Genomic DNA, 136,152 nt, shown 5'->3' with positions numbered 1-136,152 from the left:
CTCCGACAGTGCGGCACCCCCTCTGCAGTGACCCTCAGTCATTGAGGCGCTCCCTCAGTACTGACCCTCCGACAGTGCGGCACCAACTCAGTACTGATCCTCCGACAGTGCGGAGCACCCTCAGCACTGACCCTCCGACAGTGCTTAGCTCCCTCAGGACTGACCCTCTCACAGTGCGGCACTCCCTCAGGACTCACCCTCCGACATCGCAGCACTCCCTCAGTGCTGACCCTCCGACAGTGCAGTTCTCCCTCAGTACTGACCCTCCGACAGTGAGGGGCTCGCTCAGTACTGACCCTCTCACAGGGCGGCGCTCCCTCAGGACTCACCCTCCGACATCGCGGCACTCCCTCAGTACTGACCCTCCGACAGTGCAGTTCTCCCTCAGTACTGACCCTCCGACAGTGCGGCATTCCCTCAGTACTGACCCTCCCACAGCGCGGCATTCCCTCAGTACTGACCCTCCGACAGCGCGGCACTCCCTCAGGACTGACCCTCCGACTGTGAGGCACTCCCTCAGTACTGACCCTCCGACTGTGCGAAGCTCCCTCAGTACTGACCCACCGACCGTGAGGACCTCCCTCAGGACTGACCCTCTGACAGATTGGCACTCCCTCAGGACTAACCCTCCGACAGTGCGGCGCTCCCTCAGTACTGACCCTCCGACAGTGCAGCGCTCACTGATACTGACTCTCCGACAGTGCGGCGCTCCCTCAGTACTGACCCTCCGACTGTGCGGAGCTCCCTCAGTACTGACCCTCCGACAGTGAGGCAGTCCCTCAGTGCTGACACTCCGACAGAGCGGAGCTCCCTCTATACTGACCCTCCGACAGTGCGGCGCTCGCTCAGTCCTGACACTCCGACAGTGAGGCAGTCCCTCAGTGCTGACACTCCGACAGAGCGGAGCTCCCTCAGAACTGACCCTCCGACTGTGCGGTTCTCCCTCAGGACTGACCCTCCGACAGTGAGGCAGTCCCTCAAAACTGACCCACCGACAGTGCGGAGCTCCCTCAGTACTGACCCTCCGACCGTGAGGACCTCGCTCAGTACTGACCATCCAACTGTGCAGTGCTCCCTCAGTACTGACCCTCCAACTGTTCGGAGCTCCCTCAGAACTGACCCTCCGACAGTGCGGAGCTCCCTCAGTACTGACCCTCTGACGGAGTGGCACTCCCTCAGTACTGACCCTCCGACAGTGCGGCGCTCCCTGATGCTGACCCTCCGACAGTGCGGCGCTCCCTCAGTACTGACGCTCCAACAGTGCGGCACTCCCTCAGTACTGACCCCCCGACAGTGCGGCACTCCCTCAGTACTGACCATCCGACAATGTGGCACTACCTCAGTACTGACCCTCCGACAGTGCGGCACTCCCTCAGTACTAACCCTCCGACAGTGCGGCACTTCCTCAGTGCTGACGCTCCAACAGTGCGGAACTCCCTCAGTACTGACCCTCCAACAGTGCGGAACTCCCTCAGTACTAACCCTCCGACAGTGCGGCACTCCCTCAGTACTAAGCCTCCGACAGTGCGGAGCTACCTCAGGACTGAAGCTCCGACAGTGCGGCACTCCCTCAGTCCTGAACCTCCGACAGTGCGGCACTCCCACAGTACTGACCCTCCGACAGTGCGGCGGTTCCTCAGTACTGACCCTCCGACAGTGCGGAGCTCCCTCAGTACTGACCCTCCGAAAGCGCGGCGCTCCCACAGTACTGACCCTCCGACAGTGCAGAGCTCCCTCAGTACTGACCCTCCGACACTGCGGCGGTCCCTCAGCACTGACCCTCCGACAGTGCGGAGCTCACTCAGGACTAACCCTCCGACAGTGCGGCACTCCCTCAGTACTGACCCTCCGACAGTGCGGAGCTCCCTCAGTACTGACCCTCTGACAGTGCGGCACTCCCTCAGCACTGACCCTCCGACAGTGCGGAGCTCACTCAGGACTAACCCTCCGACAGTGCGGCACTCCCTCAGTACTGACCCTCCGACAGTGCGGCACTCCCTCAGTACTGACCCTCCGACAGTGCGGAGCTCCCTCAGTACTGACCCTCTGACAGTGCGGCACTCCCTCAGTACTGAGCCTCCGACAGTGCGGAGCTCACTCAGTACTGACACTCCGACAGTGCGGAGCTCACTCAGTACTGACCCTCCGACAGTGCGGCACTCCCTCAGTACTGACCCTCCGACAGTGCAGAGCTCCCTCAGTACTGACCCTCCGACAGTGCGGCACTCCCTCAGTACTGACCCTCCGACAGTGCAGAGCTCCCTCAGTACTGACCCTCCGACAGTGCGGCACTCCCTCAGTACTGACCCTCCGACAGAGCGGAGCTCCCTCAGAACTGACCCTCCGACAGTGCGGAGCTCCCTCAGTACTGACCTTCCGACAGTGCGGAGCTCCCTCAGTGCTGACCCACCGACAGTGCGGAACTCCCTCAGTACTGACCCTCCGCCAGTGCGGAGCTCCCTCAGTACTGACCCTCCGCCAGTGCGGAGCTCCCTCTGTACTGACCCTCCGACAGTGCGGAGCTCCCTCAGTACTGACCCTCCGACAGTGCGGAGCTCCCTCAGTACTGACCCTCCGACAGTGCGGAGCTCCCTCAGTACTGACCCTCCGACAGTGCGGAGCTCCCTCAGTACTGACCCACAGACAGTGCGGAGCTCCCTCAGTTCTGACCCTCCGACAGTGCGGAGCTCCCTCAATACTGACCCACAGACAGTGCGGAGCTCCCTCCGTACTGACCATCTGACTGTGCAGTGCTCCCTCAGTACTGACCCTCCTACAGTGCGGAGCTCCCTCAGTACTGACCCTCCGACAGTGAGGCAGTCCCTCAGTGCTGACACTCCGACAGAGCGGAGCTCCCTCAGAACTGACCCTCCGACTGTGCGGCACTCCCTCAGTACTGACCCTCTGACAGAGTGGCACTCCCTCAGTACTGACCCTCTGACAGTGCGGCGCTCCCTCAGCACTGACACTCCGACAGCGCAACACTCCCTCAATACTGACCCTCCGAAAGTGCGGCGCTCCCTCAGTACTGACCCTCCGAAAGTGCGGAGCTCCCTCAGTACTGACCCTCCGACAGTGCGGAGCTCCCTCTGTACTGACCCTCCGACGGTGCGGAGCTCCCTCAGTACTGACCCTCCGACTGTGCGGCACTCCCTCAGTACTGACCCTCCGACAGTGCGGAGCTCCCTCAGTACTGACTCTCCGACAGTGCGGCACTCCCTCAGTAATGACCCTCCGACAGTGTGGCACTCCCTCAGTACTGACCCTCCGACAGTGCGGCACCCCCTCTGCAGTGACCCTCAGTCATTGAGGCGCTCCCTCAGTACTGACCCTCCGACAGTGCGGAGCACCCTCAGCACTGACCCTCCGACAGTGCGGAGCTCCCTCAGTACTGACCCTCCGACAGTGCGGAGCTCCCTCAGTACTGACCCTCCGACATTGAGGAGCTCCCTCAGTACTGACCCTCCGACAGTGCTTAGCTCCCTCAGTACTGACCCTCCGACGGTGCGGAGCATCTTCAGTACTGACCCTCCGACAGTGCGGCACTCCCTCACTGCTGACCGTCCGACAGTGCGGCACTCCCTCTGTATTGACCCTCAGACAGTGCAGCACTCCAACAGTACTGACACTCCAGCAGTGCGGCACTCCCTCTGCAGTGACCCTCAGTCATTGAGGCTCTCCCTCAGTACTGACCCTCCGACAGTGCGGCACTACCTCAGTACTGACCCTCCGACAGTGAGGTGCTCGCTCAGTACTGACCCTCCGACAGTGCAGCGCTCCCTCAGTTCTGACCCTCCAACAGTGCAGCGCTCCCTCAGTTCTGACCCTCCAACAGTGCGGCGCTCCCTCAGTACTGACGGTCCGACAGTGCAGCGCTCCCTCAGTACGGCCCCTCCGACAGTGCGGCTCTCCCTCAGTACTGACCCTCCAACATTGCGGAGCTCCCTCAGTACTGACCCTACGACAGTGCAGAACTCCCTCAGAACTGACACTACGTCAGTGCGGAGCTCCCTCAGTACTGACCCTCCGACAGTGCTGCGCTCCCTCAGGGCTGACCCTCCGACAGCGCGGCGCTCCCTCAGTACTGACCTTCCGAAAGTTCGGCACACCCTCAGTACTGACCCTCTCACAGTGCGGCGCTCCCTCAGGACTCACCCTCCGACATCGCGGCACTCCCTCAGTACTGACCCTCCGACAGTGCAGTTCTCCCTCAGTACTGACCATCCGTCAGTGCGGCACTACCTCAGAACTGACCCTCCGACAGCGCGGCACTCCCTCAGTACTGACCCTCCGACAGTGCGGCACTCCCTCAGTACTGACCCTCCGACAGTGCGGAGCTCCCTCAGTACTGACTCTCCGACAGTGCGGCACGCCCTCGTTAATGACCCTCCGACAGTGTGGCACTCCCTCAGTACTGACCCTCCGACAGTGCGGCACCCCCTCTGCAGTGACCCTCAGTCATTGAGGCGCTCCCTCAGTACTGACCCTCCGACAGTGCGGCACCAACTCAGTACTGATCCTCCGACAGTGAGGAGCTCGCTCAGTACTGACCCTCCGACAGTGCGGAGCACCCTCAGCACTGACCCTCCGACAGTGCTTAGCTCCCTCAGGACTGACCCTCTCACAGTGCGGCACTCCCTCAGGACTCACCCTCCGACATCGCAGCACTCCCTCAGTGCTGACCCTCCGACAGTGCAGTTCTCCCTCAGTACTGACCATCCGTCAGTGCGGCACTACCTCAGAACTGACCCTCCGACAGCGCAGCACTCCATCAGTACTGACCCTCTGACAGTGAGGGGCTCGCTCAGTACTGACCCTCTCACAATGCGGCGCTCCCTCAGGACTCACCCTCCGACATCGCGGCACTCCCTCAGTACTGACCCTCCCACAGCGCGGCACTCCCTCAGTACGGACCCTCTGACAGAGTGGCACTCCCTTTGTACTGACCCTCCGACAGTGCGGCACACCCTCAGTACTGACCCTCCGACAGTGCGGCGCTCCCTCAGTACTGACACTCCGACAGCGCAACACTCCCTCAATACTGACCCTCCGACAGTACGGCGCTCCCTCAGTACTGACCCTTCAACATTGCGGAGCTCCCTCAGAACTGCCCCTCCGACAGTGCGGAGCTCCCTCAGTACTGACACTCCGACAGCGCAACACTCCCTCAGTACTGACCCTCCGACAGTGCGGCACTCCCTCAGTACTGACCCTCCGACAGTGCGGCACTCCCTCTGTACTGACCCTCCGACAGTGCGGAGCTCCCTCAGTACTGACCCTCTGACAGTGCGGCACTCCCTCATTTCTGACCCTTCGACAGTGCGGCGCTCCTGCATTTCTGACCCTCCGACAGTGCGGCGCTCCCTCAGTACTGACCCTCCGACAGTGCGGAGCTCCCTCAGTACTGACCCTCTGACAGTGCGGCACTCCCTCATTTCTGACCCTTCGACAGTGCGGCACTCCCTCTGTACTGACCCTCCGACAGTGCGGAGCTCCCTCAGTACTGACCCTCTGACAGTGCGGCACTCCCTCATTTCTGACCCTTCGACAGTGCGGCACTCCCTCAGTACTGACCCTCCGACAGTGCTGCGCTCCCTCAGGGCTGACCCTCCGACAGCGCGGCGCTCCCTCTGTACTGACCCTCCGACAGTGCGGAGCTCCCTCAGTACTGACCCTCTGACAGTGCGGCACTCCCTCATTTCTGACCCTTCGACAGTGCGGCACTCCCTCAGTACTGACCCTCCGACAGTGCTGCGCTCCCTCAGTACTGACCCTCCGACAGCGCGGCACTCCCTCAGTACTGACCTTCCGAAACTTCGGCACACCCTCAGTACTGACCCTCTCACAGTGCAGCGCTCCCTCAGGACTCACCCTCCGACATCGCGGCACTCCCTCAGTACTGACCCTCCGACAGCGCGGCACTCCCTCAGTACTGACCCTCCGACAGTGCGGCACTCCCTCAGTACTGACCCTCCGACAGTGCGGAGCTCCCTCAGTACTGACTCTCCGACAGTGCGGCACCCCCTCTGCAGTGACCCTCAGTCATTGAGGCGCTCCCTCAGTACTGACCCTCCGACAGTGCGGCACCAACTCAGTACTGATCCTCCGACAGTGAGGAGCTCGCTCAGTACTGACCCTCCGACAGTGCGGAGCACCCTCAGCACTGACCCTCCGACAGTGCGGAGCTCCCTCAGTACTGACCCTCCGACATTGCGGCACTCCCTCAGTACTGACCCTCCGACAGTGCAGCGTTCCCTCAGTCCTGACCCATCGACAGTGCGGAGCTGCCTCAGTACTGACCCTCCGACAGTGCGGAGCTCCCTCAGTACTGACCCTCCGACAGTGCGGAGCTCCCTCAGTACTGACCCTCCGACAGTGCTTAGCTCCCTCAGGACTGACCCTCCGACGGTGCGGAGCAACTTCAGTACTGACCCTCTCACAGTGCGGCACTCCCTCATTTCTGACCCTTCGACAGCGCGGCACTCCCTCAGTACTGACCCTCCGACAGTGCGGCACTCCCTCAGTACTGACCCTCTGACACTGCGGAGCTCCCTCAGTACTGACTCTCCGACAGTGCGGCACGCCCTCAGTAATGACCCTCCGACAGTGTGGCACTCCCTCAGTACTGACCCTCCGACAGTGCGGCACCCCCTCTGCAGTGACCCTCAGTCATTGAGGCGCTCCCTCAGTACTGACCCTCCGACAGTGCGGCACCAACTCAGTACTGATCCTCCGACAGTGAGGAGCTCGCTCAGTACTGACCCTCCGACAGTGCGGAGCACCCTCAGCACTGACCCTCCGACAGTGCTTAGCTCCCTCAGGACTGACCCTCTCACAGTGCGGCACTCCCTCAGGACTCACCCTCCGACATCGCAGCACTCCCTCAGTGCTGACCCTCCGACAGTGCAGTTCTCCCTCAGTACTGACCCTCCGACAGTGAGGGGCTCGCTCAGTACTGACCCTCTCACAGGGCGGCGCTCCCTCAGGACTCACCCTCCGACATCGCGGCACTCCCTCAGTACTGACCCTCCGACAGTGCAGTTCTCCCTCAGTACTGACCCTCCGACAGTGCGGCATTCCCTCAGTACTGACCCTCCCACAGCGCGGCACTCCCTCAGTACGGACCCTCTGACAGAGTGGCACTCCCTTTGTACTGACCCTCCGACAGTGCGGCACACCCTCAGTACTGACCCTCCGACAGTGCGGCGCTCCTTCAGTACTGACACTCCGACAGTGCAACACTCCCTCAATACTGACCCTCCGAGAGTACGGCGCTCCCTCAGTACTGACCCTTCAACATTGCGGAGCTCCCTCAGAACTGCCCCTCCGACAGTGCGGAGCTCCCTCAGTACTGACACTCCGACAGCGCAACACTCCCTCAGTACTGACCCTCCGACAGTGCGGCACTCCCTCAGTACTGACCCTCCGACAGTGCGGCACTCCCTCTGTACTGACCCTCCGACAGTGCGGAGCTCCCTCAGTACTGACCCTCTGACAGTGCGGCACTCCCTCATTTCTGACCCTTCGACAGTGCGGCGCTCCCTCTGCAGTGACCCTCCGACAGTGCGGCGCTCCCTCAGTACTGACCCTCCGACAGTGCGGAGCTCCCTCAGTACTGACCCTCTGACAGTGCGGCACTCCCTCATTTCTGACCCTTCGACAGTGCGGCACTCCCTCTGTACTGACCCTCCGACAGTGCGGAGCTCCCTCAGTACTGACCCTCTGACAGTGCGGCACTCCCTCATTTCTGACCCTTCGACAGTGCGGCACTCCCTCAGTACTGACCCTCCGACAGTGCTGCGCTCCCTCAGGGCTGACCCTCCGACAGCGCGGCGCTCCCTCTGTACTGACCCTCCGACAGTGCGGAGCTCCCTCAGTACTGACCCTCTGACAGTGCGGCACTCCCTCATTTCTGACCCTTCGACAGTGCGGCACTCCCTCAGTACTGACCCTCCGACAGCGCGGCACTCCCTCAGTACTGACCTTCCGAAACTTCGGCACACCCTCAGTACTGACCCTCTCACAGTGCAGCGCTCCCTCAGGACTCACCCTCCGACATCGCGGCACTCCCTCAGTACTGACCCTCCGACAGCGCGGCACTCCCTCAGTACTGACCCTCCGACAGTGCGGCACTCCCTCAGTACTGACCCTCCGACAGTGCGGAGCTCCCTCAGTACTGACTCTCCGACAGTGCGGCACCCCCTCTGCAGTGACCCTCAGTCATTGAGGCGCTCCCTCAGTACTGACCCTCCGACAGTGCGGCACCAACTCAGTACTGATCCTCCGACAGTGAGGAGCTCGCTCAGTACTGACCCTCCGACAGTGCGGAGCACCCTCAGCACTGACCCTCCGACAGTGCGGAGCTCCCTCAGTACTGACCCTCCGACATTGCGGCACTCCCTCAGTACTGACCCTCCGACAGTGCAGCGTTCCCTCAGTCCTGACCCATCGACAGTGCGGAGCTGCCTCAGTACTGACCCTCCGACAGTGCGGAGCTCCCTCAGTACTGACCCTCCGACAGTGCGGAGCTCCCTCAGTACTGACCCTCCGACAGTGCTTAGCTCCCTCAGGACTGACCCTCCGACGGTGCGGAGCAACTTCAGTACTGACCCTCTCACAGTGCGGCACTCCCTCATTTCTGACCCTTCGACAGCGCGGCACTCCCTCAGTACTGACCCTCCGACAGTGCGGCACTCCCTCAGTACTGACCCTCTGACAGTGCGGAGCTCCCTCAGTACTGACTCTCCGACAGTGCGGCACGCCCTCAGTAATGACCCTCCGACAGTGTGGCACTCCCTCAGTACTGACCCTCCGACAGTGCGGCACCCCCTCTGCAGTGACCCTCAGTCATTGAGGCGCTCCCTCAGTACTGACCCTCCGACAGTGCGGCACCAACTCAGTACTGATCCTCCGACAGTGAGGAGCTCGCTCAGTACTGACCCTCCGACAGTGCGGAGCACCCTCAGCACTGACCCTCCGACAGTGCTTAGCTCCCTCAGGACTGACCCTCTCACAGTGCGGCACTCCCTCAGGACTCACCCTCCGACATCGCAGCACTCCCTCAGTGCTGACCCTCCGACAGTGCAGTTCTCCCTCAGTACTGACCCTCCGACAGTGAGGGGCTCGCTCAGTACTGACCCTCTCACAGGGCGGCGCTCCCTCAGGACTCACCCTCCGACATCGCGGCACTCCCTCAGTACTGACCCTCCGACAGTGCAGTTCTCCCTCAGTACTGACCCTCCGACAGTGCGGCATTCCCTCAGTACTGACCCTCCCACAGCGCGGCACTCCCTCAGTACGGACCCTCTGACAGAGTGGCACTCCCTTTGTACTGACCCTCCGACAGTGCGGCACACCCTCAGTACTGACCCTCCGACAGTGCGGCGCTCCTTCAGTACTGACACTCCGACAGCGCAACACTCCCTCAATACTGACCCTCCGAGAGTACGGCGCTCCCTCAGTACTGACCCTTCAACATTGCGGAGCTCCCTCAGAACTGCCCCTCCGACAGTGCGGAGCTCCCTCAGTACTGACACTCCGACAGCGCAACACTCCCTCAGTACTGACCCTCCGACAGTGCGGCACTCCCTCAGTACTGACCCTCCGACAGTGCGGCACTCCCTCTGTACTGACCCTCCGACAGTGCGGAGCTCCCTCAGTACTGACCCTCTGACAGTGCGGCACTCCCTCATTTCTGACCCTTCGACAGTGCGGCGCTCCTGCATTTCTGACCCTCCGACAGTGCGGCGCTCCCTCAGTACTGACCCTCCGACAGTGCGGAGCTCCCTCAGTACTGACCCTCTGACAGTGCGGCACTCCCTCATTTCTGACCCTTCGACAGTGCGGCACTCCCTCTGTACTGACCCTCCGACAGTGCGGAGCTCCCTCAGTACTGACCCTCTGACAGTGCGGCACTCCCTCATTTCTGACCCTTCGACAGTGCGGCACTCCCTCAGTACTGACCCTCCGACAGTGCTGCGCTCCCTCAGGGCTGACCCTCCGACAGCGCGGCGCTCCCTCTGTACTGACCCTCCGACAGTGCGGAGCTCCCTCAGTACTGACCCTCTGACAGTGCGGCACTCCCTCATTTCTGACCCTTCGACAGTGCGGCACTCCCTCAGTACTGACCCTCCGACAGTGCTGCGCTCCCTCAGTACTGACCCTCCGACAGCGCGGCACTCCCTCAGTACTGACCTTCCGAAACTTCGGCACACCCTCAGTACTGACCCTCTCACAGTGCAGCGCTCCCTCAGGACTCACCCTCCGACATCGCGGCACTCCCTCAGTACTGACCCTCCGACAGCGCGGCACTCCCTCAGTACTGACCCTCCGACAGTGCGGCACTCCATCAGTACTGACCCTCCGACAGTGCGGAGCTCCCTCAGTACTGACTCTCCGACAGTGCGGCACCCCCTCTGCAGTGACCCTCAGTCATTGAGGCGCTCCCTCAGTACTGACCCTCCGACAGTGCGGCACCAACTCAGTACTGATCCTCCGACAGTGAGGAGCTCGCTCAGTACTGACCCTCCGACAGTGCGGAGCACCCTCAGCACTGACCCTCCGACAGTGCGGAGCTCCCTCAGTACTGACCCTCCGACATTGCGGCACTCCCTCAGTACTGACCCTCCGACAGTGCAGCGTTCCCTCAGTCCTGACCCATCGACAGTGCGGAGCTGCCTCAGTACTGACCCTCCGACAGTGCGGAGCTCCCTCAGTACTGACCCTCCGACAGTGCGGAGCTCCCTCAGTACTGACCCTCCGACAGTGCTTAGCTCCCTCAGGACTGACCCTCCGACGGTGCGGAGCAACTTCAGTACTGACCCTCTCACAGTGCGGCACTCCCTCATTTCTGACCCTTCGACAGCGCGGCACTCCCTCAGTACTGACCCTCCGACAGTGCGGCACTCCCTCAGTACTGACCCTCTGACAGTGCGGAGCTCCCTCAGTACTGACTCTCCGACAGTGCGGCACGCCCTCAGTAATGACCCTCCGACAGTGTGGCACTCCCTCAGTACTGACCCTCCGACAGTGCGGCACCCCCTCTGCAGTGACCCTCAGTCATTGAGGCGCTCCCTCAGTACTGACCCTCCGACAGTGCGGCACCAACTCAGTACTGATCCTCCGACAGTGAGGAGCTCGCTCAGTACTGACCCTCCGACAGTGCGGAGCACCCTCAGCACTGACCCTCCGACAGTGCTTAGCTCCCTCAGGACTGACCCTCTCACAGTGCGGCACTCCCTCAGGACTCACCCTCCGACATCGCAGCACTCCCTCAGTGCTGACCCTCCGACAGTGCAGTTCTCCCTCAGTACTGACCCTCCGACAGTGAGGGGCTCGCTCAGTACTGACCCTCTCACAGGGCGCCGCTCCCTCAGGACTCACCCTCCGACATCGCGGCACTCCCTCAGTACTGACCCTCCGACAGTGCAGTTCTCCCTCAGTACTGACCCTCCGACAGTGCGGCATTCCCTCAGTACTGACCCTCCCACAGCGCGGCACTCCCTCAGTACGGACCCTCTGACAGAGTGGCACTCCCTTTGTACTGACCCTCCGACAGTGCGGCACACCCTCAGTACTGACCCTCCGACAGTGCGGCGCTCCTTCAGTACTGACACTCCGACAGCGCAACACTCCCTCAATACTGACCCTCCGAGAGTACGGCGCTCCCTCAGTACTGACCCTTCAACATTGCGGAGCTCCCTCAGAACTGCCCCTCCGACAGTGCGGAGCTCCCTCAGTACTGACACTCCGACAGCGCAACACTCCCTCAGTACTGACCCTCCGACAGTGCGGCACTCCCTCAGTACTGACCCTCCGACAGTGCGGCACTCCCTCTGTACTGACCCTCCGACAGTGCGGAGCTCCCTCAGTACTGACCCTCTGACAGTGCGGCACTCCCTCATTTCTGACCCTTCGACAGTGCGGCGCTCCCTCATTTCTGACACTCCGACAGTGCGGCGCTCCCTCAGTACTGACCCTCCGACAGTGCGGCACTCCCTCAGTACTGACCGTCCGACCGTGCAGCGCTCCCTCAGTACTGACCCTCCGACAGTGCGGCGCTTGAGAGTTACAAGCTAGCCAGGAAGGATCTAAAGGGAGAGCTAAGAAGAGCAAGGAGAGGACACGAGAAGTCATTGGCGGATAGGATCAGGGAAAACCCTAAGGCTTTCTATAGGTATATCAGGAATAAAAGAATGACTAGAGTTAGATTAGGGCCAATCAAGGATAGTAGTGGGAAGTTGTGTGTGGAATCAGAGGAGATAGGGGAAGTGTTAAATGAATATTTTGCGTCAGTATTTACAGTTGAGAAAGAAAATATTGTCGAGGAGAGTACTGAGATTCAGGCTACTAGGCTAGATGGGATTGAGGTTCACAAGGAGGAGGTGTTAGCAATTTTGGAAAGTGTGAAAATAGATAAGTCCCCTGGGCCAGATGGGATTTATCCGAGGATTCTCTGCGAAGCCAGGGAGGAGATTGCAGAGCCTTTGTCCTTGATTTTTATGTCGTCATTGTCGACAGGAATAGTGCCGGAAGACTGGAGGATAGCAAATGTTGTCCCCTTGTTCAAGAAGGGGAGTAGAGACAGCCCTGGTAATTATAGACCTGTGAGCCTTACTTCGGTTGTGGGTAAAATGTTGGAAAAGGTTATAAGAGATAGGATTTATAATCATCCTGAAAAGAATAAGTTCATTAGCGATAGTCAGCACGGTTTTGTGACGGGTAGGTCGTGCCTCACAAACCTTATTGAGTTTTTCGAGAAGGTGACCAAACAGGTGGATGAGGGTAAAGCCATGGATGTGGTGTATATGGATTTCAGTAAGGCGTTTGATAAGGTTCCCCACGGTAGGCTATTGCAGAAAATACGGAAGTATGGGGTTGAAGGTGATTTAGAGCTTTGGATCAGAAATTGGCTAGCTGAAAGAAGACAGAGGGTGGTGGTCGATGGCAAATGTTCATCCTGGAGTTTAGTTACTAGTGGTGTACCGCAAGGTTCTGTTTTGGGGCCACTGCTGTTTGTCATTTTTATAAATGACCTGGAAGAGGGTGTAGAAGGGTGGGTTGGTAAATTTGCAGATGACACGAAGGTCGGTGGAGTTGTGGATAGTGCCGAAGGATGTTGTCGGGTACAGAGGGACATAGATAGGCTGCAGAGCTGGGCTGAGAGATGGCAAATGGAGTTTAATGCAGAAAAGTGTGAGGTGATTCACTTTGGAAGGAGTAACAGCAATGCAGAGTACTGGGCTAATGGGAAGATTCTTGGTAGTGTCGATGAGCAGAGAGATCTTGGTGTCCAGGTACATAAATCCCTGAAGGTTGCTACCCAGGTTAATAGGGCTGTTAAGAAGGCATATGGTGTGTTAGCTTTTATTAGTAGGGGGATCGAGTTTCGGAGCCACGAGGTCATGCTGCAGCTGTACAAAACTCTGGTGAGACCGCACCTGGAGTATTGCGTGCAGTTCTGGTCACCGCATTATAGGAAGGATGTGGAAGCTTTGGAAAGGGTGCAGAGGAGATTTACTAGGATGTTGCCTGGTATGGAGGGAAGGTCTTACGAGGAAAGGCTGAGGGACTTGAGGTTGTTTTCGTTGGAGAGAAGGAGGAGGAGAGGTGACTTAATAGAGACATATAAGATAATCAGAGAGTTAGATAGGGTGGATGGTGAGAGTCTTTTTCCTCGGATGGTGATGGCAAACACGAGGGGACATAGCTTTAAGTTGAGGGGTGAAAGATATAGGACAGATGTCAGAGGTAGTTTCTTTACTCAGAGAGTAGTAGGGGCGTGGAACGCCCTGCCTGCAACAGTAGTAGACTCGCCAACTTTAAGGGCATTTAAGTGGTCATTGGATAGACATATGGATGAAAATGGAATAGTGTAGGTCAGATGGTTTCACAGGTCGGCGCAACATCGAGGGCCGAAGGGCCTGTACTGCGCTGCAATGTTCTAAAAAAAAATGTTCTACACTGACTGGTGTCTCTCAGTCCCCTCTCTCTCAAGGTGATATCTGTACACTGACTGGTGTCTCTCTGTCCCCTTTCTCTCAGGGAGATATCTGGACACTGACTGGTGTCTTTCAGTCCCTCTCTCTCAGGGTGATATCTGTACACTGACTGGTGTCTCTCTGTCCCCTTTCTCTCAGGGAGATATCTGTACACTGACTGGTGTCTCTCAGTCCCCTCTCTCTCAGGGTGATATCTGTACACTGGTGTCTCTCAGTCCCCTCTCTTTCAGGGAGATATCTGTACAATGACTGGTGTCTCTCAGTCCCCTCTCTTTCAGGGTGATATCTGTACACTGGTGTCTCTCAGTCCCCTCTCTTTCAGGGAGATATCTGCACAATGACTGGTGTCTCTCAGTCCCCTCTCTTTCAGGGTGATATCTGTACAATGACTGGTGTCTCTCAGTCCCTCTCTCTCAGGGTGATATCTGTACACTGACTGGTGTCTCTCAGTCCCCTTTCTCTCAGGGAGTTATCTGTGCACTGACTTGTGTCTCCCAGTCCCCCTCTCAGGGTGATAGCTGTCCACTGACTGGTATCTCTCAGTCCCTCTGTCTCAGGGTGATATCTGTACACTGACTGGTATCTCTCAGTCCCCTCTCTATCTGGGTGATATCTGTACACTGACTGGTGTCTCTCAGTCCCCTTTCTCTCAGGGTGATATCTGTACACTGACTGGTGTCTCTCAGTCCCCTCTCTCTCAGGGTGATATCTGTACACTGACTGGTGTCTCTCAGTCCCCTCTCTCTCAGGGTGATATCTGTACACTGACTGGTATCTCGCAGTCCCCTCTCTGTCAGGGTGATATCTGTACACTGACTGGTATCTCTCAGTCCCCTCTCTCAGGGTGATATCTGTACACTGCCTGGTGTCTCTCAGTCCCTCTCTATCAGGGTGATATCTGTACACTGACTGGTATCTCTCAGTCCCCTCTCTCTCAGGGTGAGATCTGCACACTGACTGGTATCTCTCAGTCCCCTCTCTCTCAGGGTGATATCTGTACACTGACTGGTATCTCTCAGTCCCTTCTCTTTCAGGGAGATATCTGTACACTGACTGGTGTCTCTCAGTCCCTCTGTCTCTCTGGGTGATATCTGTACACTGACTGGTATCTCTCAGTCCCTTCTCTTTCAGGGAGATATCTGTACACTGACTGGTGTCTCTCAGGGTGATATCTGTACACTGACTGGTGTCTCTCAGTCCCTCTCTCTCAGGGTGATATCTAAACACTGACTGGTGTCTCTCAGTCCCCTCTCTTTCAGGGTGATATCTGTACACTGACTGGTGTCTCTCAGTGCCCTCTCTCTCAGGGTGATATCTGTACACTGACTGGTGTCTCTCAGTCTCTCTCTCTCAGGGTGATATCTGTACACTGACTGGTGTCTCTCAGTCCCTCTCTCTCAGGGTGATATCTATACACTGACTGGTGTCTCTCAGTCCCCTCTCTTTCAGGGTGATATCTGTACATTGACTGGTGTCTCTCAGTCCCCTCTCTCTCAGGGTGATATCTGTGCACTGACTGGTAACTCTCTGTCCCCTCTCTCTCTCAGGGTGATATCTGTACACTGACTGGTGACTCTCAGTCCCCTCTCTCTCCGGGTGATATCTGTCCACAGACTGGTGTCTGTCCCCCCCCACTCTCAGGGAGATATCTGTACACTGACTGGTGTCTCTCAGTCCCTCTCTCTCAGGGTGATATCTGTACACTGACTGGTGGGTCTCAGTCCCTCTCTCTCTGGGAGATATTTATACACTGACTGGTGTCTCTCAGTCCCCTCTCTTTCAGGGTGATATCTGTACACTGACTGGTGTCTCTCAGTCCCTCTCTCTCAGGGAGATATCTGTACACTGACTGGTGTCTCTCAGTCCCCTCTCTCTCAGGGTGATATCTATACACTGACTGGTGTCTCTCAGTCCCCTCACTTTCAGGGTGATATCTGTACACTGACTGGTGTCTCTCAGTCCCTGTCTCTCAGGGTGATATCTATACACTGACTGGAGTCTCTCAGTCCCTCTCTCTCAGGGAGATATCTGTACACTGACTGGTGTCTCTCAGTCCCTCTCTCTCAGGGAGATATCTGTACACTGACTGGTGCGTCTCAGTCCCTCTCTCTCTGGGAGATATCTGTACACTGACTGGTGTCTCTCAGTCCCTCTCTCTCAGGGTGATATCTATACACTGACTGGTGTCTCTCAGTCCCTCTCTCTCAGGGTGATATCTATGCACTGACTGGCGTCTCTCAGTCCCTCTCTCTCAGGATGATATCTGTACACTGACTGGTGTCTCTCAGTCCCTCTCTCTCAGGGTGAGAGCTGTACTCTGACTGGTGTCTCTCAGTCCCCTCTCTCTCAGGGTGATATCTGTACACTGACTGGTGTCTCTCAGTCCCTCTCTCTCAGGGTGATATCTATGCACTGACTGGTGTCTCTCAGTCCCTCTCTCTCAGGATGATATCTGTACACTGACTGGTCTCTCTCAGTCCCTCTCTCTCAGGGTGATATCTGTGCACTGACTGGTGTTTCTCAGTCCCTCTCTCTCAGGGTGATATCTGTACACTGACTGGTCTCTCTCAGTCCCTCTCTCTCAGGGTGATATCTGTGCACTGACTGGTGTCTCTCAGTCCCTCTCTCTCAGGGTGATATCTGTACACTGACTGGTGTCTCTCAGTCCCTCTCTCTCAGGGTGATATCTGTGCACTGACTGGTGTCTCTCAGTCCCTCTCTCTCAGGATGATATCTGTACACTGACTGGTCTCTCTCAGTCCCTCTCTCTCAGGGTGATATCTGTGCACTGACTGGTGTCTCTCAGTCCCTCTCTCTCAGGGTGATATCTGTACACTGACTGGTGTCTCTCAGTCCCTCTCTCTCAGGGTGATATCTGTGCACTGACTGGTGTCTCTCAGTCCCACTCTCTCAGGGTGATATCTGTACACTGACTGGTGTCTCTCAGTCCCCTCTCTCAGGGTGATATCTGTAGACTGACTGGTGTCTCTCAGTCTCTCTCTCTGAGGGTGATATCTGTTCCCTGACTGGTGTCTCTCAGTCCCTCTCTCTCTGGGTGATATCTGTTCCCTGACTGGTGTCTCTCAGACCCCTCTCTCTCAGGGTGATATCTGTACACTGACTGGTGTCTCTCAGTCCCTCTCTCTCAGGGTGATATCTGTACACTGACTTTTGCATTGAGGTATAGAAATATTTCGTTTTCAATCGATGTTTTCATGGAGTGATTGAGTGTTCAGTCACTGAGAGACAAATAAAACGTACGAGGCACCAATGTCATAATGACTTGACCTGAATTTGGCTCCCTGGAAAAATGAGGCCACCTTTGGAATCATTTTATTCATATAACAGCCGTAAGAACGTAGAATATCTGTCAACAAAAAGTACGTCGCTAAACATGGATACTTTGCAATGCAAAGCTTCGTTTATAGAACAAATACCCAGGAATGACTAATCGAGGGGTTTATATTTCGAATAACAGATACCCGGGAGTGAGTTACAGACTGGAATCTAATCGAGGGGTTTATCTATAGAATAACAGATACCCGGGAGTGAGTTACAGACTGGAATCTAATCGAGGGGTTCGGGGGGTTTATATATAGAATAACAGATACCCGGGAGTGAGTGACAGACTGGAATCTAATCGAGAGGTTCGGGGGGTTTATATATAGAATAACAGATACCCGGGAGTGAGTTACAGACTGGAATCTAATCGAGAGGTTCGGGGGGTTTATATATAGAATAACAGATACCCGGGAGTGAGTTACAGACTGGAATCTAATCGAGGGGTTCAGGTGGTTTATATATAGAATAACAGATACCCGGGAGTGAGTTACAGACTGGAATCTAATCGAGGGGTTCGGGGGTTTAAATATCGAATAACAGATACCCAGGAGTGAGTTACAGACTGGAATCTAATCGAGGGGTTCGGGGGGTTCATATATAGAATAACAGATACCCGGGAGTGAGTGACAGACTGGAATCTAATCGAGAGGTTCGGGGGGTTTATATATAGAATAACAGATACCCGGGAGTGAGTTACAGACTGGAATCTAATCGAGGGGTTCGGGGTGGTTTATATATAGAATAACAGATACCCGGGAGTGAGTTACAGACTGGAATCTAATCGAGGGGTTCGGGTGGTTTATATATAGAATAACAGATACCCGGGAGTGAGTTACAGACTGGAATCTAATCGAGGGGTTCGGGGGGGTGTTTAGATATAGAATAACAGATACCCGGGAGTGAGTTACAGACTGGAATCTAATCGAGGGGTTCGGGTGGTTTATATATAGAATAACAGATACCCGGGAGTGAGTTACAGACTGGAATCTAATCGAGGGGTTCGGGGTGGTTTATATATAGAATAACAGATACCCGGGAGTGAGTTACAGACTGGAATCTAATCGAGGGGTTCGGGGGGTTTATATATAGAATAACAGATACCCGGGAGTGAGTTACAGACTGGAATCTAATCGAGGGGTTCGGGGTGGTTTATATATAGAATAACAGATACCCGGGAGTGAGTTACAGACTGGAATCTAATCGAGGGGTTCGGGTGGTTTATATATAGAATAACAGATACCCGGGAGTGAGTTACAGACTGGAATCTAATCGAGGGGTTCGGGGGGGTGTTTATATTTCGAATAACAGATACCCGGGAGTGAGTTACAGACTGGAATCTAATCGAGGGGTTCGGGGGGTTTATATATAGAATAACAGATACCTGGGGGTGAGTTACAGGCTGGAATCTAATCGAGGGGTTCGGGGAGGGTTTATATATAGAATAACAGATACTCGGGAGCGAGTTACAGACTGGAATCTAATCGAGGGGTTCAGGGGTGTTTATATATAGAACAGATACCTGGGAGTGAGTTACAGACTGGAATCTAATCGAGGGGTTCGGGGGGTTTATATATAGAATAACAGATACCCGGGAGTGAGTTACAGACTGGAATCTAATCGAGGGGTTCGGGGGGGGGGGGTTTATATTTAGAATAACAGATACCCGGGAGTGAGTGACAGACTGGAATCTAATCGGGGGGTTCAGGGGTGTTTATATATAGAATAACAGACACCCGGGAGTGAGTTACAGACTGGAATCTAATCGAGGGGTTCGGGGGGTTTATATATAGAATAACAGATACCCGGGAGCGAGTTACAGACTGGAATATAATCGAGGGGTTCGGGGGCTTTATATATAGAATAACAGATACCCAGGAGTGAGTTACAGACTGGAATCTAATCGAGGGGTTTGGGGGGTTTATATATAGAATAACAGATACCCGGGAGTGAGTTACAGACTGGAATCTAATCGAGGGGTTCAGGGGTGTTTATATATAGAATAACAGATACCCGGGAGTGAGTTACAGACTGGAATCTAATCGGGGGGTTCGGGGTGGTTTATATATAGAATGACAGATACCCGGGAGTGAGTTACAGACTGGAATCTAATCGGGGGGTTCGGGAGGTTTATATATAGAATAACAGATACCCGGGAGTGAGTTACACACTGGAATCTAATCGAGGGGTTTGGGGGTTTATATATAGAATAACAGATACCCGGGAGTGAGTTACAGACTGGAATCTAATCGGGGGGTTCGGGAGGTTTATATATAGAATAACAGATACCCGGGAGTGAGTTACAGACTGGAATCTAATCGAGGGGTTTGGGGGTTTATATATAGAATAACAGATACCCGGGAGTGAGTTACAGACTGGAATCTAATCGAGGGGTTCGGGGGGTTTATATATAGAATAACAGATACCCGGGAGTGAGTTACAGACTGGAATCTAATCGAGGGGTTTGGGGGTTTATATATAGAATAACAGATACCCGGGAGTGAGTTACAGACTGGAATCTAATCGGGGGGTTCGGGAGGTTTATATATAGAATAACAGATACCCGGGAGTGAGTTACAGACTGGAATCTAATCGAGGGGTTTGGGGGTTTATATATAGAATAACAGATACCCGGGAGTGAGTTACAGACTGGAATCTAATCGAGGGGTTCGGGGGGTTTATATATAGAATAACAGATACCCGGGAGTGAGTTAGACTGGAATCTAATCGAGGGGTTCGGTGGGGGGTTTATATATAGAATAACAGATACCCGGGAGTGAGTTACAGACTGGAATCTAATCGAGGGGTTTGGGGGGGGTTTATATATAGAATAACAGATACCCGGGAGTGAGTTACAGACTGGAATCTAATCGAGGGGTTCGGGGGGGTTTATATACAGAATAACAGATACCCGGGAGTGAGTTACAGACTGGAATCTAATCGGGGGGTTCGGGAGGTTTATATATAGAATAACAGATACCCGGGAGTGAGTTACAGACTGGAATCTAATCGAGGGGTTTGGGGGTTTATATATAGAATAACAGATACCCGGGAGTGAGTTACAGACTGGAATCTAATCGAGGGGTTCGGGGGGTTTATATATAGAATAACAGATACCCGGGAGTGAGTTACAGACTGGAATCTAATCGAGGGGTTCGGGGTGGTTTATATATAGAATAACAGATACCCGGGAGTGAGTTACAGACTGGAATCTAATCGAGGGGTTCAGGGTGGTTTATATATAGAATAACAGATACCCGGGAGCGAGTTACAGACTGGAATCTAATCGAGGGGTTCAGGGGTGTTTATATATAGAATAACAGATACCCGGGAGTGAGTTACAGACTGGAATCTAATCGAGGGGTTCGGGGGGTTTATATATAGAATAACAGATACCCGGGAGTGAGTTACAGACTGGAATCTAATCGAGGGGTTCGGTGGGGGGTTTATATATAGAATAACAGATACCCGGGAGTGAGTTACAGACTGGAGGGGGGAGAGCGGGGGGGAAGGGGGTAAGAAGGGGAGAGTGGGGGTGGCGAGGGAAGAGACTGTCAGAAAACAACGAAATGAGGAATTTTCAAACTTTATTTGTCTACAGTATAAATACAACCATCTTGGTGGAATGAATCAATTTATCCCAGATTATTTTTAAAAATCACTTTATAAACAAACATCACCCGGTCCAGAGGGCTCACCCTCAGTAACCTGTCCCCCGGTCAGGCCGCACCACCCAGCATCCCCCACAACCTCCCAAACCCACACCACCGCCATGTTGGGTCAGGAACTGAACTGGCTCTGCCGCGACGCCTATGGCGGTTGAGCAGCCCATCGCGCCTTCGGCCGGCCTGGTGAGGGGCCAGTGTCCCGGAATGCCACCCCCACACTTCGGGCACAACTGATGCCACACGCTGAGCCTTTATATCCCAGCGGTGTTTGCAGGCCTGCACCGGCACCAAGTTTCGTGTACACACCTGACCGAAGACGGCGGTGCTGTAGTGTTTTCTGAAGCTCAAAAGTGCATTCGATAAAATTATCATCCCTCGTTCTCTGCCCCGGCCCATAAATAACTTGCCCTTCCCCACCACAAAAGTCTTGACGTCACACCTCCCCAGTCTGGACAAGAACAGGTTAGCAACACGTTAAAAAAACAATTCGTTTGGAATAAAGTCACAAGTGATGGACTGAAGGGGCTGGAGGCAGTCATCCAACTGTAAAATGTCATCATTTGCCCTCACCACCACCCCGCACCCCCCCCACAACATTCCCGCCGCCTTTGCCCTTTCCCAGCACTGCCGTCCAGCCCCTGCGGCTATCCTCCATGCGAGTATATGGGCTCCACCTCTGAAAGCTCGGCCGTTCAGATGAGCACGCTGGCCACCGGCAGCTTGACGGACCTCCCTCCTCTCGGCACGACAATTTGCTCTTCGACATCTGTCAGGGCTAGGCCAGAGAGAAGGAAAACAAGAAAAAAAAAAAAAAATCGCTCTGTACTTTTATCGTAACCGGAGAAACACGACGGGCTGAGTGGCCATGGTCTTGGTTTGAATGATTCTGTCAAAGGGGCGATTGACTAGAATGGTCCTAGGGATGAGGGACTTCGGTTAAGGCGGAGAGACTGGAGAAGCTGGGATTGATCTCCTTCGAGCGGAGCAGGTTAAGACGAGATTTAATTGAGGCGTTTGGGGCTGCAGCGAGGAAAAACAGTTTCCAGGGAGCGCCGGGAACCAGGGGGGGCACAGACTGAAGGCGACCGGCTAAAGGACCAGAGGTGAAAGGAGTTAACTAGCTCAGCACTAGGCCGGAATGCAGCCTGGGCCTTTCCTGCTGTGTGTGTGTGTGTGTGTGTTGGGGGGAGGGGTTCATTCCCACACTGGGTGAGAGATCGGCTAACTCGGCCGGGAACGCAGTCTGATGGGGGTGGAGGGGGTTCGGGTGGGGCTTCCTCCCTCCGTGTTCTTGCTCTAATCACCTGAACCTGCCTGACTCCAGGCTAACTGCCTGCTCCTCCCTGAGCTGCCTGTAAAGGACTCTCCTCTCCTCAGTCTGTCTCACCTACAAGGAAATCAAAGCAGAGGGTTTCAGTCCAGGCTACAGCAAACTGCACAATGTGGAGACAAGTCAAAGCACGGCCCTCCGAGGGAATGTCAGTGTGTAAACCTCGACTCTCCCTCCGAGGGAACGTCAGTGTGTAAACCTCGACTCTCCCTCCGAGGGAACGTCAGTGTGTAAACCCCGACTCTCCCTCCGAGGGAACGTCAGTGTGTAAACCCCGACTCTCCCTCCGAGGGAACGTCAGTGTGTAAACCTCGACTCTCCCTCCGAGGGAACGTCAGTGTGTCAACCCCGACTCTCCCTCCGAGGGAACGTCAGTGTGTCAACCCCGACTCTCCCTCCGAGGGAACGTCAGTGTGTCAACCCCGACTCTCCCTCCGAGGGAACGTCAGTGTGTCAACCCTGACTCTCCCTCCGAGGGAACGTCAGTGTGTAAACCCCGACTCTCCCTCCGAGGGAACGTCAGTGTGTAAATCCCGACTCTCCCTCCGAGGGAATGTCAGTGTGTAAACCTCAACTCTCCCTCCGAGGGAATGTCAGTGTGTAAACCCCGACTCTCCCTTCGAGGGAACGTCAGTGTGTAAATCCCGACTCTCCCTCCGAGGGAACATCAGTATGTAAACCTCGACTCTCCCCTCCCCCTCCGAGGGCCCCGTCCCTCCCTAAACAGCGACTCTCTGTTCCGGCGCGGGGGCCAAGGTAACTGCGGTCTCCTTACCTCGAGTATACATCTCCGCCTTCTTGCGATCCCTCTCGATGAACATGGCGGTAGCGAGGAAGGCAGCCCCTCCCATGACCCCGACAAAGCAGCAGATCATCAGTGCGTACTCCAGGCTGCGGAACTCTGCCAGGTACGAGGGCGGACGGGACCGGCGGATAGTGTCCGAGATCTGGGCACCGGGCGGGTAGGGGGGGAAGAGAGAGAGAGAGGGGTCAGCAATGGAGAAGACAGTTGAGCCGGGGGGGGGGGGGGGGAGGGGCAGAGGGGGTGGAGGGAGTGGGGGGGGGGGTGGAGGGGAGAGGGCGGGGGAGGGTCGGGGGGCGGAGGCAGTGGGGGGAGGGGAGAGGGCGGAGGGAGTGGGGGGAGGGGAGGCGGAGGGAGTGGGGGGAGGGGAGAAGGCGGAGGGAGTGGGGGGAGGGGAGAAGGCGGAGGGAGTGGGGGGAGGGGAGAAGGCGGAGGGAGTGGGGGGAGGGGAGAAGGCGGAGGGAGTGGGGGGAGGGGAGAAGGCGGAGGGAGTGGGGGGAGGGGAGAGGGCGGGGGAGGGGCAGAGAGCGTGGAGGGAGTGGGGGGAGGGGCAGAGAGGGCAGTGGGGGCGGAGGGAGTGGAGGAGGGGGAAGATTCAGGAGATGGAATTCCTGTTACTCACCACGCCGATCAGGTACGGGCTGCTGGCATCACCCAGGAGATGTGACATCATGATCTGCAAGGCCTCGGCCGTGGAGCGTCGTGTTGGGACCACCACATACTGGAGAGAGCGTGCGAGAGAGAGCGTGCGAGAGAGCGAGAGAGAGAGAGCGAGAGCGAGAGCGAGAGCGAGAGCGAGAGCGAGAGCGAGAGCGAGAGAGAGCGAGAGAGAGAGCGAGAGAGAGAGCGCGAGAGAGAGCGCGAGAGTGCAAGAGAGAGAGAGAAAGTGAGCGCGAAAGAGAGAAAGTGAGCGCGAAAGAGAGAAAGTGAGCGCGAAAGAGAGAAAGTGAGGGCGAAAGAGAGAAAGTGAGGGCGAAAGAGAGAAAGTGAGGGCGAAAGAGAGAAAGTGAGGGCGAAAGAGAGAAAGTGAGGGCGAAAGAGAGAAAGTGAGGGCGAAAGAGAGAAAGTGAGGGCGAAAGAGAGAAAGTGAGGGCGAAAGAGAGAAAGTGAGGGCGAAAGAGAGAAAGTGAGGGCGAAAGAGAGAAAGTGAGGGCGAAAGAGAGAAAGTGAGGGCGAAAGAGAGAAAGTGAGGGCGAAAGAGAGAAAGTGAGGGCGAAAGAGAGAAAGTGAGGGCGAAAGAGAGAAAGTGAGGGTGAAAGAGAGAAAGTGAGGGCGAAAGAGAGAAAGTGAGCGCGAAAGAGAGAAAGTGAGCGCGAAAGAGAGAAAGTGAGCGCGAAAGAGAGAAAGTGAGCGCGAAAGAAAGCGAGCGCGAGAGTGAGAGCGAGAGAGAGGGAGCGGCAGAGCGAGAGGGCGAGAGAGAGAGACAGGCAGAGAGAGAGAGTGAGAGGCAGAGAGAGAGAGAGAGAGAGAGAGAGGCAGAGAGAGAGAGAGAGGCAGAGAGAGAGAGAGAGGCAGAGAGAGAGAGACAGAGCGAGAGAGAGAGACAGAGCGAGAGAGAGAGACAGAACGAGAGAGAGAGACAGAACGAGAGAGAGAGACAGAACGAGAGAGAGAGACAGAACGAGAGAGAGAGACAGAACGAGAGGGGAAAAAGGCAGAGAGGGAGGGAGGGGACAGAGGCAGAGAGATGAGCAGTCAATAATTCAGTCCTTGTGTATCTTCACTCCCACCCCCGCAACCAGGATCCTCTCCAGCCCCACCACACCAGAAGCCCTGACCCTCCCTCTATTTAATCCGCACTGGGTATAGGTGTACACACCAGAATGGGATACAGACTGGAGGTACAGTAGGGGGTGATGCACTGGAAGGCAGAGCACATATAGACCTGTTAAGGCACACGTGAAAAATGAATTGCTGGATTGAATCTATTTTAACGCAAGGAGTCTTACTAATAAGGCAGATGAATTGAGGGCATTGATTAGCACATGGGATTATGATATTATTGCTATCACAGACATGGTTGAGGGAGGGGCAGGATTGGCAACTCAATATTCCAGGGTATAGAATCTTCAGGCATGATAGGGGAGGGTGTAAAAGAGGAGGTAGCATTGCATTGTTGATCAAGGAGTCAATTACTGCAGTAAGGAGGGATGATATCTTAGAAGGTTCCTCAAATGAGGGCATTTGGGTAGAACGTAAAAACAAAAAGGGGGGCAATCACTTGGCTGGGCGTGTACTACAGGCCGCCAAACAGTCAGGGAGAGATCGAGGAGCAGATATGTAGGCAAGTCTCAGAGAGGAGTAAAAATAATAGTAGGGGTTTCAACTTCCCCAGTATCAACTGGGACAGTCTTAGTGCAAAAGGTTTAAAGGGGGTGGAATTCTTAAAATGTGTACAGGAGAGCTTTTAGAGCCAGTTTGTAGAAAGTCCGACAAGACAAGGGGCAGAACTGGACCTAATCCTAGGGAATGAAACCGGACAAGTGGTAGAAGTGTCAGTGGGGGAGCATTTCAGGGATAGTGACCATAACTCTGTAAGATTTAAGGTAGTTATGGAAAAGGACAAAGATGGACCAGAAATAAAGGTACTGAATTGGGGGAAGGCCGATTTCAATATGATAAAACAGGATCTGGCCAAAGTGGACTGGGAGCAGCTACTTGTAGGAAAGTCTACATCAGACCAGTGGGAGTCATTCAAAGAGGAAATAGTGAGAGTTCAGAGCCAACATGTACCTGTAAAGGTGAAGGGTAGGACCAACAAGACCAGGGAACCCTGGATGTCAAGAGATATAGAGGATTGGATCAGGAAAAAAAAGGAGGCTTATTCAGAGTGCTGAAAACAATGGAGGCACTAGAGGAGTATAGAAAGTGTAGGGGGGTACTTAAAAAAGTAATTAGGTGAGCAAAGAGGAGACATGAAAAAACACTGGCGGGCAAGATAAAGGAAAATCCTAAGGCGTTTTATAAGTATATTAAGGGCAAGAGGATAACCAGGGAAAGAGTAGGGCCCATTAGGGACTGACGTGGCAATGTGTGTGTGGAGCCGGAGGATGTAGGTGAGGTTTTAAATGTTTACTTTTCATCTGTCTTCACTATGGAGAAGGACGATGTAGGTGTAGAGATCAGGGAGGGGGATTGTGATATACTTGAACAAATTAGCATTGAAAGGGAGGAAGTTTTAGCTGTTTTAGCTGACTTAAAAGTGGATAAATCCCCAGGCCCAGATGAGATGTAACCCAGGCTGTTATGTGAAGCAAGGGAGGAGATAGCAGGGGCTCTGACACAAATTTTCAAATCCTCTCTGGGCACAGGAGAGGTACAGAGGACTGGAGGACAGTGAATGTGGTACCATTATTCAAGAAGGGTAGCAGGGATAAACCAGGTAATTACAGGTCGGTGAGTCTAACATCAATGGTAGGGAAACTATTGGAAAAAATTCTGAGGGACAGGATTAATCTCCACTTGGAGAGGCAGGGATTAATCAGGGATAGTCAGCATGGCTTTGTCAGGGGGAGATCGTGTCTAACAAACTTGATTGAATTTTTCGAGACGGTGACTAGATGTGTAGATGAGGGTAAAGCAGTTGATGTAGTCGACATGAACTTGAGTAAGGCTTTTGATAAGGTCCCGCATGGGAGACTGGTTAAGAAGGTAAGAGCCCATGGGATCCAGGGCAATTTGGCCAAATGGATCCAAAATTGGCTTAGTGGCAGGAGGCAGAGGGTGATGGTCGAGGGTTGTTTTTGCGAGTGGAAGCCTGTGACCAGTGGTGTACCACAGGGATCGGTGCTGGGACCCTTGCTGTTTGTAGCGTACATTAATGTTTTAAACGTGAATATAGGAGGTATGATCAGTAAGTTCGCAGATGACATGAAAATTGGTGGTGTCGTAAATAGTGAGGAGGAAAGCCTTAGATTACAGGACGATATAGATGGGCTGGTAAAATGGGCGGAGCAGTGGCAAATGGAATTTAATCCTGAGAAGTGTGAGGTGATGCATTTTGGGAGGACTAACAAGGCAAGGGAATATACAATGGATGCTGGGACCCTAGGAAGTACAGAGGGACCTTGGTGTACTTGTACATAGATCACTGAAGGCAGCAGCACAGGTAGATAAGGTGGTTAGGAAGGCATATGGGATACTTGCCTTTATTAGCCGAGGCATAGAATATAAGAGCAGGGAGGTTATGTTGGATCTGTATAAAACACTAGTTAGGCCACAGCTGGAGTACTGTGTACAGTTCTGGGCACCACACTATAGGAAGGATGTGATTGCACAGGAGAGGGTGCAGAGGAGATTGACCAGGATGTTGCCTGGGCTGGAGCATTTCAGCTATGAAGAGAGACTGAAAAGGCGAGGGTTGTTTTCCTTAGAGCAGAGAAGGCTGAGGGGGGACCTGATTGAGGTGTACAAAATTATGAGGAGCATTGTTAGGTCAGATGGGAAGAAACTTTTTCCCTCAGCGCAGGGGTCAATAACCAGGGGGCATAGATTTAAGGTAAGGGGAAGGAGGTTTAGAGGGGATTTCAGGAAAATACTTTTCACCCAGAGGGTGGTTGGAATCTGGAACGCACTGCCTGAAGAGGTGGTGGAGGCAGGAACCCTCACATTTCAGATGTATTTAGATGAGCATTTGAAATGCCATAACATACAAGACTACGGGCCAAGTGCTGGAAAATGGGATGAGAATAGATAGGTGCTCGATGGTCGGCAAGGGTTTGATGGGCCTAAAGGCCTGTTTCAGTGCTGTATAACTCTGAATCTAACCCCTGTCACCCCCTCTATTTAATCCACACTGCTTATAGGTGTACACACCAGAACCACTGTCCTCCCCTCTAACCCACACACGGTATGGTTGCACTCACCAGTAGTATATCTGCCACAATCGCCCAGTTCAGAGACAGGAGCAGCTCACCGAAAAATATAAACACCTGTGAACACAAGGGGCAGGGGCGGGAGCAGAGAGAGGGAGGGGGGCGGGAGCAGAGAGAGGGAGGGGGGCGGGAGCAGAGAGAGGGAGGGGGGCGGGAGCAGAGAGAGGGAGGGGGGCGGGATCAGAGAGAGGGAGGGGGGCGGGAGCAGAGAGAGGGAGGGGGGCGGGAGCAGAGAGAGGGAGGGGGGCGGGAGCAGAGAGAGGGAGGGGGGCGGGAGCAGAGAGAGGGAGGGGGGCGGGAGCAGAGAGAGGGAGGGGGGCGGGAGCAGAGAGAGGGAGGGGGGCGGGAGCAGAGAGAGGGAGGGGGGCGGGAGCAGAGAGAGGGAGGGGGGCGGGAGCAGAGAGAGGGAGGGGGGCGGGAGCAGAGAGAGGGAGGGGGGCGGGAGCAGAGAGAGGGAGGGGGGCGGGAGCAGAGAGAGGGAGGGGGGCGGGAGCAGAGAGAGGGAGGGGGGCGGGAGCAGAGAGAGGGAGGGGGGCGGGAGCAGAGAGAGGGAGGGGGGCGGGAGCAGAGAGAGGGAGGGGGGCGGGAGCAGAGAGAGGGAGGGGGGCGGGAGCAGAGAGAGGGAGGGGGGCGGGAGCAGAGAGAGGGAGGGGGGCGGGAGCAGAGAGAGGGAGGGGGGCGGGAGCAGAGAGAGGGAGGGGGGCGGGAGCAGAGAGAGGGAGGGGGGCGGGAGCAGAGAGAGGGAGGGGGGCGGGAGCAGAGAGAGGGAGGGGGGCGGGAGCAGAGAGGGAGGGGGGCGGGAGCAGAGAGGGAGGGGGGCGGGAGCAGAGAGGGAGGGGGGCGGGAGCAGAGAGGGAGGGGGGCGGGAGCAGAGAGAGAGGGGGGCGGGAGCAGAGAGAGAGGGGGGCGGGAGCAGAGAGAGAGGGGGGCGGGAGCAGAGAGAGAGGGGGGCGGGAGCAGAGAGAGAGGGGGGCGGGAGCAGAGAGTGAGGGGGGCGGGAGCAGAGAGAGAGGGGGGCGGGAGCAGAGAGAGAGGGGGGCGGGAGCAGAGAGAGAGGGGGGCGGGAGCAGAGAGAGAGGGGGGCGGGAGCAGAGAGAGAGGGGGGCGGGAGCAGAGAGAGAGGGGGGCGGGAGCAGAGAGAGAGGGGGGCGGGAGCAGAGAGAGAGGGGGGCGGGAGCAGAGAGAGAGGGGGGCGGGAGCAGAGAGAGAGGGGGGCGGGAGCAGAGAGAGAGGGGGGCGGGAGCAGAGAGAGAGGGGGGCGGGAGCAGAGAGAGAGGGGGGCGGGAGCAGAGAGAGAGGGGGGCGGGAGCAGAGAGAGAGGGGGGCGGGAGCAGAGAGAGAGGGGGGCGGGAGCAGAGAGAGAGGGGGGCGGGAGCAGAGAGAGAGGGGGGCGGGAGCAGAGAGAGAGGGGGGCGGGAGCAGAGAGAGAGGGGGGCGGGAGCAGAGAGAGAGGGGGGCGGGAGCAGAGAGAGAGGGGGGCGGGAGCAGAGAGAGAGGGGGGCGGGAGCAGAGAGAGAGGGGGGCGGGAGCAGAGAGAGAGGGGGGCGGGAGCAGAGAGAGAGGGGGGCGGGAGCAGAGAGAGAGGGGGGCGGGAGCAGAGAGAGAGGGGGGCGGGAGCAGAGAGAGAGGGGGGCGGGAGCAGAGAGAGAGGGGGGCGGGAGCAGAGAGAGAGGGGGGCGGGAGCAGAGAGAGAGGGGGGCGGGAGCAGAGAGAGAGGGGGGCGGGAGCAGAGAGAGAGGGGGGCGGGAGCAGAGAGAGAGGGGGGCGGGAGCAGAGAGAGAGGGGGGCGGGAGCAGAGAGAGAGGGGGGCGGGAGCAGAGAGAGAGGGGGGCGGGAGCAGAGAGAGAGGGGGGCGCGGGCAGAGAGAGAGGGGGGCGGGAGCAGAGAGAGAGGGGGGCGGGAGCAGAGAGAGAGGGGGGCGGGAGCAGAGAGAGAGGGGGGCGGGAGCAGAGAGAGAGGGGGGCGGGAGCAGAGAGAGAGGGGGGCGGGAGCAGAGAGAGAGGGGGGCGGGAGCAGAGAGAGAGGGGGGCGGGAGCAGAGAGAGAGGGGGGGCGGGAGCAGAGAGAGAGGGGGGCGGGAGCAGAGAGAGAGGGGGGCGGGAGCAGAGAGAGAGGGGGGCGGGAGCAGAGAGAGAGGGGGGCGGGAGCAGAGAGAGAGGGGGGCGGGAGCAGAGAGAGAGGGGGGCGGGAGCAGAGAGAGAGGGGGGCGGGAGCAGAGAGAGAGGGGGGCGGGAGCAGAGAGAGAGGGGGGCGGGAGCAGAGAGAGAGGGGGGCGGGAGCAGAGAGAGAGGGGGGCGGGAGCAGAGAGAGAGGGGGGCGGGAGCAGAGAGAGAGGGGGGCGGGAGCAGAGAGAGAGGGGGGCGGGAGCAGAGAGAGAGGGGGGCGGGAGCAGAGAGAGAGGGGGGGCGGGAGCAGAGAGAGAGGGGGGGCGGGAGCAGAGAGAGAGGGGGGCGGGAGCAGAGAGAGAGGGGGGCGGGAGCAGAGAGAGAGGGGGGCGGGAGCAGAGAGAGAGGGGGGCGGGAGCAGAGAGAGAGGGGGGCGGGAGCAGAGAGAGAGGGGGGCGGGAGCAGAGAGAGAGGGGGGCGGGAGCAGAGAGAGAGGGGGGCGGGAGCAGAGAGAGAGGGGGGCGGGAGCAGAGAGAGAGGGGGGCGGGAGCAGAGAGAGAGGGGGGCGGGAGCAGAGAGAGAGGGGGGCGGGAGCAGAGAGAGAGGGGGGCGGGAGCAGAGAGAGAGGGGGGCGGGAGCAGAGAGAGAGGGGGGCGGGAGCAGAGAGAGAGGGGGGCGGGAGCAGAGAGAGAGGGGGGCGGGAGCAGAGAGAGAGGGGGGCGGGAGCAGAGAGAGAGGGGGGCGGGAGCAGAGAGAGAGGGGGGCGGGAGCAGAGAGAGAGGGGGGCGGGAGCAGAGAGAGAGGGGGGCGGGAGCAGAGAGAGAGGGGGGCGGGAGCAGAGAGAGAGGGGGGCGGGAGCAGAGAGAGAGGGGGGCGGGAGCAGAGAGAGAGGGGGGCGGGAGCAGAGAGAGAGGGGGGCGGGAGCCGAGAGAATGAGGGAGCAGGGAGAATGAGGGAGCAGGGAGAATGAGGGAGCAGAGAGAATGAGGGAGCAGAGAGAATGAGGGAGCAGAGAGAATGAGGGAGCAGAGAGAATGAGGAGCAGAGAGAATGAGGGAGCAGAGAGAATGAGGGAGCAGAGAGAGAGAGAATGAGGGAGCAGAGGGAGAGAGAATGAGGGAGCAGAGAGGGAAAGAGAATGAGGGAGCAGAGGGAGAGAGAATGAGGGAGCAGAGGGAGAGAGAATGAGGGAGCAGAGAGAGAGAGAGAATGAGGGAGCAGAGAGAGAGAGAGAATGAGGGAGCAGAGAGAGAGAGAATGAGGGAGCAGAGAGAGAGAGAGAATGAGGGAGCAGAGGGAGAGAGAGAGAATGAGGGAGCAGAGGGAGAGAGAGAGAATGAGGGAGCAGAGAGAGACAGAGAATGAGGGAGCAGAGGTAGTGAGGATGAGGAAGCGGAAAGAGGGGTGGGAACATGAGGAAGAGTTATCCTGGTTTTCCGGAGTACCACAACTGCTTTTTTTGGGATCAGTGACTACCCAGAGCTGAGGACACGGGGGAGCCCACGTCAGCCATGTTGTAAATCTCAATGACCATTCCCTTTCTGAATAGAAAACGCCGGCCAGCGGGACACAGAGATCGTACCGGGCATCACCGGGCACGTCTGTCCGCTGGCTCCGGCTGACCAGGCAGAGGCCAGGGAGCTGAGGTGGCAGCCCGGAGGAGGGAGACGCAGGCCAGATTGAAGTGTGCCCGGGCCCGCGCTGAACCAAGGTCGGGTACGTACGTAGGTGGCGACGGTGCTGGCCTCGGCGGTTACCACCGCCAGGTAGAGGAAAGGGGCAGAGCCCAGGAGTCCGCACGCGCACACCAGCGGGTCTGCCCGCGGGTTAACCTTGCGATACCGCTTGCTGATCTCCACGCCGGCACCAACACCCAGGAAGCCCGTGATGCAGGTGATGATCCCAAAGAGCAAACTGCAGCGAGAGACAGAAGGGAGGGAGGAGGGAGGGAGGGAGGGAGGGGTTACAGAATGGGGGAGGGGGCGTCAGGGTCAGGAGCAGGGGGGAATGCCAGGCGGGGGAAAGTAGGGAAAGAAACAAAAGATTTTATTCAGCATTGCACTGAAGCATTTAAAATAGACAGTGCGGCGCTCCCTCAGTACTGACCCTCCGACAGCGCGGCACTCCCTCAGTACTGACCCTCCGACAGTGCGGCACTCCCTCAGTACTGACCCTCTGACAGTGCGGCACTCCCTCAGTACTGACCCTCCGACAGCGCGGCACTCCCTCAGTACTGACCCTCCGACAGTGCGGCACTCCCTCAGTACTGACCCTCCGACAGCACGGCACTCCCTCAGTACTGACCCTCCGACAGTGCGGCACTCCCTCAGTACTGACCCTCCGACAGAGCGGCACTCCATCAGTACTGACCCTCCGACAGTGCGGCACTCCCTCAGTACTGACCCTCCGACAGTGCGGCACTCCCTCAGTACTGACCCTCCGACAGTGCGGCACTCCCTCAGTACTGACCCTCCGACAGAGCGGCACTCCCTCAGTACTGACCCTCCGACAGTGCGGCACTCCCTCAGTACTGACCCTCCGACAGAGCGGCACTCCCTCAGTACTGACCCTCCGACAGAGCGGCACTCCCTCAGTACTGACCCTCCGACAGAGCGGCACTCCGTCAGTACTGACCTTCCGACAGTGCGGCACTCCGTCAGTACTGACCCTCTGACAGTGCGGCACTCCCACAGTACTGACCCTCCGACAGTGCGGCACTCCCACAGTACTGACCCTCCGACAGAGCGGCGCTCCGTCAGTACTGACCCTCCGACAGAGCGGCACTCCCTCAGTACTGACCCTCCAACAGAGCGGCACTCCCTCAGTACTGACCGTCCAACAGAGCGGCACTCCCTCAGTACTGACTCTCCGACAGTGCGCCGCTCCCTCAGTACTGACACTCCGACAGTGCGGCACTCCCTCAGTACTGACCCTCCAACAGAGCGGCACTCCCTCAGTACTGACCCTCCAACAGTGCGGCGCTCCGTCAGTACTGACCCTCCGACAGAGCGGCACTCCCTCAGTACTGACCCTCCGACAGAGCGGCACTCCCTCAGTACTGACCCTCCAACAGTGTGGCGCTCCGTCAGTACTGACCCTCCGACAGAGCGGCACTCCCTCAGTACTGACCCTCCGACAGAGCGGCACTCCCTCAGTACTGACCCTCCGACAGAGCGGCACTCCCTCAGTACTGACCCTCCGACAGAGCGGCGCTCCGTCAGTACTGACCCTCCGACAGAGCGGCACTCCCTCAGTACTGACCCTCCGACAGAGCGGCACTCCCTCAGTACTGACCCTCCGACAGTGCGGCACTCCCTCAGTACTGACCCTCCGACAGTGCGGCACTCCCTCAGTACTGACCCTCCGACAGTGCGGCACTCCCTCAGTACTGACCCTCCGACAGTGCGGCACTCCCTCAGTACTGACCCTCCGACAGTGCGGCACTCCCTCAGTACTGACCCTCCGACAGTGCGGCACTCCCTCAGTACTGACTCTCCGACAGTGCGGCGCTCCCTCAGTACTGACCCTCCGACAGTGCGGCGCTCCGTCAGTACTGACCCTCCGACAGAGCGGCACTCCCTCAGTACTGACCCTCCGACAGTGCGGCGCTCCGTCAGTACTGACCCTCCGACAGAGCGGCACTCCCTCAGTACTGACCCTCTGACAGTGCGGAGCTCTCTCAGTACTGACCCTCTGACAGTGCGGCACTCCCTCAGTACTGACCCTCCGACAGTGCGGCACTCCCTCAGTACTGACCCTCTGACAGTGCGGCACTCCCTCAGTACTGACCCTCCGACAGTGCGGCCCTCCCTCAGTACTAACCCTCCGACAGTGCGGTCCTCCCTCAGTACTAACCCTCCGACAGTGCGGCCCTCCCTCAGTACTGACACTCCGACAGTGCGGCCCTCCCTCAGTACTGACCCTCCGACAGTGCGGCCCTCCCTCAGTACTGACCCTCCGACAGTGCGGCACTCCCTCAGTACTGACCCTCCGACAGTGCGGCACTCCCTCAGTACTGACCCTCCGAAAGCGCGGCACTCCCTCAGTACTGGCGATCAGCGAGTGTCACCCTGGGGATGAATCTCTGGGGAGGGTTGCGTGCGCGTGTGGAGTTGGGAGGGAAGACGGAGCAGAAAATGGGGCCACGTCTTGTGGACTCCAAAGGGGAAAAATGACTTCCAGTCGGAAAGATCCCAGACGAAGTCGTGCAGGAACCGACCCGTGAGTGTCCAATTACCGAAGAATGGCCGATGAAGGCTTCGAGTGTGGATTTTTTGCAGGCCACGTGTGTGAGGGAGAGAGACACCGAGAGTGAGCAACAGGGACCCTCGAGAATCCGCCTCCAGTGGCAGGAGGGCTTGGCAAGCGGAGGAGACACGGGAGGAGGCCATTTGGCCCCTCGAGCCTGTTCCGCCATTCAGCTCGGCTCCATCGAGAGTATTAGGTCCAATTGTGGTCGCCAAACATGAGGGAGGATGCCGAGGCCTCGGAGAGGGCGCCGAGGGGATTGACCAGAATGGACCGAGGGATGAGGGCCTTCAGTTAATGTGGAGGGACTGGGGAGAAGTTTGGGTGGTTCAGCTCGGAGCAGAGCAGGTTAAGAGGAGATTAAATCGAGGCGTTCGAAACCAGGAAGGGTTTGGCTGGAGTAAATAAGGAGAAACTGTTCCCAATGGCGGGAGGGTCGGTAAGCAGAGGGACACAGATAGGAGGCCGAAAGAACCAGAGGCGACATGAGGAAATATTCTTTGAACGCAGCAAGTTGTTGTGATCTGGAACGCGCTGCCTGAAAGGGCGGTGGAAGCAGATTCAATAGGAACTTTCGAAAGGGGGAAAAAAAAATTGCAGTGCACTTTCAGCATGTAAACATTCTGGCTGTCACGGTGCGGGTGCGGGCTCTGGGCAGTAGGTGGCGAAGTGGATTTTTCAGCTGCCTGTGGGGAACAGCGTTCCCACTGTACAGATATAAAAAGACCAAGGTAGGCTACCTGTCCAGAGAGTTACACGGCCCATTTGTGCACGGCTTCACGGTACCTTGCACCAACTGGGCACGGAACAGGTATGCTGGCGCCCACAGAGCCAGGGTCCCCGTGACGAATGCCACCGAAGTGAAGCCCAGGGAGGAGAGCAGAAAGCTGTAACTGTGGGAAGGAGAGGGAGAAAGACATACAGGAACACAGTAAGTAAACGGCCTAAGATTCCAAATTTAGCCACGCGATGCAGTAACAGCCCAGAAATGAGAAATGGAAGGAGATGTCACAGTGCGTTAGACACACTGTCCTTTCCCTCCTCTGGGACCGGGTGTCACAGTGTGTTAGATACACTGTCCTTTCCCTCCTCTGGGACCGGGTGTCACAGTGTGTTAGATACACTGTCCTTTCCCTCCTCTGGGACCGGGTGTCACAGTGTGTTAGATACACTGTCCTTTCCCCCTCTGGGACCGGGTGTCACAGTGTGTTAGATACTTTGTCCTTTCCCCCTCTGGGACTGGGTGTCACAGTGTGTTAGATACACTGTCCTTTCCCCCTCTGGGACCGGGTGTCACAGTGTGTTAGATACACTGTCCTTTCCCCCTCTGGGACCGGGTGTCACAGTGTGTTAGATACTTTGTCCTTTCCCCCTCTGGGACTGGGTGTCACAGTGTGTTAGATACACTGTCCTTTCCCTCCTCTGGGACCGGGTGTCACAGTGTGTTAGATACACTGTCCTTTCCCCCTCTGGGACCGGGTGTCACAGTGTGTTAGATACACTGTCCTTTCACAGTCTCCAGGACCTGGTGTCACAGTGTGTTAGATACACTGTCCTTTCACACTCTCCAGGACCTGGTGTCACAGTGCGTTAGATACACTGTCCTTTCACACTCTCCAGGACCTGGTGTCACAGTGTGTTAGATACACTGTCCTTTCACAGTCTCCAGGACCTGGTGTCACAGTGCATCAGATACACTGTCCTTTCCCTCCTCTGGGACTGGGTGTCACAGTGTGTTAGATGCACTGTCCTTTCCCCCTCTGGGACCGGGTGTCACGGTGTGTTAGATACACTGTCCTTTCCCCCTCTGGGACCGGGTGTCACAGTGCGTTAGATACACTGTCCTTTCCCCCTCTGGGACCGGGTGTCACAGTGCGTTAGATACACTGTCCTTTCCCCCCTCTGGGACCGGGTGTCACAGTGTGTCAGATACACTGTCCTTTCCCCCTCTGGGACCGGGTGTCACGGTGTGTTAGATACACTGTCCTTTCCCTCCTCTGGGACTAGGTGTCACAGTGCGTTAGATACACTGTCCTTTCCCTCCTCTGGGACCGGGTGTCACGGTGTGTTCGATACACTGTCCTTTCTCCGTCTGGGACCGGGTGTCACAGTGCGTTAGATACACTGTCCTTTCCCCCTCTGGGACCGGGTGTCACGGTGTGTTCGATACACTGTCCTTTCTCCGTGTGGGACCGGGTGTCACAGTGTGTTAGATACACTGTCCTTTCCCCCTCTGGGTCCGGGTGTCAGTGTGTTAGATATACTGTCGTTTCCCCCTCTGGGACCGGGTGTCACAGTGTGTTAGATGCACTGTCCTTTCCCCCTCTGTGACAGGGTGTCACAGTGCGTTAGATACACTGTCCTTTCCCCCTCTGGGACTGGGTGTCACAGTGCGTTAGATATACTGTCCTTTCCAACTCTGGGACCGGGTGTCACGGTGTGTTAGATACACTGTCCTTTCCCCCCTCTGGGATTGGGTGTCACAGTGCGTTAGATACACTGTCCTTTCCCCCTCTGGGACCGGGTGTCACAGTGTGTTAGATGCACTGTCCTTTCCCCCTCTGGGACCAGGTGTCACGGTGTGTTCGATACACTGTCCTTTCCCCCTCTGGGAGCGGGTGTCACAGTGCGTTAGATACACTGTCCTTTCTCCGTCTGGGACCGGGTGTCACAGTGCGTTAGATATACTGTCCTTTCCCCCTCTGGGACCGGGTGTCACGGTGTGTTCGATACACTGTCCTTTCTCCGTCTGGGACCGGGTGTCACAGTGTGTTAGATGCACTGTCCTTTCCCCCTCTGTGACCGGGTGTCACAGTGCGTTAGATACACTGTCCTTTCCCCCTCTGGGTCCGGGTGTCACAGTGTGTTAGATATACTGTCGTTTCCCCCTCTGGGACCGGGTGTCACAGTGTGTTAGATGCACTGTCCTTTCACCCTCTGGGACTGGGTGTCACAGTGCGTTTGATACACTGTCCTTTCGCCCCTCTGGGACTGGGTGTCACAGTGCGTTAGATACACTGTCCTTTCCCCCTCTGGGACCGGGTGTCACAGTGTGTTAGATACACTGTCCTTTCCCCCTCTGGGACCGGGTGTCACAGTGTGTTAGATATACTGTCGTTTCCCCCTCTGGGACCGGGTGTCACAGTGTGTTAGATACACTGTCCTTTCCCCACTCTGGGACCGGGTGTCACAGTGTGTTAGATACACTGTCCATTCACCCCTCTGGGTCCAGGTGTCACAGTGTGTTAGATACACTGTCCATTCACCCCTCTGGGTCCAGGTGTCACAGTCTGTTAGATACACTGTCCTTTCCCCCTCTGGGACCGGGTGTCACAGTGTGTTAGATACACTGTCCTTTCCAACTCTGGGACCGGGTGTCACGGTGTGTTAGATACACTGTCCTTTCCCCCTCTGGGACCGGGTGTCACAGTGTGTTAGATACACTGTCCTTTCCCCCCTCTGGGACCGGGTGTCACAGTGCATCAGATACACTGTCCTTTCCCTCCTCTGGGACTGGGTGTCACAGTGTGTTAGATGCACTGTCCTTTCCCTCCTCTGTGACCGGGTGTCACAGTGCGTTAGATACACTGTCCTTTCCCCCTCTGGGACCGGGTGTCACGGTGTGTTAGATACACTGTCGTTTCCCCCTCTGGGACCGGGTGTCACAGTGCGTTCGATACACTGTCCTTTCCCCCCTCTGGGACCGGGTGTCACAGTGTGTCAGATACACTGTCCTTTCCCCCTCTGGGACCGGGTGTCATAGTGTGTTAGATACACTGTCCTTTCCCCCTCTGGGACCGGGTGTCACAGTGCATTAGATACACTGTCCTTTCCCTCCTCTGGGACTGGGTGTCACAGTGTGTTAGATGCACTGTCCTTTCCCTCCTCTGTGACCGGGTGTCACAGTGCGTTAGATATACTGTCCTTTCCCCCTCTGGGACCAGGTGTCACGGTGTGTTCGATACACTGTCCTTTCCCCCCTCTGGGACCGGGTGTCACAGTGCGTTAGATATACTGTCCTTTCCCCCTCTGGGACCGGGTGTCACAGTGCGTTAGATATACTGTCCTTTCCCCCTCTGGGACCGGGTGTCACGGTGTGTTCGATACACTGTCCTTTCTCCGTCTGGGACCGGGTGTCACGGTGTGTTCGATACACTGTCCTTTCTCCGTCTGGGACCGGGTGTCACAGTGTGTTAGATACACTGTCCTTTCTCCGTGTGGGACCGGGTGTCACAGTGTGTTAGATACACTGTCCTTTCCCCCTCTGGGTCCGGGTGTCAGTGTGTTAGATATACTGTCGTTTCCCCCTCTGGGACCGGGTGTCACGGTGTGTAAGATGCACTGTCCTTTCCCCCTCTGTGACAGGGTGTCACAGTGTGTTAGATGCACTGTCCTTTCCCCCCTCTGGGACCGGGTGTCACAGTGTGTTAGATACACTGTCCTTTTCCCCTCTGGGACCGGGTGTCACAGTGTGTTAGATGCACTGTCCTTTCCCCCTCTGGGACCAGGTGTCACAGTGTGTTAGATACACTGTCCTTTCCCCACTCTGGGACCGGGTGTGACAGTGTGTTAGATACACTGTCCATTCACCCCTCTTGGACCGGGTGTCACAGTGTGTTAGATACACTGTCCTTTCCCCCCTCTGGGACCGGGTGTCACAGTGTGTTCGATACACTGTCCTTTCCCCCTCTGTAACAGTGTGTTCGTGGTGCAGGGAGCTCACACTTACTTCTTGGAGAGCGCTTTGACGTCAGTGAGCCAGGATGTGTTGATGAGTGCTCTTTCTGATCTCTGCTCCACGGCGCCTCTCGGAGGCTCCGGCACCACAAACACCAGCAGTAGCACAGCCACCAGACCCAGAGCCGGAGTCACCTTAAAGGGGCACGGGGAACAAGGAGGGAGAGATGGGACGTAAGCAGTGAGCTGCTGAGCAATGAAGCAGCCATGCACACACGACTGCACCAACGCTCTCACAACTAAGGGAGTGTCGTGCTGTCAGATGGTTAGTACTGAGGGAGGGCCGCACTGTCCGAGGGTTAGTACTGAGTGAGCGCCGGCTGCCGGAGGGTCAGTACTGAGGGAGGGCCGCACTGTCCGAGGGTTAGTACTGAGTGAGCGCCGCACTGTCCGAGGGTCAGTACTGAGAGAGCGCCGCGCTGCCGGAGGGTCAGTACTGAGGGAGCGACGCACTGTCGGAGGGCAGGTACTGAGGGAGAGCCGCACTGTCGGAGGGTCAGTACTGAGGGAGCGCCGCGCTGTCCGAGGGTTAGTACTGAGAGAGCGCCGCACTGTCGGAGGGTCAGTACTGAGAGAGCGCCGCACTGTCGGAGGGTCAGTACTGAGAGAGCGCCGCACTGTCGGAGGGTCAGTACTGAGAGAGCGCCGCACTGTCGGAGGGTCAGTACTGAGGGAGAGCCGCACTGTCGGAGGGTCAGTACTGAGGGAGCTCCGCGCTGTCAGAGGGTCAGTACTGAGGGAGCGCCGCACTGTCGGAGGGTCAGTACTGAGGGAGCGCCGCGCTGTCGGAGGGTCATACTGAGGGAGCGCCGCACTGTCGGAGGGTCAGTACTGAGGGAGCTCCGCACTGTCGGAGGGTCAGTACTGAGGGAGTGCCGCACTGTCGGAGGGTCAGTACTGAGGGAGAGCCGCACTGTCGGAGGGTCAGTACTGAGGGAGAGCCGCACTGTCGGAGGGTCAGTACTGAGGGAGGGCCGCACTGTCAGAAGGTCAGTACTGAGGGAGGGCGGCGCTGTCCGAGGGTTAGAACTGAGGGAGCGCCGCACTGTCGGAGGTTCAGTACTGAGACAGCCCCGCATTGTCGGAGGGTCAGGACTGAGGGAGCTCTGCACTGTCGGAGGGTCAGGACTGAGACAGCCCCGCACTGTCGGAGGGTCAGGACTGAGGGAGCGTCGCGCTGTTGGAGGGTCAGTACTGAAGGAGTGCCGCACTGTCGGATGGTCAGTCCCGAGGGAGTCGTGCACTGTCGGAGGGTCAGTACTGAGGGAGCGACACACTGTCGGAGGGTAGGTACTGAGGGAGTGCCGCACTGTCGGAGGGTCAGGACTGAGGGAGCTCCGCACTGTCGGAGGGTCAGGACTGAGGGAGCTCCGCACTGTCGGAGGGTCAGGACTGAGGGAGCTCCGCACTGTCGGAGGGTCAGGACTGAGGGAGCTCCGCACTGTCGGAGGGTCAGGACTGAGGGAGCTCCGCACTGTCGGAGGGTCAGGACTGAGGGAGCTCCGCACTGTCGGAGGGTCAGGACTGAGGGAGCTCCGCACTGTCGGAGGGTCAGGACTGAGGGAGCTCCGCACTGTCGGAGGGTCAGGACTGAGGGAGCTCCGCACTGTCGGAGGGTCAGTACTGAGGGAGCTCCGCACTGTAGGAGGGTCAGGACTGAGGGAGTGCCGCACTGTCGGATGGTCAGTCCTGAGGGAGTCCTGCACTGTCGGAGGGTCAGTACTGAGGGTGCTCCGCACTGTCGGAGGGTCAGTACTGAGGGTGCTCCGCACTGTCGGAGGGTCAGTGCTGAGGGAGCACCGCACTGTCGGAGGGTCAGTGCTGAGGGAGCACCGCAAGGTCGGAGGGTCAGTGCTGAGGGAGCACCGCAAGGTCGGACGGTCAGTACTGAGGGAGCACCGCACTGCTTGAGGGTCAGTACTGGGGGAGCGCCGCACTGTCGGAGTTTCAGTCCTGAGGGAGTGCCGCACTGTCGAAGGGTCAGTACTGAGGGAGCACCGCGCTGTCGGAGTGTCAGTGGAGGGAGCGCCACACTGTCGGAGGGTCAGTACTGAGGGAGCGCCGCACTGTCGGAGGGTCAGTACTGAGGGAGCACCGCGCTGTCGGAGTGTCAGTGGAGGGAGCGCCACACTGTCGGAGGGTCAGTACTGAGGGAGTGCCGCACTGTCGGAGTTTCAGTCCTGAGGAAGCGCCGCACTGTCGGAGGGTCAGTACTGAGGGAGCGCCGCACTGTCGGAGGGTCAGTACTGAGGGAGCGCCGCACTGTCGGAGGGTCAGTACTGAGGGAGCGCCGCACTGTCGGAGGGTCAGTACTGAGGGAGCGCCGCACTGTCGGAGGGTCAGTACTGGGGGAGCGCCGCACTGTCGGAGTTTCAGTCCTGAGGGAGCGCCGCACTGTCGGAGGGTCAGTACTGAGGGAGCGCCGCACTGTCGGAGGGTCAGTACTGAGGGAGCGCCGCACTGTCGGAGGGTCAGTACTGAGGGAGCGCCGCACTGTCGGAGGGTCAGTAGAGGGAGCGCCACACTGTCGGAGGGTCCGTACTGAGGGAGTGCCGCACTGCCGGAGGGTCAGTACTGAGGGAGCGACGCACTGTCGGAGGTTAGGTACTGAGGGAGGGCCGCACTGTCGTGGGGTCAGTACTGAGAGAGCGCCGCGCTGCCGGAGGGTCAGTACTGAGGGAGCGACGCACTGTCGGAGGGCAGGTACTGAGGGAGCGCCGCGCTGCCGGAGGGTCAGCACTGAGGGAGCGACGCACTGTCGGAGGGCAGGTACTGAGGGAGTGCCGCACTGTCGGAAGGTCAGTACTGAGGGAGCTCCGCGCTGTCAGAGGGTCAGTACTGAGGGAGCGCCGCACTATCAGAGGGTCAGTACTGAGGGAGCGCCGCGCTGTCGGAGGGTCAGTACTGAGGGAGTGCCACACTGTCGGAGGGTCAGGACTGAGGGAGTGCGGCGTTGTCGGAGGGTTAGAACTGAGGGAGCGCCGCGGTGCTGGAGGGTCAGTACTGAGGGAGCTCTGCACTGTCGGAGGTTTAGTACTGAGACAGCCCCGCACTGTCGGAGGGTCAGGACTGAGGGAGCGTCGCGCTGTAGGAGGGTCAGTACTGAAGGAGTGCCGCACTGTCGGATGGTCAGTCCCGAGGGAGTCGTGCACTGTCGGAGGGTCAGTACTGAGGGAGCGACGCACTGTCGGAGGGTAGGAACTGAGGGAGTGCCGCGCTGTCTAAGGGTCAGTACTGAGGGAGCGACGCACTGTCGGAGGGTAGGTACTGAGGGAGTGCCGCACTGTCGGAGGGTCAGTACTGAGGGTGCGCCGCACTGTCGAAGGGTCAGTACTGAGGGAGAGCCGCACTGTCGAAGGGTCAGTACTGAGGGAGAGCCGCACTGTCGAAGGGTCAGTACTGAGGGAGCGCCGCACTGTCGGAGGGTCAGTACTGAGGGAGCGCCGCACTGTCGGAGGGTCAGTACTGAGGGAGCGCCGCGCTGTAGGAGGGTCAGTACTGAGGGAGTGCCGCACTGTCGGATGGTCAGTCCCGAGGGAGTCGTGCACTGTCGGAGGGTCAGTACTGAGGGAGCGACGCACCGTCGGAGGGTCAGTACTGAGGGAGTGCCGCACTGTCGGAAGGTCAGTACTGAGGGAGCGCCGCGCTGTCGGAGGGTCAGTACTGAGGGAGTGCGGCCTTGTCCGAGGGTTCGAACTGAGGGAGCGCCGCGGTGCTGGAGGGTCAGTACTGAGGGAGCGCCGCGGTGCTGGAGGGTCAGTACTGAGGGAGCGCCGCGGTGCTGGAGGGTCAGTACTGAGGGAGCGCCGCACTGTCGGAGGGTCAGTACTGAGGGAGCGCCGCACTGTCGGAGGGTCAGTACTGAGGGAGCGCCGCACTGTCGGAGGGTCAGTACTGAGGGAGCGCCGCACTGTCGGAGGGTCAGTACTGAGGGAGCGCCGCACTGTCGGAGGGTCAGTACTGAGGGAGCGCCGCACTGTCGGAGGGTCAGTACTGAGGGAGCGCCGCACTGTCGGAGGGTCAGTACTGAGGGAGCGCCGCACTGTCGGAGGGTCAGTACTGAGGGAGCGCCGCACTGTCGGAGGGTCAGTACTGAGGGAGCGCCGCACTGTCGGAGGGTCAGGCCTGAGGGAGTGCGGCCTTGTCCGAGGGTTCGAACTGAGGGAGCGCCGCGGTGCTGGAGGGTCAGTACTGAGACAGCGCCGCACTGTCGGAGGGTCAGTACTGAGGGAGCTCTGCACTGTCGGAGGGTCAGTACTGAGGGAGCGCCGCACTGTCGGAGGGTCAGTACTGAGGCAGCGCAGCACTGTCGGAGGGTCAGTACTGAGGGAGCGCCGCACTGTCGGAGGGTCAGTACTGAGGGAGCGCCGCACTGTCGGAGGGTCAGTACTGAGGGAGTGCAGCACTGTCGGAGGGTCAGTACTGAGGGAGCGCCGCACTGTCGGAGGGTCAGTACTGAGGGAGCGCCGCACTGTCGGAGGGTCAGTACTGAGGGTGCGCCGCACTGTCGGAGGGTCAGTACTGAGGGAGCTCCGCGCTGTCGTAGGGTCAGGCCTGAGGGAGTGCGGCCTTGTCCGAGGGTTCGAACTGAGGGAGCGCCGCGGTGCTGGAGGGTCAGTACTGAGACAGCGCCGCACTGTCGGAGGGTCAGTACTGAGGGAGCTCTGCACTGTCGGAGGGTCAGTACTGAGGGAGCGCCGCACTGTCGGAGGGTCAGTACTGAGGGAGCGCCGCACTGTCGGAGGGTCAGTACTGAGGGAGCGCCGCACTGTCGGAGGGTCAGTACTGAGGGAGCGCCGCACTGTCGGAGGGTCAGTACTGAGGGAGCGCCGCACTGTCGGAGGGTCAGTACCGAGGGAGCGCCGCACTGTCGGAGGGTCAGTACCGAGGGAGCGCCGCTCTGTCGGAGGGTCAGTACTGAGGGAGCGCCGCTCTGTCGGAGGGTCAGTACTGAGGGAGCGCCGCACTGTCGGAGGGTCAGTACTGAGGGAGCGCCGCACTGTCGGAGGGTCAGCACTGAGGGAGCGCCGCACTGTCGGAGGGTCAGCACTGAGGGAGCGCCGCACTGTCGGAGGGTCAGTACTGAGGGAGTTCCGCACTGTCGGAGGGTCAGTACTGAGAGAGTGCCGCACTGTCGGAGGGTCAGTCCTGAGGGAGCGCCGCACTGTCAGAGGGTCAGTACTGAGGGAGCGCCGCACTGTCGGAGGGTCAGCACTGAGAGAGCGCCGCACTGTCGGAGGGTCAGTACTGAGAGAGCGCCGCACTGTCGGAGGGTCAGTACTGAGAGAGCGCCGCACTGTCGGATGGTCAGTACTGAGGGAGCTCCGCACTGTCGGAGGGTCAGTACTGAGGGAGCGCCGCACTGTCGGAGGGTCAGCACTGAGAGAGTGCCGCACTGTCGGAGGGTCAGCACTGAGAGAGTGCCGCACTGTCGGAGGGTCAGCACTGAGAGAGTGCCGCACTGTCGAAGGGTCAGTACTGGGAGAGCGCCGCACTGTCGGATGGTCAGTACTGAGGGAGCTCCGCACTGTCGGAGGGTCAGTACTGAGGGAGCGCCGCACTGTCGGAGGGTCAGCACTGAGAGAGTGCCGCACTGTCGGAGGGTCAGTACTGGGAGAGCGCCGCACTGTCGGATGGTCAGCACTGAGAGAGTGCCGCACTGTCGGAGGGTCAGTACTGGGAGAGCGCCGCACTGTCGGATGGTCAGTCCCGAGGGAGTCGTGCACTGTCGTAGGGTCAGTACTGAGGGAGTGACGCACTGTCGGAGGGTAGGTACTGAGGCAGCGCCGCACTGTTGGAGGGTCAGTAATGAGGGAGCGCCGCACTGTCGGAGGGTCAGTACAGAGGGAGTGCCGCACTGAGGGTCAGTACAGAGGGAGCTCCGCACTGTCGGAGGGTCAGTGCTGAGGGAGCTCCGCACTGTCGGAGGGTCAGTACTGAGGGTGCTCCGCACTGTCGGAGTGTCAGTACTGAGAGAGTGCCGCACTGTCGGACGGTCAGTACTGAGGGAGCGCCGCACTGTCAGAGGGTCAGTACTGAGGGAGCAACGCACTGTCGGAGGGTCAGTACTGAGGGAGCGCCGCACTGTCAGAGGGTCAGTACTGAGGGAGCACCGCACTGTCGGAGGGTCAGTACTGAGGGAGCACCGCACTGTCGGAGGGTCAGCACTGAGAGAGTGCCGCACTGTCGGAGGGTCAGTACTGGGAGAGCGCCGCACTGTCGGAGGGTCAGTACTGAGGGAGCGTCGCACTGTCGGAGGGTCAGTACTGAGGGAGCACCGCACTGTCGGAGGGTCAGCACTGAGAGAGTGCCGCACTGTCGGAGGGTCAGTACTGGGAGAGCGCCGCACTGTCGGATGGTCAGTCCCGAGGGAGTCGTGCACTGTCGGATGGTCAGTACTGAGGGAGCGACGCACCGTCGGAGGGTCAGTACTGAGGGAGTGCCGCACTGTCGGAGGGTCAGTACTGAGAGAGCGCCGCACTGTCGGATGGTCAGTACTGTGGGAGTGCCGCACTGTCGGAGGGTCAGTACTGGGAGAGCGCCGCACTGTCGGAGGGTCAGTACTGAGAGAGCGCCGCACTGTCGGAGGGTCAGTACTGGGAGAGCGCCGCACTGTCGGAGGGTCAGTACTGTGGGAGTGCCGCACTGTCGGAGGGTCAGTACTGGGAGAGCGCCGCACTGTCGGATGGTCAGTACTGAGGGAGCTCCGCACTGTCGGAGGGTCAGTACTGAGGGAGCGCCGCACTGTCGGAGGGTCAGTACTGAGGGAGCTCCGCGCTGTCAGAGGGTCAGTACTGAGGGAGCGCCGCACTATCGGAGGGTCAGTACTGAGGGAGCGCCGCGCTGTCGGAGGGTCAGTACTGAGGGAGTGCCACACTGTCGGAGGGTCAGGACTGAGGGAGTGCGGCGTTGTCGGAGGGTTAGAACTGAGGGAGCGCCGCGGTGCTGGAGGGTCAGGACTGAGGGAGCTCTGCACTGTCGGAGGTTTAGTACTGAGACAGCCCCGCACTGTCGGAGGGTCAGGACTGAGGGAGCGTCGCGCTGTAGGAGGGTCAGTACTGAAGGAGTGCCGCACTGTCGGATGGTCAGTCCCGAGGGAGTCGTGCACTGTCGGAGGGTCAGTACTGAGGGAGCGACGCACTGTCGGAGGGTAGGAACTGAGGGAGTGCCGCGCTGTCTAAGGGTCAGTACTGAGGGAGCGACGCACTGTCGGAGGGTAGGTACTGAGGGAGTGCCGCACTGTCGGAGGGTCAGTACTGAGGGTGCGCCGCACTGTCGAAGGGTCAGTACTGAGGGAGCGCCGCACTGTCGGAGGGTCAGTACTGAGGGAGCGCCGCACTGTCGGAGGGTCAGTACTGAGGGAGCGCCGCGCTGTAGGAGGGTCAGTACTGAGGGAGTGCCGCACTGTCGGATGGTCAGTCCCGAGGGAGTCGTGCACTGTCGGAGGGTCAGTACTGAGGGAGCGACGCACCGTCGGAGGGTCAGTACTGAGGGAGTGCCGCACTGTCGGAAGGTCAGTACTGAGGGAGCGCCGCGCTGTCGGAGGGTCAGTACTGAGGGAGTGCGGCCTTGTCCGAGGGTTCGAACTGAGGGAGCGCCGCGGTGCTGGAGGGTCAGTACTGAGGGAGCGCCGCGGTGCTGGAGGGTCAGTACTGAGGGAGCGCCGCGGTGCTGGAGGGTCAGTACTGAGGGAGCGCCGCACTGTCGGAGGGTCAGTACTGAGGGAGCGCCGCACTGTCGGAGGGTCAGTACTGAGGGAGCGCCGCACTGTCGGAGGGTCAGTACTGAGGGAGCGCCGCACTGTCGGAGGGTCAGTACTGAGGGAGCGCCGCACTGTCGGAGGGTCAGTACTGAGGGAGCGCCGCACTGTCGGAGGGTCAGTACTGAGGGAGCGCCGCACTGTCGGAGGGTCAGTACTGAGGGAGCGCCGCACTGTCGGAGGGTCAGTACTGAGGGAGCGCCGCACTGTCGGAGGGTCAGTACTGAGGGAGCGCCGCACTGTCGGAGGGTCAGTACTGAGGGAGCGCCGCACTGTCGGAGGGTCAGGCCTGAGGGAGTGCGGCCTTGTCCGAGGGTTCGAACTGAGGGAGCGCCGCGGTGCTGGAGGGTCAGTACTGAGACAGCGCCGCACTGTCGGAGGGTCAGTACTGAGGGAGCTCTGCACTGTCGGAGGGTCAGTACTGAGGGAGCGCCGCACTGTCGGAGGGTCAGTACTGAGGCAGCGCAGCACTGTCGGAGGGTCAGTACTGAGGGAGCGCCGCACTGTCGGAGGGTCAGTACTGAGGGAGCGCCGCACTGTCGGAGGGTCAGTACTGAGGGAGTGCAGCACTGTCGGAGGGTCAGTACTGAGGGAGAGCCGCACTGTCGGAGGGTCAGTACTGAGGGAGCGCCGCACTGTCGGAGGGTCAGTACTGAGGGTGCGCCGCACTGTCGGAGGGTCAGTACTGAGGGAGCTCCGCGCTGTCGTAGGGTCAGGCCTGAGGGAGTGCGGCCTTGTCCGAGGGTTCGAACTGAGGGAGCGCCGCGGTGCTGGAGGGTCAGTACTGAGACAGCGCCGCACTGTCGGAGGGTCAGTACTGAGGGAGCTCTGCACTGTCGGAGGGTCAGTACTGAGGGAGCGCCGCACTGTCGGAGGGTCAGTACTGAGGGAGCGCCGCACTGTCGGAGGGTCAGTACTGAGGGAGCGCCGCACTGTCGGAGGGTCAGTACTGAGGGAGCGCCGCACTGTCGGAGGGTCAGTACTGAGGGAGCGCCGCACTGTCGGAGGGTCAGTACCGAGGGAGCGCCGCACTGTCGGAGGGTCAGTACTGAGGGAGCGCCGCTCTGTCGGAGGGTCAGTACTGAGGGAGCGCCGCTCTGTCGGAGGGTCAGTACTGAGGGAGCGCCGCACTGTCGGAGGGTCAGTACTGAGGGAGCGCCGCACTGTCGGAGGGTCAGCACTGAGGGAGCGCCGCACTGTCGGAGGGTCAGCACTGAGGGAGCGCCGCACTGTCGGAGGGTCAGTACTGAGGGAGTTCCGCACTGTCGGAGGGTCAGTACTGAGAGAGTGCCGCACTGTCGGAGGGTCAGTCCTGAGGGAGCGCCGCACTGTCAGAGGGTCAGTACTGAGGGAGCGCCGCACTGTCGGAGGGTCAGCACTGAGAGAGCGCCGCACTGTCGGAGGGTCAGTACTGAGAGAGCGCCGCACTGTCGGAGGGTCAGTACTGGGAGAGCGCCGCACTGTCGGATGGTCAGTACTGAGGGAGCTCCGCACTGTCGGAGGGTCAGTACTGAGGGAGCGCCGCACTGTCGGAGGGTCAGCACTGAGAGAGTGCCGCACTGTCGGAGGGTCAGCACTGAGAGAGTGCCGCACTGTCGGAGGGTCAGCACTGAGAGAGTGCCGCACTGTCGAAGGGTCAGTACTGGGAGAGCGCCGCACTGTCGGATGGTCAGTACTGAGGGAGCTCCGCACTGTCGGAGGGTCAGTACTGAGGGAGCGCCGCACTGTCGGAGGGTCAGCACTGAGAGTGCCGCACTGTCGGAGGGTCAGTACTGGGAGAGCGCCGCACTGTCGGATGGTCAGCACTGAGAGAGTGCCGCACTGTCGGAGGGTCAGTACTGGGAGAGCGCCGCACTGTCGGATGGTCAGTCCCGAGGGAGTCGTGCACTGTCGGATGGTCAGTCCCGAGGGAGTCGTGCAATGTCGTAGGGTCAGTACTGAGGGAGTGACGCACTGTCGGAGGGTAGGTACTGAGGCAGCGCCGCACTGTTGGAGGGTCAGTAATGAGGGAGCGCCGCACTGTCGGAGGGTCAGTACAGAGGGAGTGCCGCACTGAGGGTCAGTACAGAGGGAGCTCCGCACTGTCGAAGGGTCAGTGCTGAGGGAGCTCCGCACTGTCGGAGGGTCAGTACTGAGGGTGCTCCGCACTGTCGGAGTGTCAGTACTGAGAGAGTGCCGCACTGTCGGACGGTCAGTACTGAGGGAGCGCCGCACTGTCAGAGGGTCAGTACTGAGGGAGCAACGCACTGTCGGAGGGTCAGTACTGAGGGAGCGCCGCACTGTCAGAGGGTCAGTACTGAGGGAGCACCGCACTGTCGGAGGGTCAGTACTGAGGGAGCACCGCACTGTCGGAGGGTCAGCACTGAGAGAGTGCCGCACTGTCGGAGGGTCAGTACTGGGAGAGCGCCGCACTGTCGGAGGGTCAGTACTGAGGGAGCGTCGCACTGTCGGAGGGTCAGTACTGAGGGAGCACCGCACTGTCGGAGGGTCAGCACTGAGAGAGTGCCGCACTGTCGGAGGGTCAGTACTGGGAGAGCGCCGCACTGTCGGATGGTCAGTCCCGAGGGAGTCGTGCACTGTCGGATGGTCAGTACTGAGGGAGCGACGCACCGTCGGAGGGTCAGTACTGAGGGAGTGCCGCACTGTCGGAGGGTCAGTACTGAGAGAGCGCCGCACTGTCGGATGGTCAGTACTGTGGGAGTGCCGCACTGTCGGAGGGTCAGTACTGGGAGAGCGCCGCACTGTCGGAGGGTCAGTACTGAGAGAGCGCCGCACTGTCGGAGGGTCAGTACTGGGAGAGCGCCGCACTGTCGGAGGGTCAGTACTGTGGGAGTGCCGCACTGTCGGAGGGTCAGTACTGGGAGAGCGCCGCACTGTCGGATGGTCAGTACTGAGGGAGCTCCGCACTGTCGGAGGGTCAGTACTGAGGGAGCGCCGCACTGTCGGAGGGTCAGCACTGAGAGAGCGCCGCACTGTCGGAGGGTCAGTACTGGGAGAGCGCCGCACTGTCGGATGGTCAGTCCCGAGGGAGTCGTGCACTGTCGGATGGTCAGTCCCGAGGGAGTCGTGCAATGTCGTAGGGTCAGTACTGAGGCAGCGACGCACTGTCGGAGGGTAGGTACTGAGGGAGTGCCGCACTGTCGGAGGGTAGGTACTGAGGGAGCGCCGCACTGTTGGAGGGTCAGTAATGAGGGAGCGCCGCACTGTCGGAGGGTCAGTACAGAGGAAGTGCCGCACTGAGGGTCAGTACAGAGGGAGCTCCGCACTGTCGGAGGGTCAGTGCTGAGGGAGCTCCGCACTGTCGGAGGGTCAGTACTGAGGGTGCTCCGCACTGTCGGAGTGTCAGTACTGAGAGAGTGCCGCACTGTCGGAGGGTCAGTACTGAGGGAGCGCCGCACTGTCGGAGGGTCAGTACTGAGGGAGCACCGCACTGTCGGAGGGTCAGCACTGAGAGAGTGCCGCACTGTCGGAGGGTCAGTACTGGGAGAGCGCCGCACTGTCGGAGGGTCAGTACTGGGAGAGCGCCGCACTGTCGGATGGTCAGTACTGAGGGAGCTCCGCACTGTCGGAGGGTCAGTACTGAGGGAGTGCCGCACTGTCCGAGGGTCAGTACTGAGGCAGCGCAGCACTGTCGGAGGGTCAGTACTGAGGGAGCGCCGCACTGTCGGAGGGTAAGTACTGAGGGAGCGCCGCGCTGTCGGAGGGTCAGTACTGAGGGAGTGCAGCACTGTCGGAGGGTCAGTACTGAGGGAGCGCCGCACTGTCGGAGGGTCAGTACTGAGGGAGCGCCGCACTGTCGGAGGGTCAGTACTGAGGGAGCTCCGCGCTGTCGTAGGGTCAGGCCTGAGGGAGTGCGGCCTTGTCCGAGGGTTCGAACTGAGGGAGCGCCGCGGTGCTGGAGGGTCAGTACTGAGACAGCGCCGCACTGTCGGAGGGTCAGTACTGAGGGAGCTCCGCACTGTCGGAGGGTCAGTACTGAGGGAGCGCCGCACTGTTGGAGGGTCAGTACTGAGGGAGCGCCGCACTGTCGGAGGGTCAGTACTGAGGGAGCGCCGCACTGTCGGAGGGTCAGTACTGAGGGAGCGCCGCACTGTCGGAGGGTCAGTACTGAGGGAGCGCCGCACTGTCGGAGGGTCAGTACTGAGGGAGCGCCGCACTGTCGGAGGGTCAGTACTGAGGGAGCGCCGCACTGTCGGAGGGTCAGTACTGAGGGAGCGCCGCACTGTCGGAGGGTCAGTACTGAGGGAGCGCCGCACTGTCGGAGGGTCAGTACTGAGGGAGCGCCGCACTGTCGGAGGGTCAGTACTGAGGGAGCGCCGCACTGTCGGAGGGTCAGTACTGAGGGAGCGCCGCACTGTCGGAGGGTCAGCACTGAGGGAGCGCCGCACTGTCGGAGGGTCAGCACTGAGGGAGCGCCGCACTGTCGGAGGGTCAGTACTGAGGGAGTTCCGCACTGTCGGAGGGTCAGTACTGAGAGAGTGCCGCACTGTCGGAGGGTCAGTCCTGAGGGAGCGCCGCACTGTCAGAGGGTCAGTACTGAGGGAGCGCCGCACTGTCGGAGGGTCAGCACTGAGAGAGCGCCGCACTGTCGGAGGGTCAGTACTGAGAGAGTGCCGCACTGTCGGAGGGTCAGTACTGGGAGAGCGCCGCACTGTCGGATGGTCAGTACTGAGGGAGCTCCGCACTGTCGGAGGGTCAGTACTGAGGGAGCGCCGCACTGTCGGAGGGTCAGCACTGAGAGAGTGCCGCACTGTCGGAGGGTCAGCACTGAGAGAGTGCCGCACTGTCGGAGGGTCAGCACTGAGAGAGTGCCGCACTGTCGGAGGGTCAGCACTGAGAGAGTGCCGCACTGTCGGATGGTCAGTACTGAGGGAGCTCCGCACTGTCGGAGGGTCAGTACTGAGGGAGCTCCGCACTGTCGGAGGGTCAGTACTGAGGGAGTGCCGCACTGTCCGAGGGTCAGTACTGAGGCAGCGCAGCACTGTCGGAGGGTCAGTACTGAGGGAGCGCCGCACTGTCGGAGGGTCAGTACTGAGGGAGCGCCGCGCTGTCGGAGGGTCAGTACTGAGGGAGTGCAGCACTGTCGGAGGGTCAGTACTGAGGGAGCGCCGCACTGTCGGAGGGTCAGTACTGAGGGAGCGCCGCACTGTCGGAGGGTCAGTACTGAGGGTGCGCCGCACTGTCGGAGGGTCAGTACTGAGGGAGCTCCGCGCTGTCGTAGGGTCAGGCCTGAGGGAGTGCGGCCTTGTCCGAGGGTTCGAACTGAGGGAGCGCCGCGGTGCTGGAGGGTCAGTACTGAGACAGCGCCGCACTGTCGGAGGGTCAGTACTGAGGGAGCTCTGCACTGTCGGAGGGTCAGTACTGAGGGAGCGCCGCACTGTCGGAGGGTCAGTACTGAGGGAGCGCCGCACTGTCGGAGGGTCAGTACTGAGGGAGCGCCGCACTGTCGGAGGGTCAGTACTGAGGGAGCGCCGCACTGTCGGAGGGTCAGTACTGAGGGAGCGCCGCACTGTCGGAGGGTCAGTACTGAGGGAGCGCCGCACTGTCGGAGGGTCAGTACTGAGGGAGCGCCGCACTGTCGGAGGGTCAGTACTGAGGGAGCGCCGCACTGTCGGAGGGTCAGTACTGAGGGAGCGCCGCACTGTCGGAGGGTCAGTACTGAGGGAGCGCCGCACTGTCGGAGGGTCAGTACTGAGGGAGCGCCGCACTGTCGGAGGGTCAGCACTGAGGGAGCGCCGCACTGTCGGAGGGTCAGCACTGAGGGAGCGCCGCACTGTCGGAGGGTCAGTACTGAGGGAGTTCCGCACTGTCGGAGGGTCAGTACTGAGAGAGTGCCGCACTGTCGGAGGGTCAGTCCTGAGGGAGCGCCGCACTGTCAGAGGGTCAGTACTGAGGGAGCGCCGCACTGTCGGAGGGTCAGCACTGAGAGAGCGCCGCACTGTCGGAGGGTCAGCACTGAGAGAGTGCCGCACTGTCGGAGGGTCAGTACTGGGAGAGCGCCGCACTGTCGGATGGTCAGTACTGAGGGAGCTCCGCACTGTCGGAGGGTCAGTACTGAGGGAGCGCCGCACTGTCGGAGGGTCAGCACTGAGAGAGTGCCGCACTGTCGGAGGGTCAGCACTGAGAGAGTGCCGCACTGTCGGAGGGTCAGCACTGAGAGAGTGCCGCACTGTCGAAGGGTCAGTACTGGGAGAGCGCCGCACTGTCGGATGGTCAGTACTGAGGGAGCTCCGCACTGTCGGAGGGTCAGTACTGAGGGAGCGCCGCACTGTCGGAGGGTCAGCACTGAGAGAGTGCCGCACTGTCGGAGGGTCAGTACTGGGAGAGCGCCGCACTGTCGGAGGGTCAGTACTGGGAGAGTGCCGCACTGTCGGAGGGTCAGTACTGGGAGAGCGCCGCACTGTCGGAGGGTCAGTACTGGGAGAGCGCCGCACTGTCGGAGGGTCAGTACTGGGAGAGCGCCGCACTGTCGGATGGTCAGTACTGAGGGAGCTCCGCACTGTCGGAGGGTCAGTACTGAGGGAGCGCCGCACTGTCGGAGGGTCAGCACTGAGAGAGTGCCGCACTGTCGGAGGGTCAGCACTGAGAGAGTGCCGCACTGTCGGAGGGTCAGTACTGGGAGAGCGCCGCACTGTCGGATGGTCAGTCCCGAGGGAGTCGTGCACTGTCGGATGGTCAGTCCCGAGGGAGTCGTGCAATGTCGTAGGGTCAGTACTGAGGGAGCGACGCACTGTCGGAGGGTAGGTACTGAGGGAGTGCCGCACTGTCGGAGGGTAGGTACTGAGGCAGCGCCGCACTGTCGGAGGGTCAGTAATGAGGGAGCAACGCACTGTCGGAGGGTAGGTACTGAGGGAGTGCCGCACTGAGGGTCAGTACAGAGGGAGCTCCGCACTGTCGGAGGGTCAGTGCTGAGGGAGCTCCGCACTGTCGGAGGGTCAGTACTGAGGGTGCTCCGCACTGTCGGAGTGTCAGTACTGAGAGAGTGCCGCACTGTCGGACGGTCAGTACTGAGGGAGCGCCGCACTGTCAGAGGGTCAGTACTGAGGGAGCACCGCACTGTCGGAGGGTCAGTACTGAGGGAGCGCCGCACTGTCAGAGGGTCAGTACTGAGGGAGCGCCACACTGTCAGAGGGTCAGTACTGAGGGAGCGCCACACTGTCAGAGGGTCAGTACTGAGGGAGCACCGCACTGTCGGAGGGTCAGCACTGAGAGAGTGCCGCACTGTCGGAGGGTCAGCACTGGGAGAGCGCCGCACTGTCGGAGGGTCAGTACTGAGGGAGCGTCGCACTGTCGGAGGGTCAGTACTGAGGGAGCACCGCACTGTCGGAGGGTCAGTACTGAGGGAGCACCGCACTGTCGGAGGGTCAGCACTGAGAGAGTGCCGCACTGTCGGAGGGTCAGTACTGGGAGAGCGCCGCACTGTCGGATGGTCAGTCCCGAGGGAGTCGTGCACTGTCGGATGGTCAGTACTGAGGGAGCGACGCACCGTCGGAGGGTCAGTACTGAGGGAGTGCCGCACTGTCGGAGGGTCAGTACTGAGAGAGCGCCGCACTGTCGGAGGGTCAGTACTGTGGGAGCGACGCACCGTTGGAGGGTCAGTACTGAGGGAGTGCCGCACTGTCGGAGGGTCAGTACTGAGAGAGCGCCGCACTGTCGGAGGGTCAGTACTGGGAGAGCGCCGCACTGTCGGATGGTCAGTACTGTGGGAGTGCCGCACTGTCGGAGGGTCAGTACTGGGAGAGCGCCGCACTGTCGGAGGGTCAGTACTGAGAGAGCGCCGCACTGTCGGAGGGTCAGTACTGTGGGAGTGCCGCACTGTCGGAGGGTCAGTACTGTGGGAGTGCCACACTGTCGGAGGGTCAGTACTGGGAGAGCGCCGCACTGTCGGAGGGTCAGTACTGTGGGAGTGCCGCACTGTCGGAGGGTCAGTACTGGGAGAGCGCCGCACTGTCGGATGGTCAGTACTGAGGGAGCTCCGCACTGTCGGAGGGTCAGTACTGAGGGAGCGCCGCACTGTCGGAGGGTCAGCACTGAGAGAGTGCCGCACTGTCGGAGGGTCAGTACTGGGAGAGCGCCGCACTGTCGGATGGTCAGTCCCGAGGGAGTCGTGCACTGTCGGATGGTCAGTCCCGAGGGAGTCGTGCAATGTCGTAGGGTCAGTACTGAGGGAGCGACGCACTGTCGGAGGGTAGGTACTGAGGGAGTGCCGCACTGTCGGAGGGTAGGTACTGAGGGAGCGCCGCACTGTTGGAGGGTCAGTAATGAGGGAGCGCCGCACTGTCGGAGGGTCAGTACAGAGGGAGTGCCGCACTGAGGGTCAGTACAGAGGGAGCTCCGCACTGTCGGAGGGTCAGTGCTGAGGGAGTGCAGCACTGTCGGAGGGTCAGTACTGAGGGAGCGCCGCACTGTCGGAGGGTCAGTACTGAGAGAGTGCCGCACTGTCGGAGGGTCAGTACTGAGGGTGCGCCGCACTGTCGGAGGGTCAGTACTGAGGGAGCTCCGCGCTGTCGTAGGGTCAGGCCTGAGGGAGTGCGGCCTTGTCCGAGGGTTCGAACTGAGGGAGCGCCGCGGTGCTGGAGGGTCAGTACTGAGACAGCGCCGCACTGTCGGAGGGTCAGTACTGAGGGAGCTCTGCACTGTCGGAGGGTCAGTACTGAGGGAGCGCCGCACTGTCGGAGGGTCAGTACTGAGGGAGCGCCGCACTGTCGGAGGGTCAGTACTGAGGGAGCGCCGCACTGTCGGAGGGTCAGTACTGAGGGAGCGCCGCACTGTCGGAGGGTCAGTACTGAGGGAGCGCCGCACTGTCGGAGGGTCAGTACTGAGGGAGCGCCGCACTGTCGGAGGGTCAGTACTGAGGGAGCGCCGCACTGTCGGAGGGTCAGTACTGAGGGAGCGCCGCACTGTCGGAGGGTCAGTACTGAGGGAGCGCCGCACTGTCGGAGGGTCAGTACTGAGGGAGCGCCGCACTGTCGGAGGGTCAGCACTGAGGGAGCGCCGCACTGTCGGAGGGTCAGCACTGAGGGAGCGCCGCACTGTCGGAGGGTCAGTACTGAGGGAGTTCCGCACTGTCGGAGGGTCAGTACTGAGAGAGTGCCGCACTGTCGGAGGGTCAGTCCTGAGGGAGCGCCGCACTGTCAGAGGGTCAGTACTGAGGGAGCGCCGCACTGTCGGAGGGTCAGCACTGAGAGAGCGCCGCACTGTCGGAGGGTCAGCACTGAGAGAGTGCCGCACTGTCGGAGGGTCAGTACTGGGAGAGCGCCGCACTGTCGGATGGTCAGTACTGAGGGAGCTCCGCACTGTCGGAGGGTCAGTACTGAGGGAGCGCCGCACTGTCGGAGGGTCAGCACTGAGAGAGTGCCGCACTGTCGGAGGGTCAGCACTGAGAGAGTGCCGCACTGTCGGAGGGTCAGCACTGAGAGAGTGCCGCACTGTCGAAGGGTCAGTACTGGGAGAGCGCCGCACTGTCGGATGGTCAGTACTGAGGGAGCTCCGCACTGTCGGAGGGTCAGTACTGAGGGAGCGCCGCACTGTCGGAGGGTCAGCACTGAGAGAGTGCCGCACTGTCGGAGGGTCAGTACTGGGAGAGCGCCGCACTGTCGGAGGGTCAGTACTGGGAGAGTGCCGCACTGTCGGAGGGTCAGTACTGGGAGAGCGCCGCACTGTCGGAGGGTCAGTACTGGGAGAGCGCCGCACTGTCGGAGGGTCAGTACTGGGAGAGCGCCGCACTGTCGGATGGTCAGTACTGAGGGAGCTCCGCACTGTCGGAGGGTCAGTACTGAGGGAGCGCCGCACTGTCGGAGGGTCAGCACTGAGAGAGTGCCGCACTGTCGGAGGGTCAGCACTGAGAGAGTGCCGCACTGTCGGAGGGTCAGTACTGGGAGAGCGCCGCACTGTCGGATGGTTAGTCCCGAGGGAGTCGTGCACTGTCGGATGGTCAGTCCCGAGGGAGTCGTGCAATGTCGTAGGGTCAGTACTGAGGGAGCGACGCACTGTCGGAGGGTAGGTACTGAGGGAGTGCCGCACTGTCGGAGGGTAGGTACTGAGGCAGCGCCGCACTGTCGGAGGGTCAGTAATGAGGGAGCAACGCACTGTCGGAGGGTAGGTACTGAGGGAGTGCCGCACTGAGGGTCAGTACAGAGGGAGCTCCGCACTGTCGGAGGGTCAGTGCTGAGGGAGCTCCGCACTGTCGGAGGGTCAGTACTGAGGGTGCTCCGCACTGTCGGAGTGTCAGTACTGAGAGAGTGCCGCACTGTCGGACGGTCAGTACTGAGGGAGCGCCGCACTGTCAGAGGGTCAGTACTGAGGGAGCACCGCACTGTCGGAGGGTCAGTACTGAGGGAGCGCCGCACTGTCAGAGGGTCAGTACTGAGGGAGCGCCACACTGTCAGAGGGTCAGTACTGAGGGAGCGCCACACTGTCAGAGGGTCAGTACTGAGGGAGCACCGCACTGTCGGAGGGTCAGCACTGAGAGAGTGCCGCACTGTCGGAGGGTCAGCACTGGGAGAGCGCCGCACTGTCGGAGGGTCAGTACTGAGGGAGCGTCGCACTGTCGGAGGGTCAGTACTGAGGGAGCACCGCACTGTCGGAGGGTCAGTACTGAGGGAGCACCGCACTGTCGGAGGGTCAGCACTGAGAGAGTGCCGCACTGTCGGAGGGTCAGTACTGGGAGAGCGCCGCACTGTCGGATGGTCAGTCCCGAGGGAGTCGTGCACTGTCGGATGGTCAGTACTGAGGGAGCGACGCACCGTCGGAGGGTCAGTACTGAGGGAGTGCCGCACTGTCGGAGGGTCAGTACTGAGAGAGCGCCGCACTGTCGGAGGGTCAGTACTGTGGGAGCGACGCACCGTTGGAGGGTCAGTACTGAGGGAGTGCCGCACTGTCGGAGGGTCAGTACTGAGAGAGCGCCGCACTGTCGGAGGGTCAGTACTGGGAGAGCGCCGCACTGTCGGATGGTCAGTACTGTGGGAGTGCCGCACTGTCGGAGGGTCAGTACTGGGAGAGCGCCGCACTGTCGGAGGGTCAGTACTGAGAGAGCGCCGCACTGTCGGAGGGTCAGTACTGTGGGAGTGCCGCACTGTCGGAGGGTCAGTACTGTGGGAGTGCCACACTGTCGGAGGGTCAGTACTGGGAGAGCGCCGCACTGTCGGAGGGTCAGTACTGTGGGAGTGCCGCACTGTCGGAGGGTCAGTACTGGGAGAGCGCCGCACTGTCGGATGGTCAGTACTGAGGGAGCTCCGCACTGTCGGAGGGTCAGTACTGAGGGAGCGCCGCACTGTCGGAGGGTCAGCACTGAGAGAGTGCCGCACTGTCGGAGGGTCAGTACTGGGAGAGCGCCGCACTGTCGGATGGTCAGTCCCGAGGGAGTCGTGCACTGTCGGATGGTCAGTCCCGAGGGAGTCGTGCAATGTCGTAGGGTCAGTACTGAGGGAGCGACGCACTGTCGGAGGGTAGGTACTGAGGGAGTGCCGCACTGTCGGAGGGTAGGTACTGAGGGAGCGCCGCACTGTTGGAGGGTCAGTAATGAGGGAGCGCCGCACTGTCGGAGGGTCAGTACAGAGGGAGTGCCGCACTGAGGGTCAGTACAGAGGGAGCTCCGCACTGTCGGAGGGTCAGTGCTGAGGGAGCTCCGCACTGTCGGAGGGTCAGTACTGAGGGTGCTCCGCACTGTCGGAGTGTCAGTACTGAGAGAGTGCCGCACTGTCGGACGGTCAGTACTGAGGGAGCGCCGCACTGTCAGAGGGTCAGTACTGAGGGAGCACCGCACTGTTGGAGGGTCAGTACTGAGGGAGCGCCGCACTGTCGAAGGGTCAGTACTGAGGGAGCGCCGCACTGTCGGAGGGTCAGTACTGAGGGAGCGCCGCACTGTCGGAGGGTCAGTACTGAGGGAGCGCCGCACTGTCGGAGGGTCAGCACTGAGGGAGTGCCACACTGTCGGAGGGTCAGTACTGAGGGAGCGCCGCGCTGTCGGAGTGTCAGTACTGAGGGAGCGCCACGCTGTCGGAGTGTCAGTACTGAGGGAGCGCCACACTGTCGGAGTGTCAGTACTGAGGGAGCGCCGCACTGTCGGAGGGTAGGTACTGAGGGAGTGCCGCACTGTCGGAGGGTCAGTAATGAGGGAGTGCGGCACTGTCGGTGGATCAGTACTAAGCGAGCGCCGCACTGTCGGAGGGTCAGTCCTGAGGCAGCACCGCACTGTCGGAGGGCCAGTACTGAGGAAGTGCCGCACTGTCGGAGGGTCAGTACTGAGGGAGCGCAGTACTGTCGGAGGGTCAGTAATGAGGGAGCGCCGCACTGTCGGAGGGTCAGTAATGAGGGAGTGCAGAGCTGTCGGAGGGTCAGTCCTGAGGCAGCACCGCACTGTCGGAGGGCCAGTACTGAGGAAGTGCCGCACTGTCGGAGGGTAGGTACTGAGGGAGTGCTGCACTGTCGGAGGGTCAGTACTGAGGGAGCGCCGCGCTGTCGGAGGGTCAGTACTGAGGGAGCGACGCACTGTCGGAGGGTAGGTACTGAGGGAGCGACGCACTGTCGGAGGGTAGGTACTGAGGGAGTGCCGCACTGTCGGAGGGTCAGTACTGAGGGAGCGCCGCGCTGTCGGAGGGTCAGTACTGAGGGAGCGACGCACTGTCGGAGGGTAGGTACTGAGGGAGTGCCGCACTGTCGGAGGGTAGGTACTGAGGGAGTGCCGCACTGTCGGAGGGTCAGTACTGAGGGAGCGCTGCGCTGTCGGAGGGTCAGTACTGAGGGAGCGCCGCGCTGCTGGAGGGTCAGTACTGAGGGAGTGCCGCGCTGTCGGAGGGTCAGTACAGAGGGAGTGCGGCCTTGTCCGAGGGTTCGAACTGAGGGAGCGCCGCGGTGCTGGAGGGTCAGTACTGAGACAGCGCCGCACTGTCGGAGGGTCAGTACTGAGGGAGCGCCGCACTGTCGGAGGGTCAGTACTGAGGGAGCGCCGCACTGTCGGAGGGTCAGTACTGAGGGAGCGCCGCACTGTCGGAGGGTCAGTACTGAGGGAGCGCCGCACTGTCGGAGGGTCAGTACTGAGGGAGCGCCGCACTGTCGGAGGGTCAGTACTGAGGGAGTGCCGCACTGTCCGAGGGTCAGTACTGAGGCAGCGCAGCACTGTCGGAGGGTCAGTACTGAGGGAGCGCCGCACTGTCGGAGGGTCAGTACTGAGGGAGCGCCGCGCTGTCGGAGGGTCAGTACTGAGGGAGTGCAGCACTGTCGGAGGGTCAGTACTGAGGGAGCGCCGCACTGTCGGAGGGTCAGTACTGAGGGAGCGCCGCACTGTCGGAGGGTCAGTACTGAGGGAGCGCCGCACTGTCGGAGGGTCAGTACTGAGGGAGCTCCGCGCTGTCATAGGGTCAGGCCTGAGGGAGTGCGGCCTTGTCCGAGGGTTCGAACTGAGGGAGCGCCGCGGTGCTGGAGGGTCAGTACTGAGACAGCGCCGCACTGTCGGAGGGTCAGTACTGAGGGAGCTCTGCACTGTCGGAGGGTCAATACTGAGGGAGCGCCGCACTGTCGGAGGGTCAGTACTGAGGGAGCGCCCCACTGTCGGAGGGTCAGTACTGAGGGAGCGCCGCACTGTCGGAGGGTCAGTACTGAGGGAGCGCCGCACTGTCGGAGGGTCAGTACTGAGGGAGCGCCGCACTGTCGGAGGGTCAGTACTGAGGGAGCGCCGCACTGTCGGAGGGTCAGTACTGAGGGAGCGCCGCACTGTCGGAGGGTCAGCACTGAGGGAGCGCCGCACTGTCGGAGGGTCAGCACTGAGGGAGCGCCGCACTGTCGGAGGGTCAGTACTGAGGGAGTTCCGCACTGTCGGAGGGTCAGTACTGAGGGAGCGCCGCGCTGTCGGAGGGTCAGTACTGAGGGAGCGACGCACTGTCGGAGGGTAGGTACTGAGGGAGCGACGCACTGTCGGAGGGTAGGTACTGAGGGAGTGCCGCACTGTCGGAGGGTCAGTACTGAGGGAGCGCCGCGCTGGCGGAGGGTCAGTACTGAGGGAGCGACGCACTGTCGGAGGGTAGGTACTGAGGGAGTGCCGCACTGTCGGAGGGTAGGTACTGAGGGAGTGCTGCAATGTCGGAGGGTCAGTACTGAGGGAGCGCCGCGCTGTCGGAGGGTCAGTACTGAGGGAGCGACGCACTGTCGGAGGGTAGGTACTGAGGGAGTGCCGCACTGTCGGAGGGTAGGTACTGAGGGAGTGCCGCACTGTCGGAGGGTCAGTACTGAGGGAGCGCTGCGCTGTCGGAGGGTCAGTACTGAGGGAGCGCCGCGCTGCTGGAGGGTCAGTACTGAGGGAGTGCCGCGCTGTCGGAGGGTCAGTACAGAGGGAGTGCGGCCTTGTCCGAGGGTTCGAACTGAGGGAGCGCCGCGGTGCTGGAGGGTCAGTACTGAGACAGCGCCGCACTGTCGGAGGGTCAGTACTGAGGGAGCGCCGCACTGTCGGAGGGTCAGTACTGAGGGAGCGCCGCACTGTCGGAGGGTCAGTACTGAGGGAGCGCCGCACTGTCGGAGGGTCAGTACTGAGGGAGCGCCGCACTGTCGGAGGGTCAGTACTGAGGGAGCGCCGCACTGTCGGAGGGTCAGTACTGAGGGAGTGCCGCACTGTCCGAGGGTCAGTACTGAGGCAGCGCAGCACTGTCGGAGGGTCAGTACTGAGGGAGCGCCGCACTGTCGGAGGGTCAGTACTGAGGGAGCGCCGCGCTGTCGGAGGGTCAGTACTGAGGGAGTGCAGCACTGTCGGAGGGTCAGTACTGAGGGAGCGCCGCACTGTCGGAGGGTCAGTACTGAGGGAGCGCCGCACTGTCGGAGGGTCAGTACTGAGGGAGCGCCGCACTGTCGGAGGGTCAGTACTGAGGGAGCTCCGCGCTGTCGTAGGGTCAGGCCTGAGGGAGTGCGGCCTTGTCCGAGGGTTCGAACTGAGGGAGCGCCGCGGTGCTGGAGGGTCAGTACTGAGACAGCGCCGCACTGTCGGAGGGTCAGTACTGAGGGAGCTCTGCACTGTCGGAGGGTCAATACTGAGGGAGCGCCGCACTGTCGGAGGGTCAGTACTGAGGGAGCGCCCCACTGTCGGAGGGTCAGTACTGAGGGAGCGCCGCACTGTCGGAGGGTCAGTACTGAGGGAGCGCCGCACTGTCGGAGGGTCAGTACTGAGGGAGCGCCGCACTGTCGGAGGGTCAGTACTGAGGGAGCGCCGCACTGTCGGAGGGTCAGTACTGAGGGAGCGCCGCACTGTCGGAGGGTCAGCACTGAGGGAGCGCCGCACTGTCGGAGGGTCAGCACTGAGGGAGCGCCGCACTGTCGGAGGGTCAGTACTGAGGGAGTTCCGCACTGTCGGAGGGTCAGTACTGAGAGAGTGCCGCACTGTCGGAGGGTCAGTACTGAGGGAGCGCCGCACTGTCAGAGGGTCAGTACTGAGGGAGCGCCGCACTGTCAGAGGGTCAGTACTGAGGGAGCGCCGCACTGTCGGAGGGTCAGCACTGAGAGAGTGCCGCACTGTCGGAGGGTCAGTACTGAGGGAGCTCCGCACTGTCGGAGGGTCAGTACTGAGGGAGTGCCGCACTGTCGGAGGGTCAGTACTGGGAGAGCGCCGCACTGTCGGAGGGTCAGTACTGGGAGAGCGCCGCACTGTCGGAGGGTCAGTACTGAGGGAGTGCCGCACTGTCGGAGGGTCAGTACTGGGAGAGCGCCGCACTGTCGGATGGTCAGTACTGAGGGAGCTCCGCACTGTCGGAGGGTCAGTACTGAGGGAGCGCCGCACTGTCGGAGGGTCAGCACTGAGAGAGTGCCGCACTGTCGGAGGGTCAGCACTGAGAGAGCGCCGCACTGTCGGATGGTCAGTCCCGAGGGAGTCGTGCACTGTCGGATGGTCAGTCCCGAGGGAGTCGTGCAATGTCGTAGGGTCAGTACTGAGGGAGCGACGCACTGTCGGAGGGTAGGTACTGAGGGAGTGCCGCACTGTCGGAGGGTAGGTACTGAGGCAGCGCCGCACTGTCGGAGGGTCAGTAATGAGGGAGCGCAGCACTGTCGGAGGGTCAGTACAGAGGAAGTGCCGCACTGAGGGTCAGTACAGAGGGAGCTCCGCACTGTCGGAGGGTCAGTGCTGAGGGAGCTCCGCACTGTCGGAGGGTCAGTGCTGAGGGAGCTCCGCACTGTCGGAGTGTCAGTACTGAGAGAGTGCCGCACTGTCGGACGGTCAGTACTGAGGGAGCGCCGCACTGTCAGAGGGTCAGTACTGAGGGAGCACCGCACTGTCGGAGGGTCAGTACTGAGGGAGCGCCGCACTGTCAGAGGGTCAGTACTGAGGGAGCACCGCACTGTCGGAGGGTCAGCACTGAGAGAGTGCCGCACTGTCGGAGGGTCAGTACTGGGAGAGCGCCGCACTGTCGGAGGGTCAGTACTGAGGGAGCGTCGCACTGTCGGAGGGTCAGTACTGAGGGAGCACCGCACTGTCGGAGGGTCAGTACTGAGGGAGCACCGCACTGTCGGAGGGTCAGCACTGAGAGAGTGCCGCACTGTCGGAGGGTCAGCACTGAGAGAGTGCCGCACTGTCGGAGGGTCAGTACTGAGGGAGCGACGCACCGTCGGAGGGTCAGTACTGAGGGAGTGCCGCACTGTCGGAGGGTCAGTACTGAGAGAGCGCCGCACTGTCGGAGGGTCAGTACTGGGAGAGCGCCGCACTGTCGGATGGTCAGTACTGTGGGAGCGACGCACCGTCGGAGGGTCAGTACTGGGAGAGCGCCGCACTGTCGGAGGGTCAGTACTGGGAGAGCGCCGCACTGTCGGAGGGCCAGTACTGAGGAAGTGCCGCACTGTCGGAGGGTCAGTACTGAGGGAGCGCAGTACTGTCGGAGGGTCAGTAATGAGGGAGCGCCGCACTGTCGGAGGGTCAGTAATGAGGGAGTGCAGAGCTGTCGGAGGGTCAGTCCTGAGGCAGCACCGCACTGTCGGAGGGCCAGTACTGAGGAAGTGCCGCACTGTCGGAGGGTAGGTACTGAGGGAGTGCTGCACTGTCGGAGGGTCAGTACTGAGGGAGCGCCGCGCTGTCGGAGGGTCAGTACTGAGGGAGCGACGCACTGTCGGAGGGTAGGTACTGAGGGAGCGACGCACTGTCGGAGGGTAGGTACTGAGGGAGTGCCGCACTGTCGGAGGGTCAGTACTGAGGGAGCGCCGCGCTGTCGGAGGGTCAGTACTGAGGGAGCGACGCACTGTCGGAGGGTAGGTACTGAGGGAGTGCCGCACTGTCGGAGGGTAGGTACTGAGGGAGTGCCGCACTGTCGGAGGGTCAGTACTGAGGGAGCGCTGCGCTGTCGGAGGGTCAGTACTGAGGGAGCGCCGCGCTGCTGGAGGGTCAGTACTGAGGGAGTGCCGCGCTGTCGGAGGGTCAGTACAGAGGGAGTGCGGCCTTGTCCGAGGGTTCGAACTGAGGGAGCGCCGCGGTGCTGGAGGGTCAGTACTGAGACAGCGCCGCACTGTCGGAGGGTCAGTACTGAGGGAGCGCCGCACTGTCGGAGGGTCAGTACTGAGGGAGCGCCGCACTGTCGGAGGGTCAGTACTGAGGGAGCGCCGCACTGTCGGAGGGTCAGTACTGAGGGAGCGCCGCACTGTCGGAGGGTCAGTACTGAGGGAGCGCCGCACTGTCGGAGGGTCAGTACTGAGGGAGTGCCGCACTGTCCGAGGGTCAGTACTGAGGCAGCGCAGCACTGTCGGAGGGTCAGTACTGAGGGAGCGCCGCACTGTCGGAGGGTCAGTACTGAGGGAGCGCCGCGCTGTCGGAGGGTCAGTACTGAGGGAGTGCAGCACTGTCGGAGGGTCAGTACTGAGGGAGCGCCGCACTGTCGGAGGGTCAGTACTGAGGGAGCGCCGCACTGTCGGAGGGTCAGTACTGAGGGAGCGCCGCACTGTCGGAGGGTCAGTACTGAGGGAGCTCCGCGCTGTCATAGGGTCAGGCCTGAGGGAGTGCGGCCTTGTCCGAGGGTTCGAACTGAGGGAGCGCCGCGGTGCTGGAGGGTCAGTACTGAGACAGCGCCGCACTGTCGGAGGGTCAGTACTGAGGGAGCTCTGCACTGTCGGAGGGTCAATACTGAGGGAGCGCCGCACTGTCGGAGGGTCAGTACTGAGGGAGCGCCCCACTGTCGGAGGGTCAGTACTGAGGGAGCGCCGCACTGTCGGAGGGTCAGTACTGAGGGAGCGCCGCACTGTCGGAGGGTCAGTACTGAGGGAGCGCCGCACTGTCGGAGGGTCAGTACTGAGGGAGCGCCGCACTGTCGGAGGGTCAGTACTGAGGGAGCGCCGCACTGTCGGAGGGTCAGCACTGAGGGAGCGCCGCACTGTCGGAGGGTCAGCACTGAGGGAGCGCCGCACTGTCGGAGGGTCAGTACTGAGGGAGTTCCGCACTGTCGGAGGGTCAGTACTGAGGGAGCGCCGCGCTGTCGGAGGGTCAGTACTGAGGGAGCGACGCACTGTCGGAGGGTAGGTACTGAGGGAGCGACGCACTGTCGGAGGGTAGGTACTGAGGGAGTGCCGCACTGTCGGAGGGTCAGTACTGAGGGAGCGCCGCGCTGGCGGAGGGTCAGTACTGAGGGAGCGACGCACTGTCGGAGGGTAGGTACTGAGGGAGTGCCGCACTGTCGGAGGGTAGGTACTGAGGGAGTGCTGCAATGTCGGAGGGTCAGTACTGAGGGAGCGCCGCGCTGTCGGAGGGTCAGTACTGAGGGAGCGACGCACTGTCGGAGGGTAGGTACTGAGGGAGTGCCGCACTGTCGGAGGGTAGGTACTGAGGGAGTGCCGCACTGTCGGAGGGTCAGTACTGAGGGAGCGCTGCGCTGTCGGAGGGTCAGTACTGAGGGAGCGCCGCGCTGCTGGAGGGTCAGTACTGAGGGAGTGCCGCGCTGTCGGAGGGTCAGTACAGAGGGAGTGCGGCCTTGTCCGAGGGTTCGAACTGAGGGAGCGCCGCGGTGCTGGAGGGTCAGTACTGAGACAGCGCCGCACTGTCGGAGGGTCAGTACTGAGGGAGCGCCGCACTGTCGGAGGGTCAGTACTGAGGGAGCGCCGCACTGTCGGAGGGTCAGTACTGAGGGAGCGCCGCACTGTCGGAGGGTCAGTACTGAGGGAGCGCCGCACTGTCGGAGGGTCAGTACTGAGGGAGCGCCGCACTGTCGGAGGGTCAGTACTGAGGGAGTGCCGCACTGTCCGAGGGTCAGTACTGAGGCAGCGCAGCACTGTCGGAGGGTCAGTACTGAGGGAGCGCCGCACTGTCGGAGGGTCAGTACTGAGGGAGCGCCGCGCTGTCGGAGGGTCAGTACTGAGGGAGTGCAGCACTGTCGGAGGGTCAGTACTGAGGGAGCGCCGCACTGTCGGAGGGTCAGTACTGAGGGAGCGCCGCACTGTCGGAGGGTCAGTACTGAGGGAGCGCCGCACTGTCGGAGGGTCAGTACTGAGGGAGCTCCGCGCTGTCGTAGGGTCAGGCCTGAGGGAGTGCGGCCTTGTCCGAGGGTTCGAACTGAGGGAGCGCCGCGGTGCTGGAGGGTCAGTACTGAGACAGCGCCGCACTGTCGGAGGGTCAGTACTGAGGGAGCTCTGCACTGTCGGAGGGTCAATACTGAGGGAGCGCCGCACTGTCGGAGGGTCAGTACTGAGGGAGCGCCCCACTGTCGGAGGGTCAGTACTGAGGGAGCGCCGCACTGTCGGAGGGTCAGTACTGAGGGAGCGCCGCACTGTCGGAGGGTCAGTACTGAGGGAGCGCCGCACTGTCGGAGGGTCAGTACTGAGGGAGCGCCGCACTGTCGGAGGGTCAGTACTGAGGGAGCGCCGCACTGTCGGAGGGTCAGCACTGAGGGAGCGCCGCACTGTCGGAGGGTCAGCACTGAGGGAGCGCCGCACTGTCGGAGGGTCAGTACTGAGGGAGTTCCGCACTGTCGGAGGGTCAGTACTGAGAGAGTGCCGCACTGTCGGAGGGTCAGTACTGAGGGAGCGCCGCACTGTCAGAGGGTCAGTACTGAGGGAGCGCCGCACTGTCAGAGGGTCAGTACTGAGGGAGCGCCGCACTGTCGGAGGGTCAGCACTGAGAGAGTGCCGCACTGTCGGAGGGTCAGTACTGAGGGAGCTCCGCACTGTCGGAGGGTCAGTACTGAGGGAGTGCCGCACTGTCGGAGGGTCAGTACTGGGAGAGCGCCGCACTGTCGGAGGGTCAGTACTGGGAGAGCGCCGCACTGTCGGAGGGTCAGTACTGAGGGAGTGCCGCACTGTCGGAGGGTCAGTACTGGGAGAGCGCCGCACTGTCGGATGGTCAGTACTGAGGGAGCTCCGCACTGTCGGAGGGTCAGTACTGAGGGAGCGCCGCACTGTCGGAGGGTCAGCACTGAGAGAGTGCCGCACTGTCGGAGGGTCAGCACTGAGAGAGCGCCGCACTGTCGGATGGTCAGTCCCGAGGGAGTCGTGCACTGTCGGATGGTCAGTCCCGAGGGAGTCGTGCAATGTCGTAGGGTCAGTACTGAGGGAGCGACGCACTGTCGGAGGGTAGGTACTGAGGGAGTGCCGCACTGTCGGAGGGTAGGTACTGAGGCAGCGCCGCACTGTCGGAGGGTCAGTAATGAGGGAGCGCAGCACTGTCGGAGGGTCAGTACAGAGGAAGTGCCGCACTGAGGGTCAGTACAGAGGGAGCTCCGCACTGTCGGAGGGTCAGTGCTGAGGGAGCTCCGCACTGTCGGAGGGTCAGTGCTGAGGGAGCTCCGCACTGTCGGAGTGTCAGTACTGAGAGAGTGCCGCACTGTCGGACGGTCAGTACTGAGGGAGCGCCGCACTGTCAGAGGGTCAGTACTGAGGGAGCACCGCACTGTCGGAGGGTCAGTACTGAGGGAGCGCCGCACTGTCAGAGGGTCAGTACTGAGGGAGCACCGCACTGTCGGAGGGTCAGCACTGAGAGAGTGCCGCACTGTCGGAGGGTCAGTACTGGGAGAGCGCCGCACTGTCGGAGGGTCAGTACTGAGGGAGCGTCGCACTGTCGGAGGGTCAGTACTGAGGGAGCACCGCACTGTCGGAGGGTCAGTACTGAGGGAGCACCGCACTGTCGGAGGGTCAGCACTGAGAGAGTGCCGCACTGTCGGAGGGTCAGCACTGAGAGAGTGCCGCACTGTCGGAGGGTCAGTACTGAGGGAGCGACGCACCGTCGGAGGGTCAGTACTGAGGGAGTGCCGCACTGTCGGAGGGTCAGTACTGAGAGAGCGCCGCACTGTCGGAGGGTCAGTACTGGGAGAGCGCCGCACTGTCGGATGGTCAGTACTGTGGGAGCGACGCACCGTCGGAGGGTCAGTACTGGGAGAGCGCCGCACTGTCGGAGGGTCAGTACTGGGAGAGCGCCGCACTGTCGGAGGGTCAGTACTGAGAGAGCGCCGCACTGTCGGAGGGTCAGTACTGGGAGAGCGCCGCACTGTCGGAGGGTCAGTACTGTGGGAGTGCCGCACTGTCGGAGGGTCAGTACTGGGAGAGCGCCGCACTGTCGGATGGTCAGTACTGAGGGAGCTCCGCACTGTCGGAGGGTCAGTACTGAGGGAGCGCCGCACTGTCGGAGGGTCAGCACTGAGAGAGTGCCGCACTGTCGGAGGGTCAGTACTGGGAGAGCGCCGCACTGTCGGATGGTCAGTCCCGAGGGAGTCGTGCACTGTCGGATGGTCAGTCCCGAGGGAGTCGTGCAATGTCGTAGGGTCAGTACTGAGGGAGCGACGCACTGTCGGAGGGTAGGTACTGAGGGAGTGCCGCACTGTCGGAGGGTAGGTACTGAGGGAGCGCCGCACTGTTGGAGGGTCAGTAATGAGGGAGCGCCGCACTGTCGGAGGGTCAGTACAGAGGAAGTGCCGCACTGAGGGTCAGTACAGAGGGAGCTCCGCACTGTCGGAGGGTCAGTGCTGAGGGAGCTCCGCACTGTCGGAGGGTCAGTACTGAGGGTGCTCCGCACTGTCGGAGTGTCAGTACTGAGAGAGTGCCGCACTGTCGGAGGGTCAGCACTGAGAGAGTGCCGCACTGTCGGAGGGTCAGTACTGGGAGAGCGCCGCACTGTCGGATGGTCAGTACTGAGGGAGCTCCGCACTGTCGGAGGGTCAGTACTGAGGGAGCGCCGCACTGTCGGAGGGTCAGCACTGAGAGAGTGCCGCACTGTCGGAGGGTCAGTACTGGGAGAGCGCCGCACTGTCGGATGGTCAGTCCCGAGGGAGTCGTGCACTGTCGGATGGTCAGTCCCGAGGGAGTCGTGCAATGTCGTAGGGTCAGTACTGAGGGAGCGACGCACTGTCGGAGGGTAGGTACTGAGGGAGTGCCGCACTGTCGGAGGGTAGGTACTGAGGGAGCGCCGCACTGTTGGAGGGTCAGTAATGAGGGAGCGCCGCACTGAGGGTCAGTACAGAGGGAGCTCCGCACTGTCGGAGGGTCAGTGCTGAGGGAGCTCCGCACTGTCGGAGGGTCAGTACTGAGGGAGCTCCGCACTGTCGGAGGGTCAGTACTGAGGGTGCTCCGCACTGTCGGAGTGTCAGTACTGAGAGAGTGCCGCACTGTCGGACGGTCAGTACTGAGGGAGCGCCGCACTGTCAGAGGGTCAGTACTGAGGGAGCACCGCACTGTTGGAGGGTCAGTACTGAGGGAGCGCCGCACTGTCGAAGGGTCAGTACTGAGGGAGCGCCGCACTGTCGGAGGGTCAGTACTGAGGGAGCGCCGCACTGTCGGAGGGTCAGTACTGAGGGAGCGCCGCACTGTCGGAGGGTCAGCACTGAGGGAGTGCCACACTGTCGGAGGGTCAGTACTGAGGGAGCGCCGCGCTGTCGGAGTGTCAGTACTGAGGGAGCGCCACGCTGTCGGAGTGTCAGTACTGAGGGAGCGCCACACTGTCGGAGTGTCAGTACTGAGGGAGCGCCGCACTGTCGGAGGGTAGGTACTGAGGGAGTGCCGCACTGTCGGAGGGTCAGTAATGAGGGAGTGCGGCACTGTCGGTGGATCAGTACTAAGCGAGCGCCGCACTGTCGGAGGGTCAGTCCTGAGGCAGCACCGCACTGTCGGAGGGCCAGTACTGAGGAAGTGCCGCACTGTCGGAGGGTCAGTACTGAGGGAGCGCAGTACTGTCGGAGGGTCAGTAATGAGGGAGCGCCGCACTGTCGGAGGGTCAGTAATGAGGGAGTGCAGAGCTGTCGGAGGGTCAGTCCTGAGGCAGCACCGCACTGTCGGAGGGCCAGTACTGAGGAAGTGCCGCACTGTCGGAGGGTAGGTACTGAGGGAGTGCTGCACTGTCGGAGGTTCAGTACTGAGGGAGCGCCGCGCTGTCGGAGAGTCAGTACTGAGGGAGCGACGCACTGTCGGAGGGGAGGTACTGAGGGAGCGACGCACTGTCGGAGGGTAGGTACTGAGGGAGTGCCGCACTGTCGGAGGGTCAGTACTGAGGGAGCGCCGCGCTGGCGGAGGGTCAGTACTGAGGGAGCGACGCACTGTCGGAGGGTAGGTACTGAGGGAGTGCCGCACTGTCGGAGGGTAGGTACTGAGGGAGTGCTGCAATGTCGGAGGGTCAGTACTGAGGGAGCGCCGCGCTGTCGGAGGGTCAGTACTGAGGGAGCGACGCACTGTCGGAGGGTAGGTACTGAGGGAGTGCCGCACTGTCGGAGGGTAGGTACTGAGGGAGTGCCGCACTGTCGGAGGGTCGGTACTGAGGGAGCGCTGCGCTGTCGGAGGGTCAGTACTGAGGGAGCGCCGCGCTGCTGGATGGTCAGTACTGAGGGAGTGCCGCGCTGTCGGAGGGTCAGTACAGAGGGAGTGCGGCCTTGTCCGAGGGTTCGAACTGAGGGAGCGCCGCGGTGCTGGAGGGTCAGTACTGAGACAGCGCCGCACTGTCGGAGGGTCAGTACTGAGGGAGCGCCGCACTGTCGGAGGGTCAGTACTGAGGGAGCGCCGCACTGTCGGAGGGTCAGTACTGAGGGAGCGCCGCACTGTCGGAGGGTCAGTACTGAGGGAGCGCCGCACTGTCGGAGGGTCAGTACTGAGGGAGCGCCGCACTGTCGGAGGGTCAGTACTGAGGGAGTGCCGCACTGTCCGAGGGTCAGTACTGAGGCAGCGCAGCACTGTCGGAGGGTCAGTACTGAGGGAGCGCCGCACTGTCGGAGGGTCAGTACTGAGGGAGCGCCGCGCTGTCGGAGGGTCAGTACTGAGGGAGTGCAGCACTGTCGGAGGGTCAGTACTGAGGGAGCGCCGCACTGTCGGAGGGTCAGTACTGAGGGAGCGCCGCACTGTCGGAGGGTCAGTACTGAGGGAGCGCCGCACTGTCGGAGGGTCAGTACTGAGGGAGCTCCGCGCTGTCGTAGGGTCAGGCCTGAGGGAGTGCGGCCTTGTCCGAGGGTTCGAACTGAAGGAGCGCCGCGGTGCTGGAGGGTCAGTACTGAGACAGCGCCGCACTGTCGGAGGGTCAGTACTGAGGGAGCTCTGCACTGTCGGAGGGTCAGTACTGAGGGAGCGCCGCACTGTCGGAGGGTCAGTACTGAGGGAGCGCCCCACTGTCGGAGGGTCAGTACTGAGGGAGCGCCGCACTGTCGGAGGGTCAGTACTGAGGGAGCGCCGCACTGTCGGAGGGTCAGTACTGAGGGAGCGCCGCACTGTCGGAGGGTCAGTACTGAGGGAGCGCCGCACTGTCGGAGGGTCAGTACTGAGGGAGCGCCGCACTGTCGGAGGGTCAGCACTGAGGGAGCGCCGCACTGTCGGAGGGTCAGCACTGAGGGAGCGCCGCACTGTCGGAGGGTCAGTACTGAGGGAGTTCCGCACTGTCGGAGGGTCAGTACTGAGAGAGTGCCGCACTGTCGGAGGGTCAGTACTGAGGGAGCGCCGCACTGTCAGAGGGTCAGTACTGAGGGAGCGCCGCACTGTCAGAGGGTCAGTACTGAGGGAGCGCCGCACTGTCGGAGGGTCAGCACTGAGAGAGTGCCGCACTGTCGGAGGGTCAGTACTGAGGGAGCTCCGCACTGTCGGAGGGTCAGTACTGAGGGAGTGCCGCACTGTCGGAGGGTCAGTACTGGGAGAGCGCCGCACTGTCGGAGGGTCAGTACTGAGGGAGCGCCGCACTGTCGGAGGGTCAGTACTGAGGGAGCGACGCACTGTCGGAGGGTAGGTACTGAGGGAGCGACGCACTGTCGGAGGGTAGGTACTGAGGGAGTGCCGCACTGTCGGAGGGTCAGTACTGAGGGAGCGCCGCGCTGGCGGAGGGTCAGTACTGAGGGAGCGCCGCACTGTCGGAGGGTCAGTACTGAGGGAGCGCCGCGCTGTCGGAGGGTCAGTACTGAGGGAGTGCAGCACTGTCGGAGGGTCAGTACTGAGGGAGCGCCGCACTGTCGGAGGGTCAGTACTGAGGGAGCGCCGCACTGTCGGAGGGTCAGTACTGAGGGAGCGCCGCACTGTCGGAGGGTCAGTACTGAGGGAGCGCCGCACTGTCGGAGGGTCAGTACTGAGGGAGCGCCGCACTGTCGGAGGGTCAGCACTGAGGGAGCGCCGCACTGTCGGAGGGTCAGCACTGAGGGAGCGCCGCACTGTCGGAGGGTCAGTACTGAGGGAGTTCCGCACTGTCGGAGGGTCAGTACTGAGAGAGTGCCGCACTGTCGGAGGGTCAGTACTGAGGGAGCGCCGCACTGTCAGAGGGTCAGTACTGAGGGAGCGCCGCACTGTCAGAGGGTCAGTACTGAGGGAGCGCCGCACTGTCGGAGGGTCAGCACTGAGAGAGTGCCGCACTGTCGGAGGGTCAGTACTGAGGGAGCTCCGCACTGTCGGAGGGTCAGTACTGAGGGAGTGCCGCACTGTCGGAGGGTCAGTACTGGGAGAGCGCCGCACTGTCGGAGGGTCAGTACTGAGGGAGCGCCGCACTGTCGGAGGGTCAGTACTGAGGGAGCGACGCACTGTCGGAGGGTAGGTACTGAGGGAGCGACGCACTGTCGGAGGGTAGGTACTGAGGGAGTGCCGCACTGTCGGAGGGTCAGTACTGAGGGAGCGCCGCGCTGGCGGAGGGTCAGTACTGAGGGAGCGCCGCACTGTCGGAGGGTCAGTACTGAGGGAGCGCCGCGCTGTCGGAGGGTCAGTACTGAGGGAGTGCAGCACTGTCGGAGGGTCAGTACTGAGGGAGCGCCGCACTGTCGGAGGGTCAGTACTGAGGGAGCGCCGCACTGTCGGAGGGTCAGTACTGAGGGAGCGCCGCACTGTCGGAGGGTCAGTACTGAGGGAGCTCCGCGCTGTCGTAGGGTCAGGCCTGAGGGAGTGCGGCCTTGTCCGAGGGTTCGAACTGAGGGAGCGCCGCGGTGCTGGAGGGTCAGTACTGAGACAGCGCCGCACTGTCGGAGGGTCAGTACTGAGGGAGCTCTGCACTGTCGGAGGGTCAGTACTGAGGGAGCGCCGCACTGTCGGAGGGTCAGTACTGAGGGAGCGCCCCACTGTCGGAGGGTCAGTACTGAGGGAGCGCCGCACTGTCGGAGGGTCAGTACTGAGGGAGCGCCGCACTGTCGGAGGGTCAGTACTGAGGGAGCGCCGCACTGTCGGAGGGTCAGTACTGAGGGAGCGCCGCACTGTCGGAGGGTCAGTACTGAGGGAGCTCCGCAGTGTCGGAGGGTCAGTACTGAGGGAGCGCCGCACTGTCGGAGGGTCAGTACTGAGGGAGTGCCGCACTGTCGGAGGGTCAGTACTGAGGGAGCTCCGCAGTGTCGGAGGGTCAGTACTGAGGGAGCGCCGCACTGTCGGAGGGTCAGCACTGAGAGAGTGCCGCACTGTCGGAGGGTCAGTACTGGGAGAGCGCCGCACTGTCGGATGGTCAGTCCCGAGGGAGTCGTGCACTGTCGGATGGTCAGTCCCGAGGGAGTCGTGCAATGTCGTAGGGTTAGTACTGAGGGAGCGACGCACTGTCGGAGGGTAGGTACTGAGGGAGTGCCGCACTGTCGGAGGGTAGGTACTGAGGGAGCGCCGCACTGTTGGAGGGTCAGTAATGAGGGAGCGCCGCACTGTCGGAGGGTCAGTACAGAGGGAGTGCCGCACTGAGGGTCAGTACAGAGGGAGCTCCGCACTGTCGGAGGGTCAGTGCTGAGGGAGCTCCGCACTGTCGGAGGGTCAGTACTGAGGGAGCGCCGCGCTGTAGGAGGGTCAGTACTGAGGGAGTGCCGCACTGTCGGATGGTCAGTCCCGAGGGAGTCGTGCACTGTCGGAGGGTCAGTACTGAGGGAGCGACGCACCGTCGGAGGGTCAGTACTAAGGGAGTGCCGCACTGTCGGAGGGTCAGTACTGAGGGAGCGCCGCGCTGTCGGAGGGTCAGTACTGAGGGAGTGCGGCCTTGTCCGAGGGTTCGAACTGAGGGAGCGCCGCGGTGCTGGAGGGTCAGTACTGAGGGAGCGCAGCGGTGCTGGAGGGTCAGTACTGAGGGAGCGCCGCGGTGCTGGAGGGTCAGTACTGAGGGAGCGCCGCACTGTCGGAGGGTCAGTACTGAGGGAGCGCCGCACTGTCGGAGGGTCAGTACTGAGGGAGCGCCGCACTGTCGGAGGGTCAGTACTGAGGGAGCGCCGCACTGTCGGAGGGTCAGTACTGAGGGAGCGCCGCACTGTCGGAGGGTCAGTACTGAGGGAGCGCCGCACTGTCGGAGGGTCAGTACTGAGGGAGCGCCGCACTGTCAGAGGGTCAGTACTGAGGCAGCACCGCACTGTCGGAGGGCCAGTACTGAGGAAGTGCCGCACTGTCGGAGGGTAGGTACTGAGGGAGTGCTGCGCTGTCGGAGGGTCAGTACTGAGGGAGCGCCGCGCTGTCGGAGGGTCAGTACTGAGGGAGCGACGCACTGTCGGAGGGTAGGTACTGAGGGAGCGACGCACTGTCGGAGGGTAGGTACTGAGGGAGTGCCGCACTGTCGGAGGGTCAGTACTGAGGGAGCGCCGCGCTGGCGGAGGGTCAGTACTGAGGGAGCGCCGCACTGTCGGAGGGTAGGTACTGAGGGAGTGCCGCACTGTCGGAGGGTAGGTACTGAGGGAGTGCTGCAATGTCGGAGGGTCAGTACTGAGGGAGCGCCGCGCTGTCGGAGGGTCAGTACTGAGGGAGCGACGCACTGTCGGAGGGTCAGTACTGAGGGAGTGCCGCACTGTCGGAGGGTAGGTACTGAGGGAGTGCCGCACTGTCGGAGGGTCAGTACTGAGGGAGCGCTGCGCTGTCGGAGGGTCAGTACTGAGGGAGCGCCGCGCTGCTGGAGGGTCAGTACTGAGGGAGTGCCGCGCTGTCGGAGGGTCAGTACAGAGGGAGTGCGGCCTTGTCCAAGGGTTCGAACTGAGGGAGCGCCGCGGTGCTGGAGGGTCAGTACTGAGACAGCGCCGCACTGTCGGAGGGTCAGTACTGAGGGAGCGCCGCACTGTCGGAGGGTCAGTACTGAGGGAGCGCCGCACTGTCGGAGGGTCAGTACTGAGGGAGCGCCGCACTGTCGGAGGGTCAGTACTGAGGGAGCGCCGCACTGTCGGAGGGTCAGTACTGAGGGAGCGCCGCACTGTCGGAGGGTCAGTACTGAGGGAGCGCCGCACTGTCGGAGGGTCAGTACTGAGGGAGTGCCGCACTGTCCGAGGGTCAGTACTGAGGCAGCGCAGCACTGTCGGAGGGTCAGTACTGAGGGAGCGCCGCACTGTCGGAGGGTCAGTACTGAGGGAGCGCCGCGCTGTCGGAGGGTCAGTACTGAGGGAGTGCAGCACTGTCGGAGGGTCAGTACTGAGGGAGCGCCGCACTGTCGGAGGGTCAGTACTGAGGGAGCGCCGCACTGTCGGAGGGTCAGTACTGAGGGAGCTCCGCGCTGTCGTAGGGTCAGGCCTGAGGGAGTGCGGCCTTGTCCGAGGGTCCGAACTGAGGGAGCGCCGCGGTGCTGGAGGGTCAGTACTGAGACAGCGCCGCACTGTCGGAGGGTCAGTACTGAGACAGCGCCGCACTGTCGGAGGGTCAGTACTGAGGGAGCGCCGCACTGTCGGAGGGTCAGTACTGAGGGAGCGCCGCACTGTCGGAGGGTCAGTACTGAGGGAGCGCCGCACTGTCGGAGGGTCAGTACTGAGGGAGCGCCGCACTGTCGGAGGGTCAGTACTGAGGGAGCGCCGCACTGTCGGAGGGTCAGTACTGAGGGAGCGCCGCACTGTCGGAGGGTCAGTACTGAGGGAGCGCCGCACTGTCGGAGCGTCAGTACTGAGGGAGCGCCGCACTGTCGGAGGGTCAGTACTGAGGGAGCGCCGCACTGTCGGAGGGTCAGTACTGAGGGAGCGCCGCACTGTCGGAGGGTCAGTACTGAGGGAGCGCCGCACTGTCGGAGGGTCAGTACTGAGGGAGCGCCGCACTGTCGGAGGGTCAGTACTGAGGGAGCGCCGCACTGTCGGAGGGTCAGCACTGAGGGAGCGCCGCACTGTCGGAGGGTCAGCACTGAGGGAGCGCCGCACTGTCGGAGGGTCAGTACTGAGGGAGTTCCGCACTGTCGGAGGGTCAGTACTGAGAGAGTGCCGCACTGTCGGAGGGTCAGTACTGAGGGAGCGCCGCACTGTCAGAGGGTCAGTACTGAGGGAGCGCCGCACTGTCAGAGGGTCAGTACTGAGGGAGCGCCGCACTGTCAGAGGGTCAGCACTGAGGGAGCGCCGCACTGTCGGAGGGTCAGTACTGAGGGAGCTCCGCACTGTCGGAGGGTCAGTACTGAGGGAGTGCCGCACTGTCGGAGGGTCAGTACTGGGAGAGCGCCGCACTGTCGGAGGGTCAGTACTGGGAGAGCGCCGCACTGTCGGAGGGTCAGTACTGAGGGAGTGCCGCACTGTCGGAGGGTCAGTACTGGGAGAGCGCCGCACTCTCGGATGGTCAGTACTGAGGGAGCTCCGCACTGTCGGAGGGTCAGTACTGAGGGAGCGCCGCACTGTCGGAGGGTCAGCACTGAGAGAGTGCCGCACTGTCGGAGGGTCAGTACTGGGAGAGCGCCGCACTGTCGGATGGTCAGTCCCGAGGGAGTCGTGCACTGTCGGATGGTCAGTCCCGAGGGAGTCGTGCAATGTCGTAGGGTCAGTACTGAGGGAGCGACGCACTGTCGGAGGGTAGGAACTGAGGGAGTGCCGCACTGTCGGAGGGTAGGTACTGAGGGAGCGCCGCACTGTTGGAGGGTCAGTAATGAGGGAGCGCCGCACTGTCGGAGGGTCAGTACAGAGGGAGTGCCGCACTGAGGGTCAGTACAGAGGGAGCTCCGCACTGTCGGAGGGTCAGTGCTGAGGGAGCTCCGCACTGTCGGAGGGTCAGTACTGAGGGTGCTCCGCACTGTCGGAGTGTCAGTACTGAGAGAGTGCCGCACTGTCGGACGGTCAGTACTGAGGGAGCGCCGCACTGTCAGAGGGTCAGTACTGAGGGAGCACCGCACTGTCGGAGGGTCAGCACTGAGAGAGTGCCGCACTGTCGGAGGGTCAGTACTGGGAGAGCGCCGCACTGTCGGATGGTCAGTACTGAGGGAGCTCCGCACTGTCGGAGGGTCAGTACTGAGGGAGCGCCGCACTGTCGGAGGGTCAGCACTGAGAGAGTGCCGCACTGTCGGAGGGTCAGTACTGGGAGAGCGCCGCACTGTCGGATGGTCAGTCCCGAGGGAGTCGTGCACTGTCGGATGGTCAGTCCCGAGGGAGTCGTGCAATGTCGTAGGGTTAGTACTGAGGGAGCGACGCACTGTCGGAGGGTAGGTACTGAGGGAGTGCCGCACTGTCGGAGGGTAGGTACTGAGGGAGCGCCGCACTGTTGGAGGGTCAGTAATGAGGGAGCGCCGCACTGTCGGAGGGTCAGTACAGAGGGAGTGCCGCACTGAGGGTCAGTACAGAGGGAGCTCCGCACTGTCGGAGGGTCAGTGCTGAGGGAGCTCCGCACTGTCGGAGGGTCAGTACTGAGGGAGCGCCGCGCTGTAGGAGGGTCAGTACTGAGGGAGTGCCGCACTGTCGGATGGTCAGTCCCGAGGGAGTCGTGCACTGTCGGAGGGTCAGTACTGAGGGAGCGACGCACCGTCGGAGGGTCAGTACTAAGGGAGTGCCGCACTGTCGGAGGGTCAGTACTGAGGGAGCGCCGCGCTGTCGGAGGGTCAGTACTGAGGGAGTGCGGCCTTGTCCGAGGGTTCGAACTGAGGGAGCGCCGCGGTGCTGGAGGGTCAGTACTGAGGGAGCGCCGCGGTGCTGGAGGGTCAGTACTGAGGGAGAGCCGCGGTGCTGGAGGGTCAGTACTGAGGGAGCGCCGCGGTGCTGGAGGGTCAGTACTGAGGGAGCGCCGCACTGTCGGAGGGTCAGTACTGAGGGAGCGCCGCACTGTCGGAGGGTCAGTACTGAGGGAGCGCCGCACTGTCGGAGGGTCAGTACTGAGGGAGCGCCGCACTGTCGGAGGGTCAGTACTGAGGGAGCGCCGCACTGTCGGAGGGTCAGTAATGAGGGAGCGCCGCACTGTCGGAGGGTCAGTACTGAGGGAGCGCCGCACTGTCGGAGGGTCAGTACTGAGGGAGCGCCGCACTGTCGGAGGGTCAGTACTGAGGGAGCGCCGCACTGTCGGAGGGTCAGTACTGAGGGAGCGCCGCACTGTCGGAGGGTCAGTACTGAGGGAGCGCCGCACTGTCGGAGGGTCAGTACTGAGGGAGCGCCGCACTGTCGGAGGGTCAGTACTGAGGGAGCGCCGCACTGTCAGAGGGTCAGTACTGAGGGAGCGCCGCACTGTTCGAGGGTCAGTACTGAGGGAGCGCCGCACTGTCGAAGGGTCAGTACTGAGGGAGCGCCGCACTGTCGGAGGGTCAGTACTGAGGGAGTGCCGCACTGTCGGAGGGTCAGTACTGAGGGAGCGCCGCACTGTCGAAGGGTCAGTACTGAGGGAGCGCCGCACTGTCGGAGGGTCAGTACTGAGGGAGCGCCGCACTGTCGGAGGGTCAGTACTGAGGGAGCGCCGCACTGTCGGAGGGTCAGCACTGAGGGAGTGCCACACTGTCGGAGGGTCAGTACTGAGGGAGCGCCGCGCTGTCGGAGTGTCAGTACTGAGGGAGCGCCACGCTGTCGGAGTGTCAGTACTGAGGGAGCGCCACACTGTCGGAGTGTCAGTACTGAGGGAGCGCCGCACTGTCGGAGGGTAGGTACTGAGGGAGTGCCGCACTGTCGGAGGGTAGGTACTGAGGGAGTGCTGCACTGTCGGAGGGTCAGTAATGAGGGAGTGCGGCACTGTCGGTGGATCAGTACTAAGCGAGCGCCGCACTGTCGGAGGGTCAGTCCTGAGGCAGCACCGCACTGTCGGAGGGCCAGTACTGAGGAAGTGCCGCACTGTCGGAGGGTCAGTACTGAGGGAGCGCAGTACTGTCGGAGGGTCAGTAATGAGGGAGCGCCGCACTGTCGGAGGGTCAGTAATGAGGGAGTGCAGAGCTGTCGGAGGGTCAGTCCTGAGGCAGCACCGCACTGTTGGAGGGCCAGTACTGAGGAAGTGCCGCACTGTCGGAGGGTAGGTACTGAGGGAGTGCTGCACTGTCGGAGGGTCAGTACTGAGGGAGCGCCGCGCTGTCGGAGGGTCAGTACTGAGGGAGCGACGCACTGTCGGAGGGTAGGTACTGAGGGAGTGCCGCACTGTCGGAGGGTAGGTACTGAGGGAGTGCCGCACTGTCGGAGGGTCAGTACTGAGGGAGCGCCACGCTGGCGGAGGGTCAGTACTGAGGGAGCGACGCACTGTCGGAGGGTAGGTACTGAGGGAGTGCTGCACTGTCGGAGGGTCAGTACTGAGGGAGCGCCGCGCTGTCGGAGGGTCAGTACTGAGGGTGCGACGCACTGTCGGAGGGTAGGTACTGAGGGAGTGCCGCACTGTCGGAGGGTCAGTACTGAGGGAGCGCCGCGCTGCTGGAGGGTCAGTAATGAGGGAGTGCCGCGCTGTCGGAGGGTCAGTCCAGAGGGAGCTCCGCACTGTCGGAGGGTCAGTACTGAGGGTGCTCCGCACTGTCGGAAGGTCAGTCCTGAGGGTGCTCCGCACTGTCGGAAGGTCAGTACTGAGGGTGCTCCGCACTGTCGGAGGGTCAGTACTGAGAGAGTGCCGCACTGTCGGACGGTCAGTACTGAGGGAGCGCCGCACTGTCGGAGGGTCAGTCCTGAGGGTGCTCCGCACTGTCGGAGGGTCAGTACTGAGGGAGCTCCGCACTGTCGGAGGATCAGTACTGAGGGAGCGCCGCACTGTCGGAGGGTCAGTACTGAGGGTGCTCCGCACTGTCGGAGGGTCAGTACTGAGAGAGTGCCGCACTGTCGGAGGGTCAGTACTGAGGGAGCGCCGCACTGTCGGAGGGTCAGTACTGAGGGAGCGCCGCACTGTCGGAGGGTCAGTACTGAGGGAGCACCGCGCTGTCGGAGTGTCAGTAGGGGGAGCGCCACACTGTCGGAGGGTCAGTACTGAGGGAGCGCCGCACTGTCGGAGGGTCAGTACTGAGGGAGCGCCGCACTGTCGGAGGGTCAGTACTGAGGGAGCACCGCGCTGTCGGAGTGTCAGTAGGGGGAGCGCCACACTGTCGGAGGGTCAGTACTGAGGGAGTGCCGCACTGTCGGAGGGTCAGTCCTGAGGGAGTCCTGCACTGTTGGAGGGTCAGTACTGAGGGAGCACCGCTCTGTCGGAGGGTCAGTACTGAGGGAGCACCGCTCTGTCGGAGGGTCGGGACTGAGGGAGTGCCGCACTGTCGGAGGGTCAGTACTGAGGGAGCGCAGTGCTGTCGGAGGGTCAGTACTGAGGGAGTGCCGCGCTGTCGGAGGGTCAGTACTGAGCGAGCGCTGCACTGTCGGAGGGTCGGGACTGAGGGAGTGCTGGGCACTTCCCAGCAGCACACAGAACCGCAAGCGTCTTTCGATGTAGTTTGATGAGACGTGAACATACCCTGAGTGCCCAGTGCCAGTCGGCTGCGATGTCGGTCACTTTCGATCCCACGATATAGCCCAGGCCGCTGAGTGGAGTTGGTGGGGACGGGAGCAATGAACAAACAGAAAAGGTTAATCAACAATGGGTACCAACCCACCACACCCGTCACGTCGATAGACCTCAGCCCACGGTGTCCCACAGCCATCCCACCTGAGTCACCAGCCTCTTCAGCTCACGCATTCAGGTGACGTGCCTCCTTCTGCCCTCGGGACGGGCACATTGCCCCAGCCCTCAAATCTGCACCTTTCATTTAAATCCTTCAACAGATCGTTCTAACCTCTGCACCAGTCTCAAAACTTCTCTCCCTTGTTTCAATTGCCTGTCGGGTGAAACCCTGAAAACCGTCTCTAACCTGAGGGACACTCGATGTCCCTGAATAGGAACTGGGAGCCGGAATCCGGGCTTCACAGCCCTTGCGGGTCTCTCAACGTCACAGTGGCTGCACCAGTTAATTCAGATATCTCAGCTCCCCTCTGCACTGTCCCCCATCAAACACTCCCAGGACAGGTACAGTACGGGGGTTAGATACAGAGTAAAGCTCCCTCTACACTGTCCCCCATCAAACACTCCCAGGACAGGTACAGTACGGGGGTTAGATACAGAGTAAAGCTCCCTCTACACTGTCCCCCATCAAACACTCCCAGGACAGGTACAGTACGGGGGTTAGATACAGAGTAAAGCTCCCTCTACACTGTCCCCCATCAAACACTCCCAGGACAGGTACAGTACGGGGGTTAGATACAGAGTAAAGCTCCCTCTGCACTGTCCCCCCCTCAAACACTCCACAGGACAGGTACAGTACGAGGGTTAGATACAGAGTAAAGCTCCCTCTACACTGTCCCCCCTCAAACACTCCACAGGACAGGTACAGTCCGGGGTTAGATACAGAGTAAAGCTCCCTCTACACTGTCCCCCATCAAACACTCCCAGGACAGGTACAGTACGGGGGTTAGATACAGAGTAAAGCTCCCTCTACACTGTCCCCATCAAACACTCCCAGGACAGGTACAGTACGGGGGTTAGATACAGAGTAAAGCTCCCTCTACACTGTCCCCCATCAAACACTCCCAGGACAGGTACAGTACGGGGGTTAGATACAGAGTAAAGCTCCCTCTACACTGTCCCCCATCAAACACTCCCAGGACAAGTACAGTACGGGGGTTAGATACAGAGTAAAGCTCCCTGTGAAACAGGGCTGTGTTCTCGCACCCACACTTTTTGGGATTTTCTTCTCCCTGCTGCTTTCACATGCGTTCAAATCCTCTGAAGAAGGAATTTTCCTCCACACAAGATCAGGGGGCAGGTTGTTCAACCTTGCCCGTCTAAGAGCGAAGTCCAAAGTACGGAAAGTCCTCATCAGAGAACTCCTCTTTGCTGACGATGCTGCTTTAACATCTCACACTGAAGAATGCCTGCAGAGTCTCATCGACAGGTTTGCGTCTGCCTGCAATGAATTTGGCCTAACCATCAGCCTCAAGAAAACGAACATCATGGGGCAGGACGTCAGAAATGCTCCATCCATCAATATTGGCGACCACGCTCTGGAAGTGGTTCAAGAGTTCACCTACCTAGGCTCAACTATCACCAGTAACCTGTCTCTAGATGCAAAAATCAACAAGCGCATGGGTAAGGCTTCCACTGCTATGTCCAGACTGGCCAAGAGAGTGTGGGAAAATGGCGCACTGACACGGAACACAAAAGTCCGAGTGTATCAGGCCTGTGTCCTCAGTACCTTGCTCTACGGCAGCGAGGCCTGGACAACGTATGCCAGCCAAGAGCGACGTCTCAATTCATTCCATCTTCGCTGCCTTCGGAGAATACTTGGCATCAGGTGGCAGGACCGTATCACCAACACAGAAGTCCTCGAGGCGACCAACATCCCCAGCTTGTAGACACTACTGAGCCAGCGGTGCTTGAGATGGCTTGGCCATGTGAGCCGCATGGAAGATGGCAGGATCCCCAAAGACACATTGTACAGCGAGCTCGCCACTGGTATCAGACCCACCGGCCGTCCATGTCTCCGTTATAAAGACGTCTGCAAACGCGACATGAAATCCTGTGACATTGATCACAAGTCGTGGGAGTCAGTTGCCAGCATTCGCCAGAGCTGGCGGGCAGCCATAAAGACAGGGCTAAATTGTGGCGAGTCGAAGAGACTTAGTAGTTGGCAGGAAAAAAGACAGAGGCGCAAGGGGAGAGCCAACTGTGCAACAGCCCCGACAAACAAATTTCTCTGCAGCACCTGTGGAAGAGCCTGTCACTCCAGAATTGGCCTTTATAGCCACTCCAGGCGCTACTTCACAAACCACTGACCACCTCCAGGCGCGTATCCATTGTCTCTCGAGATAAGGAGGCCCAAAAGAAAAGAAAGCTCCCTCTACACTGTCCCCCATCAAACACTCCCCAGGACAGGTACAGTACGGGGGTTAGATACAGAGTAAAGCTCCCTCACCTGCCGACAGGGATGGCGAAGTAGAAAACCGACAGCATGCGGCTCCGGAGGTCGCCCACGAAGAGGTCGGCGATGACGGTGGGAGCGATGGTGGAGTAACTGGCTTCGCCGATGCCTACCAGGCCCCGGGTCAGCAGCAGGGCCCAGAAAGACTGAGGGGAAAAGGGGGGTGGGTGGGAGAGAGAGAGACACACAGTCAATTCGTCAGCTAGACAATGGGAAGATGCATCAGCGGCGGCCCTGGTCAGGGTGACGGAGGCTGCGGGGAGGGGATTGCGGGCGAGTGAGACCACCCGGTGGGAAACGACAGCGAGAGTCCGATTTCATTGGTGACGAGAACAGAACAAGTCACGCCCTCATTATATTTCCCGTCCAAGCCCCACTCCTCGTCCCCCAAGAAAACACACGCGGCGCGCGTCTACCTTCTGAGGAACAAAGGAACTCATCAGCGTAATGGCCGACCAAAACGATATCCCACAGCTCATGATCCACTTTCTGTTGTAGCGGTCTCCAAGGTAACCAAAGACGGGAGCCAAGACCATGTAGGAGCAGATGAAGACTGCAAGAAAAAAAGCATTCAGATTGGTGGAGAGCGGAAAACGGAGAGAAAATCTCTGCTGTTGGAGAGTCGCGCAGCGCACCCGCAGTACAGACCCTCCGACAGTGCGGCACTCCCTCAGTACTGACCCTCCGACAGTGCGGCACTCCCTCAGTACTGACCCTCCGACAGTGCGGCACTCCCTCAGTACTGACCCTCCGACAGTGCGGCACTCCCTCAGTACTGACCCTCCGACAGTGCGGCACTCCCTCAGTACTGACCCTCCGACAGTGCGGCACTCCCTCGTACTGACCCTCCGACAGTGATGCGCTCCCTCAGTACTGACCCTCCGACAGTGCGGCGCTCCCTCAGTACTGACCCTCCGACAGTGAGGCGCTCCCTCAGTACTGACCCTCCGACAGTGAAGCGCTCCCTCAGTACTGACCCTCCGACAGTGCGGAGCTCCCTCAGTACTGACCCTCTGACAGTGCGGAGCTCCCTCAGTACTGACCCTCCGACAGTGCGGAGCTCCCTCAGTACTGACCCTCCGACAGTGCGGCGCTCCCTCAGTACTGACCCTCCGACAGTGAGGCGCTCCCTCAGTACTGACCCTCCGACAGTGAGGCGCTCCCTCAGTACTGACCCTCCGACAGTGAAGCGCTCCCTCAGTACTGACCCTCCGACAGTGCGGAGCTCCTTCAGTACTCACCCTCAGACAGTGCGGAGCTCCCTCAGTACTGACCCTCCGACAGTGCGGAGCTCCCTCAGTACTGACCCTCCGACAGTGCGGAGCTCCCTCAGCACTGACCCTCCGACAGTGCGGAGCTCCCTCAGCACTGACCCTCCGACAGTGCGGCGCTCCCTCAGCACTGACCAACCGACAGTGCGGCGCTCCCTCAGTACAGACCCTCCGACAGTGCGGCGCTCCCTCAGTACAGACCCTCCGACAGTGCGGCGCTCCCTCAGTGCAGACACTCCGACACTCCCTCAGTACTGACCCTCCGACAGTGCGGCGCTCCCTCAGTACTGACCCTCCGACAGTGCGGCGCTCCCTCAGTACTGACCCTCCGACAGTGCGGCGCTCCCTCAGTACTGACCCTCCGAGAGTGCGGAGCTCCCTCAGTACTGACCCTCCGAGAGTGCGGAGCTCCCTCAGTACTGACCCTCCGAGAGTGCGGAGCTCCCTCTGCACTGACCCTCCGAGAGCGCCGAGCTCCCTCTGCACTGACCCTCCGAGAGCGCCGAGCTCCCTCTGCACTGACCCTCCGAGAGCGCCGAGCTCCCTCTGCACTGACCCTCCGAGAGCGCCGAGCTCCCTCTGCACTGACCCTCCGAGAGCGCGGAGCTCCCTCTGCACTGACCCTCCGACAGTGCGGCGCTCCCTCAGTACTGACCCTCCGAGAGCGCGGAGCTCCCTCTGCACTGACCCTCCGAGAGCGCGGAGCTCCCTCTGCACTGACCCTCCGAGAGCGCGGAGCTCCCTCTGCACTGACCCTCCGACAGTGCGGCGCTCCCTCAGTACTGACCCTCCGAGAGCGCGGAGCTCCCTCTGCACTGACCCTCCGACAGTGCGGCGCTCCCTCAGCACTGACCCTCCGACAGCACAGAGTTTACATATATAACAGATAGCCGGGAGCGAGTTACAGACTGGAATCTAATCGAGGGGTTCGGGGATTTATATATAGAATAACAGATACCCGGGAGTGAGTTACAGACTGGAATCTAATCGAGGGGTTCGGGGGGTTTATATATCGAATAACAGATACCCGGGAGTGAGTTACAGACTGCAATCTAATCGAGGGGTTCGGGAGCAGTTTATATATAGAATAACGTGATGGACCTGGACCGAGGTGTACATTCTACATCACTGATCTGGTCAGGTTACAGTGCAGGGGGTGGTATTTGCAGGTGATGGTCTACCACGGCAAGATTTTTACAAGGTATGTCGAAAGAAAAAGGGATTAGTTGATCAGCTGCAGCAGGGAGCCTGCACAGAGACGATGGGCCGAATGGTGTGTTCTTTGGCAGATTTTTGTTTGAATCTGGAGCCGACTTAACATCTGCGGCATTACTTTAAGGGATAACAGAAGCAGATTCTGCAGAGAGGTTACAGCAATTGAGTCACAAGGGAGTCATGTGATGACACGTGGCTAAGTCACATGACAAGACACAGGGATCATCAAACTTCCAAACCAACTGGAGGAATGGAAAATGAAAGTGCATGTGGCAGGCTGGGAATTAACGCAGGAGGTTTCCATATTGGATAACAGATAGCCGGGAGTGAGTTACAGACAGGAATCGAATCGAGGGGTTCAGGGTGTTTATATATAGAATAACAGATACCCGGGAGTGAGTTACAGACTGGAATCTAATCGAGGGGTTCAGGGTGTTTATATATAGAATAACAGATACCCGGGAGTGAGTTACAGACTGGAATCTAATCGAGGGGTTCGGGGGGTTTATATATAGAATAACAGATACCCGGGAGTGAGTTACAGACTGGAATCGAATCGAGGGGTTCGGGGGGTTTATATATAGAATAACAGATACCCGGGAGTGAGTTACAGACTGGAATCTAATCGAGGGGTTCAGGGTGTTTATATATAGAATAACAGATACCCGGGAGTGAGTTACAGACTGGAATCTAATCGAGGGGTTCGGGTGGTTTATATATAGAATAACAGATACCCGGGAGTGAGTTACAGACAGGAATCTAATCGAGAGGTTCGGGGGGGTTTATATATAGAATAACAGATACCCGGGAGTGAGTTACAGACTGGAATCGAATCGAGGGGTTCAGGGTGTTTATATATAGAATAACAGATACCCGGGAGTGAGTTACAGACTGGAATCGATCGAGGGGTTCGGGGGGTTTATATATAGAATAACAGATACCCGGGAGTGAGTTACAGACTGGAATCGATCGAGGGGTTCGGGGGGTTTATATATAGAATAACAGATACCCGGGAGTGAGTTACAGACTGGAATCTAATCGAGGGGTTCAGGGTGTTTATATATAGAATAACAGATACCCGGGAGTGAGTTACAGACTGGAATCTAATCGAGGGGTTCGGGTGGTTTATATATAGAATAACAGATACCCGGGAGTGAGTTACAGACTGGACTCTAATCGAGGGGTTCGGGGTGTTTATATATAGAATAACAGATACCCGGGAGCGAGTTACAGACTGGAATCTAATCGAGGGGTTCAGGGTGTTTATATATAGAATAACAGATACCCGGGAGTGAGTTACAGACTGGAATCTAATCGAGGGGTTCGGTGTGTTTATATATAGAATAACAGATACCCGGGAGTGAGTTACAGACTGGAATCTCATCGAGGGGTTCAGGGTGTTTATATATAGAATAACAGATACCCGGGAGTGAGTTACAGACTGGAATCTAATCGAGGGGTTCGGGTGGTTTATATATAGAATAACAGATACCCGGGAGTGAGTTACAGACTGGAATCTAATCGAGGGGTTCGGGGTGTTTATATATAGAATAACAGATACCCGGGAGTGAGTTACAGACTGGAATCTAATCGAGGGGTTCAGGGGGGTTTATATATAGAATAACAGATACCCGGGAGTGAGTTACAGACTGGAATCTAATCGAGGGGTTCAGGGGGGTTTATATATAGAATAACAGATACCCGGGAGTGAGTTACAGACTGGAATCTAATCGAGGGGTTCGGGGTGTTTATATCTGGAATAACAGATACCCGGGAGTGAGTTACAGACTGGAATCTAATCGAGGGGTTTGGGGGGTTTATATATGGAATAACAGATACCCGGGAGTGATTTACAGACTGGAATCTAATTGAGGGGTTCGGGGTGGTTTATATATAGAATAACAGATACCCGGGAGTGATTTACAGACTGGAATCTAATTGAGGGGTTCGGGGGGTTTATATATAGAATAACAGATACCCGGGAGTGAGTTACAGACTGGAATCTAATTGAGGGGTTCTGGGGGTTTATATATAGAATAACAGATACCCGGGAGTGAGTTACAGACTGGAATATAATCGAGGGGTTCGGGGGGGGGGTGGTTTCTATATAGCATATATATATGTATAATAACATAGTGACTTGCAGACGTACCTGTCTGCAGTAATCCCGAGCTGCTGTCTCCTATGTCGAAGTATTCCTCGATATTGGGTAACACACCTGTGTGTGGGGAGGGGGTTTGAAGACGTTAATACACCGAGGCGCAGTGTTATTCCCTTTTCCCCAACAGGGAGCTTATCCTGTAAGCCGGGACATTTCCCCACAGATGTGACAAGCAGCCGCCCAGCTCAGGATTAACCTCAGGCCCACCCCGCACCCTCCGACTAAAAGCTTTCAGCCCGTCCGTTCCCCCTCACCTTCCAATTCCCCCACCCTCAGCCACAAGTCCCACCAAGAGCCCATTCTCATTGCTTCTCCCCCTCCCGGATCCTCATTCTCCTCCTAACCCTCCCTCAGCCTCCACCAACCACCGCACCCCCTCGGCCCTCTCTCCCCTCCCCATCCCGGAGCTCAGATCCTCTCCCCTGCTGACTCGCATTCTCCAACTTCTCCTCCAGCTCCAGGCCCCCCCCCCCTCGCCCTCCACCCCCGCACTCCTCCCCTCGCCCTCCACCCCCCCACCCCATCGTTCCCATTTCCCCTCTGACGCTCCACCTGTCGAATCTTCCCTGACCCTCACTCTCCCCAATCTGCCCCCTCCTATCCCACAACCCCCCCCCCAACCTCCTCCTCTCACCCCCGTCCCTCGCTGACCCTCTTGTACCCAATCACCTTCCCTACCCCTAGTGACCCCTGACCTCAGCTTCCCCCATGGTGACCCGAAAACCCCGCGGTGACCCCTGACCTCCTCGCCCCCAGTGACCCTTGACAGCACCTCGCCCCCAGAGACCCCTGACCTCACCCCCAGTGACCCCTGACCTCACCTCACCCCGTGACCCCTGAAACCCACTTCACCCCACAATGACCCCCTGAACCCCTCTTCACCCGTGACCCTTGACCTCACCCCCAGTGACCCCTGACCTCACCCCCAGTGACCCCTGACCTCACCTCACTCCGTGACCCCTGAAACCCACTTCACCCCACAATGACCCCCTGAACCCCCTCTTCACCCCAGTGACCCTTGACCTCACCCCCAGTGACCCCTGACCCCCCTCCAGCAGTGACCCCTGACCTGCCACGGTGAAGCGGTCCATGTAGTTGAGCAGGTTGATGTAGCAGAGGACGAAGACGGTGAGGACGGAGCGCCGGTGTCCGAGGGGCTGTGGGGGGAGGCCGGCGGAGGGAGGAGCCGCCTCCCCCTCCTCACCCTTCCTCCCCTCAACACCCTCACCCTCCTCCTCCTCCTCAAGCCGGTCTGCCGCCCTCAGCATCGGGGCCTCGTCTTCGGCACCGCGGGACCCCATAGACAGAGAGAGAAATAAACCGCCGCCCGTTCCAACCCTCTCACGCCCGTTAAAATCCCAACCGTCACCGCCGCCCCGCCGCCATCTTTGATCCCCCGCTTCTCGCCCGCAGCGGTCCTGGCGGCGGGAGGACCGCAGCGCAGGCTTGGGAGGACCACCCGCTTACTTCCCCCCCCCACAGCGGTCCTGGCGGCGGGAGGATCGCAGCGCAGGCTTGGGAGGACCACCCGCTTACTTCCCCCCCCACAGCGGTCCTGGCGGCGGGAGGACCGCAGCGCAGTGTTGGGAGGACCACCCGCTTACTTCCCCCCCACAGCGGTCCTGGCGGCGGGAGGACCGCAGCGCAGTGTTGGGAGGACCACCCGCTTACTTCCCCCCCACAGCGGTCCTGGCGGCGGGAGGACCGCAGCGCAGTGTTGGGAGGGCCACCCGCTTACTTACCCCCGACAGCGGTCCTGGCGGCGGGAGGACCGCAGCGCAGTGTTGGGAGGGCCACCCGCTTACTTACCCCCCACAGCGGTCCTGGCGGCGGGAGGACCGCAGCGCAGTGTTGGGAGGACCACCCGCTTACTTCCCCCCCACAGCGGTCCTGGCGGCGGGAGGACCGTAGCGCAGTGTTGGGAGGACCACCCGCTCATTCCCCCCTCGCCCCCCCCCGAAGCAGTCCTGGCGGCGGGAGGACCGCAGCGCAGGTTGGGAGGACCACCCGCTTATTTCCCCCCACAGCGGTCCTGGCGGCCAGAGCACCACAGCGCAGGGTTGGGAGGACCACCCGCTTATTCCTCCCCACAGCGGTCCTGGCGACGGGAGGACCGCAGCGCAGTGCTGGGAGGACCGCCCGCTTATTTCCCCCACCCTCCGAAGCAGTCCTGACGGCGGGAGGACCGCAACGCAGGGTTGGGAGGACCACCCGCTTATTACCCCCCACAGCGGTCCTGGTGGCGGGAGGACCGTAGCGCAGGGTTGGGAGGACCAACCGCTTATTCCCCCCACAGCGGTCCTGGCGGCTGGAGGACCGCAGCGCAGTGTTGGGAGGACCACCCGCTTATTTCCCACCCCCACCCACCACCCTCCGAAGCAGTCCTGGCGGCGGGAGGACCGCAGCGCAGTGTTGGGAGGACCACCTGCTTATTTCCCCCCCCCCCCCCACCCCCCACCCTCCGAAGCAGTCCTGGCGACGGGAGGACCGAAGCGCAGTGTTGGGAGGACCACCCGCTAATTTCCCCCCACAGCGTTCCTGGCGGCGGGAGGACCGCAGCGCAGTGTTGGGAGGACCACCCTCTTATTTCCCCCCCACAGCGGTCCGGGCGGCGGGAGGACCGCAGCGCAGTGTTGGGTGGACCACCCGCTTATTTCCCCCCCCCCACAGCGGTCCTGCCGGCGGGAGGACCGCAGCGCAGTGTTGGGAGGACCACCCGCTTATTTCCCCCCACAGCGGTCCTGGCGGCGGGAGGACCACTGCGTAGGCCTGGGAGGTCTTCCTCTTCTTTGGCCTCCTTGTCTCCAGAGACAATGGGGAAGCGCCTGGAGGTGGTCAGTGGTTTGTCAAGCAATGCCTGGAGTGGCTATAAAGGCCAATTCCGGAGTGACAGGCTCTTCCACAGGTGCTGCAGAGAAATTTGTTTGTTGGGGCTGTTGCACAGTTGGCTCTCCCCTTGCGCCTCTGTCTTTTTTCCTGCCAACTACTAAGTCTCTTTGACTCGCCACAATTTAGCCCTGTCTTTATGGCTGCCCGCCAGCTCTGGCGAACGCTGGCAACTGACTCCCACGACTTGTGATCAATGTCACACGATTTCATGTCGCGTTTGCAGACGTCTTTATAGCGGAGACATGGACGGCCGGTGGGTCTGATACCAGTGGCGAGCTCGCTGTACAATGTGTCTTTGGGGATCCTGCCATCTTCCATGCGGCTCACATGGCCAAGCCATCTCAAGCGCCGCTGGCTCAGTAGTGTGCATAAGCTGGGGGTGTTGGCCGCCTCAAGGACTTCTGTGTTGGAGATACGGTCCTGCCACCTGATGCCAAGTATTCTCCGAAGGCAGCGAAGATGGAATGAATTGAGACGTCGCTCTTGGCTGACGTACGTTGTCCAGGCCTCGCTGCCGTACAGCAAGGTACTGAGGACACAGGCCTGATACACTCGGACTTTTGTGTTCCGTGTCAGTGCGCCATTTTCCCACACTCTCTTGGCCAGTCTGGACATAGCAGTGGAAGCCTTTCCCATGCGCTTGTTGATTTCTGCATCTAGAGACAGGTTACTGGTGATAGTTGAGCCTAGGTAGGTGAACTCTTGAACCACTTCCAGAGCGTGGTCGCCAATATTGATGGATGGAGCATTTCTGACGTCCTGCCCCATGATGTTCGTTTTCTTGAGGCTGATGGTTAGGCCAAATTCATTGCAGGCAGACGCAAACCTGTCGATGAGACTCTGCAGGCATTCTTCAGTGTGAGATGTTAAAGCAGCATCGTCAGCAAAGAGGAGTTCCCTGATGAGGACTTTCCGTACTTTGGACTTCGCTCTTAGACGGGCAAGGTTGAACAACCTGCCCCCTGATCTTGTGTGGAGGAAAATTCCTTCTTCTGAAGACTTGAACGCATGTGAGAGCAGCAGGGAGAAGAAGATCCCAAACAGTGTAGGTGCGAGAACACAGCCCTGTTTCACACCACTCAGGATAGGAAAGGGGTCTGATGAGGCACCGCTATGCTGAATTGTGCCTTTCATATTGTCATGGAATGAGGTGATGATACTTAGTAGCTTTGGTGGACATCCGATCTTTTCTAGTCGTCTGGAGAGACCACGTCTGCTGACGAGGTCAAAGGCTTTGGTGAGATCAATGAAAGCAACGTCGAGGGGCATCTGTTGTTCGCGACATTTCTCCTGTATCTGACGAAGGGAGAACAGCATGTTAATGGTGGATCTCTCTGCTCGAAAGCCACACTGTGCCTCAGGGTAGACGCGCTCGGCCAGCTTCTGGAGCCTGTTCAGAGCGACTCGAGCAAAGACTTTCCCCACTATGCTGAGCAGGGAGATTCCACAGTAGTTGTTGCAGTCACCGCGGTCACCTTTGTTTTGTCAGAGGGTGATGATATTGGCATCGCGCATGTCCTGGAGTACTGCTCCCTCGTCCCAGCACAGGCATAGCAGTTCATGTAGTGCTGAGAGTATAGCAGGCTTGGCACTCTTGATTATTTCAGGGGTAATGCCGTCCTTCCCAGGGGCTGGGAAGGACCACCCACTTATTTGCACCACAGCGGTCTTGGTGCCGGAAGGACCGCCCCGCAGTGGTGGGAGGACCAACCTCCCCGACCGCTTCTCCTCACAGCGGTCCTGTCATCGGGAGGACCACCATGCAGCCCTGGGAAGACCAACCTCCCCCAGCAATGAGATCAAGGAGGGCAGGACAAGACAAGAAGGGCACCACTGACTTTTTTTGTTCAAGAAAAAAGCAGGTCCTCCCACCTCTGACCTACCCTACCGGCGGGAGGACCCAACTGCAACCGCAGGGTGGGTTCCGGCGCAGGGCGAGCCCATTCGGCCCGTCGCGCCTCTGCCGGCTCTCCAAAGGAGCGGTTCGCCCCCTCCCCCCCCCACTGCGTCTACCGCCTTCTCCACCTGGTCCGTGTTTCCTTGACGGATAATTTTCCGATTCCGTTTTGAAGGCAGCACATTCCACATTCCAGCCCTCCGCTGCATGAGGAACTTTCTGCTCAACTTGCCGTCGCCTCTCGTGCCGATCACCGTGAAATCAGTACCCTCTGATCTGTATTGTCTCTCCATGTGCTTCCTACCAAAATGAATCACGTCACATTTCTCCGCATTGAACTTCATCTGCCACTTGTCCGCCCATTCCACCTTGTCTATGTCCTTTTGAAGTTCTACACTATCCTCCTCACAGTTCACAATGATTCCAACTTTCATATCGTCTGCAAACCTCCTCAAAAAACTCCAGCAGGTTAGTTAAACACAATTTGCCCCGAAGAAATCCATGCTGACTTTCTTGAATTAAAACCGCATTTGTCAAAGTGACAATTAACTTTGACCTAAATTCTCGCTTCGAGAAACTTCCCCACACCGAGGTTCAACTGACTGGCCTGTCGGTGCTGGGATTATCTTTACACCCTTTTTAGAACAATCGCATAAGATTTGTAATTCTCCAGTCCTCTGGCACCATCACTGAGTCAAAGTCTGCAAAGACAAAAGGCAAAGAGTAGCTCTTGTGTCCACAGCAGTCACTGTGTATATTATAGAGAATAACAGTCACTGTGTATATTATAGAGAATAACAGCCCCTGTGTATATTATAGAGAATAGCAGTCCCTGTGTATATCATAGCGAATAACAGTCACTGTGTATATTATAGAGAATAGTAGTCCCTGCGTATATTATAGAGAATAGTAGTCCCTGTGTATATTATAGAGAATAGCAGTCCCTGTGTATATTATAGAGAATAGCAGTCCCTGTGTATATTATAGAGAATAGTAGTCCCTGTGTATATTATAGAGAATAGCAGTCCCTGTGTATATTATAGAGAATAGCAGTCCCTGTGTATATTACAGAGAACATCAGTCCCTGTGTATATTATAGAGAATAGCAGTCCCTGTGTATATTACAGAGAACAGCAGTCCCTGTGTATATTATAGAGAATAGCAGTCCCTGTGTATATTATAGAGAATAGCAGTCCCTGTGTATATTATAGAGAATAGCAGTCACTGTGTATATTATAGAGAATAGCAGTCCCTGTGTATATTATAGAGAATAGCAGTCCCTGTGTATATTATGGAGAACATCAGTCCCTGTGTATATTATAGAGAATAGCAGTCCCTGTGTATATTATAGAGAATAGCAGTCACTGTGTATATTATAGAGAATAACAGTCCCTGTGTATATTATAGAGAATAACAGTCCCTGTGTATATTATAGAGAATAGCAGTCACTGTGTATATTATAGAGAATAGCAGTCACTGTGTATATTATAGAGAAGAACAGTCCCTGTGCATATTATAGAGAATAGCAGTCCCTGTGTATATTATAGAGAATAGCAGTCACTGTGTATATTATAGAGAATAACAGTCACTGTGTATATTATAGAGAATAGCAGTCCCTGTGTATATTATAGAGAATAGCAGTCCCTGTGTATATTATAGAGAATAGCAGCCCCTGTGTATATTATAGAGAATAGCAGTCACTGTGCATATTATAGAGAATAACAGTCCCTGTGCATATTATAGAGAATAGCAGTCCCTGTGTATATTATAGAGAATAGCAGTCCCTGTGTATATTATAGAGAATAGCAGTCACTGTGTATATTATAGAGAATAACAGTCACTGTGTATATTATAAAGAATAGCAGTCCCTGTGTATACTATAGAGAATAACAGTCACTTTGTATATTATAGAGAATAGCAGTCCCTGTGTATATTATAGAGAATAGCAGTCCCTGTGTATATTATAGAGAATAGCAGTCACTGTGTATATTATAGAGAATAACAGTCACTGTGTATATTATAGAGAATAGCAGTCCCTGTGTATATTATAGCGAATAACAGTCACTGTGTATATTATAGAGAATAACAGTCCCTGTGTCTATTATTGAGAATAGTAGTCACTGTGTATATTATAGAGAATAACAGTCACTGTGTATATTATAGAGAATAACAGTCACTGTGTATATTATAGAGAATAACAGTCACTGTGTATATTATAGAGAATAGCAGTCCCTGTGTATATTATAGAGAATAGCAGTCACTGTGTATATTATAGAGAATAGCAGTCACTGTGTATATTATAGAGAATAGCAGTCCCTGTGTATTTTATAGAGAATAGCAGTCCCTGTGTATATGATAGAGAATAGCAGTCCCTGTGTATATCATACAGAATAGCAGTCACTGTGTATATTATAGAGAATAGCAGTCCCTGTGTATATTATAGAGAATAGTAGTCACTGTGTATATTATAGAGAATAGCAGACACTGTGTATATTATAGAGAATAACAGTCACTGTGTATATTATAGAGAATAGTAGTCCCTGTGTATATTATAGAGAATAGTAGTCACTGTGTATATTATAGAGAATAGTAGTCACTGTGTATATTATAGAGAATAGCAGTCACTGTGTATATTATAGAGAATAACAGTCACTGTGTATATTATAGAGAATAGTAGTCCCTTTGTATATTATAGAGAATAACAGTCACTTTGTATATTATAGAGAATAGCAGTCACTGTGTATATTATAGAGAATAGCAGTCACTGTGTATATTATAGAGAATAACAGTCACTGTGTATATTATAGAGAATAGCAGTCACTGTGTATATTATAGAGAATAGCAGTCACTGTGTATATTATAGAGAATAACAGTCACTGTGTATATTATAGAGAATAGCAGTCCCTGTGTATATTATAGAGAATAGCAGTCCCTTTGTATATTATAGAGAATAACAGTCACTTTGTATATTATAGAGAATAGCAGTCACTGTGTATATTATAGAGAATAGCAGTCCCTGTGTATATTATAGAGAATAGCAGTCACTGTGTCTATTATAGAGAATAGCAGTCACTGTGTATATTATAGAGAATAACAGTCACTTTGTATATTATAGAGAATAGCAGTCACTTTGTATATTATAGAGAATGGCAGTCCCTGTGTATATTATAGAGAATAGCAGTCCCTGTGTATATTATAGAGAATAGCAGTCACTGTGTATATTATAGAGAATAGCAGTCCCTGTGTATATTATAGAGAATAGCAGTCACTGTGTATATTATAGAGAATAGCAGTCACTGTGTATATTATAGAGAATAACAGTCACTTTGTATATTATAGAGAATAGCAGTCACTTTGTATATTATAGAGAATGGCAGTCCCTGTGTATATTATAGAGAATAGTAGTCCCTGTGTATATTATAGAGAATAGCAGTCACTGTGTATATTATAGAGAATAACAGTCACTTTGCATATTATAGAGAATAACAGTCACTTTGTATATTATAGAGAATAACAGTCCCTGTGTATATTATAGAGAATAGCAGTCACTGTGTATATTATAGAGAATAGCAGTCCCTGTGTATATTATAGAGAATAGCAGTCCCTGTGTATATTATAGAGAATAGCAGTCACTGTGTATATTATAGAGAATAACAGTCACTGTGTATATTATAGAGAATAGCAGTCCCTGTGTATATTATAGAGAATAGCAGTCCCTGTGTATATTATAGAGAATAGCAGTCACTGTGCATATTATAGAGAATAACAGTCCCTGTGCATATTATAGAGAATAGCAGTCCCTGTGTATATTATAGAGAATAGCAGTCCCTGTGTATATTATAGAGAATAGCAGTCACTGTGTATATTATAGAGAATAACAGTCACTGTGTATATTATAAAGAATAGCAGTCCCTGTGTATACTATAGAGAATAACAGTCACTTTGTATATTATAGAGAATAGCAGTCCCTGTGTATATTATAGAGAATAGCAGTCCCTGTGTATATTATAGAGAATAGCAGTCACTGTGTATATTATAGAGAATAACAGTCACTGTGTATATTATAGAGAATAGCAGTCCCTGTGTATATTATAGCGAATAACAGTCACTGTGTATATTATAGAGAATAACAGTCCCTGTGTCTATTATTGAGAATAGTAGTCACTGTGTATATTATAGAGAATAACAGTCACTGTGTATATTGTAGAGAATAACAGTCACTGTGTATATTATAGAGAATAGCAGTCCCTGTGTATATTATAGAGAATAGCAGTCACTGTGTATATTATAGAGAATAACAGTCACTGTGTATATTGTAGAGAATAGCAGTCACTGTGTATATTACAGAGAATAGCAGTCCCTGTGTATTTTATAGAGAATAGCAGTCCCTGTGTATATGATAGAGAATAGCAGTCCCTGTGTATATCATACAGAATAGCAGTCACTGTGTATATTATAGAGAATAGCAGTCCCTGTGTATATTATAGAGAATAGTAGTCACTGTGTATATTATAGAGAATAGCAGTCACTGTGTATATTATAGAGAATAACAGTCACTGTGTATATTATAGAGAATAGTAGTCCCTGTGTATATTATAGAGAATAGTAGTCACTGTGTATATTATAGAGAATAGTAGTCACTGTGTATATTATAGAGAATAGCAGTCACTGTGTATATTATAGAGAATAACAGTCACTGTGTATATTATAGAGAATAGTAGTCCCTTTGTATATTATAGAGAATAACAGTCACTTTGTATATTATAGAGAATAGCAGTCACTGTGTATATTATAGAGAATAGCAGTCACTGTGTATATTATAGAGAATAACAGTCACTGTGTATATTATAGAGAATAGCAGTCACTGTGTATATTATAGAGAATAGCAGTCACTGTGTATATTATAGAGAATAACAGTCACTGTGTATATTATAGAGAATAGCAGTCCCTGTGTATATTATAGAGAATAGCAGTCCCTTTGTATATTATAGAGAATAACAGTCACTTTGTATATTATAGAGAATAGCAGTCACTGTGTATATTATAGAGAATAGCAGTCCCTGTGTATATTATGGAGAATAGCAGTCACTGTGTATATTATAGAGAATAGCAGTCACTGTGTATATTATAGAGAATAACAGTCACTTTGTATATTATAGAGAATAACAGTCACTTTGTATATTATAGAGAATAGCAGTCACTTTGTATATTATAGAGAATGGCAGTCCCTGTGTATATTATAGAGAATAACAGTCACTTTGCATATTATAGAGAATAACAGTCCCTGTGTATATTATAGAGAATAACAGTCACTTTGTATATTATAGAGAATGGCAGTCCCTGTGTATATTATAGAGAATAGCAGTCTCTGTGTATATTATAGAGAATAACAGTCACTTTGTATATTATAGAGAATGGCAGTCCCTGTGTATATTATAGAGAATAGCAGTCTCTGTGTATATTATAGAGAATAACAGTCACTTTGTATATTATAGAGAATAGCAGTCACTTTGTATATTATAGAGAATGGCAGTCCCTGTGTATATTATAGAGAATAACAGTCACTTTGTATATTATAGAGAATAGCAGTCCCTGTGTATATTATAGAGAATAGCAGTCACTGTGTATATTATAGAGAATAACAGTCACTGTGTATATTATAAAGAATAGCAGTCCCTGTGTATACTATAGAGAATAACAGTCACTTTGTATATTATAGAGAATAGCAGTCCCTGTGTATATTATAGAGAATAGCAGTCCCTGTGTATATTATAGAGAATAGCAGTCACTGTGTATATTATAGAGAATAACAGTCACTGTGTATATGATAGAGAATAGCAGTCCCTGTGTATATTATAGCGAATAACAGTCACTGTGTATATTATAGAGAATAACAGTCCCTGTGTCTATTATTGAGAATAGTAGTCACTGTGTATATTATACAGAATAACAGTCACTGTGTATATTATAGAGAATAACAGTCACTGTGTATATTATAGAGAATAACAGTCACTGTGTATATTATAGAGAATAGCAGTCCCTGTGTATATTATAGAGAATAGCAGTCACTGTGTATATTATAGAGAATAACAGTCACTGTGTATATTGTAGAGAATAGCAGTCACTGTGTATATTATAGAGAATAGCAGTCCCTGTGTATTTTATAGAGAATAGCAGTCCCTGTGTATATGATAGAGAATAGCAGTCCCTGTGTATATCATACAGAATAGCAGTCACTGTGTATATTATAGAGAATAGCAGTCCCTGTGTATATTATAGAGAATAGTAGTCACTGTGTATATTATAGAGAATAGCAGTCACTGTGTATATTATAGAGAATAACAGTCACTGTGTATATTATAGAGAATAGTAGTCCCTGTGTATATTATAGAGAATAGTAGTCACTGTGTATATTATAGAGAATAGTAGTCACTGTGTATATTATAGAGAATAGCAGTCACTGTGTATATTATAGAGAATAACAGTCACTGTGTATATTATAGAGAATAGTAGTCCCTTTGTATATTATAGAGAATAACAGTCACTTTGTATATTATAGAGAATAGCAGTCACTGTGTATATTATAGAGAATAGCAGTCACTGTGTATATTATAGAGAATAACAGTCACTGTGTATATTATAGAGAATAGCAGTCACTGTGTATATTATAGAGAATAGCAGTCACTGTGTATATTATAGAGAATAACAGTCACTGTGTATATTATAGAGAATAGCAGTCCCTGTGTATATTATAGAGAATAGCAGTCCCTTTGTATATTATAGAGAATAACAGTCACTTTGTATATTATAGAGAATAGCAGTCACTGTGTATATTATAGAGAATAGCAGTCACTGTGTATATTATAGAGAATAGCAGTCACTTTGTATATTATAGAGAATGGCAGTCCCTGTGTATATTATAGAGAATAGTAGTCCCTGTGTATATTATAGAGAATAGCAGTCCCTTTGTATATTATAGAGAATAACAGTCACTTTGTATATTATAGAGAATAGCAGTCACTGTGTATATTATAGAGAATAGCAGTCACTTTGTATATTATAGAGAATAGCAGTCACTTTGTATATTATAGAGAATGGCAGTCCCTGTGTATATTATAGAGAATAGTAGTCCCTGTGTATATTATAGAGAATAGCAGTCACTGTGTATATTATAGAGAATAACAGTCACTTTGTATATTATAGAGAATAACAGTCACTTTGTATATTATAGAGAATAACAGTCACTTTGTATATTATAGAGAATGGCAGTCCCTGTGTATATTATAGAGAATAACAGTCACTTTGTATATTATAGAGAATGGCAGTCCCTGTGTATATTATAGAGAATAGCAGTCTCTGTGTATATTATAGAGAATAACAGTCACTTTGTATATTATAGAGAATGGCAGTCCCTGTGTATATTATAGAGAATAGCAGTCTCTGTGTATATTATAGAGAATAACAGTCACTTTGTATATTATAGAGAATAGCAGTCCCTGTGTATATTATAGAGAATAGCAGTCCCTGTGTATATTATAGAGAATAGCAGTCCCTGTGTATATTATAGAGAACAGTAGTCCCTGTGTATATTATAGAGAATAACAGTCACTTTGTATATTATAGAGAATGGCAGACCCTGTGTATATTATAGAGAATAGTAGTCCCTGTGTATATTATAGAGAATAGTAGTCACTTTGTATATTATAGAGAATAACAGTCACTGTGTATATTATAGAGAATAACAGTCACTTTGTATATTATCGAGAATGGCAGTCCCTGTGTACATTATAGAGAATAGCAGTCCCTGTGTATATTATAGAGAATAGCAGTCACTTTGTATATTATAGAGAATAACAGTCACTTTGTATATTATAGAGAATAGCAGTCACTGTGTATATTATAGAGAATAACAGTCACTTTGTATATTATAGAGAATAACAGTCACTTTGTATATTATAGAGAATAACAGTCCCTGTGTATATTATAGAGAATAACAGTCACTTTGTATATTATAGAGAATAGCAGTCACTGTGTATATTATAGAGAATAACAGTCACTTTGTATATTATAGAGAATAACAGTCACTTTGTATATTATAGAGAATAACAGTCACTGTGTATATTATAGAGAATAACAGTCACTTTGTATATTATAGAGAATAACAGTCACTTTGTATATTATAGAGAATAGCAGTCACTGTGTATATTATAGAGAATAACAGTCACTTTGTATATTATAGAGAATAACAGTCACTTTGTATATTATAGAGAATGGCAGTCCCTGTGTATATTATAGAGAATAGCAGTCCCTGTGTATATTATAGAGAATAGCAGTCCCTGTGTATATTATAGAGAATAGCAGTCACTTTGTATATTATAGAGAATAACAGTCACTTTGTATATTATAGAGAATAACAGTCACTTTGTATATTATAGAGAATAACAGTCACTGTGTATATTATAGAGAATAGCAGACCCGGTGTATATTATAGAGAATAGCAGTCACTGTGTATATTATAGAGAATAACAGTCCCTGTGTATATTATAGAGAATAGCAGTCACTGTGTATATTATAGGGAATAGCAGACCCTGTGTATATTATAGAGAATAGCAGTCCCTGTGTATATTATAGAGAATAGCAGTCCCTGTGTATTTTATAGAGAATAGCAGTCACTTTGTATATTATAGAGAATAGCAGTCACTGTGTATATTATAGAGAATAGCAGACCCTGTGTATATTATAGAGAATAGCAGTCCCTGTGTATATTATAGAGAATAGCAGTCCCTGTGTATATTCTAGAGAATAGCAGACCCTGTGTATATTATAGAGAATAGCAGACCCTGTGTATATTATAGAGAATAGCAGACCCTGTGTATATTATAGAGAATAGCAGTCACTGTGTATATTATAGAGAATAGCAGTCCCTGTGTATATTATAGAGAATAGCAGTCACTGTGTATATTATAGAGAATAGCAGTCACTGTGTATATTATAGAGAATAGCAGTCCCTGTGTATATTATAGAGAATAGCAGACCCTGTGTATATTATAGAGAATAGCAGTCCCTGTGTTTATTATAGAGAATAGCAGTCACTTTGTATATTATAGAGAATAACAGTCACTTTGTATATTATAGAGAATAACAGTCACTTTGTATATTATAGAGAATAACAGTCACTTTGTATATTATAGAGAATAGCAGTCCCTGTGTATATTATAGAGAATAGCAGTCACTTTGTATATTATAGAGAATAGCAGTCCCTGTGTATATTATAGAGAATAGCAGTCACTGTGTATATTATAGAGAATAGCAGACCCTGTGTATATAATAGAGAATAGCAGTCCCTGTGTATATTATATAGAATAGCAGTCACTTTGTATATTATAGAGAATAACAGTCACTTTGTATATTATAGAGAATAACAGTCACTTTGTATATTATAGAGAATAGCAGTCACTTTGTATATTATAGAGAATAACAGTCACTGTGTATATTATAGAGAATAGCAGTCCCTGTGTATATTATAGAGAATAGCAGTCCCTGTGTATATTATAGAGAATAGCAGTCCCTGTGTATATTATAGAGAATAGCAATCCCTTTGTATATTATAGAGAATAGCAGTCACTTTGTATATTATAGAGAATAACAGTCACTTTGTATATTATAGAGAATAATAGTCACTTTGTATATTCTCGAGAATAGCAGTCCCTGTGTATATTATAGAGAATAACAGTCACTTTGTATATTATAGAGAATGGCAGTCCCTGTGTATATTATAGAGAATAACAGTCACTTTGTATATTATAGAGAATGGCAGTCCCTGTGTACATTATAGAGAATAGCAGTCACTTTGTATATTATAGAGAATAACAGTCACTTTGTATATTATAGAGAATAACAGTCACTTTGTATATTATAGAGAATAACAGTCACTGTGTATATTATAGAGAATAGCAGACCCTGTGTATATTATAGAGAATAGCAGTCACTGTGTATATTATAGAGAATAGCAGTCCCTGTGTATATTATAGAGAATAGCAGTCACTGTGTATATTATAGGGAATAGCAGACCCTGTGTATATTATAGAGAATAGCAGTCCCTGTGTATATTATAGAGAATAGCAGTCCCTGTGTATATTATAGAGAATAGCAGTCCCTGTGTATATTATAGAGAATAGCAGTCACTGTGTATATTATAGAGAATAGCAGTCACTGTGTATATTATAGAGAATAGCAGACCCTGTGTATATTATAGAGAATAGCAGTCCCTGTGTATATTATAGAGAATAGCAGTCACTGTGTATATTATAGAGAATAGCAGTCCCTGTGTATATTCTAGAGAATAGCAGACCCTGTGTATATTATAGAGAATAGCAGACCCTGTGTATATTATAGAGAATAGCAGTCACTGTGTATATTATAGAGAATAGCAGTCCCTGTGTATATTATAGAGAATAGCAGTCACTGTGTATATTATAGAGAATAGCAGACCCTGTGTATATTATAGAGAATAGCAGTCCCTGTGTTTATTATAGAGAATAGCAGTCACTTTGTATATTATAGAGAATAACAGTCACTTTGTATGTTATAGAGAATAACAGTCACTTTGTATATTATAGAGAATAGCAGTCCCTGTGTATATTATAGAGAATAGCAGTCACTGTGTATATTATAGAGAATAGCAGTCACTTTGTATATTATAGAGAATAGCAGTCCCTGTGTATATTATAGAGAATAGCAGTCACTGTGTATATTATAGAGAATAGCAGACCCTGTGTATATAATAGAGAATAGCAGTCCCTGTGTATATTATAGAGAATAGCAGTCACTTTGTATATTATAGAGAATAACAGTCACTTTGTATATTATAGAGAATAACAGTCACTTTGTATATTATAGAGAATAGCAGTCACTTTGTATATTATAGAGAATAACAGTCACTGTGTATATTATAGAGAATAGCAGTCCCTGTGTATATTATAGAGAATAGCAGTCCCTGTGTATATTATAGAGAATAGCAGTCCCTGTGTATATTATAGAGAATAGCAGTCACTTTGTATATTATAGAGAATAGCAGTCACTTTGTATATTATAGAGAATAACAGTCACTTTGTATATTATAGAGAATAACAGTCACTTTGTATATTATAGAGAATAGCAGTCCCTGTGTATATTATAGAGAATAACAGTCACTTTGTATATTCTAGAAAATGGCAGTCCCTGTGTATATTATAGAGAATAACAGTCACTTTGTATATTATAGAGAATAGTAGTCCCTGTGTATATTATAGAGAATAGCAGTCACTGTGTATATTATAGAGAATAGCAGTCACTGTGTATATTATAGAGAATAGCAGTCACTGTGTATATTATAGAGAATAACAGTCACTTTGTATATTATAGAGAATAACAGTCACTTTGTATATTATAGAGAATAACAGTCACTGTGTATATTATAGAGAATAACAGTCACTTTGTATATTATAGAGAATAACAGTCACTTTGTATATTATAGAGAATGGCAGTCACTGTGTATATTATAGAGAATAACAGTCACTTTGTACATTATAGAGAATAACAGTCACTTTGTATATTATAGAGAATGGCAGTCCCTGTGTATATTATAGAGAATAGCAGTCCCTGTGTATATTATAGAGAATAGCAGTCCCTGTGTATATTATAGAGAATGGCAGTCACTTTGTATATTATAGAGAATAACAGTCACTTTGTATATTATAGAGAATAACAGTCACTTTGTATATTATAGAGAATAACAGTCACTGTGTATATTATAGAGAATAGCAGACCCTGTGTATATTATAGAGAATAGCAGTCACTGTGTATATTATAGAGAATAACAGTCCCTGTGTATATTATAGAGAATAGCAGTCACTGTGTATATTATAGGGAATAGCAGACCCTGTGTATATTATAGAGAATAGCAGTCCCTGTGTATATTATAGAGAATAGCAGTCCCTGTGTATATAAAAGAGAATAGCAGTCACTTTGTATATTATAGAGAATAGCAGTCACTGTGTATATTATAGAGAATAGCAGACCCTGTGTATATTATAGAGAATAGCAGTCCCTGTGTATATTATAGAGAATAGCAGTCACTGTGTATATTATAGAGAATAGCAGTCCCTGTGTATATTATAGAGAATAGCAGTCCCTGTGTATATTATAGAGAATAGCAGTCCCTGTGTATATTATAGAGAATAGCAGTCACTGTGTATATTATAGAGAATAGCAGTCACTGTGTATATTATAGAGAATAGCAGACCCTGTGTATATTATAGAGAATAGCAGTCCCTGTGTATATTATAGAGAATAGCAGTCACTGTGTATATTATAGAGAATAGCAGTCCCTGTGTATATTCTAGAGAATAGCTGACCCTGTGTATATTATAGAGAATAGCAGACCCTGTGTATATTATAGAGAATAGCAGTCACTGTGTATATTATAGAGAATAGCAGTCCCTGTGTATATTATAGAGAATAGCAGTCACTGTGTATATTATAGAGAATAGCAGACCCTGTGTATATTATAGAGAATAGCAGTCCCTGTGTTTATTATAGAGAATAGCAGTCACTTTGTATATTATAGAGAATAACAGTCACTTTGTATGTTATAGAGAATAACAGTCACTTTGTATATTATAGAGAATAGCAGTCCCTGTGTATATTATAGAGAATAGCAGTCACTGTGTATATTATAGAGAATAGCAGTCACTTTGTATATTATAGAGAATAGCAGTCCCTGTGTATATTATAGAGAATAGCAGTCACTGTGTATATTATAGAGAATAGCAGACCCTGTGTATATAATAGAGAATAGCAGTCCCTGTGTATATTATAGAGAATAGCAGTCACTTTGTATATTATAGAGAATAACAGTCACTTTGTATATTATAGAGAATAACAGTCACTTTGTATATTATAGAGAATAGCAGTCACTTTGTATATTATAGAGAATAACAGTCACTGTGTATATTATAGAGAATAGCAGTCCCTGTGTATATTATAGAGAATAGCAGTCCCTGTGTATATTATAGAGAATAGCAGTCCCTGTGTATATTATAGAGAATAGCAGTCACTTTGTATATTATAGAGAATAGCAGTCACTTTGTATATTATAGAGAATAACAGTCACTTTGTATATTATAGAGAATAACAGTCACTTTGTATATTATAGAGAATAGCAGTCCCTGTGTATATTATAGAGAATAACAGTCACTTTGTATATTCTAGAAAATGGCAGTCCCTGTGTATATTATAGAGAATAACAGTCACTTTGTATATTATAGAGAATAGTAGTCCCTGTGTATATTATAGAGAATAGCAGTCACTGTGTATATTATAGAGAATAGCAGTCACTGTGTATATTATAGAGAATAGCAGTCACTGTGTATATTATAGAGAATAACAGTCACTTTGTATATTATAGAGAATGGCAGTCACTGTGTATATTATAGAGAATAACAGTCACTTTGTACATTATAGAGAATAACAGTCACTTTGTATATTATAGAGAATGGCAGTCCCTGTGTATATTATAGAGAATAGCAGTCCCTGTGTATATTATAGAGAATAGCAGTCCCTGTGTATATTATAGAGAATGGCAGTCACTTTGTATATTATAGAGAATAACAGTCACTTTGTATATTATAGAGAATAACAGTCACTTTGTATATTATAGAGAATAACAGTCACTGTGTATATTATAGAGAATGGCAGTCCCTGTGTATATTATAGAGAATAGCAGTCCCTGTGTATATTATAGAGAATAGCAGTCCCTGTGTATATTATAGAGAATGGCAGTCACTTTGTATATTATAGAGAATAACAGTCACTTTGTATATTATAGAGAATAGCAGTCCCTGTGTATATTATAGATAATAGCAGTCCCTGTGTATATTATAGAGAATAACAGTCACTTTGTATATTATAGAGAATAACAGTCACTGTGTATATTATAGAGAATAGCAGTCCCTGTGTATATTATAGATAATAGCAGTCCCTGTGTATATTATAGAGAATAACAGTCACTTTGTATATTATAGAGAATAACAGTCACTGTGTATATTATAGAGAATAGCAGACCCTGTGTATATTATAGAGAATAGCAGTCACTGTGTATATTATAGAGAATAACAGTCCCTGTGTATATTATAGAGAATAGCAGACCCTGTGTATATTATAGAGAATAACAGTCACTTTGTATATTATAGAGAATAGCAGTCCCTGTGTATATTATAGATAATAGCAGTCCCTGTGTATATTATAGAGAATAACAGTCACTTTGTATATTATAGAGAATAACAGTCACTGTGTATATTATAGAGAATAGCAGACCCTGTGTATATTATAGAGAATAGCAGTCACTGTGTATATTATAGAGAATAACAGTCCCTGTGTATATTATAGAGAATAGCAGTCACTGTGTATATTATAGGGAATAGCAGACCCTGTGTATATTATAGAGAATAGCAGTCCCTGTGTATATTATAGAGAATAGCAGTCCCTGTGTATATAAAAGAGAATAGCAGTCACTTTGTATATTATAGAGAATAGCAGTCACTGTGTATATTATAGAGAATAGCAGACCCTGTGTATATTATAGAGAATAGCAGTCCCTGTGTATATTATAGAGAATAGCAGTCACTGTGTATATTATAGAGAATAGCAGTCCCTGTGTATATTCTAGAGAATAGCAGACCCTGTGTATATTATAGAGAATAGCAGACCCTGTGTATATTATAGAGAATAGCAGTCACTGTGTATATTATAGAGAATAGCAGTCCCTGTGTATATTATAGAGAATAGCAGTCACTGTGTATATTATAGAGAATAGCAGTCACTGTGTATATTATAGAGAATAGCAGTCCCTGTGTATATTATAGAGAATAGCAGACCCTGTGTATATTATAGAGAATAGCAGTCCCTGTGTTTATTATAGAGAATAGCAGTCACTTTGTATATTATAGAGAATAACAGTCACTTTGTATATTATAGAGAATAACAGTCACTTTGTATATTATAGAGAATAACAGTCACTTTGTATATTATAGAGAATAGCAGTCCCTGTGTATATTATAGAGAATAGCAGTCACTGTGTATATTATAGAGAATAGCAGTCACTTTGTATATTATAGAGAATAGCAGTCCCTGTGTATATTATAGAGAATAGCAGTCACTGTGTATATTATAGAGAATAGCAGACCCTGTGTATATAATAGAGAATAGCAGTCCCTGTGTATATTATAGAGAATAGCAGTCACTTTGTATATTATAGAGAATAACAGTCACTTTGTATATTATAGAGAATAACAGTCACTTTGTATATTATAGAGAATAGCAGTCACTTTGTATATTATAGAGAATAACAGTCACTGTGTATATTATAGAGAATAGCAGTCCCTGTGTATATTATAGAGAATAGCAGTCCCTGTGTATATTATAGAGAATAGCAGTCCCTGTGTATATTATAGAGAATAGCAGTCCCTTTGTATATTATAGAGAATAGCAGTCACTTTGTATATTATAGAGAATAACAGTCACTTTGTCTATTATAGAGAATGGCAGTCCCTGTGTATATTATAGAGAATAACAGTCACTTTGTATATTATAGAGAATAGCAGTCACTTTGTATATTATAGAGAATAACAGTCACTGTGCATATTATAGAGAATAGCAGTCCCTGTGTATATTATAGAGAATAGCAGTCCCTGTGTATATTATAGAGAATAGCAGTCCCTGTGTATATTATAGAGAATAGCAGTCCCTGTGTATATTATAGAGAATAGCAGTCACTTTGTATATTATAGAGAATAGCAGTCACTTTGTATATTATAGAGAATAACAGTCACTTTGTATATTATAGAGAATAACAGTCACTTTGTATATTATAGAGAATAGCAGTCCCTGTGTATATTATAGAGAATAACAGTCACTTTGTATATTCTAGAAAATGGCAGTCCCTGTGTATATTATAGAGAATAACAGTCACTTTGTATATTATAGAGAATAGTAGTCCCTGTGTATATTATAGAGAATAGCAGTCACTGTGTATATTATAGAGAATAGCAGTCACTGTGTATATTATAGAGAATAGCAGTCACTGTGTATATTATAGAGAATAACAGTCACTTTGTATATTATAGAGAATAACAGTCACTTTGTATATTATAGAGAATAACAGTCACTGTGTATATTATAGAGAATAACAGTCACTTTGTATATTATAGAGAATAACAGTCACTTTGTATATTATAGAGAATGGCAGTCACTGTGTATATTATAGAGAATAACAGTCACTTTGTACATTATAGAGAATAACAGTCACTTTGTATATTATAGAGAATGGCAGTCCCTGTGTATATTATAGAGAATAGCAGTCCCTGTGTATATTATAGAGAATAGCAGTCCCTGTGTATATTATAGAGAATGGCAGTCACTTTGTATATTATAGAGAATAACAGTCACTTTGTATATTATAGAGAATAACAGTCACTTTGTATATTATAGAGAATAACAGTCACTGTGTATATTATAGAGAATAGCAGACCCTGTGTATATTATAGAGAATAGCAGTCACTGTGTATATTATAGAGAATAACAGTCCCTGTGTATATTATAGAGAATAGCAGTCACTGTGTATATTATAGGGAATAGCAGACCCTGTGTATATTATAGAGAATAGCAGTCCCTGTGTATATTATAGAGAATAGCAGTCCCTGTGTATATAAAAGAGAATAGCAGTCACTTTGTATATTATAGAGAATAGCAGTCACTGTGTATATTATAGAGAATAGCAGACCCTGTGTATATTATAGAGAATAGCAGTCCCTGTGTATATTATAGAGAATAGCAGTCACTGTGTATATTATAGAGAATAGCAGTCCCTGTGTATATTATAGAGAATAGCAGTCCCGGTGTATATTATAGAGAATAGCAGTCCCTGTGTATATTATAGAGAATAGCAGTCACTGTGTATATTATAGAGAATAGCAGTCACTGTGTATATTATAGAGAATAGCAGACCCTGTGTATATTATAGAGAATAGCAGTCCCTGTGTATATTATAGAGAATAGCAGTCACTGTGTATATTATAGAGAATAGCAGTCCCTGTGTATATTCTAGAGAATAGTTGACCCTGTGTATATTATAGAGAATAGCAGACCCTGTGTATATTATAGAGAATAGCAGTCACTGTGTATATTATAGAGAATAGCAGTCCCTGTGTATATTATAGAGAATAGCAGTCACTGTGTATATTATAGAGAATAGCAGACCCTGTGTATATTATAGAGAATAGCAGTCCCTGTGTTTATTATAGAGAATAGCAGTCACTTTGTATATTATAGAGAATAACAGTCACTTTGTATGTTATAGAGAATAACAGTCACTTTGTATATTATAGAGAATAGCAGTCCCTGTGTATATTATAGAGAATAGCAGTCACTGTGTATATTATAGAGAATAGCAGTCACTTTGTATATTATAGAGAATAGCAGTCCCTGTGTATATTATAGAGAATAGCAGTCACTGTGTATATTATAGAGAATAGCAGACCCTGTGTATATAATAGAGAATAGCAGTCACTGTGTATATTATAGAGAATAGCAGTCACTTTGTATATTATAGAGAATAACAGTCACTTTGTATATTATAGAGAATAACAGTCACTTTGTATATTATAGAGAATAGCAGTCACTTTGTATATTATAGAGAATAACAGTCACTGTGTATATTATAGAGAATAGCAGTCCCTGTGTATATTATAGAGAATAGCAGTCCCTGTGTATATTATAGAGAATAGCAGTCCCTGTGTATATTATAGAGAATAGCAGTCACTTTGTATATTATAGAGAATAGCAGTCACTTTGTATATTATAGAGAATAACAGTCACTTTGTATATTATAGAGAATAACAGTCACTTTGTATATTATAGAGAATAGCAGTCCCTGTGTATATTATAGAGAATAACAGTCACTTTGTATATTCTAGAAAATGGCAGTCCCTGTGTATATTATAGAGAATAACAGTCACTTTGTATATTATAGAGAATAGCAGTCACTGTGTATATTATAGAGAATAGCAGTCACTGTGTATATTATAGAGAATAGCAGTCACTGTGTATATTATAGAGAATAACAGTCACTTTGTATATTATAGAGAATAACAGTCACTTTGTATATTATAGAGAATAACAGTCACTGTGTATATTATAGAGAATAACAGTCACTTTGTATATTATGGAGAATGGCAGTCACTGTGTATATTATAGAGAATAACAGTCACTTTGTATATTATAGAGAATAACAGTCCCTGTGTATATTATAGAGAATAACAGTCACTGTGTATATTATAGAGAATAACAGTCACTTTGTATATTATAGAGAATGGCAGTCACTGTGTATATTATAGAGAATAACAGTCACTTTGTACATTATAGAGAATAACAGTCACTTTGTATATTATAGAGAATGGCAGTCCCTGTGTATATTATAGAGAATAGCAGTCCCTGTGTATATTATAGAGAATAGCAGTCCCTGTGTATATTATAGAGAATGGCAGTCACTTTGTATATTATAGAGAATAACAGTCACTTTGTATATTATAGAGAATAACAGTCACTTTGTATATTATAGAGAATAACAGTCACTGTGTATATTATAGAGAATAGCAGTCCCTGTGTATATTATAGAGAATAGCAGTCCCTGTGTATATTATAGAGAATAGCAGTCACTGTGTATATTATAGAGAATAGCAGTCCCTGTGTATATTATAGAGAATAGCAGTCACTGTGTATATTATAGGGAATAGCAGACCCTGTGTATATTATAGAGAATAGCAGTCCCTGTGTATATTATAGAGAATAGCAGTCCCTGTGTATATAAAAGAGAATAGCAGTCACTTTGTATATTATAGAGAATAGCAGTCACTGTGTATATTATAGAGAATAGCAGACCCTGTGTATATTATAGAGAATAGCAGTCCCTGTGTATATTATAGAGAATAGCAGTCACTGTGTATATTATAGAGAATAGCAGTCCCTGTGTATATTCTAGAGAATAGCAGACCCTGTGTATATTATAGAGAATAGCAGACCCTGTGTATATTATAGTGAATAGCAGTCACTGTGTATATTATAGAGAATAGCAGTCCCTGTGTATATTATAGAGAATAGCAGTCACTGTGTATATTATAGAGAATAGCAGTCACTGTGTATATTATAGAGAATAGCAGTCCCTGTGTATATTATAGAGAATAGCAGACCCTGTGTATATTATAGAGAATAGCAGTCCCTGTGTTTATTATAGAGAATAGCAGTCACTTTGTATATTATAGAGAATAACAGTCACTTTGTATATTATAGAGAATAACAGTCACTTTGTATATTATAGAGAATAACAGTCACTTTGTATATTATAGAGAATAGCAGTCCCTGTGTATATTATAGAGAATAGCAGTCACTGTGTATATTATAGAGAATAGCAGTCACTTTGTATATTATAGAGAATAGCAGTCCCTGTGTATATTATAGAGAATAGCAGTCACTGTGTATATTATAGAGAATAGCAGACCCTGTGTATATAATAGAGAATAGCAGTCCCTGTGTATATTATAGAGAATAGCAGTCACTTTGTATATTATAGAGAATAACAGTCACTTTGTATATTATAGAGAATAACAGTCACTTTGTATATTATAGAGAATAGCAGTCACTTTGTATATTATAGAGAATAACAGTCACTGTGTATATTATAGAGAATAGCAGTCCCTGTGTATATTATAGAGAATAGCAGTCCCTGTGTATATTATAGAGAATAGCAGTCCCTGTGTATATTATAGAGAATAGCAGTCCCTTTGTATATTATAGAGAATAGCAGTCACTTTGTATATTATAGAGAATAACAGTCACTTTGTCTATTATAGAGAATGGCAGTCCCTGTGTATATTATAGAGAATAACAGTCACTTTGTATATTATAGAGAATAGCAGTCACTTTGTATATTATAGAGAATAACAGTCACTGTGCATATTATAGAGAATAGCAGTCCCTGTGTATATTATAGAGAATAGCAGTCCCTGTGTATATTATAGAGAATAGCAGTCCCTGTGTATATTATAGAGAATAGCAGTCACTTTGTATATTATAGAGAATAGCAGTCACTTTGTATATTATAGAGAATAACAGTCACTGTCTATATTATAGAGAATAGCAGTCCCTGTGTATATTATAGAGAATAGCAGTCCCTGTGTATATTATAGAGAATAGCAGTCCCTGTGTATATTATAGAGAATAGCAGTCACTTTGTATATTATAGAGAATAGCAGTCACTTTGTATATTATAGAGAATAACAGTCACTTTGTATATTATAGAGAATAACAGTCACTTTGTATATTATAGAGAATAGCAGTCCCTGTGTATATTATAGAGAATAACAGTCACTTTGTATATTATAGAGAATGGCAGTCCCTGTGTACATTAAAGAGAATAGCAGTCACTTTGTATATTATAGAGAATAACAGTCACTTTGTATATTATAGAGAATAACAGTCACTGTGTATATTATAGAGAATAGCAGACCCTGTGTATATTATAGAGAATAGCAGTCACTGTGTATATTATAGAGAATAGCAGTCCCTGTGTATATTATAGAGAATAGCAGTCACTGTGTATATTATAGGGAATAGCAGACCCTGTGTATATTATAGAGAATAGCAGTCCCTGTGTATATTATAGAGAATAGCAGTCACTTTGTATATTATAGAGAATAGCAGTCCCTGTGTATATTATAGAGAATAGCAGTCACTGTGTATATTATAGAGAATAGCAGACCCTGTGTATATTATAGAGAATAGCAGTCCCTGTGTATATTATAGAGAATAGCAGTCCCTGTGTATATTATAGAGAATGGCAGTCACTTTGTATATTATAGAGAATAACAGTCACTTTGTATATTATAGAGAATAACAGTCACTTTGTATATTATAGAGAATAACAGTCACTGTGTATATTATAGAGAATAACAGTCACTTTGTATATTATAGAGAATAACAGTCACTTTGTATATTATAGAGAATGGCAGTCACTGTGTATATTATAGAGAATAACAGTCACTTTGTACATTATAGAGAATAACAGTCACTTTGTATATTATAGAGAATGGCAGTCCCTGTGTATATTATAGAGAATAGCAGTCCCTGTGTATATTATAGAGAATAGCAGTCCCTGTGTATATTATAGAGAATGGCAGTCACTTTGTATATTATAGAGAATAACAGTCACTTTGTATATTATAGAGAATAACAGTCACTTTGTATATTATAGAGAATAACAGTCACTGTGTATATTATAGAGAATAGCAGACCCTGTGTATATTATAGAGAATAGCAGTCACTGTGTATATTATAGAGAATAACAGTCCCTGTGTATATTATAGAGAATAGCAGTCACTGTGTATATTATAGGGAATAGCAGACCCTGTGTATATTATAGAGAATAGCAGTCCCTGTGTATATTATAGAGAATAGCAGTCCCTGTGTATATAAAAGAGAATAGCAGTCACTTTGTATATTATAGAGAATAGCAGTCACTGTGTATATTATAGAGAATAGCAGACCCTGTGTATATTATAGAGAATAGCAGTCCCTGTGTATATTATAGAGAATAGCAGTCACTGTGTATATTATAGAGAATAGCAGTCCCTGTGTATATTCTAGAGAATAGCAGACCCTGTGTATATTATAGAGAATAGCAGACCCTGTGTATATTATAGAGAATAGCAGTCACTGTGTATATTATAGAGAATAGCAGTCCCTGTGTATATTATAGAGAATAGCAGTCACTGTGTATATTATAGAGAATAGCAGTCACTGTGTATATTATAGAGAATAGCAGTCCCTGTGTATATTATAGAGAATAGCAGTCCCTGTGTTTATTATAGAGAATAGCAGTCACTTTGTATATTATAGAGAATAACAGTCACTTTGTATATTATAGAGAATAACAGTCACTTTGTATATTATAGAGAATAACAGTCACTTTGTATATTATAGAGAATAGCAGTCCCTGTGTATATTATAGAGAATAGCAGTCACTGTGTATATTATAGAGAATAGCAGTCACTTTGTATATTATAGAGAATAGCAGTCCCTGTGTATATTATAGAGAATAGCAGTCACTGTGTATATTATAGAGAATAGCAGACCCTGTGTATATAATAGAGAATAGCAGTCCCTGTGTATATTATAGAGAATAGCAGTCACTTTGTATATTATAGAGAATAACAGTCACTTTGTATATTATAGAGAATAACAGTCACTTTGTATATTATAGAGAATAGCAGTCACTTTGTATATTATAGAGAATAACAGTCACTGTGTATATTATAGAGAATAGCAGTCCCTGTGTATATTATAGAGAATAGCAGTCCCTGTGTATATTATAGAGAATAGCAGTCCCTGTGTATATTATAGAGAATAGCAGTCCCTTTGTATATTATAGAGAATAGCAGTCACTTTGTATATTATAGAGAATAACAGTCACTTTGTCTATTATAGAGAATGGCAGTCCCTGTGTATATTATAGAGAATAACAGTCACTTTGTATATTATAGAGAATAGCAGTCACTTTGTATATTATAGAGAATAACAGTCACTGTGCATATTATAGAGAATAGCAGTCCCTGTGTATATTATAGAGAATAGCAGTCCCTGTGTATATTATAGAGAATAGCAGTCCCTGTGTATATTATAGAGAATAGCAGTCACTTTGTATATTATAGAGAATAGCAGTCACTTTGTATATTATAGAGAATAACAGTCACTGTCTATATTATAGAGAATAGCAGTCCCTGTGTATATTATAGAGAATAGCAGTCCCTGTGTATATTATAGAGAATAGCAGTCCCTGTGTATATTATAGAGAATAGCAGTCACTTTGTATATTATAGAGAATAGCAGTCACTTTGTATATTATAGAGAATAACAGTCACTTTGTATATTATAGAGAATAACAGTCACTTTGTATATTATAGAGAATAGCAGTCCCTGTGTATATTATAGAGAATAACAGTCACTTTGTATATTATAGAGAATGGCAGTCCCTGTGTACATTAAAGAGAATAGCAGTCACTTTGTATATTATAGAGAATAACAGTCACTTTGTATATTATAGAGAATAACAGTCACTGTGTATATTATAGAGAATAGCAGACCCTCTGTATATTATAGAGAATAGCAGTCACTGTGTATATTATAGAGAATAGCAGTCCCTGTGTATATTATAGAGAATAGCAGTCACTGTGTATATTATAGGGAATAGCAGACCCTGTGTATATTATAGAGAATAGCAGTCCCTGTGTATATTATAGAGAATAGCAGTCACTTTGTATATTATAGAGAATAGCAGTCCCTGTGTATATTATAGAGAATAGCAGTCACTGTGTATATTATAGAGAATAGCAGACCCTGTGGTTATTATAGAGAATAGCAGTCCCTGTGTATATTATAGAGAATAGCAGTCACTGTGTATATTATAGAGAATAGCAGTCCCTGTGTATATTCTAGAGAATAGCAGACCCTGTGTATATTATAGAGAATAGCAGACCCTGTGTATATTATAGAGAATAGCAGTCACTGTGTATATTATAGAGAATAGCAGTCCCTGTGTATATTATAGAGAATAGCAGTCACTGTGTATATTATAGAGAATAGCAGACCTTGTGTATATTATAGAGAATAGCAGTCCCTGTGTTTATTATAGAGAATAGCAGTCACTTTGTATATTATAGAGAATAACAGTCACTTTGTATATTATAGAGAATAACAGTCACTTTGTATATTATAGAGAATAGCAGTCCCTGTGTATATTATAGAGAATAGCAGTCACTGTGTATATTATAGAGAATAGCAGTCACTTTGTATATTATAGAGAATAGCAGTCCCTGTGTATATTATAGAGAATAGCAGTCACTGTGTATATTATAGAGAATAGCAGACCCTGTGTATATAATAGAGAATAGCAGTCCCTGTGTATATTATAGAGAATAGCAGTCACTTTGTATATTATAGAGAATAACAGTCACTTTGTATATTATAGAGAATAACAGTCACTTTGTATATTATAGAGAATAGCAGTCACTTTGTATATTATAGAGAATAACAGTCACTGTGTATATTATAGAGAATAGCAGTCCCTGTGTATATTATAGAGAATAGCAGTCACTTTGTATATTATAGAGAATAGCAGTCACTTTGTATATTATAGAGAATAGCAGTCCCTTTGTATATTATAGAGAATAACAGTCACTTTGTATATTATAGAGAATAGCAGTCCCTGTGTATATTATAGAGAATAACAGTCACTTTGTAATTTATAGAGAATGGCAGTCCCTGTGTTTTTATAGAGAATAACAGTCACTTTGTATATTATAGAGAATGGCAGTCCCTGTGTATATTATAGAGAATAGCAGTCCCTGTGTATATTATAGAGAATAGCAGTCACTGTGTATATTATAGAGAATAGCAGACCCTGTGTATATTATAGAGAATAGCAGTCCCTGTGTTTATTATAGACAATAGCAGTCACTTTGTATATTATAGAGAATAACAGTCACTTTGTATATTATAGAGAATAACAGTCACTTTGTATATTATAGAGAATAGCAGTCCCTGTTTATATTATAGAGAATAGCAGTCACTGTGTATATTATAGAGAATAGCAGTCACTTTGTATATTATAGAGAATAGCAGTCCCTGTGTATATTATAGAGAATAGCAGTCACTGTGTATATTATAGAGAATAGCAGACCCTGTGTATATTATAGAGAATAGCAGTCCCTGTGTATATTATAGAGAATAGCAGTCACTTTGTATATTATAGAGAATAACAGTCACTTTGTATATTATAGAGAATAACAGTCACTTTGTATATTATAGAGAATAGCAGTCAGTTTGTATATTATAGAGAATAACAGTCACTTTGTATATTATAGAGAATAACAGTCACTTTGTATATTATAGAGAATAGTAGTCCCTGTGTATATTATAGAGAATAGCAGTCACTTTGTATATTATAGAGAATAGCAGTCCCTGTGTATATTATAGAGAATAGCAGTCACTGTGTATATTATAGAGAATAGCAGACCCTGTGTATATAATAGAGAATAGCAGTCCCTGTGTATATTATAGAGAATAGCAGTCACTTTGTATATTATAGAGAATAACAGTCACTTTGTATATTATAGAGAATAACAGTCACTTTGTATATTATAGAGAATAGCAGTCACTTTGTATATTATAGAGAATAACAGTCACTGTGTATATTATAGAGAATAGCAGTCCCTGTGTATATTATAGAGAATAGCAGTCCCTGTGTATATTATAGAGAATAGCAGTCCCTGTGTATATTATAGAGAATAGCAGTCCCTTTGTATATTATAGAGAATAGCAGTCACTTTGTATATTATAGAGAATAACAGTCACTTTGTATATTATAGAGAATAACAGTCACTTTGTATATTATAGAGAATGGCAGTCCCTGTGTATATTATAGAGAATAACAGTCACTTTGTATATTATAGAGAATAGCAGTCACTTTGTATATTATAGAGAATAACAGTCACTGTGTATATTATAGAGAATAGCAGTCCCTGTGTATATTATAGAGAATAGCAGTCCCTGTGTATATTATAGAGAATAGCAGTCCCTGTGTATATTATAGAGAATAGCAGTCACTTTGTATATTATAGAGAATAGCAGTCACTTTGTATATTATAGAGAATAACAGTCACTGTGTATATTATAGAGAATAGCAGTCCCTGTGTATATTATAGAGAATAGCAGTCCCTGTGTATATTATAGAGAATAGCAGTCCCTGTGTATATTATAGAGAATAGCAGTCACTTTGTATATTATAGAGAATAGCAGTCACTTTGTATATTATAGAGAATAACAGTCACTTTGTATATTATAGAGAATAGCAGTCCCTGTGTATATTATAGAGAATAACAGTCACTTTGTATATTATAGAGAATGGCAGTCCCTGTGTACATTATAGAGAATAGCAGTCACTTTGTATATTATAGAGAATAACAGTCACTTTGTATATTATAGAGAATAACAGTCACTGTGTATATTATAGAGAATAGCAGACCCTGTGTATATTATAGAGAATAGCAGTCACTGTGTATATTATAGAGAATAGCAGTCCCTGTGTATATTATAGAGAATAGCAGTCACTGTGTATATTATAGGGAATAGCAGACCCTGTGTATATTATAGAGAATAGCAGTCCCTGTGTATATTATAGAGAATAGCAGTCACTTTGTATATTATAGAGAATAGCAGTCCCTGTGTATATTCTAGAGAATAGCAGACCCTGTGTATATTATAGAGAACAGTAGTCCCTGTGTATATTATAGAGAATAACAGTCACTTTGTATATTATAGAGAATAGCAGTCCCTGTGTATATTATAGAGAATAACAGTCACTTTGTATATTATAGAGAATGGCAGTCCCTGTGTACATTATAGAGAATAGCAGTCACTTTGTATATTATAGAGAATAACAGTCACTTTGTATATTATAGAGAATAGCAGTCACTGTGTATATTATAGAGAATAGCAGTCCCTGTGTATATTATAGAGAATAGCAGTCCCTGTGTATATTATAGAGAATAGCAGTCACTGTGTATATTATAGAGAATAGCAGACCCTGTGTATATTATAGAGAATAGCAGTCCCTGTGTATATTATAGAGAATAGCAGTCACTGTGTATATTATAGAGAATAGCAGTCCCTGTGTATATTCTAGAGAATAGCAGACCCTGTGTATATTATAGAGAATAGCAGACCCTGTGTATATTATAGAGAATAGCAGTCACTGTGTATATTATAGAGAATAGCAGTCCCTGTGTATATTATAGAGAATAGCAGTCACTGTGTATATTATAGAGAATAGCAGTCACTTTGTATATTATAGAGAATAACAGTCACTTTGTATATTATAGAGAATAACAGTCACTTTGTATATTATAGAGAATAGCAGTCCCTGTGTATATTATAGAGAATAGCAGTCACTGTGTATATTATAGAGAATAGCAGTCACTTTGTATATTATAGAGAATAGCAGTCCCTGTGTATATTATAGAGAATAGCAGTCACTGTGTATATTATAGAGAATTTCAGACCCTGTGTATATAATAGAGAATAGCAGTCCCTGTGTATATTATAGAGAATAGCAGTCACTTTGTATATTATAGAGAATAACAGTCACTTTGTATATTATAGAGAATAACAGTCACTTTGTATATTATAGAGAATAGCAGTCACTTTGTATATTATAGAGAATAACAGTCACTGTGTATATTATAGAGAATAGCAGTCCCTGTGTATATTATAGAGAATAGCAGTCCCTGTGTATATTATAGAGAATAGCAGTCCCTGTGTATATTATAGAGAATAGCAGTCCCTGTGTATATTATAGAGAACAGCAGTCACTTTGTATATTATAGAGAATAGCAGTCACTTTGTATATTATAGAGAATAACAGTCACTTTGTATATTATAGAGAATAACAGTCACTTTGTATATTATAGAGAATAGCAGTCCCTGTGTATATTATAGAGAATAACAGTCACTTTGTATATTATAGAGAATGGCAGTCCCTGTGTATATTATAGAGAATAACAGTCACTTTGTATATTATAGAGAATGGCAGTCCCTGTGTATATTATAGAGAATAGCAGTCCCTGTGTATATTATAGAGAATAGCAGTCACTGTGTATATTATAGAGAATAGCAGACCCTGTGTATATTATAGAGAATAGCAGTCCCTGTGTTTATTATAGACAATAGCAGTCACTTTGTATATTATAGAGAATAACAGTCACTTTGTATATTCTCGAGAATAACAGTCACTTTGTATATTATAGAGAATAGCAGTCCCTGTGTATATTATAGAGAATAGCAGTCACTGTGTATATTATAGAGAATAGCAGTCACTTTGTATATTATAGAGAATAGCAGTCCCTGTGTATATTATAGAGAATAGCAGTCCCTGTGTATATTATAGAGAATAGCAGTCCCTGTGTATATTATAGAGAATAGCAGTCCCTTTGTATATTATAGAGAATAGCAGTCACTTTGTATATTATAGAGAATAACAGTCACTTTGTATATTATAGAGAATAACAGTCACTTTGTATATTATAGAGAATAGCAGTCCCTGTGTATATTATAGAGAATAACAGTCACTTTGTATATTATAGAGAATGGCAGTCCCTGTGTACATTATAGAGAATAGCAGTCACTTTGTATATTATAGAGAATAACAGTCACTTTGTATATTATAGAGAATAACAGTCACTGTGTATATTATAGAGAATAGCAGACCCTGTGTATATTATAGAGAATAGCAGTCACTGTGTATATTATAGAGAATAGCAGTCCCTGTGTATATTATAGAGAATAGCAGTCACTGTGTATATTATAGGGAATAGCAGACCCTGTGTATATTATAGAGAATAGCAGTCCCTGTGTATATTATAGAGAATAGCAGTCACTTTGTATATTATAGAGAATAGCAGTCCCTGTGTATATTCTAGAGAATAGCAGACCCTGTGTATATTATAGAGAACAGTAGTCCCTGTGTATATTATAGAGAATAACAGTCACTTTGTATATTATAGAGAATAGCAGTCCCTGTGTATATTATAGAGAATAACAGTCACTTTGTATATTATAGAGAATGGCAGTCCCTGTGTACATTATAGAGAATAGCAGTCACTTTGTATATTATAGAGAATAACAGTCACTTTGTATATTATAGAGAATAGCAGTCACTGTGTATATTATAGAGAATAGCAGTCCCTGTATATATTATAGAGAATAGCAGTCCCTGTGTATATTATAGAGAATAGCAGTCACTGTGTATATTATAGAGAATAGCAGACCCTGTGTATATTATAGAGAATAGCAGTCCCTGTGTATATTATAGAGAATAGCAGTCACTGTGTATATTATAGAGAATAGCAGTCCCTGTGTATATTCTAGAGAATAGCAGACCCTGTGTATATTATAGAGAATAGCAGACCCTGTGTATATTATAGAGAATAGCAGTCACTGTGTATATTATAGAGAATAGCAGTCCCTGTGTATATTATAGAGAATAGCAGTCACTGTGTATATTATAGAGAATAGCAGTCACTTTGTATATTATAGAGAATAACAGTCACTTTGTATATTATAGAGAATAACAGTCACTTTGTATATTATAGAGAATAGCAGTCCCTGTGTATATTATAGAGAATAGCAGTCACTGTGTATATTATAGAGAATAGCAGTCACTTTGTATATTATAGAGAATAGCAGTCCCTGTGTATATTATAGAGAATAGCAGTCACTGTGTATATTATAGAGAATAGCAGACCCTGTGTATATAATAGAGAATAGCAGTCCCTGTGTATATTATAGAGAATAGCAGTCACTTTGTATATTATAGAGAATAACAGTCACTTTGTATATTATAGAGAATAACAGTCACTTTGTATATTATAGAGAATAGCAGTCACTTTGTATATTATAGAGAATAACAGTCACTGTGTATATTATAGAGAATAGCAGTCCCTGTGTATATTATAGAGAATAGCAGTCCCTGTGTATATTATAGAGAATAGCAGTCCCTGTGTATATTATAGAGAATAGCAGTCCCTGTGTATATTATAGAGAACAGCAGTCACTTTGTATATTATAGAGAATAGCAGTCACTTTGTATATTATAGAGAATAACAGTCACTTTGTATATTATAGAGAATAACAGTCACTTTGTATATTATAGAGAATAGCAGTCCCTGTGTATATTATAGAGAATAACAGTCACTTTGTATATTATAGAGAATGGCAGTCCCTGTGTATATTATAGAGAATAACAGTCACTTTGTATATTATAGAGAATGGCAGTCCCTGTGTATATTATAGAGAATAGCAGTCCCTGTGTATATTATAGAGAATAGCAGTCACTGTGTATATTATAGAGAATAGCAGACCCTGTGTATATTATAGAGAATAGCAGTCCCTGTGTTTATTATAGACAATAGCAGTCACTTTGTATATTATAGAGAATAACAGTCACTTTGTATATTCTCGAGAATAACAGTCACTTTGTATATTATAGAGAATAGCAGTCCCTGTGTATATTATAGAGAATAGCAGTCACTGTGTATATTATAGAGAATAGCAGTCACTTTGTATATTATAGAGAATAGCAGTCCCTGTGTATATTATAGAGAATAGCAGTCCCTGTGTATATTATAGAGAATAGCAGTCCCTGTGTATATTATAGAGAATAGCAGTCCCTTTGTATATTATAGAGAATAGCAGTCACTTTGTATATTATAGAGAATAACAGTCACTTTGTATATTATAGAGAATAACAGTCACTTTGTATATTATAGAGAATGGCAGTCCCTGTGTATATTATAGAGAATAACAGTCACTTTGTATATTATAGAGAATAGCAGTCACTTTGTATATTATAGAGAATAACAGTCACTGTGTATATTATAGAGAATAGCAGTCCCTGTGTATATTATAGAGAATAGCAGTCCCTGTGTATATTATAGAGAATAGCAGTCCCTGTGTATATTATAGAGAATAGCAGTCACTTTGTATATTATAGAGAATAGCAGTCACTTTGTATATTATAGAGAATAACAGTCACTGTGTATATTATAGAGAATAGCAGTCCCTGTGTATATTATAGAGAATAGCAGTCCCTGTGTATATTATAGAGAATAGCAGTCCCTGTGTATATTATAGAGAATAGCAGTCACTTTGTATATTATAGAGAATAGCAGTCACTTTGTATATTATAGAGAATAACAGTCACTTTGTATATTATAGAGAATAGCAGTCCCTGTGTATATTATAGAGAATAACAGTCACTTTGTATATTATAGAGAATGGCAGTCCCTGTGTACATTATAGAGAATAGCAGTCACTTTGTATATTATAGAGAATAACAGTCACTTTGTATATTATAGAGAATAACAGTCACTGTGTATATTATAGAGAATAGCAGACCCTGTGTATATTATAGAGAATAGCAGTCACTGTGTATATTATAGAGAATAGCAGTCCCTGTGTATATTATAGAGAATAGCAGTCACTGTGTATATTATAGGGAATAGCAGACCCTGTGTATATTATAGAGAATAGCAGTCCCTGTGTATATTATAGAGAATAGCAGTCACTTTGTATATTATAGAGATTAGCAGTCCCTGTGTATATTCTAGAGAATAGCAGACCCTGTGTATATTATAGAGAACAGTAGTCCCTGTGTATATTATAGAGAATAACAGTCACTTTGTATATTATAGAGAATAGCAGTCCCTGTGTATATTATAGAGAATAACAGTCACTTTGTATATTATAGAGAATGGCAGTCCCTGTGTACATTATAGAGAATAGCAGTCACTTTGTATATTATAGAGAATAACAGTCACTTTGTATATTATAGAGAATAGCAGTCACTGTGTATATTATAGAGAATAGCAGTCCCTGTGTATATTATAGAGAATAGCAGTCCCTGTGTATATTATAGAGAATAGCAGTCACTGTGTATATTATAGAGAATAGCAGACCCTGTGTATATTATAGAGAATAGCAGTCACTGTGTATATTATAGAGAATAGCAGTCCCTGTGTATATTCTAGAGAATAGCAGACCCTGTGTATATTATAGAGAATAGCAGACCCTGTGTATATTATAGAGAATAGCAGTCACTGTGTATATTATAGAGAATAGCAGTCCCTGTGTATATTATAGAGAATAGCAGTCACTGTGTATATTATAGAGAATAGCAGTCACTTTGTATATTATAGAGAATAACAGTCACTTTGTATATTAGAGAGAATAACAGTCACTTTGTATATTATAGAGAATAGCAGTCCCTGTGTATATTATAGAGAATAGCAGTCACTGTGTATATTATAGAGAATAGCAGTCACTTTGTATATTATAGAGAATAGCAGTCCCTGTGTATATTATAGAGAATAGCAGTCACTGTGTATATTATAGAGAATAGCAGACCCTGTGTATATAATAGAGAATAGCAGTCCCTGTGTATATTATAGAGAATAGCAGTCACTTTGTATATTATAGAGAATAACAGTCACTTTGTATATTATAGAGAATAACAGTCACTTTGTATATTATAGAGAATAGCAGTCACTTTGTATATTATAGAGAATAACAGTCACTGTGTATATTATAGAGAATATCAGTCCCTGTGTATATTATAGAGAATAGCAGTCCCTGTGTATATTATAGAGAATAGCAGTCCCTGTGTATATTATAGAGAATAGCAGTCCCTGTGTATATTATAGAGAACAGCAGTCACTTTGTATATTATAGAGAATAGCAGTCACTTTGTATATTATAGAGAATAACAGTCACTTTGTATATTATAGAGAATAACAGTCACTTTGTATATTATAGAGAATAGCAGTCCCTGTGTATATTATAGAGAATAACAGTCACTTTGTATATTATAGAGAATGGCAGTCCCTGTGTATATTATAGAGAATAACAGTCACTTTGTATATTATAGAGAATAGCAGTCCCTGTGTATATTATAGAGAATAGCAGTCCCTGTGTATATTATAGAGAATAGCAGTCACTGTGTATATTATAGAGAATAGCAGACCCTGTGTATATTATAGAGAATAGCAGTCCCTGTGTTTATTATAGACAATAGCAGTCACTTTGTATATTATAGAGAATAACAGTCACTTTGTATATTCTCGAGAATAACAGTCACTTTGTATATTATAGAGAATAGCAGTCCCTGTGTATATTATAGAGAATAGCAGTCACTGTGTATATTATAGAGAATAGCAGTCACTTTGTATATTATAGAGAATAGCAGTCCCTGTGTATATTATAGAGAATAGCAGTCACTGTGTATATTATAGAGAATAGCAGACCCTGTGTATATTATAGAGAATAGCAGTCCCTGTGTATATTATAGAGAATAGCAGTCACTTTGTATATTATAGAGAATAACAGTCACTTTGTATATCATAGAGAATAACAGTCACTTTGTATATTATAGAGAATAGCAGTCACTTTGTATATTATAGAGAATAACAGTCACTTTGTATATTATAGAGAATAACAGTCACTTTGTATATTATAGAGAATAGTAGTCCCTGTGTATATTATAGAGAATAACAGTCACTTTGTATATTATAGAGAATGGCAGTCCCTGTGTATATTATAGAGAATAGCAGTCACTGTGTATATTATAGAGAATAGCAGTCCCTGTGTATATTATAGAGAATAGCAGTCACTTTGTATATTATAGAGAATAACAGTCACTGTGTATATTATAGAGAATAACAGTCACTTTGTATATTATAGAGAATAGCAGTCCCTGTGTATATTATAGAGAATAGCAGTCCCTGTGTATATTATAGAGAATAGCAGTCACTTTGTATATTATAGAGAATAGCAGTCACTTTGTATATTATAGAGAATAACAGTCACTTTGTATATTATAGAGAATAACAGTCACTTTGTATATTATAGAGAATAGCAGTCCCTGTGTATATTATAGAGAATAACAGTCACTTTGTATATTATAGAGAATGGCAGTCCCTGTGTATATTATAGAGAATAACAGTCACTTTGTATATTATAGAGAATGGCAGTCCCTGTGTATATTATAGAGAATGGCAGTCCCTGTGTATATTACAGAGAATAACAGTCACTGTGTATATTATAGAGAATGGCAGTCCCTGTGTATATTATAGAGAATAGCAGTCCCTGTGTATATTATAGAGAATGGCAGTCCCTGTGTATATTAAAGAGAATAACATTCACTTTGTATATTATAGAGAATGGCAGTCCCTGTGTATATTATAGAGAATAGCAGTCCCTGTGTATATTATAGAGAATGGCAGTCCCTGTGTATATTATAGAGAATAGCAGCCCCTGTGTATATTATAGAGAATAACAGTCACTGTGTATATTATAGAGAATAGCAGTCACTTTGTATATTATAGAGAATAACAGTCACTGTGTATATTATAGAGAATAGCAGTCACTTTGTATATTATAGAGAATAACAGTCACTTTGTATATTATAGAGAATAACAGTCACTTTGTATATTATAGAGAATGGCAGTCCCTGTGTATATTATAGAGAATAGTAGTCCCTGTGTATATTATAGAGAATAACAGTCACTTTGTATATTATAGAGAATAACAGTCACTTTGTATATTATAGAGAATAACAGTCACTTTGTATATTATAGAGAATGGCAGTCCCTGTGTATATTATAGAGAATAGTAGTCCCTGTGTATATTATAGAGAATAACAGTCCCTGTGTATATTATAGAGAATAGCAGTCTCTGTGTATATTATAGAGAATAACAGTCACTTTGTATATTATAGAGAATAACAGTCACTTTGTATATCATAGAGAATAACAGTTACTTTGTATATTATAGAGAATAGCAGTCACTTTGTATATTATAGAGAATAGCAGTCACTTTGTATATTATAGAGAATAACAGCCCCTGTGTATATTATAGAGAATAGCAGTCCCTGTGTATATTATAGAGAATAGCAGTCCCTGTGTATATTATAGAGAATAGCAGTCACTTTGTATATTATAGAGAACAGCAGTCCCTGTGTATATTATAGAGAATAGCAGTCACTGAGTATATTATAGAGAATAGCAGTCACTGTGTATATTATAGATAATAGCAGTCACTGTGTATATTATAGAGAATAACAGTCTCTTTGTATATTATAGAGAATAGCAGTCACTGTGTATATGAGAGAATAGCAGTCCCTGTGTATATGATAGAGAATAGCAGTCCCTGTGTATATTATAGAGAATAGCAGTCCCTGTGTATATTATAGAGAATAGCAGTCACTTTGTATATTATAGAGAATAACAGTCACTTTGTATATTATAGAGAATAGCAGTCCCTGTGTATATTATAGAGAATAACAGTCACTTTGTATATTATAGAGAATGGCAGTCCCTGTGTATATTATAGAGAATAACAGTCACTTTGTATATTATAGAGAATAACAGTCACTTTGTATATTATAGAGAATAACAGTCACTTTGTATATTATAGAGAATAACAGTCACTGTGTATATTATAGAGAATAACAGTCACTTTGTATATTATAGAGAATAACAGTCACTTTGTATATTATAGAGAATGGCAGTCACTGTGTATATTATAGAGAATAACAGTCACTTTGTACATTATAGAGAATAACAGTCACTTTGTATATTATAGAGAATGGCAGTCCCTGTGTATATTATAGAGAATAGCAGTCCCTGTGTATATTATAGAGAATAGCAGTCACTTTGTATATTATAGAGATTAGCAGTCCCTGTGTATATTCTAGAGAATAGCAGACCCTGTGTATATTATAGAGAACAGTAGTCCCTGTGTATATTATAGAGAATAACAGTCACTTTGTATATTATAGAGAATAGCAGTCCCTGTGTATATTATAGAGAATAACAGTCACTTTGTATATTATAGAGAATGGCAGTCCCTGTGTACATTATAGAGAATAGCAGTCACTTTGTATATTATAGAGAATAACAGTCACTTTGTATATTATAGAGAGTAGCAGTCACTGTGTATATTATAGAGAATAGCAGTCCCTGTGTATATTATAGAGAATAGCAGTCCCTGTGTATATTATAGAGAATAGCAGTCACTGTGTATATTATAGAGAATAGCAGACCCTGTGTATATAATAGAGAATAGCAGTCCCTGTGTATATTATAGAGAATAGCAGTCACTTTGTATATTATAGAGAATAACAGTCACTTTGTATATTATAGAGAATAACAGTCACTTTGTATATTATAGAGAATAGCAGTCACTTTGTATATTATAGAGAATAACAGTCACTGTGTATATTATAGAGAATAGCAGTCCCTGTGTATATTATAGAGAATAGCAGTCCCTGTGTATATTATAGAGAATAGCAGTCCCTGTGTATATTATAGAGAATAGCAGTCCCTGTGTATATTATAGAGAACAGCAGTCACTTTGTATATTATAGAGAATAGCAGTCACTTTGTATATTATAGAGAATAACAGTCACTTTGTATATTATAGAGAATAACAGTCACTTTGTATATTATAGAGAATAGCAGTCCCTGTGTATATTATAGAGAATAACAGTCACTTTGTATATTATAGAGAATAGCAGTCCCTGTGTATATTATAGAGAATAACAGTCACTTTGTATATTATAGAGAATGGCAGTCCCTGTGTATATTATAGAGAATAGCAGTCCCTGTGTATATTATAGAGAATAGCAGTCACTGTGTATATTATAGAGAATAGCAGACCCTGTGTATATTATAGAGAATAGCAGTCCCTGTGTTTATTATAGACAATAGCAGTCACTTTGTATATTATAGAGAATAACAGTCACTTTGTATATTCTCGAGAATAACAGTCACTTTGTATATTATAGAGAATAGCAGTCCCTGTGTATATTATAGAGAATAGCAGTCACTGTGTATATTATAGAGAATAGCAGTCACTTTGTATATTATAGAGAATAGCAGTCCCTGTGTATATTATAGAGAATAGCAGTCACTGTGTATATTATAGAGAATAGCAGACCCTGTGTATATTATAGAGAATAGCAGTCCCTGTGTATATTATAGAGAATAGCAGTCACTTTGTATATTATAGAGAATAACAGTCACTTTGTATATCATAGAGAATAACAGTCACTTTGTATATTATAGAGAATAGCAGTCACTTTGTATATTATAGAGAATAACAGTCACTTTGTATATTATAGAGAATAACAGTCACTTTGTATATTATAGAGAATAGTAGTCCCTGTGTATATTATAGAGAATAACAGTCACTTTGTATATTATAGAGAATGGCAGTCCCTGTGTATATTATAGAGAATAGCAGTCACTGTGTATATTATAGAGAATAGCAGTCCCTGTGTATATTATAGAGAATAGCAGTCACTTTGTATATTATAGAGAATAACAGTCACTGTGTATATTATAGAGAATAACAGTCACTTTGTATATTATAGAGAATAGCAGTCCCTGTGTATATTATAGAGAATAGCAGTCCCTGTGTATATTATAGAGAATAGCAGTCACTTTGTATATTATAGAGAATAGCAGTCACTTTGTATATTATAGAGAATAACAGTCACTTTGTATATTATAGAGAATAACAGTCACTTTGTATATTATAGAGAATAGCAGTCCCTGTGTATATTATAGAGAATAACAGTCACTTTGTATATTATAGAGAATGGCAGTCCCTGTGTATATTATAGAGAATAACAGTCACTTTGTATATTATAGAGAATGGCAGTCCCTGTGTATATTATAGAGAATGGCAGTCCCTGTGTATATTACAGAGAATAACAGTCACTGTGTATATTATAGAGAATGGCAGTCCCTGTGTATATTATAGAGAATAGCAGTCCCTGTGTATATTATAGAGAATGGCAGTCCCTGTGTATATTAAAGAGAATAACATTCACTTTGTATATTATAGAGAATGGCAGTCCCTGTGTATATTATAGAGAATAGCAGTCCCTGTGTATATTATAGAGAATGGCAGTCCCTGTGTATATTATAGAGAATAGCAGCCCCTGTGTATATTATAGAGAATAACAGTCACTGTGTATATTATAGAGAATAGCAGTCACTTTGTATATTATAGAGAATAACAGTCACTGTGTATATTATAGAGAATAGCAGTCACTTTGTATATTATAGAGAATAACAGTCACTTTGTATATTATAGAGAATAACAGTCACTTTGTATATTATAGAGAATGGCAGTCCCTGTGTATATTATAGAGAATAGTAGTCCCTGTGTATATTATAGAGAATAACAGTCACTTTGTATATTATAGAGAATAACAGTCACTTTGTATATTATAGAGAATAACAGTCACTTTGTATATTATAGAGAATGGCAGTCCCTGTGTATATTATAGAGAATAGTAGTCCCTGTGTATATTATAGAGAATAACAGTCCCTGTGTATATTATAGAGAATAGCAGTCTCTGTGTATATTATAGAGAATAACAGTCACTTTGTATATTATAGAGAATAACAGTCACTTTGTATATCATAGAGAATAACAGTCACTTTGTATATTATAGAGAATAGCAGTCACTTTGTATATTATAGAGAATAACAGCCCCTGTGTATATTATAGAGAATAGCAGTCCCTGTGTATATTATAGAGAATAGCAGTCCCTGTGTATATTATAGAGAATAGCAGTCACTTTGTATATTATAGAGAACAGCAGTCCCTGTGTATATTATAGAGAATAGCAGTCACTGAGTATATTATAGAGAATAGCAGTCACTGTGTATATTATAGATAATAGCAGTCACTGTGTATATTATAGAGAATAACAGTCTCTTTGTATATTATAGAGAATAGCAGTCACTGTGTATATGAGAGAATAGCAGTCCCTGTGTATATGATAGAGAATAGCAGTCCCTGTGTATATTATAGAGAATAGCAGTCCCTGTGTATATTATAGAGAATAGCAGTCACTTTGTATATTATAGAGAATAACAGTCACTTTGTATATTATAGAGAATAGCAGTCCCTGTGTATATTATAGAGAATAACAGTCACTTTGTATATTATAGAGAATGGCAGTCCCTGTGTATATTATAGAGAATAACAGTCACTTTGTATATTATAGAGAATAACAGTCACTTTGTATATTATAGAGAATAGCAGTCCCTGTGTATATTATAGAGAATAACAGTCACTTTGTATATTATAGAGAATGGCAGTCCCTGTGTATATTATAGAGAATAACAGTCACTTTGTATATTATAGAGAATGGCAGTCCCTGTGTATATTATAGAGAATAGCAGTCCCTGTGTATATTATAGAGAATAGCAGTCACTGTGTATATTATAGAGAATAGCAGACCCTGTGTATATTATAGAGAATAGCAGTCCCTGTGTTTATTATAGACAATAGCAGTCACTTTGTATATTATAGAGAATAACAGTCACTTTGTATATTATAGAGAATAACAGTCACTTTGTATATTATAGAGAATAGCAGTCCCTGTGTATATTATAGAGAATAGCAGTCACTGTGTATATTATAGAGAATAGCAGTCACTTTGTATATTATAGAGAATAGCAGTCCCTGTGTATATTATAGAGAATAGCAGTCACTGTGTATATTATAGAGAATAGCAGACCCTGTCTTTATTATAGAGAATAGCAGTCCCTGTGTATATTATAGAGAATAGCAGTCACTTTGTATATTATAGAGAATAACAGTCACTTTGTATATCATAGAGAATAACAGTCACTTTGTATATTATAGAGAATAGCAGTCACTTTGTATATTATAGAGAATAACAGTCACTTTGTATATTATAGAGAATAACAGTCACTTTGTATATTATAGAGAATAGTAGTCCCTGTGTATATTATAGAGAATAACAGTCACTTTGTATATTATAGAGAATGGCAGTCCCTGTGTATATTATAGAGAATAGCAGTCACTGTGTATATTATAGAGAATAGCAGTCCCTGTGTATATTATAGAGAATAGCAGTCACTTTGTATATTATAGAGAATAACAGTCACTGTGTATATTATAGAGAATAACAGTCACTTTGTATATTATAGAGAATAGCAGTCCCTGTGTATATTATAGAGAATAGCAGTCCCTGTGTATATTATAGAGAATAGCAGTCCCTGTGTATATTATAGAGAATAGCAGTCACTTTGTATATTATAGAGAATAGCAGTCACTTTGTATATTATAGAGAATAACAGTCTCTTTGTATATTATAGAGAATAACAGTCACTTTGTATATTATAGAGAATAGCAGTCCCTGTGTATATTATAGAGAATAACAGTCACTTTGTATATTATAGAGAATGGCAGTCCCTGTGTATATTATAGAGAATAACAGTCACTTTGTATATTATAGAGAATGGCAGTCCCTGTGTATATTATAGAGAATGGCAGTCCCTGTGTATATTACAGAGAATAACAGTCACTGTGTATATTATAGAGAATGGCAGTCCCTGTGTATATTATAGAGAATAGCAGTCCCTGTGTATATTATAGAGAATGGCAGTCCCTGTGTATATTAAAGAGAATAACATTCACTTTGTATATTATAGAGAATGGCAGTCCCTGTGTATATTATAGAGAATAGCAGTCCCTGTGTATATTATAGAGAATGGCAGTCCCTGTGTATATTATAGAGAATAGCAGCCCCTGTGTATATTATAGAGAATAACAGTCACTGTGTATATTATAGAGAATAGCAGTCACTTTGTATATTATAGAGAATAACAGTCACTGTGTATATTATAGAGAATAGCAGTCACTTTGTATATTATAGAGAATAACAGTCACTTTGTATATTATAGAGAATAACAGTCACTTTGTATATTATAGAGAATAACAGTCACTTTGTATATTATAGAGAATGGCAGTCCCTGTGTATATTATAGAGAATAGTAGTCCCTGTGTATATTATAGAGAATAACAGTCACTTTGTATATTATAGAGAATAACAGTCACTTTGTATATTATAGAGAATAACAGTCACTTTGTATATTATAGAGAATGGCAGTCCCTGTGTATATTATAGAGAATAGTAGTCCCTGTGTATATTATAGAGAATAACAGTCCCTGTGTATATTATAGAGAATAGCAGTCCCTGTGTATATTATAGAGAATAGCAGTCACTTTGTATATTATAGAGAATAACAGCCCCTGTGTATATTATAGAGAATAGCAGTCCCTGTGTATATTATAGAGAATAGCAGTCCCTGTGTATATTATAGAGAATAGCAGTCACTTTGTATATTATAGAGAACAGCAGTCCCTGTGTATATTATAGAGAATAGCAGTCACTGAGTATATTATAGAGAATAGCAGTCACTGTGTATATTATAGATAATAGCAGTCACTGTGTATATTATAGAGAATAACAGTCTCTTTGTATATTATAGAGAATAGCAGTCACTGTGTATATTATAGAGAATAGCAGTCCCTGTGTATATTATAGAGAATAGCAGTCCCTGTGTATATTATAGAGAATAGCAGTCACTTTGTATATTATAGAGAATAGCAGTCACTTTGTATATTATAGAGAATAGCAGTCCCTGTGTATATTATAGAGAATAGCAGTCACTTTGTATATTATAGAGAATAGCAGTCACTTTGTATATTATAGAGAATAGCAGTCCCTGTGTATATTATAGAGAATAGCAGTCACTTTGTATATTATAGAGAATAGCAGTCACTGTGTATATTATAGAGAATAACAGTCACTGTGTATATTATAGAGAATAACAGTCACTTTGTATATTATAGAGAATAACAGTCACTTTGTATATTCTAGAGAATAGCAGTCCCTGTGTATATTATAGAGAATAGCAGTCACTTTGTATATTATAGAGAATAGCAGTCACTTTGTATATTATAGAGAATAGCAGTCCCTGTGTATATTATAGAGAATAGCAGTCACTTTGTATATTATAGAGAATAGCAGTCACTGTGTATATTATAGAGAATAACAGTCACTGTGTATATTATAGAGAATAACAGTCACTTTGTATATTATAGAGAATAGCAGTCCCTGTGTATATTATAGAGAATAGCAGTCACTGTGTATATTATAGAGAATAACAGTCACTTTGTATATTATAGAGAATAACAGTCACTTTGTATATTATAGAGAATAGCAGTCACTTTGTATATTATCGAGAATAGCAGTCACTTTGTATATTATAGAGAATAGCAGTCCCTGTGTATATTATAGATAATAGCAGTCCCTGTGTATATTATAGAGAATAGCAGTCACTGTGTATATTATAGAGAATAACAGTCACTTTGTATATTATAGAGAATAACAGTCACTTTGTATATTATAGAGAATAACAGTCACTTTGTATATTATAGAGAATGGCAGTCCCTGTGTATATTATAGAGAATAGTAGTCCCTGTGTATATTATAGAGAATAACAGTCACTTTGTATATTATAGAGAATAACAGTCACTTTGTATATTATAGAGAATAACAGTCACTTTGTATATTATAGAGAATAACAGTCACTTTGTATATTATAGAGAATGGCAGTCCCTGTGTATATTATAGAGAATAGTAGTCCCTGTGTATATTATAGAGAATAACAGTCCCTGTGTATATTATAGAGAATAGCAGTCCCTGTGTATATTATAGAGAATAGCAGTCACTTTGTATATTATAGAGAATAACAGCCCCTGTGTATATTATAGAGAATAGCAGTCCCTGTGTATATTATAGAGAATAGCAGTCCCTGTGTATATTATAGAGAATAGCAGTCACTTTGTATATTATAGAGAACAGCAGTCCCTGTGTATATTATAGAGAATAGCAGTCACTGAGTATATTATAGAGAATAGCAGTCACTGTGTATATTATAGATAATAGCAGTCACTGTGTATATTATAGAGAATAACAGTCTCTTTGTATATTATAGAGAATAGCAGTCACTGTGTATATTATAGAGAATAGCAGTCCCTGTGTATATTATAGAGAATAGCAGTCACTTTGTATATTATAGAGAATAGCAGTCACTTTGTATATTATAGAGAATAGCAGTCCCTGTGTATATTATAGAGAATAGCAGTCACTTTGTATATTATAGAGAATAGCAGTCACTTTGTATATTATAGAGAATAGCAGTCCCTGTGTATATTATAGAGAATAGCAGTCACTTTGTATATTATAGAGAATAGCAGTCACTGTGTGTATTATAGAGAATAACAGTCACTGTGTATATTATAGAGAATAACAGTCACTTTGTATATTATAGAGAATAACAGTCACTTTGTATATTATAGAGAATAGCAGTCCCTGTGTATATTATAGAGAATAGCAGTCACTTTGTATATTATAGAGAATAGCAGTCACTTTGTATATTATAGAGAATAGCAGTCCCTGTGTATATTATAGGGAATAGCAGTCACTTAGTATATTATAGAGAATAGCAGTCACTGTGTATATTATAGAGAATAACAGTCACTGTGTATATTATAGAGAATAACAGTCACTTTGTATATTATAGAGAATAACAGTCACTTTGTATATTATAGAGAATAGCAGTCCCTGTGTATATTATAGAGAATAGCAGTCACTGTGTATATTATAGAGAATAACAGTCACTTTGTATATTATAGAGAATAACAGTCACTTTGTATATTATAGAGAATAGCAGTCACTTTGTATATTATCGAGAATAGCAGTCACTTTGTATATTATAGAGAATAGCAGTCCCTGTGTATATTATAGATAATAGCAGTCCCTGTGTATATTATAGAGAATAGCAGTCACTGTGTATATTATAGAGAATAACAGTCACTTTGTATATTATA

At 51.3% G+C, this 136,152-nt stretch overlaps 1 protein-coding gene across 1 annotated transcript; it reads right to left on the bottom strand.

Annotated features, from left to right (window-relative positions):
* Positions 1–20,913: 20,913 nt before the first annotated feature.
* Positions 20,914–89,297, bottom strand: LOC137366650 (protein spinster homolog 1-like). The gene is made up of 12 exons (XM_068028338.1): positions 88,951–89,297; positions 87,873–87,938; positions 83,651–83,787; positions 83,229–83,380; positions 80,735–80,801; positions 39,095–39,237; positions 35,106–35,258; positions 31,842–32,031; positions 28,005–28,070; positions 23,762–23,860; positions 23,113–23,284; positions 20,914–21,782 (listed from the first exon to the last, which is right to left on the bottom strand). The coding sequence occupies exons 1-12, from the start codon at positions 89,180–89,182 to the stop codon at positions 21,700–21,702; spliced, it is 1,560 nt and encodes a 519-aa protein (XP_067884439.1). The 5' UTR covers positions 89,183–89,297; the 3' UTR covers positions 20,914–21,699.
* Between the last annotated feature and the right edge of the window lie 46,855 nt (positions 89,298–136,152).

The sequence above is a fragment of the Heterodontus francisci genome, unplaced genomic scaffold (assembly GCF_036365525.1).
Source record: "Heterodontus francisci isolate sHetFra1 unplaced genomic scaffold, sHetFra1.hap1 HAP1_SCAFFOLD_648, whole genome shotgun sequence".
NCBI lineage: Eukaryota > Metazoa > Chordata > Chondrichthyes > Heterodontiformes > Heterodontidae > Heterodontus > Heterodontus francisci.
The sequence above is the reverse complement of the archived record's forward strand: the minus strand, read 5'-3'. Positions and strand labels throughout refer to the sequence as shown.

What these genes read in the sequence shown, in the direction of transcription:
- LOC137366650 (XM_068028338.1), bottom strand. Translation starts at nt 89,182, where the DNA reads ATGGGGTCCCGCGGTGCCGAAGACGAGGCCCCGATGCTGAGGGCGGCA. An exon ending in GGACCGCTTCACCGTGGCAG is followed by an intron (nt 87,939 to 88,950) that starts GTCAGGGGTCAC and finishes CCCCACACACAG; the next exon opens with GTGTGTTACCCAATATCGAG. An exon ending in CCGTGTAACTCTCTGGACAG is followed by an intron (nt 32,032 to 35,105) that starts GTAGCCTACCTT and finishes CTCTCGCTGCAG; the next exon opens with TTTGCTCTTTGGGATCATCA.